At 41.6% G+C, this 144,179-nt stretch overlaps 1 protein-coding gene and 1 long non-coding RNA gene across 3 annotated transcripts; both read left to right on the forward strand.

Moving 5' to 3' along the window:
* The first annotated feature begins 23,545 nt into the window (after positions 1 to 23,545).
* Positions 23,546 to 26,420, forward strand: LOC114547223 (uncharacterized). Its single transcript, XR_003691123.1, has 2 exons — positions 23,546 to 24,124; positions 24,749 to 26,420. It is a non-coding gene; the product is annotated as an uncharacterized LOC114547223 (long non-coding RNA).
* Positions 26,421 to 27,108: 688 nt separating this feature from the next.
* On the forward strand, positions 27,109 to 103,181 carry LOC114546659 (protein jagged-2). Of its 2 annotated transcripts, XM_028565609.1 has the most exons (26): positions 27,109 to 27,522; positions 28,490 to 28,813; positions 50,993 to 51,050; positions 64,460 to 64,714; positions 65,921 to 65,981; positions 73,197 to 73,327; positions 75,530 to 75,649; positions 75,778 to 75,891; positions 76,826 to 76,939; positions 78,585 to 78,698; positions 79,843 to 79,889; positions 80,279 to 80,452; positions 80,922 to 81,072; positions 81,524 to 81,688; positions 82,201 to 82,314; positions 83,168 to 83,281; positions 84,171 to 84,284; positions 86,151 to 86,267; positions 86,852 to 86,879; positions 89,302 to 89,387; positions 90,674 to 90,787; positions 91,522 to 91,637; positions 92,438 to 92,698; positions 94,874 to 95,005; positions 99,077 to 99,242; positions 100,200 to 103,181. In XM_028565609.1, the coding sequence occupies exons 1-26, from the start codon at positions 27,454 to 27,456 to the stop codon at positions 100,691 to 100,693; spliced, it is 3,753 nt and encodes a 1,250-aa protein (XP_028421410.1). In that variant the 5' UTR covers positions 27,109 to 27,453; the 3' UTR covers positions 100,694 to 103,181. The 2 variants fall into 2 exon arrangements, with proteins under 2 accessions (XP_028421410.1, XP_028421411.1); XM_028565610.1 differs by lacking the exon at positions 78,585 to 78,698.
* The last annotated feature ends 40,998 nt before the right edge of the window (positions 103,182 to 144,179 follow it).

The following is a 144,179-nucleotide window of genomic DNA, read 5'->3' on the forward strand; positions in this document are numbered from 1 at the left end:
TAAAAAGGCCATTTCCATTAAAATCAACGTAGCAGAATTGTCAGAGTGGCAGCCATCATACATACCATTGTCATGGTAATGTTTAAACTTCAGTATAGTCCTGCGAGTCACGTAGCTGAGGTTTTACCTTAATACATCCATGGGTTTTGCAGTAACGGACAAACAAGACTTGAAGTGGTAACGTTACGAGGCAGAGACCCAGCCGCTGAATGAGTCAAATTATCTTCATGCTTCATCCACACAAAGCACACTGCTATCGCCACGAGTGACAGCTTTATTTGGCTCGTTTTCTGTGAACGATGTGGCAAGGGGGGTAACAAGTTGTTCACCGGCATCAGTTACAGAGAATGAGCTGAGCAGCGGGCTGGGTGTAACGTTAGCGATCTGCTGACCTGCTGCCGCTGGGTCTAACTGTTCCTCCTCACTCCCTGCAACTTCAAGAACGTCTTCCGAGTCGCATCGGGCGGCTCTCTTCCCAGCGAGCTACAACACAGTTTACGGCAACTAACAACAATCGCCATTTTGTTGTGCACCAATCAAATGACCACGGCAAACAGTCCAATGGCCTTTCTATCCATTTTATTTCTATGGTATAGATGCTGTATTACTTATTGGTCGCCTACATTTTCCGTCCGACTGCATTTTCTTCAGTTAAAAAAAGGTTTAAATGCAACAAAAAAATAACATACATGTAGTACCTCTCCCATATATTTCTTCACAGGGTTTCCGTGGGGTCTTAAAAAGTCTAAAATTTCTAAATTTTAGGCCTTAAAATTGTTATTCTTAGTGTTCTAGGTCTTAAATAATTTAAACAGGTCTTAATTTCCCTACGTCCATGCAACGCTACTTCATTATGTTCATTTTTTTTAATTCCGTGGTGTTGTAGTTTTTTCTTTCCCTAGTCAAAATATGATTTTGCTGTATTAAGACTATAAATGTCACCAACATGTAACTTATATTGCAGCCAATCAGCTTTCGTGTTATTGACGCCAGTCTCTTTCAGATTGTACCACAGACATAAAACTGATTTTATTCTTCCGCTTTGGGGAAGTGCAAGTTAGCGATACTGAAAAAATTGAATTTAGGGCTCAGTTGATGTTTTGATAAAGGTCTTAAATTTCATTCATAATGGTCTTAAAAAGGCCTTAAAAAATCTTAAATTTGACTTGGTGAAACCTAGAGAAACCCTGATTCACTTTAACATTTAAAAAAAACATTAGTATTTTGTAATTTTACTTGTATTTAAAGTGTCAAAACATCATGTGCCATGGTTTTGAAAAGATCTTTGAAATTACCCTAAATCTATTCAAATGTATTTTTTGCCAAAAGTGTTTTGTAGCTGAAAGTACAAAATTGCAAAGTCCATCATAATATATGAACATACTTTGCCTGATGTCCATTTTCTGAAATATGGACATTATGGAACAAAACTATGAGATCATTATTTACAGAAACGAGATGAAAAGAAATGCAAATACTTAGTTTCTTAACACTTTATATTACTAAGAAATGAATTTATTGTATGATGATTCACGGTTGCACCACATGACTTTTTTTAAAGCCTGTTAAAAATCCTTATAGGTCATTGACACTTATGCCTCTGGGCTTATTTATGTTTTAAGTGTTGTATGTATTGTGCTGTCATTTAATTGGACCATGAGTCCGTAAAAAAGTCTTATTATTTATCACTGCAGCCTTAAATCATTTCAGCATTGTCTCCTTGTTAGAGTACGTCTCTAATTAGCTCTACAGTACATGTTTCTTGTCACCGCCACAATCATAAAAAGCCATGACTCAGGAGAGTGAAAATTTGTGCGTGCATGAGTTTTTATCTTCAGTTTGCTGTGCGATGTCTTTTTGTACAGTATCTGTGTCCGTACGCTCGTTTGCGAGTCCCTTCCACGTGTATTGTATGTGTTTGTGTATTTGTGTGTGCTCGGGGTGCTCCAGAGAGCACACAGGAACATTTTCCCACTGCTCCGTGGAGCCGCCGTTCTGTTGTCGCCAACCCGCAGCCGCGCTGCTCATTGTATTTGTGTCCTGTGTGTCACTTCCTGCGTCAGATTGTGGATTGTTTGCGAAACAATGGTGTGTTTCGCCTTGAAAGGACACCTCAATCATTTACCACTAGGCTGTAAACGCAGACGTATACAGCGCTGTTGCTCCAAGACAATATGCAGTTTTCCCCTCTGTGCTGTCACTTGAATGCAGCCTGAGCCGACAGTCCACGTCATGAATCATAATTAAGATATGAGCTTAGCCCTGGTTTTCTATATCATCTAAACACAATACAACAAACTGCAACTGGTATTCACAGTGTTCCCCTCCCATTTCTGTTGATAAGAAAAAGCAAAAGAAGCAATAAAGAGATATCTCTGAATTAATGCACGCAAAAGTGTATATTTCCAGTGAAAAGAGACGATTGAAGTCTTTTCATGGTGTTACAAGAGAGCCTGTCTATACAACATCCTTATTTCCTGTGATTTAATCCAGTGTGGGCTGTCACCTACTGTACCTAACCAGAAATATTCGTGTGAGCCAAGGCAAACATTCCCACCTCCACAAATATGCAGTCAAGCACACACTTGTTGCTCCTGGTCGTGGTTCTGGTGATGGTTGAGAGAGTGAAGCCTCTCCCGCATCCCAGCTTTACCTCCCACCAAGGATGTTGTGCAAAGTCGAAAAGAAAGAAAAAAGAAAAGAAAGCAAAATGAAGGCCGATGCAAGTCTTTTTCAGGACATACTAACGTGTTTAGACTGACTGGCATTCTTCAGGTCAGGAAGTCTGTCTTTATTAGGCTCCAACATGTTGCTGCGTCTGCTGTTGCATGACAATAGACAATTCAGAGATAGAAAGTACAGTAGCTCCTCAGCTTCTCAAGTACTATGGCTAAGTATAGTATCAAAGAATGGGATTTTTAGTTGAATATTTTCCAATTGGTAACTGTGTTTTTAAGTTTTTTTAAGTCATGGCTGCATTTACAGTGCCTTCGGAGAATCAGAATTGTACATTCAACATGAGATAAGCTCATAGAATATTTGTATTGTCAGGGGAAAAGTCTAAATTTAGCTTTATGACGTTTGAAAAGAAATGGACAGCCTATACATCCTATACATTTACTGTTAAGGCCTACACCTCGGCAGGCTAGGACACTCTGGAGCCATACACTGATAGGCTGAGCCTTTAAATCTTGGCTTCTTGGGAATCACAGCAAAAGCGGTTCGGCGATTCACCACAGGATTGGGTAGCGGTGGACTTGTCACTTAAGCGGCCCGTTTGTGTGATGTCCTGTTGTGTTCTTTAACGCCCCGATGTAGCACAAGTAGACTTGATATTTCACAATTGATGTTTTCCGTCATATCGTTTATATATCACAATATTTCCGACCGCACTTGAAGGCAGCTTCATTTCATGGAGAAGGAGTGAAAGAAAAGAGAGGGAGGGATTGAGGAAACAGTCAGCTGTTCCAGAAACTCCTGGGAAGTTTAGTGCTTCTGTTTTTCTTGTGGCAGCGATAGAGGCGGTGATGTTTCCTGTTACGGGACTCAAATCACACTGACAAGTCTGATCCACGCACACATGATTGGCCACGTGGGGTTGCGTATGCCGTCAGGATTATGTCACGAGTGAGATAAAACATGCTCACGAACAAATTATATAATTTCACACGCATAGATATTACTCTTCACGCACCAATTCAACAATCGAGAGTTGTATGTCTGCGGCATCTGCAAGCGTGAAGGATTTAAGGATTCCCAACAACAGAATGGATGAGAGACACTTATTTATGGTGCTGTCTTGGGCTACATCATTAATAATTGGGGGCAGTGGTGGCCTAAAGGTTAAAGAAGCGAGATTGTGACCGGGAGGTCGCTGGTTCAATCCCCAGACCGACGGGATAAAGAAAGTGAAACAGCACTGCTTGTCCCTCTCTCATGCCCTTGAGCAAGGCCCTTAACCCCAACAGCTCCAGTGGAGCTCCTCAGTGGCCAGCAGATCACACTGTGGTTGTACTGGGCAGCTTCCAGGTATGAATGTGGAACTGTGTGAATGTGACGATATTCAACAAACATTGGCCAATTGTTGCAAATGAGAATTTGTGGAAAGTGGCTGCTGCTCTGTGCATGTGCTGCTTAGTTTTATATGCCATTCTTTCCCTCTCCCTAGTAATAACAGCATGTGAAATGATATAATTTGCTCATGAGCATGTTTAATGATGCAACGTTGGTTGAATATCGGTTAAGTATCCCCTTAAAGAAAAAAAGGATCACTAGTTTTAATACAATCCACAAAGACATTCTTGTTCATCTGTGAGTTTACTGAGATTTCTTCCACCACGATCTGCTGCCACAGCAGAAGGGCCATCAGATGAACAACACAAAGGCAGAGTGCAGATAAGTCTCAGATCAGACTGAGATATACATCATACCTGCCATCCATTCAGATGGTTCAAACTCCAGAATCTCTCTCTCAGACCGCCAGGTCTCTCAATTCAGTGCTGCGTTTTAGGGCTGTGCAAATAAGCAAAATACGATTTTGGCTCACATTTGCACACTACATTTTGCAAGTTAAGTTAGTGTTATTTTGTCTCGTGTGGAAACAAGGTGTTTTCACTGTTGATTTAACTGTTTTAAAGTTTTTTTAAGTTCAATAATTGCAACATTTATTTCCAAAAGACAATGAGTAATCGTGATTTCAAAATTGAGCAAAATAATTGTGATTATGATGTGTTCAACAATCAAGCAGCCCTACTGTGTTTCCTCTGAGATCCTAGCAGAGTGACACTCGATGGTTCAGAGACCCAGGTCCTGATGTGTCCACACCCCTCTGTTGACCCTTTGACCCCTCACAACACCTGAACCTGCTTTGAAAAGAGACATTTCTTTTCCTCTTAGTTGTTGTTTGTACTTCTCTTTGTCTCTAAAGTGTTCATGTGTATAGCTATGTACTTATAATTAGATGTTCAACACATAAATATCTGATCCACATGCTCACTGATGTGACTTCTCAGGCGTGCAGGATGTAGGGAGCCCCATCCATACCTTTTCAAAGGCTTTCAGAGTTCACAGAAAGCCCCTTGAGCTTGCGCAGGTATTAATTTGCAGTGATTACCTGAAGTCTGTCAGGAGGGGGGGTGGTGTCGTTTTGTCCCTTCCTTTTATGGCTGAGGGCTCCTTAATGAGATGTTTACATGGAGCTGGCTGTGGGAACCGGGGCCCATATGTTGCTGTGTAAGATGACAGGGACCTGTTTTGTGTGTATGGCCTTGTTAAGAGGTTTTAGTGCTGAAATCAGAGCCTTCGGCCTCCACAGAACTGCAGCGAGGTGAGAGACACTCAGCATAACATCTGTTATCAGTCAAAGTGCTAAAGCAGAATTGAAGGAAAGACAGACAGACAGACACATTTGGATCTGGTTTTTAGCTTGTGGGCCGACTCAGAAGGTTTCTAACATTTACACACTGTTCTTTTTCATTTTGACCTGCACGTTCTCCTCAAATCTTTCAATAACCGTACCTAAATTATGTGCTGCATTGCTTATTTTTGGTGGCTTTTATTGCCTTCATTGGATATGACAGATTAAGACAGGAAAGTGGTAGCAAGAGGGGGAGAGATGCAGCAAATGTTGAAAGCTTTGCCTCTTCACCGCCAGCAGCCCAGTACAGCGTCAGCAGTAATGTGAACACTGCACCAATCCGCCTTTTTATTCACACTCCATCTCACCTTAACCCGTGTTCTGAGCCAGTAACAACACGGGGACCCCCCCGGTCCTCCCCCAGGAAAACACTTACGTTTTCCATTTATGCAATTTAATGGTGAAAAAGGCGGCAGGTGACACTTCAAAATAAAACATATAATGCAGTAAGACCCCGAGGCATTCTGTATTGCTGCTTTCATATATTTCAAATTTTAGGTAATCCAAAAAGTTACTCCAATGGGTGTTTCATTAGCTGTATGGAGAAGCTGGAGGAGGAGGTGGCTAACACAGTTTAACAGCCCAAAGAGCTGGACAGCCTGACTCTGGACGGTAAAACTGGGATGAAATAAAACTAAAACTTTCTTTCTTTCTCTGGGAGGAACCAAAAATGTCTTCTAAGTAGAACAAACCCTGCTTAACTCATCCACACAAGCCCAAGATATGTTAACTCCTGATTCTGATCCTCACCCCTTCACAAACTGTAAATTCAATTCAAGAGTTATCTCGAGACACTATACAGATAGAGTAGGTCTAGACCACACTCTATAAGTTACAAAACCCCAACAATTACAGTAATTCCCCCAAGAGCAAGCATTATCAGTGGCAGTAGCGACAGTGGCAAGGAAAAACTCCCTATTAGGAAGAAACCTCGGCAGACTCAGACTCTTGTTAGGCGGTGTCTGATGGGGCCGGTTGGGGGTGTGATGAACAGTGGCAAATAATAGTCACATTAAAGATAATGGAACAGTGACTTCGAGGTAGTCATGGAAGTTCATGTCATAGCAGGGTACATCGTGTCATACTGAGTAGTGCAGTCTCCAGTACCGGATCCTGACTACTCTGTGCGTATGAACATCACAGCAGGGCGTTGCGGGATGTAACGTGGCGCTGCCGAGCATGGGTGGATGCGGCGGATGCAGCAGGACGCAGGCGGGCATTGCAGGGAATAAGAGGAAACATAAGGACTCCGGGGAGTAAACTGGTCGGGCTAGAACTCTCCCCAACCGGATCGGGCTGTACTGGCCTGCCTCCCTCTACTCTCGCTATATTATTAATTATATAATAAATAAAACTGATGACAACGAAGTGGAGCAGGTGGGCCGGGTTAGGCGGACGCTGCAACTCCTCACTCCTTAACTATAAGCTTTATCAAAGAGGAGAGTTTTCAGTTTACTTAAATGTGGTGACGGTGTCTGCCCCTCAAACCCAAATTGGGAGCTGGTTCCACAGGAGAGGAGCCTGATAGCTAAAGGCTCTGGTCCCGAGTCTACTTTTAGAAACTCTAGGTACCACAAGTAACTCTGAATTTTGGGAACGCAGTGCTCTAGTGGGACAGTACGGTACTAAAAGCACTTCTAGGTATGATGGTGCTTGACCATTTAAAGCTTTATAGGTCAAGAGGAGGATTTTAAATTCGATCCTGGATTTCACAGGAAGCCAGTGCAGAGAAGCTATTGCAGGAGAAATATGATCTCTTTTCTTAGTTCTTGTCAGAACACGTGCTGCAGGGAATTATTTGAGCAACCTGATAGTAAGGAATTACAGTAGTCTAGCCTGGAAGTAACGAATGCATGGACTAGTTTTTCAGCATCGTTTTGAAATAAGATATTCCTAATTTTGGCAATGTTACGAAGATGGAAAAAGGCTGTTCTAGAGGTTTGTTTTAAGTGGGCATTGAAGGATATATCCTGATCAAAAATAACTCCGATTTTTGACAGCGGTGGCGGGAGCCAGGGCAATGCCATCCAGAGAAGCTATGTCTTTAGATAATGAAGTTCGGAGGTGCTTGGGTCCCATCACAATAACTTCAAGTTTTGTTTGAGTTTAACATCAGGAAATTGTAGGTCATCCAGGATTTTATATCTTTGATGCACGCTTCAAGTTTAGCTAACTGACCACTTTCGTCTGGCTTAATTGACAGATATAATTGGATGTCGTCTGCGTAACAGTGAAAGTTAATTGAGTGTTTCCTAATAATATTGCCTAGAGGAAGCATATATAAGGAGAATAGAATTGGTCCAAGCACTGAGCCTTGAGGAACGCCATGGCTAACTTTAGCGTACTTGGAGGGTTTATTGTTAATGTTAACAAATTGGGATCGCTCATAGAAGTAGGACTTAAACCAGCTTAGTGCGATTCCTTTAATGCCAACTAAGTGTTCCAATCTCTGTAAAAGGATTGTATGGTCAATAGTGTCAAATGCAGCACTAAGATCTAATAAAACAAGTATGGAGACCAATCCTTGGTCAGCTAGAAGGTCGTTAGTAAGTTTTACCAGTGCCGTCTCTGTGCTATGATGCATTCTAAATCCTGACTGAAAGTCTTCAAATAAACTATTCCTATGTAGAAAGTCACATAATTGGTTAGCGACTACCTTCTTTTGGAGAGAAAGGGAAGGTTAGATATTGGTCTATAGTAGAGGTGGGCGATATATCGTTTAGACGATAATATCCAAATTGTTGTCTGGACGATATGCAAAATTGGGATATCAAATATTTCATAATTTGTACAATCCGACCCCCCAAACATAAAAAGAGCTGAAGGAAGTTAAAGAGAAAACAAATAACGCACACTATAACCTTCTAAACAATTGTATGTAGCGATTTTAATACTGTAGGGGTTTGTTTGACTGTATTTTTTTGTACAAAATCACGATTGTCCCGCACGAGAGTAAGCTGCTACTAGTTATTACCTGTGCGTTATGACGTTCACTCATGTCAACAAAGATGGCGGTGCGCGATTGTGCAGTGGCTCTCCTCTCGGTGTATATTTATACAAGTACGTACAGACACACTGAACTAATCAATACAAGACCACGATACAACACAGCCGTTACGAGAGCCTTCCAGGCTCATAACATCCCGGAGGAAATAGCCTGACCAAGCCCTCCAGGTTGTTGTCGGCGCTAGCACGCCGAGCTAGCTATCTACCGGCAGAATGAGTAAATAACTCCGGCACGACCAGAGGCGGAGGACTGCATTTTTGTGCACAATGAATGGAGTACCAACTGCAGGATTGTCGCCCAGTACGGCTCACCTGACCTGGAGCCCTGTCGATAATATACTGTACATTTTATTTACTACGAAAACAGCACACTGCAGTCTACACAGCCCCGGATACAGGGGACTTTTACAAGGCGTCCTTAAAGTCTGTTCCCCTCCAGCTTTCTCCCAGCATGTAGATTGTGTTACTAGAGGGAAGAACACACTAGACCATGTATAATCTAACATCAAAAAAGCACACATAACTGCACCTCTCCCTCACCTGGGCCAGTCAGATCACATCCAACTCCTGATCCCAGCATAAATCCCGGTCAGAAGGACTATACAGCAAAGTAGAAGGACTATCAGAACCTAGTCTGACCCGGCCCTGTCCCAGATCCAGGACTGCTTCCAATAAGGACATGGTTGTGTGCAATATGTTACAGAACAGAGCCCTTTGTTTATTGTTATGATTTCATCTTGCTTGTACATTTTCCCAAGAGAACCACCAAAATAGCCTCCGAACAGGGCTTCTTTTAACTTTCTAGAAGGATTTCAAAAATATCGTCTGAATATCGATATCGAGATATTGAAAAAAAATATTGAGATATTCATTTTTGTCAATATCTCCCACCCCTAGTCTATAGTTGTCTCTATAGTTGTGTTTATAAGACTTCAGGATCGAGGGTAGGTTTTTTCAGAATAGGTTTTATCACAGCTATTTTAAATGACAGCGGTACATAACCTGTTAATAAAGACAAGTTGATCGTGTCTAGTATTGTGGTGTTGACCACGGGTAGTGCTTCTTTAAGTAGCCTCGTTGGAATGGGGTCTAAGAGACAGGTAGTTGGCTTGGCTGAAGAAACCTTTAACATTAATTGTTGAAGATCTATAGGATACAAGTAGCTTAAGTATGTATCAGGTCTTATCATTCTCTCCAGTCTTTCTTTGCCCAATGGTGAGCTGTTAGAAGTTGAGGGCAAAAGGTGATGAATTTTATCTCTAATTGTTATAATTATATCATTAAAGAAGCGCATGAAGTCATCACTACTCAGAGCTAGAGGAATAGATGGCTCAGTAGAGCTGTGGCTATCTGTCAGCCTGGCTACAGTGCTGAAAAGAAACCTTGGGTTGTTCTTATTTTCTTCTATTAGTGTTGAGTAATAGTCTGATCTGGCAATTCTGAGGGCCTTCCTATAATTTTTCAGTCTATCTTGCCAATCTACACGAGATTCTTCCAATTTGGTGGAACGCCATTTACTCTCAAGTTTTCGTGAGATTTAATTTAATTTGCGAGTTTGGGAGTTATACCAAGGTGCTAATTTCCTTTGCTTCATTGTCTTCTTTTTGACAGGAGCAACCAAGTCCATAGTTGTCCGTAGGCAGTTCCTTGCAATTGTACGTTGAGAAACGTTGTCTGTTATCAGAACAATTTGTCAAGCCTGCATTTCATATCATTGTATTTAGGAAAAGAGACTTGGACAAGAAAGCGACCCTATAGCTCAATTGTGCAAGCAGATCGAACAAGCCATATATACGTTTGTTAGGCGGCAAGCTCTCGTGGCCATAGTAATAATGGCGGGAGTGAACGAGGAACTGAGAAAACAAAAACAGGACTTTCACTCAGTAGACCGGGGTTCGTTTCCCACATGAAACCAAAAGTCAACTGTCACTTTCTGAAATGAACCGGCTTTTTACGGACCTCAGTCCATGACGCAGTGACAGCAATGGCGTTATGTTTTATGTGAGTCATTTTAAGCCAAACCCTGATGTTTTTCTAAACAAGCATTTTTGTTGCCTAAACTTTACTAGCTTTACTAATGTTAACTACGTGGTTATAACGGAGGCTGTCACGTCAAATAGAGCAGTCACATGATTAAAACAGTGTTAAGGGTCACCTGTTAAAAACGGCCACCATGCGGCCGTAAATAGAACGTTCGGAAATGTTGTTTTTGGGATTCTTTGTAAATCTACCTTTTTTATGTCGGTTAGGTATGAGGATGTGTTGGACAGACAGGTGCTGCTGGTGATAAAGGCAGTAAACCATCATGGCTCCGGTGTTATCAGACACTCACCTTTGGTTAAGAGCTGCTGCTGCTGCTGCTGCTCACACACTGAACACACACCTGCTCACTGCCACCTGCCCTGTATGGCCGTCTGTGGTGTGTGTGTGTGTGTGTGTGTGTGTGTGTGTGTGTGTGTGTGTGTGTGTGTGTGTGTGTAGGCGTGTGTGTGTGTAGGCATGTGTAGATATGTTAGAGTGTGTGTAAAGATGTGCCAAAGATTGTGGCTGTGTTAGAGGAGGCGTGTGGGATGGGGTTGCCTTTGAGGTTAAATATTTGTAGTTTAAAGGAGGTTCTGCATAGTGATGTTGTTTACTGGAAAAACCACAAAGACACACTCCCCATGTCACACAGCGATGCTAACATTGGTTTACATTTAAACATGTGCTCTGATTTAAACCAAACCGGTAACACATGTTGGGTCATAAAGCCTTCAGGTTCGTGAACCGTCGCTGTGAAGAACAATCTCTGAATATATCAGAAACTTAAAGCACCGACATGGGACGGAACGCACACATCATATAAGGTTAATCCTTAAACTGCTGCTAAACATAGCAGCAGTATTTCTTGCAATCTAATCATGGATTAAAGTGACTACGAATACAATTTTAAAGCTTTAGTGCGTAACTTTTTTGATATTAATGAACGGCCGTTACATTCAAGCCATTGCCAAATGAGCAATGAGTAATTAAGACTAAGATTAATTAAGTAATTATCAGAATGTGGCGTCCGGTGACTTTCCCGCGCAGAAACTCGAGTGAAGATAATTACCTCTTCTGAAGAGTCCATCATTATTTTTCAGTCCTCCATGTCCTCCTTGCATACTAACTACTGTGTGGAGTAGGGGTGGGGACGATTGCGCGGTCACGGAAGGCTTGTGTCATGTGGACGCGGCGACAGTTTTGTTGTCATTACTTAGAATTCCTCATGGGGGAGACACACACTATAACTTTAATCACAGTTTCTTCTTTACCCAGGGTTAAGTGCCCATGATATGAGTCTAATAATACAGTCTGACGGTACATGTCCACCGGGGCGTTGGTTAAAGTGCCCATATTTTGAAGAAAATCCTTTTTCTGGGATTTGGGGTGTTATTTTGTGTCTCTGGTGCTTCCACACGCATACAAACTTTGAAAAAAAATCCATCCATGCTGTTTTGAATGACATACGGTTTCTGAAGGTGTCCTGCCTTCAGTCTCCTGGTGAGCGGTTCAAAATTGGCACGGTTGAAACGAGCTGGCTAACCAAAACGAGCTGGCTAACCGAAACGAGCTGGCTAACCGCAACCGTTAGCATGCTACCTCGTTCTCAATAGCAAAGCACTGCTGCACCACACACACGTTCACCATAATCTACAAAAGAACTTTACATGTGCGCCCTCGTTTAGAAGTCTCCCAGCTAATCCTACACAACCTTTCTTTTACTGTCTATGGAGCTAGCTGACATCTGAGCTACTGCACATGTGCGAGTGCAATCAAAGATAGTACAGAAGAAGAAGAAAAGAGCTCTCACTCTGTAGCTAAAACAGAAACCAGGTGAAAACAGGAGCTGCAGCAGTGAGAGAGAGCAGTGCAGTACAACAAAAATATGGTGTTTTTTGAAAATGTAAACCTATTCTGGTACAACCTTAAAATACAATTATGAACCTGAAAATGAGCATAATATGGGCGCTTTAACAGGAGGGATCGCCCTGCTTCCCAGCATTGGATGCTAGGAGTTATCAATTTCTCTTTAATGACCACTCACAAGCAAAGATTTTTCGCAGGCTTGTGCAGCGGGGGGAGTGTCACTGAAACAGCTCATTTGTGTAACGTCTAGTTGTGTTCTTTAATCCCACCAATGTAGCACAAGTAGACTATATTTCACAACTACTGTTTTCTGTCAGATCCTTTATGGATCTCAACATTTCCCACCGCACTTGAAGGCAGCTTCATTACACGGAGAAAGAAAGAAAAGAGACGAGCGAAACAGAACAACGTGGATTTATTGTTTGGCAAACATGCAGCTGTTCCACACACTCCTGGGAAGTTGAGTGCTTGCGTTTAAAACTTTCTTGTGGCAGCGCTAGAGGCAGTGATGTTTCCTGTACGGGACTCTCACACCGCCTCAAAACACACTGACAAGTCTGATCTGCTGCGCATCGGAGTGTAAATGTGTGTGAATGATTATCTGATGAGCAGGTGGCACCTTGTACGGCAGCCTCGGCCTTAGTGTATGAATGTGTGTGAATGGTGAATGGTTCCTGTACAATGTTAAAGCGCTCTGAGTAGTCATTGAGACTAGAAAAGCTCTATATAAGAACAGTCCATTTACATTTACATTTTCACCGCACCGTCTGACAGCCAACGTAGGATCTGTGAATGCCCACTTACCGTGCCTAAATTCTCTCATTGGCTACCAACAGCCAATCATAAAGCTATTTAGCATAACAACTACAACATCTTGAGAATTTTATTCCAGCCATTCAAGACTCTTTATAGATATAAAAAGTATCATTAATATTTCAGCTAAATAAACAGCAGTGATTTTAATAAGTTGATTCTATCTGATTAGCACCTCCTAGCTTTGTTTTGTTGTAAATATAATGTAACATCCCAAAGGTACCTCTAAAACATGATTTGCAATACAAAGGCAACATTAATGCAAGCCTTCATTTTCTTAATTCCATACTACATACTGATTGTCCACTGGGCGCGTCTGTGCTGCGTTCCGGCTGCATTCCGGTGCCATACCACACCGGGAGCGTCTCAGAAGCGGAGCGTCTTGCTGACCGACTCGCAGATTTTATTGTCTCTACTTTACAGAACAATCACATCTTTAATAAGCTCGTACCTACCTTCCATTCCAAGCACTCCTACTTAAACTCCATGCCATCTCTTTTCTGGCGTTGTCATTATGGAAAAGATCAGTGATGTCATATTACATTTTTCAACCTCCAAGATGGATCTCTCGTCGTCCGTGGTGTTGTAGAGGAGACATAAACGATAGTGGGGGGTGTTGTTTGGTAAGTGGACTGGATAGTCTTGCTGTTTCACTTCCTGCCTGGCTGTCCGAACGGCCCGCAGCTCACGTGGAATTATACCTGGCGCTAATCTTTAGAGGAGTGGAGTGCCGCTTCACGCACGCTTCCTGAACGCAGCGCAGACGTGCCTAGTGGAAAATAGGGGTAAGCGTGCTTTTAGTATGTAGTGCATTTACATTAGGAAAGGGACGAAATAAAGTGTTTAATTGAACCTAGCTTCATGGCTCTTAGGTATGCACTGACATTCTCTACACATTCTGCCGTGGTTCTGCATTCATTCATTTAGTTTTAAAACACAGACTGGTTATATTTTGTCTCTTGTCGTTGTGCTTGCATTGGACCATCACGGCGAATCTCAGATTGAATCCACTTTAACCTGCAGTCTGAATGTAGCCTGAAATGAAACCTGTGGATCAGCCCACTATCATTTCATTCTAAGGAATGTTTCCGTAGGCTGCATAAGAACTACGTAAACAGAGAAATATGTGTTTGGTGGTGTGACTCAAACAAGCACGGCAAGAGGAAGGTTAAAGTGGTGGATAATGCTTCATTTGGAATGCCTGTTCCAACAGTTCACTCTTAAGGTAGAAATGTGTGTGTGTGTGTGTGTGTGTGTGTGTGTGTGTGTGTGTGTGTGTGTGTGTGTGTTCGTTCCCTGGTATGTGCGGAGGTGGAGAGTGGGCTTCCAGCCTGTCAGCACGCTGGCAGGTGATCAAACAGTGTTTCCTCAGAAGGTGTGAGCCTTGAAAGCAGAGGAGAGAGGCGGTGCAAGCTGAGGTCAAATAGGGTTTCTACTTCTTTGACCCTGTCACTCAGAATTCTGACTGGGCTTAGCATCATCAATTTATAACACTCCAACTGGCAGAAAACATTAGCTGTAGGCCATGACTTCAGAGAATACCGCCTGATAGAGTCAGTATTCATGAAGAAAGTGATGGCATTAAATCTTACGTCTTGGGCATTACGCACCACTCTGATGTTACTACTCCTAGCTGTGCCACCTGTACTTACCATCTAAAGTTCATCCAAATGCTAGGGCTGGGTACCGAATTCAATACTTTTGACGCACTGACTGAATTGCCTCTCTAGTATTAAGTATCGAAAAATGCCTCGTCATTCAATACCCAATTTCAGTACCTAAGGAGTAAATCTCATCCACGTCATAGAGACACGCAGGAAAAACTTACACACAGAGTTCACATAGTAGGAGCTGAAAAATAAATAAAAAGATTTGTGCCGTAATGTGTGATATTGTAATGTCTTTTTGTTTCATAAAATTGGTATTGAAAAAAGGATTGTTTAGGAACCGGTATTGAAGTCCTGGTATTGGTATCAGTGCCGGTATTGAATTTTTGAATTTAAATTGATACCCAGCCCTTCCAAACTACCCTAACCTATTCATGACTTTTGCAGACAGGGGCAAACGCACTGCAGCTTAATGCAACACATTCAAATAGACAAAACACAAGCAAATTAATAAATCTTCATTAATTTGACAACACATGCGCAGCATATAGCAAACGTGCTGCAAATACACACAACACAACCAAATACACAAACGCGCTGCAAATACAGAAACGATGCAAAAAGAAAAGCACACAACCCAAAAAACAGAAATGCTGAAAAAAAAAAAGCACACAATCCCCGAAAACAAATGCCTTTTTATTACCACGAGTTTACAGACACCTCTCTGCTGATTGGGTATCACCTGGGACCTGAGCCACCAAACAAGAGAAAACATATCTCAAACATACTTAATATTTACAGTCTATGATCTCAAACCAGTTGCACACCGATTTTACAACGGTGCAGCGGGTTTGCTGAATGCTGAAGATGATTTATTAATTTGCTTGTGTTTTGTCTATTTGCGTGTGTGTGACCTCCGTACTTTCCATCTTAAACACAGAGAAAGTTTCTTTGTGTTAAGTGATACGATATTAATGAATACATGAATCAACATCAACAACATTGTATGAGTACATTGACATTTTTGCAGCATTAATTCCTAGTTCTTGTGTATGAGGCATTTTATTGCATGATTGCAAATTTCTGTTGTTCCGAGTCCTTGGCACTAACTCCACGCCAATCTGTCAACACATACCGTCAGCATCTTGACACACATTAATATAAACCACTATTTCCCAGCATCGGCGCCAATAATGTTCCAGAAATTAAAAACAGTATCACATTTGCTGCCCAGCTTGGTAAATCCTGGCTTCTGTGCTTTGACTTCTTTTGCCCGTACATCACCTTCACTGTGATGCTCCAGGATGCAGCCAGTGGGTCCTATCTTGCACCCGGCGCAGCGCGGCGCAGCGCAGCACAAAGCCCGACGCAAGTGTCTTTGCTAGTTTAAGACAGACGCAGTTGTCAATTTCCTCTCCAGCGCCCACGTCGTTTAAATAGCAAATGCACTTGTGCCCATCTTTGCGCCCATGGGCGTGCTGGTCATACAGGGAGGTGTGTTCAGGTGCATTCTTGGAGTATTGCTATCTCGAGGCAGTGGGAAACAATCGCGCCATTGACCAACAAAAACCTGGTCTAAAGTCAACAGCGCAGCATTGTTATTTTAACGGCACATTAGTAAAATGCTCCTCCAATGAAAAGACGGGAAAATGTAGTAAATGTAGTGAAATAGAAAAAGTAGTCAGACATTTGAGCATACTCTGCAGATATACACTTGTATGCATGTAACATTTTCCTGTAAAGCATGAACAGAAATGAATATGGTAGTTGTTTTTAGCAAATTTTTGCACACAAAACACGTCGTTTATAAAATAGGATTTTTTAATACCCAAAAATATAACGGCCTACATTTACAGCTATAATGATTAGCCAATTAAACACTTACTCAATTGACAGAGCAGAATACTTTTACTTTTAAAACTTTAAGTACATTTTCCTAATGATACTTACATACTTTTACTTATGTAAAGGATCTGAATACTTCTTCCAGCACTGATTAAGAAGTAACGGTACTCATGTGGACAAAAATCTGATGTGCCGGTACTCAGTACAGAGTTCCGGCCCATTTACGGCACTGTGCAGGATGAACACATGCTCACATTATAATTTAAAGCTGCTCTCTGTTTGTTCTCCTAGTGTGATTTTCTGGCTGAGTGGCCTGTAAGTGTAATGCTTTTCAGCGGCCGACAGTCATGCACTGCAAACAGGCCCGTGGCTCAGAGCAGACAGCCTTCTCCTGTCCAACAACAACTCGCCATTACTGGAGCTTTGCTTTCAGATGCTGATCCACATCAGAGTGTGACGTGCCTGATAACTTACCTGACACGACCCATAGGACTCTGGCATCTCCAAACAGCTCCCAGCCTCTGTTTGACCCAGACGCTCACCCCACCCTGTGATGAGCAACAGGGATCTGTCAGAGGGATAGTCGCTGCCTTGGGAATTAAGCATCACATGCTTGGATCCCTGCTGGGAACTGGGAGTGAATCAGTAACTCTCTCCACTCCCTAAACAACTTCACATGCCCCTGAGCAAGGCACTGAGTGTGTGAATGTTTATTATTCACACCCCCACCCCACCCCCACCCTTTGAAACTACCCCCTCCCAAGCTGCTCCTGTAAGCGAGAATGCATTTCCATTCAGGTTGCTGGGTTATACAAGGATTGGAAAACTAAGACAATTGCCCATTCTGAAAAACTGATCCTCCAATGTGCGGTATTGTAGTAGAAAGACCACACAGGCAAGCCGCGACAGGACTGTCTAAAGTTTACTCTTTTGTCAGATAAGAGCTCTACTCGGGTGTGTTTGCATTCTTCAGGACGGGACTTGTAAACGTTTCCATGGCAGCTTCTGAGCCCTTGGCCTGTTTGTGTGCCGTTGCACTCAACATTGTGTGCAGGAGCTGTGGTTGAAGATGAAAGCGATTGTGTTTTTTAGGCATATCCCTTCATATAAACACATTAGTCTTTGATTTTTAATGAGATCCTTGGAAAACAGTAGCTCCTGAGTCATAAAGGATGAAGAAGATAGAGATGGAGGTCAGAAAGGGAAGTCAGGGGCTTGACAACAGACAGAAAAGGAAAGACGGGAAGACTCTGAAGCCAGATTAGAAAAGAAAAGTGATACCCAGTCTGAGGAAGTGATATAGTTTCACTGTGTTTTGGAGGCTCATGCCAGCAGATATTCTCTAATATTGGCAGATATACTGTATTTGAGAAAGTGAAAGAGATGTATAGTGTAACAAAGGGTAGTCAAAGACGATCCTTTATTTCACTATGGCTGATCTTACACACATTGACTACCAGCTACAAGTCAATTTGACTGAAACCTGTGGAGTTCATTAGTTTGTTTTATTTCTGCCATTCCAGAAATAAAAATGAAGATATCAGTTGACTAGATTTTGGTGGTAGTCTGAGGTTTCCAGATAAATGATAAATAGAAAAAGGAGGGCACTATTTCCAGGCCCATCTCTTTCTCTGGAGACTTAATATTACAGCATTAGAAAACATTAAGAACTTACACTTAACTGTTGTTTATGTTCTAACTGGTTCTGCATATAAGTTTTGGTGGTGGGATGACCTTTTTATTTGCACGTATCTCAGATTGTATGTTTAATTCAGCAATGCCTAAAGCAAGATCACGCTCAGCTTTGACCTCTCAATCTGAGTTATGAAATGAATCCCTTCATATGTGGACGCTGTATATTCAGAAACGTTAGATGGGGTTTGAGCGGAGTGCATCGGTGCTAAATGAAGTCATCAGATCAACTAAATGGAGCAATAAAAAGTGAGAGGGAGTCAGTAATCACTGACTTCTCCGGAGCAGGTAGGCACACGTCCTCACCTGCAGAGCTGACTCAGGACTTTTAACAATGACAGCGCAAGTCTGAATATTTCATGTCCACTCAGATTGTTAAATACAGTCATCAGCAGGTGTGATTAATGTGCAGGTATTTGCATTAGTTGGAGTCTGTGCAGAGACAGACCTGAGCTTGTAAAGTACTGCAGGACACATGTAAGGAAAGATATGTAGACAGTATAACTCTACTAGACAGTAAACCATGATTCTACTGTAACTATATAAAGACAGCAAACTATGGCTGCATGACACAAGTAACTGAAAGTCCTCTGTGGGCACATATACAGTCTGGATCCTTCTTTTTACTTTATTATGAATTAACCTCATATATTTTAAAAAGAATAACTTTTCATACTCTTGGAGTAACCTCTTATTGAGGTGGTGCCATGCTGGTAAACAGCAGCATCATATCTACACTGCAGCACATATCAGATCAGGGTGTGTAGACTTTAGCAGGGCTCTTGTTTAGTCTTTGCTCCGCATTAGAGGCCCCAGCAATGTGAGATGGGACTTTATCTCCAGCTGAATTTCTTAATCCTTTAAAGATTCAACTGCAGAATATGATATGGTGTTTTTGTTGTTGTACTCATCCATCTCCAAACCAAAAGTCAACCTCTACACTAGATCTACACATAACCGTACTATACAGTGTGATGCATTGGCACAATATTTGGTGCAGCCATTCAGAGGATGAAACCTACTGACATTAGCCCCTTTCCCACTGGACAAAACACCCACTAGCAGCGAGTTTGAAAGAGAGACTGAATAAGTAACAGATATTAAAAAAAAAAAAAAAAAAAAAAAAAAAGTAACCATCGTTACATTGTCACTGGCCACCATGCTGCTTCTATTGTTTACCAACCCTGTTTTCCGCCGTGTTTGTGACGTTGAACGTAACATGCCAGAAAGAAAAACGGAAAGGCATACTCATCTACTGGCAATGGGAAAGCAGTCTACCACCTTCTTTAAGTGGGGTTTCCCGCATTTAAAAAAAAACCTGCATGTACATGCTAATTTTGGAGAAAATTGGTATTTGGTAACTCTTCCAACAGCATCACTATTAGGTTGACATTTGTGGTTTTGGGTGAAATACCTCAACAGCCATTGACGTTAGCATTTAGCTTAAAGGTCCCAGGACATGGTGCTCTTTTATATAGACCTTAGTGGTCCCCTAATACTGTATCTGAAGTCTCTTTTATATAGACCTTAGTGGTCCCCTAATACTGTATCTGAAGTCTCTTTTATATAGACCTTAGTGGTCCTCTAATACTGTATCTGAAGTCTCTTTTATATAGACCTTAGTGGTCCTCTAATACTGTATCTGAAGTCTCTTTTATATAGACCTTAGTGGTCCCCTAATACTGTATCTGAAGTCTCTTTTATATAGACCTTAGTGGTCCCCTAATACTGTATCTGAAGTCTCTTTTATATAGGCCTTAGTGGTCCCCTAATATTGTATCTGAAGTCTCTTTCCTGAAATTCAGCCTTGGTGCAGAATTACAGCCACTAGAGCCAGTCCCACAATGAGCTTTCCTTAGGATTTGCCATTTCTGTGTCTGTAGCTATTGAGGAGGAGAGAGGGGGGGCAAAGTGGAGGGTGGGAGTGTGGCCTTTACCAACTGCCACTTTGCCTGAAAGCCATGATGTCTCTCTCTCTCTCTCTCGTGGGTGGGCCAAATTCTCTGGGCGGGCAAAGCAGAGAAAGGGGAGGTAACCTTGCTCCTTATGACCTCATAAGGAGAAGATTCCAGGTCAGCCCATCTGAGCTTTCGTTTTCTCAAAGGCAGAGCAGGATACCCAGGGCTCGGTTTACACCTATCACCATTTTTAAAAACTGGGGGACCATAGGCAGGCTGGGGGAATGTATATTAATGTTAAAAAACCTCATAAAGTGAAATTTTCATGCCATGGGACGTTTAAAGCAGAGCTACGTTCAGCCTTAGAGGGCTGCTAGCATGGCTGTGGACAGTTGGTATTGTTTAAGCTACGTTCACACTCATTGATACATTTAATATCATTATTATATCTTTTTTCCTCCATCTTAAGTTTTCAACTACTCTCAGCTGCTGTTTTTAGCCATGCTAGCGGTGGGGGCAGTCATTTCAGTCATTTGCTTAGTCGGTCCAATACTTTGGTCAGTGCAATATCTCACCAACAATAAGCTGGAGTCCTATGTCATTCTGTACTTAGACATTCATGGTTTCCAGAAGGTTATCTCCAAAAGATTAATCGTTTTCAAATTGCGATTTGAAAGAAAGCGATTAGCTAATCGTGACGACCGTGATTAATCAAATGTGAATATTTAGTTGAATGTTTGGTGTAACATTTGGTTTAACATTTTTATTCCTCTTTTTATTATTATATTTACTGTTTTTTCAAAGGATAAATGCTGGAATAATGTTACATATCACAGATCGTTTACAGAAATGCTCTATTTTCAGTGAATTTTTCTGTTATTTGTTATTACTTTATTTAACATGATCGTAGAAGGTGCAATATGTACAGTAGACGCTGCTATTGAACTAAGGCATATCAGAAATTACAGGAAAGTACTGATATTTTTTATTCGAATCATTTTTGTTATTATAACTTTAGCTTTTGTGATAAATGTTCTGTTTGACTGTTCAATGTTCCATGCTTATTAACAGAAAAACACTTATTGCTGGCAATTTATATCCATGTTCTCATCCTAAGAAGAATATAAGAATATAGAGCAGTTTTGATGGCGTTTCATGTTATAATCAAGGGGGTAAGCTTCGCTTCAGAACTCGAACCTCCTATGGCGCCATTTTGATGCTACCTGGCCATCACCTCCCGTTAGCATTCCACTGACTAGCATTCATTTTGACGTCACTTGACAGCGAATAACTTTACATCTGAAGCGTTTAAAGACTATTTGTCCATTGTTTAGTTCTAAAGAAACACGACAATGTATAAAAGGCTCCATTACCTTGTACCTCACGTTATGGCTCCGTAGCAGACGCTTTTATAAAAATAGGCTAACAATTGTGTCACATAGTAGAGGAATTACCGTATAGTACAGGATAAGCTTGCAGGCAGTTTCGACTTACATGAGCTGTTTAGGTTTAATTACTAATGTTAACTAGCATTTTAGTTAATAATAATTAGCCTGTGCCCATGTTATCTCCTTACATATACCTACACTCTCCGTCTCTGTAAGATTGGGGATGATTGAGATTTCTCTTGGCACAGCTACCAGAAGACTTCACACTTTCAGACACGTTGCTCACGTCACATTTACGTCGTCTCTCTCAGTTGGAGGCTGCTCAGTAAAGCTGGCCATCACCGGAAAAGTGCTTCTAATATCCTTCACTGGTCTCCGTCCAGAGCAACGGGATCTATTGGTCCATTATATACTGTCTATGGTTACAATGCTCCATGACATGTTTTATCTGTTACACAGTGAATATTGAACAACAGCTGTTTTTAAATCAATTTGCAATTTAAAAATGTTTTTAAAATCGCAAATCAAATTGTAATCGCAAAATCTGGCAGAAAAATCGCAATTCGATCTTTCCCCCAAATTGTTTAGCCCTAGTTTCCAGACAATCAATCTAATGACTTTGCTTCTGACATCCCATCTAGAACCACTAACACACAATGTCCACTTTTAAAACTAATAGGACAGGGGCTTTGTAAATTATAGAGTGTGGTCTAAACCTACTCTATCTGTAAAGTGTCTCGAGATAACTCGTGTTATGATTTGATACTATAAATAAAATTGAATTGAATTGATACCTCTAAAGCGATTGACTGAATTAATGTTGTCCACAGCTGTACTTAGTTACACTAAATTGTTTAAGGATGCACACAAAATCTTAATGAATAAACATGCTAACTGTATGCAAGTTAACATGCTAGTGATCTCTTGTTAGCATGCTAAGTATCTGCTAGTGGGGCAATATAAGTTCTTGTTGTGAAAACACCCCACAGAAGAAAATGCCACTCCCACCTGTGCACAGGAGATTTTTCAAAACATCATAAAAAATGGTTGTTTAGTTTTGCAGAACGAAGCCAGCTTTCTGTCATTTACAACTTTTTTTTTTTTCAGTTTGGCTGATTACATAATACAGGTGTTTTCAGTGGGAGAGAAGGAAAGAGCAAACAATTGAAAAGAAAGGAATGAAAGAGCAGTGGTATTATTATTGTATGAGCTCATCTCATGTTAAATATAAATATTTGTTCTGCAAAGTTACTGCAACCATCAGAGGAGTAAATGGTGAAATACATTCATTGGAAAAGTTAAAATAGGGAAATACTTAAAGAACAAGTAGTAGTAAAGTATCTCAAACTTATACTTAAGTACAGTACAGTAGGCTACTCGCAGGGTGCGATTTGTGAAAAAAAAACAGAGGGAGGGATGTTTTTTTATCTGTTTTTTGAAACAAAACATGCAAGAATTAAATCCCCTATCAATACCATGGATAGAGCCAAAAAGCTTATTTATGAACTTCAATATCTAATGGACAATAATCCCAAAATGAAATAGCACAACATGGTGTCTACATAAAACGCAGCGCAGCGTTCACTTCATGGTGAAAACAAAAGACTTTCACCCAGGAAACGCTCGTACGTTCCTTGGGAGTGTTTTAACCATGATCCTTTTCCTAAACTTAACCAGTCGTTTTGCCTAAACTTAACCTTAATCGCTGTATGATGCTCACTTTTTCTGGCTAAACCCCACTACCACAGTCCCTGAAAGCACCGTCATCTGGCGGTGGCCTGTACCCGGCTCGCAGTCACCTATTGGCGGCTAAACAACTGCCGCTGGTAGCCAGCGTTCTGGAGCTCTGTAGCGGCTAAATACAACCAGCAACTGCTGCTCAGATTTTATCGTTCTATGGTGCTATAGACTGTTCACGTTACAGCGCTTTTTTTTATTTAGTTTAAAATACTTATATTTTAGGTATATAATATATGGTCTATTGGTGAAGTAGCATTGATCACTTTGACAATTTATTATTATTATTATTACAATAATTCCGCAAAGGCAGGAATATGTAGACTAGAAAGGGGGAAATCCCACACATCCCCCCGGGAAAATCGCACCCTGGCTACTCGTACAGTCAGACCTGCCTTCATACCAAACATATGCAGGTTGGTCACACTGAACTGTTCCTCTGGGAAGTGACCATTGATCCTCTGCTACAGTCAGAAGCAGAGGGGTAAGTTTTCTGCAGCTAATTAACCTTATTACTTCCCCAGTTTATCTGTCGGAGCAGTGTTTCCCATACTTCCTTATCACTGCTGATAAGAGCCTCTCCTAAAGAGATGAACACAAGACGTTTGTGTCTGTGTGTAGGCATGTGAATGAGTCATATGTACACAAATGACCGTGTGTGTGTGTGTGTGTGTGTGTGTGTGTGTGTGTGTGTGTGTGTGTGTGTGTGCGCGTGTGTGTGCGCGTGTCTGCACCTGCTTCCCTGGGAGGAAACATCTGCTGCAGGGTGTCAGAGGCCACCTGTCTGACTCCGTCCTCCCTGACCATTCCTGCAGAACTGATCTACTGTACAAGGTAAAGCTGCAGCAGGGTGGTGTGTATGGGGAGAAACAGCTGTCTTATTAGACCGTCCCATGGCCCGCCATCTGAGACATCCATCCAGTAAGGAAGCAACAGGAAATCTTGTCCGCATGCTGGAAGTAACAGATTGACGGGGTTTCTTCATGCATGTTTGGAAGGCTTGAAATTCTTAAATGTAACTTGGAGGAGATTTATACTCTTAAACTTAATAGAACTTTTTTTTCTGCCACATGACATCGTTATGTCATTGATAAGGCTACATGCCACTTTGCAGCACAGTAATACAACAGATACCTTATTTATTGATATTGATTGATTTCAATATCAATCAAGTGTTGCTTTAAGGTTAGTCTACTATAAAGGTGCTGGTTGGGTTGACAAGTAGCTAATGCAAATGCTCGGTCTATAACGTTAGCTAATTCTTGGTGGGTAACATAACATTATGACATCGTACAACACGCAGAATTATTTTTAGTATGATTGTTTTGACCACAGTTAACAACTCTGGGCTAACCCAAGAATTCATCAGTAAGGTTAACTGTATAGATAGACGACTACCTAATGGTTAGCCAGCTAACACACCCCTGTCTGTCTGCCTCACTCTCCCGGCGCTGCAAGGCTTCAGTCGGGATGAGAGCTGACAACAGCCCCGGCCCGGGGACACATCCACAGTCAGCCCCCAGCCAGCCAGCCACTATCATTACAGCAATCCAAACCGGTCAACACTTAACTCCGGTGCTAAGGACACTAACGGCAGTTTACTGAACCGTCGGGAAACAGACCCAGGCACCCGAGTCAGAACAGCGCCCATTTGTAACGTTACACCTCTGTTAGCATTACCGGTGGTCGTGCCGAAAATCTCCTCCCTGCTTTCTCACCCCGCGACACAGGTTCGTGGGTCTGAGTGTTGCAAATTCAGTTTCATATCACATATCGTTACAGCCCTATGGACAACACATTTTTATTTTTCACCACACTATGTAACACCACAAAACTTTTATTGGTACTGGACGCTGGCCTTGTATGTACATTATGTTTTTAAGGAAACGTGCTATATCGACATTCCTTGGAAGAAATGGCAGGGGAAAATGACTGACTTGTTTGGAAGTGTGGCATTGTTAAACAACATATTACCACAATCCCCTGAAGTGCGTGTGGGCACATAGAGCACCATTGTTCTTAGCAGCTTACAGGTGTCCTCTAAAGTTAATCCAAATTTCTGTCAATTCAAGGGAAGCGCCATAATTCAGATTTCCCAATGTGGTACCAATTCCAAAGAAAAGAAGAGTCCAGGCTAGTTGCCTTGATGTCAACATCATCTTTCAAATGTTTTTATTAAAAACTTGGGTCTCAGCTCGTCTGTCAGGGAGATGGAGGCGCTGAACCTGCTGCCAAGTCTTTTTTCTCAAACCCAAGACTTCTGCAGACATTTTCTCTGTTTTGATGTTAGTAAATGTTTCTGAAACCGATGTGCTGATCACTGATTTTAGATATAACATATATATATTTATATATAGTAAGAGACAACATAGAGAGCGGATAGTATGAATTGTTGAGCAAACAGAGATGGTTGCATATTCCTCAAAAACATGCTTTATTTCTTTTATCTGCTGCTTTCATTCCTCATTCTGCAGCTTATCATCAAGAAACCCACTAGCACTTGGAGTCTAGCTGAGAACATACGTAGATGCTAAACTGTCTCAGCTGCCACCAGTGCACCACTAGTTTCTCCTACTCATTATTACGTTTTTTTTATGGAAGACCGATGTAATTAATGATGTCAATAAAGGTTACATTCCATTTAGGTATTCCAAAGTCCTTTAATCTCCAAACTGAATGCTTTCTGGCTTTTAAAATGCTTCATAACCGCTGTTTAGATGTTTGTGTATTAATGTCCGCATACATCTTTACATGTCATCAGGTTGCTATATGCTATCTTTTTATGTTTTATGAAAAAATGTATGAGTGAAAAGGTGTCTGTATCCTGATGCATGGATCAAACTTATCAACCAAATGTTATATTCAGTTGTAGTTGCACCTAAATCGTTAACTAAAAATGGAAACAGCGGAAGAATTCTCCATTACAAATAAAGTCCATGTTGAGTTAATGTCTGATACTTAAGTATATTTTGATACTTTATTTTTTCTTTGCAACTTGCATAAAAGTAAAGTATTAAAATGACCTTAGTTATCAGACGTTAAATCAAACCGTGAAGGACAGACAGACCATCATTTAAATCATATCTTATATGCTTTGAAAAAGGAGGGAAATAAAGAAACATGAACTCATTGTGTGGGGTATAATGGACTGGAGTAAATATAGAAAGTCTTCTTAAAATGAAAATGCACAAGTATACCTGAAAACCTGCAGTATTTGATGACCTGTAGTGTATGTGGGTGTTGCTGAGCCGTCAGTAGAGGGCGCTGACAGCCACGTTTCCTCTGCCTGCAGGTCCTCCACTAAACACATCATGCACCACACTCTGCATGTGTATAATCATTGTTTATGAGTCACATTTAAAGCCTTTACTGTGTGCGTGTGTGTGTGTGTGTGTGTGTGTGTGTGTGTGTGTGTGTGTGTGTGTGTGTGTGTGTGTGTGTGTGTGTGTGTGTGTGTGTGTGTGTGTGTGTGTGTGTGTGTGTGTGTGTGTGGGTGTTTTTGTGTTAAAATGAATCTTCTGAATTACAATTCTGCATGCAACCTGCAACAGAAACACATTATTACTTGGATTTAATGGGACAAAGCTCTTATTCCAATGTAGAGAGATGCATGTGTTCAATAAAATATCATTTTACGGGTGTGAGTGTAATAAAAACACAAATACTAGCTCTTGTGTGAGAAAACTTCCATAATAAATCCATCAGCGGTCCTCCCCCACACTCCTTCTCCCGTCCCTTTTTTTGATTGGCTCCCAGCTGGCCAACGTTCCACCCAGGCGGCCTGTGATTGGTCCACCAGCTGTCCATCATTAAGGGGGAGCGCCTCTGGCTTTTGGGCAAACAGAGACGCACCGCTGCTCTCCTTCTCGGCTGTTTAGTGCGTTGAGCGGCGGAGGGAAGTAGAGTTGGCGCGTCTGGTTAGTGCTTCTGTGGACCAAACAGCAGCAGCAGCAGCAGCGGCCGCAGCGGTGCGCTTTCCCTCCTCCAAATCCTCCAGAGCCGCGGGCATCCCGGAGAGCAGGCACGCCGTGCACGCCTCGGACACCAGCAGGAGGATACTGCTTTCTCCTTCTTCATCTTCTTCTTCATTATTATTATTTTAACTGATTGAGACATACATCTTTTTCCCTTTCCCTGATGGTAACCAACAAGCAGCCGGAGACATGTGGAATAATCTGGGGAAACTGCACCGCTTCTCACTAGTGTGTCTTCTCCTGACGCTGGGGGCCGAGGTGAGAACTTTATCTCAGAGGGAGATGATATTAATGATGATGCGTTTAAAACGTAGCAATCGACTGGAAGTTAGTTTATTTTTTTTTTAAGGGGGTTTGAATTCCAGCCTTAATTGAATTGCCTGCTCGACACAATCATGTGATCTGGGAATTTTCTAAATTTGCGCTTCCTTCTGGGGGGTGGGGGGGTAAAGTAAGTTTATAGGCAACACATCTGCTGTGTCATACCGTTATCAGCTGCTGCTCAGCGAAGCTTCAAGTAAGGACATGGTTAAGTCTTGCTTTTGTAATTATCTGTAAAAGTTTCATCATTGAAGGATCGATAGAGGCAATATATAGTGCGCAATTCGTGTTTTACGAAGATTCTGAAAAGCTTGGTGACGCAAAAGTATTTGGATGAAATATGCATGGCACATTCAGCCTAGAACACATCTTCAATAGGTCAGCTCTGTGATCGATTTTTTTTCTGTCAGATGTTTTCACTGAGAGCAGGCTGGTTCTGGCTCAGCCTGCAGTGTATGTCTTGTTGGTGTTCAGCCGCAGCATAATATGCAGAGTGAGCTAAATTGGAGCACTAGGTCTCCTTTACCAGCCTTGAAGTTCAACTGTGCCAACATGTACAGTAGTGTGGGCTGCAGAGTGACTGCACACTGCAAAAAAAACAGAAACAAGTTGACGTCCTGAACTTTTCCTTTAAATGTTGTAGCCTATGATTTCACTTGTTTACAACAGACATTTTACAATTGTTAGAGACTTGATTAATCAAGTAGCATTTTCTCACACACAACCCTTAACACACTTAGAAAAGCTGCGTTAGACTTTAGGAGAAATAAATAACTGCTGAAAGAATCTCTGAATGGACACTCAACGACCTTTTTGAAAATATTGAAAAATAGACATTGCAGTGTGACCACCTCCCGCAGGCCTGATTTTTCCAGCCTTTCTCACTCCCCTATGTTATCCTCAGGTGTCTCATTCTACGGGCTACTTCGAGCTGCAGTTGATTTCGGTGGAAAACCCCAACGGTCAGCTCCTGAACGGCGACTGCTGCGACGCAGAGAAGAGCGCAGCGGAGGGCCACTGCGGCGCGGACGAGTGCGACACCTACTTCAGAGTGTGTTTAAAGGAATACCAAACGGAGGTCACAACCAACGGACAGTGCACCTACGGCTCGGAAACTACTAAGGTTATCGGTGGGAATACTTTTCAGTTCAAGGGCGGACAGAAAACCGGACAGAACCGGAACAATGACGCCGGGAAGATCCTTATTCCCTTCCAGTTCGCGTGGCCGGTAAGTGGATCTGAGTCTCACTGAGTGCCCCCCCCCCCCCCAATTTCACCCGAAGCTGTTGTTAAAAGTTGGATTTCAAAAGGAGAGATTGCGTAAAGGTTTCAAAATATTCACTTGGAAGCACCACCAGAAGGCTAAGCATGGAATGTACTCATCATTTCATGATTTCATGTTAATAATCTCCCATGTTGTGTCCAAAACATGTAGAATTATCAAAGGGGAGTTTGGATGTGTTGGTGGTGAATCATGGCGCAGCCTGAAATCGCTCACCCAAGCTCGTACAGAGTGTAATTTGGCACATTTTGGCACAGTTTTTTCTGTTACACGTCTGTAAATTGCTGTCCGAGGCTCTGCGTGCCGCCCCATTCTTCCCCCCGCGTGCAACTTTTTGGCGTCTCTACATGATCAGACATCTCGGGAGGGATATCACTTTCCTGTCTTGGAGCTTTTTTTAAGGTGAATGTCTGTGTGTTTCTAATCGAGCCAAAGCCCTGAGCACGCATGACGCATGGCTTTTACGCACAGCGGCGGCGGTGCAGTTGTGTCTCGGTTTGATGAGTTACCAAACAAGCTGCTGTTTGCGTCGCTCCAGTTACAGTGTGAGGAGGTTGGGGGGGGTGGGGGGGCTGTGGTGCTAGGGGGGGTGGCTGTGGTGCTAGGGGGGGGTAAGGATTTCCAAGCGAGTGTTGATTAAGAAGTGGCAGGTAACTTATTATCTTATCTAAACAGAGCAGCATAGCCAATCAAAAAACTGCTGCCAAGCCAGCGTGGGAAACAGGAACAGCCCTCTGGACAATCTTGAGTTTACTGAAAGCTGCTGTACACTCACAGATCTGTATCAGAGAGGTTTAATGGGGAGAGTGACGTCCTGTGGAGGAAACGTCACAGGTTTGATTCCCACAACAGCTGAGTGAGTGAGCTGTCAAAATAAGAGTCATCTCGGTCATTCTGAGTCAAAGTGGAAAAGACTATACGGACATGATGAAAGTCTAAACATGTATCATGTGTCCTTGAATACTATCAATAATCATTACTTTATATAAACTTGTGCTGCACTACTTTAACCAAGTCGTCAATCAAAGAAAAGTAGTTTAGGACTCTTTCCAAAATCAATTATTTACTAAAGTTAGTAACATTGCAAGAATGTACATCTCACATCTCCCCTGATATTTTAGCTTTTATTGAGTTGTAAAAGTCATATTTTCTTAATACAGACATTTTAACATTTTCAGAAGCTTTTTAAAGTATTTTATTTTGCTCGGATAAAATTAGCAGTTTGAAGACTTGAACTGTGCTGTAGGAATGGGTGATGGACGTTTGTAAATATAACATTTACAGATGAAAAAATTAAATATGACAATAACTGGTCACTGCGACCCTGATTTTTGCATACTTGCAACAGCAAAACATGTACAGTATATATACTGTACATGTATGTATGTATATATATATCGGGTGCTTTGTGTGCTCGGCTGGCTGCGTGACCTCTCCATTCATCACTCCCCATGGTCAGCTGTCAGCAGAAGGGGAAGATGGAAGTAGTAAGTTGGGGCCCTGCGGGCGTATATGGTTACCACTAAGTTGTGTGTGACACAGGCGGTGGATATCAGTGTCACCATCTACTCAAACAAGTGAAGATCCTCGGTCAATCTGGGCCGGGGGATTGCCTTTACCTCACCGCCTCTCATGTTCAATCTCTATCAGTTATTGGGTCATTGTCTCACTCAGCGTGTGTGGGGTCAGTATTTTCCACTATCCGCCCAGGAGGGGTCGTGTGTGTGTGTGTGTGTGTGTGTGCGTGTGCGTGTGTGCGTGCGTGCGTGGGGCACAAAGGAAGGAGGGTATCAGTGTTCAGCAGCTTCTTCACAAAAGAATGTCAAGGTTGGAGCACTTAAGTAGAGCCATGTGATATATGGAGAACATCAAATATCAGGATATTTTTGACCAAATACATCAATGTTGATATTGCGGCAGTATTGTAGGGGTTGACTATTGGTGCTTTCAGATATTTGATAAACTAGTGCAGTGCCTGTTTGGAGCGTGTGCTTGTTCAGGAAGGGCCAATCGCTTGGTTCCTAGTGTTTTTTTTCTCCCACAACTTTATCTTACTACATAAGCGCAGTCGTGTGTAACAGTAGGAATTGTTTGATACGTGTTGCAGCACGGATCATTCTAGAGGTTGCACTTAGAGGTATCTGAGTAGCCATGTGTGTGAGTCCACTTGTTTATTCGCCGGGAGAACGTTAAATAAACTATCGCCCGTTGGGTGATCAGTAATGTGGATATAATGAGTGAAGCTAAGTGGGTAAAGGCAAATAATAGAACAACTAATAAGTCTGATATGTTTAGAAAAAACTCTTTACTGTAATGCAGCCTTTAAAACCAGGAAAAGATAACACTTGTGTCATATCACCATATTACCATATCCAAAATTTAAGACTATATCTAGCCTCATATATCAATGTCGATATAATATCCATATATTGCCCAGCCCTAAGTTGAAGGCTCTTTAAAAAAATGTCATCACGGGGCGACCTCTAGCTCACCCAGTAAGAGCGTTCACCCCATGTTGGCTGAGTCCTGCTGTGGTGCAGGGTTTGAATCTGACCTGCTATCATCCCCCATTTCTCTCCCCCTTTCAAGTTTGTCCACTTCCAAATAAAGGGAAATGCACCAAAAAATGATCTTAAAAAAAATAAATAAAAAATGTCATCACACTTCACTGGTTGTTTGAATATTATATGTTAACTGTCTGGGGTGTGAACCTCTGTGCATTAAAGAAGTCAAACACAATACCTACTGTGGGCCGCAACTTGTTTTCTGTTGTTAATTATAATGTTCTATTAGTCTATGAATTATCTATACTATAGTGAAAATTGCCCATCCGTAGTTTCCAGAATGCAAGTTAATGTTTTCAGATGTCTTGTTTTGCCCGACCAGCAGTCTCAAACTCAAAGATATTCAATTCACAAGAAAGAGAAAAGCAGCACTTTCTCATATTTTAAGGAGCTGGAAGCAGCAGCTTTTCTTTTTTTCTTGATAGATGACTTCAATTAGTCATTTGAATCGTCTGATCATATTGTAATTTTACCATTGTTCGACATCTAATGCATGCCTGTTGGTCCTGGAAGAGGGATCCCTCCTCTCTGTTGCTCCTTCGGAGGTTTCCCTTCCCTGAGAATAGAGGGTGTTGTATAATGTGCAGAGCCCTCTCAGGAAATCCTCGATATAAAATGATGTTTCTTCCTCTGCTTGCACGGTGATCAAAAGTTTGGGAAAGATGTGAAATGACAGATGTCTCACTCTGCTCATACTTAACAAGGCCAAACCATAGTCCTCCTCCTTCCTACCACAGACTGTAGTTTGTCCCGTGGCACGCTGTCGGCCAACAGACAGCGCTGACAGTCACTGTGTGTGTGTGTGTGTGTGTGTGTGTGTGTGTGTGTGTGTGTGTGTGTGTGTGTTTGTGTTTGTGCCGTGGCCTGTAGCCTCTGGTGTTGCTATAGTGGACTCCTCTGGTCGGCCCCAGTATCTGGGCCACTGGTCCTGACATGAATGAGCTGCTGAAGAAAAATCAAAAAGGACATTGTTCTGCCGATCATTTCCCCGTCATGTTAACCCCTCTGGCAGTTTGGGTCTTTAGTGACGTCTTTTTTTCATGAAAGGGACAAGGGTGTGTGTGTGTGTGTGTGTGTGTGTGTGTGTGTATGGGGGGGGACCAATGTAGCGAGGGAAGGAGGGATGATGGGGAAGAGAGAGGAAGCAGCCCTCTCTTCAAAAAGAAAAGGGATGGGGATAAAAAAAAAAAATCACAAATCGTACATATAGTGATTCTTTTTTTGCGACTATTCTTTTCCCCAGAATCAATATTTTTTATTTAGTTTTTCTTACCAATGATTGAACTAAATATTTTCTGGTTATACGGTACCGCCGACGGCGACTGCATCATATCCGTTTCCAGCAAAACGGAGCTAAAGCAGAAAATGCAGAAAATCCATTTTATGTTCTTTAAAAAGGAACTAAATTGACTGACTGACATGTGATGTGCATTCTTCTTAAAAAACAATCGTCTCATGATATATTGTCTCTAGAAGTGTATTATTCATCTTTTGTTTTTGTTAAAGAAGTAAAAGGAAATCTCAATACTCAATACCATAGAATCGCAATAAATTAATATCGCAATACAAATCCAATCGGCACCCATGTATCGTGAAAGAATGGAACCGGGATGCAAGCATATCGTCCCAGCCATACCCTCCACGCTGCTTCCTTGTGAGGTTTCTGTCACGAGGGATGTTTTTCTTTCTTTCTTTCTTATTTTTTTTTTTTTTTTTTTACAGTATTGAGTGAAGCAAATACAAGCATTTACTTCTTCTCCTCCGCTGCCCCCCCTCTCACCCAAACCTTCCCCAGTCTCTGCATCTCCCTCTCCCTCTCTCCTTATGGGGTATTTTTAGAGCTGCTGTCCTCCCCTCACCCCTCTGTGAGTAAATCGAGGATCAAGGGTGCGTACTCCTTCAGTTTCATGGCCTGTCCCCCCCCTGCCCTCGCTCTTGCCAAAACTCCCCCCTCAGCCTGGCAGATCTGAGAGGACAGAGGTGGAACAGCTGTTGTTTGGAGACCTCCTCCTCCTCCCCAGAATAAATGTTTTAGTGAAATAGCATTAGGGAAAACAGGCTATGATTACAGCGTTGCCGAGCAAAAGATCACCTCACTCGGAGGAGTATCAGTGAGCAATCACAAAGTGCAATGTTGGATGGCAGTGAGTCCGTCCTGTTCTTCTTCGCCTGTTTCCCTCAATGCCGTCACTGCCGGCACTCGGCTCGTTTGGCTCATTTGCCAAGTGTGTCCTTGGCGAGCTTCCGCTCTTCCACCAGGCGCTCCTCTCGGTTTTGGTGATGCTCTTATGGTTGATTAGTTTTGGAGGAACAGAGGAGGAGGATGTGATGATCACACGGCTGAATAAGAGGATCCTGCCGAAATGTAGAAAGACTGAAATGTCATATTTTTTTAGGCCTACACATGCAAAACTGCTGCGCAACAACAATACCAGATGCTGCAACTAAAGTAAAACCATGACATCCAGTTTAATCAAGTCCACTCAGTCATTTATCTGCTCCTGCTGTTGGTGCTTCTCCCTATGAGCCGGCAGACAGCTGGCTAGTTAGCGTTAGCTACCTGGCTATATGGCAGGTAGAGAGCAGGCCCCCAGGAGGTGCACCAGGCTTTAAAGCCAATTTTACATAGCAGCCAAACAGTGGAATTACAACTTATTGGGCTTTCTGGCTCAAAAAGACTTATCCTATAGACTTACATGGAGAAAAAGACTTATGTAACTTTTTTTCAAGTGTCACAACCCCCGCGAAATGACTCGTTTCACTATCAGAAGTTGATCCATTCGGTCCGATAACATTTGGAAAGTCTAGAAGAGCCACAAAATTAAATCATTTAACCCTGATTTAAGTTAGCAGAGCTCCAGACCAGAAGCAGCCGGCTCGGCAGGTGGAGGTCTGTAGTGCGCCTGCTCTATAGGCAACATCATCCGGGTAATTTTATGCGCAGCAGTTGAACTTTTTGGGCTTCATGCGCCACTGAGCAACTATAATAGGAATGAACGGGGCGCCGCCTCAAATGCTGCAGAGACTGACTGAAAGAAGTTGACTCCCCTTTCTCGTAATCAGAGATATGTCATCAACAAACACATTTGTAAAGATATGATCCCTAGTTTTACAACAGGGTAGTCGGAGACAGCGAGCTGTCTGGGGCTGCAGCAGGTGCACTTATACTGAAACTATTCACACCAGTTCATGGGACCATCCTGACTTGAGAGCTAACATAGTCAGCTATCATCAGCTACTTTTTAGTGCACATTGTAGAAACGACTGTAGTATGAACAGTCTTGATTGGCACTTTCAGTCTCATTTACAGAGCAGTGAGACTGAAGAGCAGGACATAGTTCTCCTTTTCTTCATGCATCCATGCCTTTGGAACTTCCAAACTCCAAAGGTTTTGTCTCATGATGCACATATTTTGACCTGGAAAATGTTTCTATTTTGTAAAATAACAAATTCAGAGCACAAAACGTACGGCGCTCCCTCTGCACCCCCTCTCTTCTCCGTGCGTCTTTAATAAGCCTAAAAGCCTGCAGCAGGGCTCTGTTACGTGGTGTGTGCCGGCCAGGCGAGGCGGTTGAAAGCTCTCTGCTCGGTTAACTGCGTCAGGACCGGCCTGCTCATCTTTCCCACGCTGTCGCTGGTTCCATGTCAGCTGAGCTGCCTCTGAGGCGTATAAATGTGTGATTAGCTGCTCAGTCTGTCCCTCTGATCGATTGTCGATGCTGCTGGTGGATGTGAGACTGATGTAGGTATAGGGGCAGCTTTGCGTACTTATGTAGGGGCATAAATATGTTCTCACAGTTACACTATGTGTAGTCTTGCATTGCCAGACCTTCCTCCACAGCGCTGTGGAGGAAGGTCAGGCTAGTCCAGTCCACACAGCATTCTGCAATTCTTAAACCAATCACAATTGTCTAAGTGCCGGACAGAGCAAAATAGCCTCGGGAAGGAACTTGTTTTGTTATGTGTATGTACAAAAGTTTTTAGTCGTGCACAGAAACCTCAGATTGGACAGATAGTCAAGTCAGATAGCAGGGGGCGGCCGAAAAAAAAATCCATGTCACTCTGCGGTGGCCAATCATGTTACTGACTATCAGACTAGGGCTGGGCGATATGGAGAAAATCAGATATCACGATATTCTTGTCCAAATACGACTATCAATATTGCAGCGATATTCTATTCAATCAATTGGTGCTTTAACAAAATATCTTCACACTTAGTTTTTAGATAAATAATCATCAGTATTGTGGACATAATGTCTAAGTGAGGAAAGGCAAATAATAGAAGAGCTAGAACAGTCTGGTAAGTTCAGAAAATGACATCACTTTACTGTAATGCAGCCTTTAAAACCAGTAAAAGACACCGCTTGTGTCATATCACGATATTCCGATATCCAAAATCTAAGACAATATCTAGTCTCATATCACCATATCGATATAATATTGATATATTGCCCAGCTCTAGATCAGACTTTATGACAGTATGTTTGGAAGTGTGTGAGTTCCGTACAGGAAACGGGAAACGCCACTTCCTCTATCGCTGCCACATGAACAGTTTTAAAACACTCAACTGCCCAGGAGTTTTTTTATTGGAACAGCTAACTGTTTCCTCAGTAATTTATGACGCTTCATATCTTGACCTCTTAACTGCTAATGTAGCATTAAGCACTGGTATCGTTGCTATGGTTACCTGTAGTTTATCCTATATCAAGCACTGATTTAGAATCGTTAAACTTGCATTATGTCTGAGATTTCCTGATATGCACTTTCAGTGGACACACGCCAACCAATCGGGAACAAGTATTTTTTCCATAGGCGTGGTATATTATTGAATCATCGCCAAGCCCACTGTGTACAGTATGTACGGATCAGTTTCATGCATGTGTGTTTGTTTGCATGTGTGTAGTGTTATTAATAAGCGTTGTGCGTCCTGTTATCTCGATTCTGTCCACATTTTGCTCTCGGCCTGTTCGTTGCATTTGTTTTTTAAGAATATGGCCACACTGCAGATGTCTTTTTACACCTGCTGAGATGCGATCACGGTGCGAGTCAGTCCACCTGCAGATATGGTTTTGCTGATCCCATAGTGTTCCAATTGCAGTGCATTTACACCTGGTATTAACACGCTTTTTCTTATCCAGATCCACTAATACAGAGATCTTCAACAGGGGGTCTGGGACCCCTAGGGGGTCCTCAGAGTTACCGCAGACGGACCATCAAAATAATTGTTACATTTTTGATGGATAAAATCATGGATACAATTACGTCCTAAACGTTATTGCCCAGTTGAATATGCAACTTAATTTTGTGCTCCGTCTCTCTTTCAGTTAAGGGGTCCTTGGCTTAAAAAAGACCCCTGCACTAACCAATTACATGCTAATACCAGGTGTAAATGGGGCCTTTGTGTGTATAGTCATAATGTATGTGCGTATGTTTAGGCAAGGCAGAGGTAATGAAATGCATGCGTTGTGAACACAAAGGTGAGCAGTGGTGATTAAAGCATGAGACACATGCAGCTTAATTTCCCACCTGACTCCCAGTGGTTGTTCACAGGGCTAATGGAGCTCAGCTGGACCACACTGAGAGAGAAAGAGAGAGAGAGAGAGAGAGAGAGAGAGAGAGAGAGAGAGAGAGAGAGGGAGAGATGAAAGAGTGCAGGATGGGAAATGAAAAGAGGGCTGGAGTTTTGGAGGAACCCTCCATTGTTGCTCTATTTGTTTATCTCCTAATATCTCATGTATCTCATGTTTCTCTTGCACATCTTTCCCTTTCCCACCAGACCCAAACCCTGTAGCTACATATTTTGTGCGTTAGAAATTATTTGGCTGCTGTCTTCCAGTTTTTGTTAGCTTGTTTTGGTAGCTTTGAGGGTGTGATCATACTGACAGTTTGCTTTCTTTGGTCCGGAACAGAGTGAGAAAAGATGTCTGTGTTGTATTTTGGCATCTGGCTCAATTCAGGCTCACATTGTGAACCAGCTTATGAACCAAAGGAACACGGAGTCAGACGCAGAACTTTGGAGTCCCATCATGCACCAGGTTGTAAGCCATGGCGTGATTTTTATGGTAGTTTTGCATAGTCAGTCCTAGTTACCCAATTGGCGCTCTTTGTGTTTGAGTTTTTTTTTTTTTGCAGTGCACTTTCAGCTAAGCATGACAGATTGCTGGGTCATTTTTTCTTCTTTGGTGTTTATCCCAGTACAGAGCACATGAAGTAGTAGCTGAAATGAACGACCGCCTAACACGACTGTCATTCTTTTCACGGACAAATAAACCGAATTAAAGGAGTAAACGCTCCCAAGTTCAAGTAAACCGCTGCAAACACGCTTGTAATGAACGCACCCTGACTCATCATTTGGCTTTTCCGAAAGTATGCTGAAGAACTTAAATAGAGCAACTCTGATGAAAAGCTGTCCCTGACAAGTGTTACTACAGTGTTCTTCTGCTGTATGTTGCTGCAACATGGACGCATGCAGCCTGTCCTAATCGGCCTCTCCAGAGGGATTGGGTGAAGGTTCAGCAGGGTTTCTCAACGCATTTGGGTGCCAAGATCTCCGTCACTTACTCAGTTACCCAACCTCCCACTTCATGGAGAAACCCCCCCGTAACACTCTCACACACTTCTGAATCCAACTTTTCTAAAACCTCAGCTCATTACATGTGTGTAATGGAATAAAGGGAAAGTTCTGGGTTGATCAATGGCAGTTGGATCAATTAATGGGATTCAGTAAAGGTGAATAGGGTAAAGCATTTAAACTAACAGATATCAACATGAAACCTCCCCGGTAATTACTTACATTAAGACATGTATTGTATTACAAGTTTGTAAGGTAATGTTGTAAGTATGCAAATGATTATCTATTGCTAACTGTTGGTGAATTTAGGAGAAATTAACAGGCGCAAATAGACAAAGTGGGGTAAAACAAAATCTAAATGTGTATTTATGGATGATTTTTTCCCAATAGTTTGAAAGAAGACATGTTATGAAAGCAAAATAGCCCAAAAAACTCAAACTTGAAAGGATAATTTTGGTTTATTTCAATTTGTGTTTCCCCTATCATGATCAATCAATCAATCAAAATTTATTTATATAGCACTTTACAAAACCAGCAGGTATCCAAAGTGCTTAACATCAGAAACACATGTCATACAATAGAAAGAATGAACATAGAAAACAGTAAAATCAGAAAAGGTTACACAGAAACAAAAGAATGAAATTGTCACACCACTGCTATGTATTAAAGGCCAGACAGAACAGATACGTTTTGAGTTTGGACCTAAAAAGAGCTACATCTGTGATAGTGCGAATATCAGGGGGTAATTTGTTCCAGAGTCTCGGGGGCAGCAACTGCAAAAGCCTGATCACCCCAACGTTTATACCTTGACCTAGGCACTTCTAAAACTCGCTGATTTGAAGAACGCAATAACCGGTTGTGCTCCCGCAAAGTTAAAATTTCAGACAAATACTCCGGGGCCAGACCATTTAAGGCCTTAAAAGCAAACAACAAAATCTTAAAATCTATTCTAAAACGCACAGGGAGCAAATGTAGAGTGTGGAGAACGGGAGTAATATGTGCACGTCTAGGTGTATTTGTTAAAAAAAGATGGAGGTTTGATTCAGACCAACATAAAGAGCATTACAGGAATCCAATCTTGAACTGATAAGAGCATGGATCGCCTTTTCTAGATCATGCCTGTTCAGGAAAGGCTTAACTTTAGCCAGGAGACGAAGCTGGAAAAAGCTCATTCTAACAACATTACTGATCTGTTTGTCAAATTTCAAGCTGCAATCAAAAGTAACCCCCAAGTTTTTGACAGATTACCTAATGTAGGATGCCAGAGCTCCCAGGCTTGTAACTGTATAAAAAGAACTTTTTCCAAAACCTTTGACAGAAAAGGCAGATGAGAGACTGGTCTAAAATTGGACAACATTGTGGGGTCAAGATTAGGCTTCTTAAGAAGAGGCCTGACCACAGCATGTTTAAAGGCAGCTGGGACAGAGCCTAAACTAAGACAAGAATTAAAAAAAGTAAGAAGACTCGACCCAATGGTGCAATTAAAAACCTCCTTCACCATTCTGGCGGGAACAATGTCTAAGGGACAGTTGGTAGGTTTCATGTGTTGTACCACCTCGCTAAGTAACGTCAGAGAAACTGGCTTAAATTCCTTGAACACAGCTGAGCTGTGAAGCAGGTTCAAACAACTTAAAATTGGCACGGGCGTTTTTTCTGACAGATGCTATTTTGTCAATAAAATAACAAAGACATTTCTCACATGTCATGATTGAAATATCTGTCAGAGCAGAGGTGTGTGGATTCACAACAGAGTTTATTACATTAAATAACACTCTGGTTTCATGGCAACTGCCAGCTATGACAGAGTAGAAATGCTGCATCTTTGCCACCTTCACAGCCTTCCGGTATGTGGCTAGACTGTCCCTTAGTAATCCCAGTGAAACATGTAAATTGTCCTTCTTCCATCTTCGTTCAGCTTGTCTGCAATGTTGCCTAAGGGCCCTTGTGGTGTCATTTAGCCACGGGTCTGCCTTAGGTTTAATAGATTTAATCCGATGAGGGGCAACAGAGTCTAGGATTTCAGTGCATGTGGAATGGAACACAGAGAGAATGTTATCTGGGGAAGAGGGAGATACCAGACCATTCTTTACATAAAACTCTGAGCCCACAAACGCAGAAGCAAACTCTCCAGCTGAAGAGGAGGTGATGCAGCGCTGCCTAAAAGCTGAGGAGACAGGCTTAATAGCGGGTGGTGGGACACTGATCTCGAACCTGATGGGGAAGTGATCTGAGATACCAGTTTCTGTTATTTCTGCAAGTGAAACTGAAAGCCCATAGGAGATGATGAGATCCAAGGTGTGGCCAAGATGATGTGTCGGCCCTTCCACACATTGATTAAGACCAAAAGAGTTCAAAAGTGTTTTAAAATCAAGAGCCAGTGGATTTGACGGACAACACACATGGATATTGAAATCCCCACAAACCAGAAGCTTGTCATATTTAGGAACAACATCAGCTAAAAACTCAGAAAACTCACGTATAAAATCCTTGATTGAGTTGAGTTTTGGTGGGCGATAAACAACTGCACACAACACAGGAGAATCCAGATCAGCCACAAACAGCTGAAGCTCAAAGCTATTATAACAGAATGCAGGTAATAATCTGCATCTGTACTCCTCTTTGAAGAGCGTGGCCAGCACACCACCTCGACCTGACACTCTGGGTGAGTTGAGGAAAGAACAGCTGGGGGGGAGGAGCTCCGAGAAGGCGCTGTCATCACCTGGTTTCAGCCAGGTTTCCGTCAACAACAGAAAGTCCAGCGTATTTGTAGTAAAAAAGTCATTCAATATAAAAGTCTTATTTGTGAGTGATCTAGTGTTGATCAGCGCCATGCGAAATATGATGTTAAAATGAACATATAACATATAACAGTAGAAACAATGATGTTAAAAGGGTGCCAGGCACCCCTAAAGGTCTAATCCTAGAATCACCCCTGTCTCACGCCACTCAAAGTCTCTTAAATTGATCACATTATGCTCATTTTCAGGTTCATAATTGTATTTAGAGGTTATATCAGAATAGGTTTACATGGTTTCATTTTCAACAAACACCATATTTTTGTTGTTAATGCACATTGCTACAGCTCCCCTTTTCACCCTGTGTGTTGAGCTCTCTGTTTTAGCTACAGAGTGATCACACTTTTGTTCCATCTTTGTCGGGAGTCGCACATGCGCAGTACCTAGATAAGGACTACTAGCCAGTCAGAAGCAGAGCCACGCTAGCAGCTAGGCGAGCATTATAACGTGTGTTACAAAGTGACCCACGTTTGTCTCTGAAGTAAAGGCTGGACTACAATAGAGCTGTTTGGAGCAGTTTGTGAACAGGGTTTTCTGTTGGAGATGGTAAGGCCCTTTGGGGGGGACTTTGGGCTTTTTCACTTTTTGAACCTATAACGTGCACAAAAAAGATATATGACGCAATTAAGGAAAGGGAAAAAGCCAAAAAGCATAATATGAGCACTTTAAAAAAACAATAGGAACTTATGTTGCACGCAGCAAACGTGTCTCTCTCCTTCCACCCTCGTCTCGACATGAAAGAGTTTTATTTGCTGTTGGGTGCAGGGGGGCCGTCGATTGGTCACATCTGTGCTCAGGTGGACCAACGATGAAGGAGCCGCTTCGGGGGTTTTCCCACGGCGTGAATATCACTTTCCCCCGGCTTAGCCGTGGAAACGAGGGCTGCTTTAACTTTCTTTGTCGTCGCACCTTTCAGCGGGAACAATGACTTTATACCTGGGCCTTTGTGCCCAGATATTGAGTTATCAAGACGAGTGGAGGGAGGGTGGGGGAGGAAACGGAGAGCTTGGAGAGGGAGATGGAAACAGAGAGGAACACAGATAGAAGAGGGCAGCTGCGCTGGGCAAAATGTCAAGGAGTGGATCTGAGAGCGTTTACATAAGGCCTCTGTTGTGCTGCTCTCTGGAGTGCAACATGCTGAGTCTGGTATTCACGCCTGCTTCAGGTGTTGGCTTCCCGCTTCACATGGAGCTCTGGATTTCGAGCTGCGTCCAGTTGTTAGTGGACGGGGATCAATAGTCATATTTAGCATGCTTCTCAGGCAACTGATGTATTCCTGTCCTCTGCTAACCCTCCCACAGAGCCCCGTCCACCTGATTTGTAGATCTGACAGAACTTTTCAGAAACTAGAGAAGTCTTAAGAAAATCCAGGGGGAAATACAGTGGCAGAATGTAACTAAGTACATTTACTCAATTATTCTACTTTAGTACGGATTTGAGGTACTTTTTTTACTATTTTTTTAATATTGTACTTTTTACTCCACTACATTCATCTGTAGGCCCTAGTTACTAGTTACTTTACACATTAAGATTTCTGCACACAAAACACATGTAGTTAATAAAATCTGATGTTTAATTATAACTAAAACTACCAGTGTAACAGTATAACGGCCTACAAGTCCAAACAAATTGAAGTTTTGAATGAATTCCATGATACAGCTTTTGTTTATATCACTGCTATGTGACCCACATAATGCCTCAATAGAGCAAATGTCTAGGGCTGTCCTCGACTAAAGAAATTCTTAGTCGACTAACACTTATACAATTTTGTCGACTAATCGATTAATTGATTTAATTGACAGAGCTGTGCGCTTTGAGAGGTGGTTAAGACTAGAAAAGCACAATATAAATGTAGTTAATTAACCATCTGTAAAACTGAGTTTCTCCACAATTAATCCTGCAAAAGCACCACTTTAAATCTTGTGTTTACCATAAATGTGCTCAGAATTTTCTTGGAAATGAGTAATTAAGCATGAATAAGCATAAAAATGACTAATCGACAAAAGAAATCTTCGACTAAGAGGTGGCAGCCCTACAAATGTCATAATAATTAATTTTTTTTAAATATGAGAATAATGCTACAAAAATGATCATTGCCTCCAATATTGTGAATCATATCGCAATCGCAGTATCAGTGATACGGGGTGAAATAGTAAAGGCTGAAACGACTGGCTTGTGTGCACAGTGGAGGGAGTGTAATGACGTTTTTCCATTACATGGTACCTGCTCGACTCGCCTCGACTCGCTGTGCGTCGGTTTTCCATTGCAGATTTTAGTATCGCCTCAGCGTGGCTGGTCGTCATAGCGACTGCCGTGGGCGTGGCTTAGTAGCTTGCTTTCCCATTGACATACCCCCGACGCATTTCCTGGTTCTCCGTCTCCATAAACAACATGATATCAAAGAGATAGTTCACGTTTACTGCTCCAGATTTCCCACCGTGGTCACATATATATGACTCTAGAGTCACTCTCTCACTTCTCCCTCGCTCACTAGCTCCCCACACACACACATACGGCGACTCGACACACACACATCACACATGCACACACCAGCGCACCAGTATAACCATCAGGCCACTTGTATGCTACGGAGAAAGCTCTGCGTGGAGCCTCCGGCAGCAAAAAAACACCGCTGGCTAAACTATTTAAAAATGCCGTCTCTCACTAGCAATGCAGTGATCAGTGACGCTTCTTTCCGACCAATCAGCAGCCTGCAGGGTTTCACGTCACCTTCTCGGCTCGCCTCAGCTCGCTTGGAACCTCGACTGAGCAGGTACTAAAAAAAGTACCTGTTAGCAGGTACCAGGTACTTTTTTTCGTAATGGAAAACCAAAAAAGGCGAGTAGAGTAGAGTCGAGGCGAGGCGAGTAGGTACCATGTAATGGAAAAGCGCCATAACAGTGGGAGTGTAGCTTATGTCAGTGCATTCAGATTCCCAGCGGCAGCATTTGATTACACACCATTTGACGAGGAGGTCATAAAAAACTGAGCACGGTGTAATCAGATTTTATCTCTGTACGTGCTGCGACTAACTAACGGGGATCAGCAGGCTTTGTGTGAAGTCTTTGGCACCTTCATTTGATAAAGGACCAACAGAAATTGTCCAATACGCAGTGGAAGTGCTCCCTTCACAAGTTAGAAAACAGAGACATGTCCTATAATGTAGCTGCCCCCTCCCTCTGGAACTCTCTCCCCAAACACCACTATTCAGTCCATGTTCAAATTAATGTCAAAACTCACCTTTATAGAGCTGTTTTTAATGTTAATAATATAATGCGTGATAATGCGTGCAATTTAGTGCATACATTTCCAAAGTATGTGCATTTATTTTTTTTAAATTTCAAAAATGTCTTTGAGTGTTTAAAAAACAGCTGTATATAACTAAAATGCATCATCATCATTATTATTATTTATCTACCTGTATATTTAGGACTGAAAGAGTCCTATTTTTCTTCACACATCACTGAATCAGAGGACTAACTAATGGGTCCAAGGCGGTATTTTCTCCCATTGCTCCCTTTACAGAACACACTCGGCATTGATTTTCTGTAACAGACAAAATTCTCTGAATTCCTCTCCGTCGCTGGAGGAGCCGGCGTAACCCGGAGCGACAGAAATAGCTTTTCACGCGTTTGGTGTGGGAAAAGTGAATTGGGTCATTTTTTCCGTTCTGCGGCGCGGTATAAAGACCTGATTAGATTAGCTTTGATTAGATTTGCTGTCTGAACGAGGGCTCCCGGGGGGCTGGTTGGTGCTCTGAGGCCTCCTTAGAGAGAATACGTGGTGGTGGAGGGGCGCTGGGCTCGTTCTCTTAATAATGTGCTAAATTAACCATCCCAGCTCCGCTCTGCCTGGAGCCACATGTTTTATTCATGTCAATAGACTAACAGGTGTGACATGACAGGTGTTGCTGCTGCTTCCCCACCCACCCCCACACCAAATCACAACTCCAGAAAACTTGTTAATTGGGTCTCAGGATTATTTTTACCATATACAATTCCCTGCTGCTGCTGAATTTTCAATTAAAGGAACATTCCTCTTGATTTTAGTCCGCCTTAAGGTGTAAAACTCTGGTTTAACGCACCAGATATTTGTGATGCTGAGCACACATTGTGGTGTTTCTTTTTGTCTCTGTACTGTACATACTTCAATCAAGCATTGTGTTAATGCTGGAACTTCTTGCTGTTTAACGTTGAGGGTCTGCAGGTGATGTTGTTCTTTTGTGTAGAGATGTTCCGATACCATTTTTTTCTTCCCCAATAACAATTCCGGTACCTAATCTTGCGTATCGGCTATAAATAATATATACAGTACAGGCCAAAAGTTTGGACACACCTTCTCTTTCAATGCGTTTCCTTTTTATTTTCATGACTATTTACATTGTAGATTCTGACTGAAGGCATCAAAACTATAAATGAACACATATGGAATTATGTACTTAACAAAAAAGTGTGAAATAACTGAAAACATGTCTTATATTTTATATTCTTCAAAGTAGCCACCCTTTGCTTTTTTATTAATAAGGGGAAAAATTCCACTAATTAACCCTGACCAAGCACACCTGTGAAGGTAAAACCATTTCAGGTGACTACCTCATGAAGCTCATTGAGAGAACACCAAATGTTTGCAGAGTTATCAAAAAAGCAAAGGGTGGCTACTTTGAAGAATCTAAAATATAAGACATGTTTTCAGTTACACTTTTTTGTTAAGTACATAATTCTATATGTGTTCATTCATAGTTTTGATGCCTTCAGTGAGAATCTACAATGTAAATAGTCATGAAAATAAAGAAACACATTGAATGAGAAGGTGTGTCCAAACTTCTGGCCTGTACTGTATATATCTATTATTTTTTAACAGGGGTATACTACTAGCCCTGTAGGGATGTGATATGGTTTCTGTCATTGTTGTATGGCCTGGCACAGGTTAAGTTCTTTCTAAAACATGAACAAATACAGACAGAGAATGAATGCCACAGACCTTTCTTTTATTATCTAAATTATCATCATAACGGTAAAGGAACTATAATGAACTACTTTAAAGTCGTTTTTCAGGGCTAAATTAACAGATATAATCGGATCGGTGCATTGATTTGCATACTGACCGATGTCAGCATTTTAGGCAGTATCGGAGGTATTTCCCATACTGGGACTGGTAATGGAACAAGTTTAGTTTTGTTGCTCATGTTAGCTGCCCAACTGTTCTGTTTATTACAAGCAAACCAAACATGTTTTTCCCATGAGAGGAGCCACTAAACACCTGTGACAGCTTTAAAATAGTAATATTGGCAGAATGACTGCATTTTATTTATCAATGATTTCACATGAAAGGGGAGAGAGAGGGGGAATGACATGCAGCCAAGGGTCGGAGGTCAGAATTGAACTCCATGCTCAACCAGGTGAGTTAACCAGGTGCCCCAGAGTTAAATTATTTATTCCCAATTCTGATCTAATTTTGCTTTAAAATTGTAATGCATTATTATTATTTTAATTATAGGGGACTGGATTTGTATATTAGCTGCTTTTATTGCGGTTTAATCTGCCACATCAGTCTGTGCATCAAGTCCATTAGTTGTCCAAATCATGGGGAAAAGATTAGTTTGCCACTTCATGAACACCACACCCAATGTAGCGGCCAACGGTGTTTTTCACCGGATTAATCAAGAAAGGAAAAGAAAATGACTCAGAAGTGTTGTAGTACTGAAGAATAAATCTTACTAGCATGCATGGAAAACCGAATTAACAGAGCAGCTCCAGGCTGTACCGCATATTCTAATTATGAATAATTTATTCATTGAACAGGTGAAGGCGGCGAGGAGTGGGCTGCTTTCTCCTCGCCTAATGAAAACTCAAATCCCTCCGACTCCTGTAAATTGGTTAGGAGGTGTCAAGTGTCTCCCAACACGTCCCCAACCACCCCGCCCATATCTCACACACACACACACACACACACACACACAGAGTGGACTCATAAGGGCGTCAGCAGGGACGGGACACTTTGATCCTCGAGCTCCTGTCCTTCAAGGACACACAAGCCTTTACTTCACTTTAGTCTCACACACACACACACACACACACACACACACACACACACACACACACACACACACACACACACTCTCAGATATGTACAGACACACAAACACACAGTAGTGTCAGGCTGCTGTGAGGCCGTGGGACAGCTCCATCTGTCTGGGAGCCAATGGCTGTGACATTTAAAATGGATTGCTAAGGGAAAGATTGATTATGATAATGTCCACTTATTTTCACTCATTCCAGCATTATGGCTGCTCATAAATCACTGCTGTGTCCTGTGGAGCTGATGGAGAGGAGCCTCAGCTGGGTCTGAGCTCATGGCTTTTTGGGTTATTAGTGATTGGAATTAGTCTGAGTGTAGTTTTGGGATTCTGTTCTACACCTGACATGGACTCTGAGCTGTCAGGTAGTAAGGAGTTGCCCTTAACCTTCTCAGTTGATATGTCCTCATGTCCCGCTGTGCACAGAGAACCTGCTTACAGCCTGCTGAAGAGCCACCTGAGAAGATTTACTGCGCCACAGAGCATATCAACACATTTTTATTTGCACAATAGCATTCCATAATGTATCATTGCACCTAGGGCTGGGCAAAATGACGATATCATCAAAAACGATTTAGAAATGTCTATCATATATATTTTTCTATATCGTTTCTATCACAATGTCAAAAAAAAATCAGCAGCTGAACTGCGTTACAGCAATATTTACATTGCGCTTTACGTTCTGATCTTTGCACGTTAGTATTTCATTCATACAGGAGTACAGGAACATAGGTTTAACCAGGTGGTTATTTCATTCAGACAATGTATGTATTGAATTACCAGGAAACATGCTAATAGATTGGAGCCACTGGTGAGGGGCTAGAGAGCCGCATGTGGCCCTGGAGCCGCAGGTTGCCTACCCCTGGTATAGATCCATGTGGGTTCAGAACTTCAGAGGCAGGGGGTCTCTATTGGCTGATGTCAAAATCTTTGTTGCAATACTCAACAGTTTGATCAGTTGCCGTTAGGTCACTGAATGTCAGAGGGAAACAGAGACCTCTTCTTTTAGTCCCCTCTTAGGGACCAAAGGATAATTCAATTCAGTTTTTTCTTAGTCAAATCTCAGGACACTTTACAGAGTAGGTCTAGACCACACTCTATAATTTACAGAGCAAAAAATGTCCTTTTAACAGACAGAAACATCAGGCTTTCTGCCTCGATTGGATGGGGGGGAGAACTATTATGTTTTATATAAAATTTAGCATTTTGATGCTTTGATTTATTAATTCTTTTAGTTTCCCTGTTCTAGTTTGGACATTGAGCCACACATACACACAGCAGATCTGTTTCACTCCAATGAGTTTTTTTTGTGATCGTTGCGGGCAAAAATCCTTGATTATGCAGCACGTTTTCTTAAAAAATGCGATGGAATATGCGGGATATTTATGCAATTTTATGCAATGAAATTGCGGGAACTTGCAAAAATTGCTGTTTGATGAAAAAGAGAAAAAAAACACCCGGCTTTTCGATGATGTTCACGTCACGTAATTACGTCACTTCTTAACATGACAACAGGGGAAAATGGCTGCTCTTGTGTGAAGTAAACGCAACATTATTGAACTTTCTACTAAGATATATGTGACTTTTTTGCAGCGAAATTATGAAATCATGCAAGCACCGCATATTTTGCATGGAAATCGGCAATTTATGCAGCGAAAGTGCGGCGTATTTGAAAAAATGCGGCCCCCTGCTTACTGGGGAAAACTTAAAGCCAGCAAAAAGCAGTATGGGTGCAATCATTGTATGCATATGGCTCCACCACCTGTGATAGCCTTGCATTGCCAGACCTACTGTATCTCCACAGCGCTGTGTCAGTGCTGGAGTATGGTCCGGCTACACCGCTTAACATTCAGGAGAAAGAAACCCCCACTGGCTTGTTTTGATTTCTTTAAAACCAATCGCGATCAGTTTGGGTGGCGCTAAGCTCTGGATGCAGTGACATGCTTGAAAAAAAATAACCGGTGGGCAAACCTGTAAGAATGCCCCTGTCAGACAGCAAATGCCATAAACCTATTCTCTGTAAATCTTTACAATCATTCACAGAAAGAACCAAGCAGGCCTGCCTCGTTGCACCATCCAAATGTGCTTCAAAACTTGCCATTTTCATTTTGCTAGCTCAGACGTGGTTGTTGTTGTTTCCCGTAGCAAAGGATAGTAAAAGAGGAAGGGCAGAGCCTGACATCAGGCTTTATTCCACCACTGTACATCCACACTACACCAGTGACAACAGTATATTCTTGACTTTGAAAATAACATTTAACTAAACAATCTTAACTCAAGATCCACTTCAAAATCATTACTTGCAGCTCTAATGGCCGTCAAACTTTCCATTGTGAGGTTGTGTCTTGTAGATGATGTCAGTTGCATTTTCTTTCCTTGATCTCTGCAGTTTTATCTTCTTTTGAATGCAATTGTTCTTGTTTAAACAAGTAAATTTGGCCTAATTTGAATAAACAGCTCCAAACCTGCTTTGTTGTGAACACACCCTAAAGCAACTACCAAATACTTGTAACAACATGGTCTCATATCTGACTCATGATTTTGTCTCTTCTGCGTCTTTTCTGTGTCTCCAAACTGTGAACTACCTAAAGCTGAGTGTCATCAAATGACCTTTAAAGCACTTTAGCTCTCTACCTTTTAATATTTCTGTCTTCTCTGCCTCTAATCTCTCCCAGCACCACTTTGTCGCCTCCCCTGTAATCTTCCCTGCAGCCCTCAGTCACTCTGAGTCACACTTGGGTCATGGGAACTCACAGCTGCTCGTACGGCCCCATGCAGTTGACAGACAGCAAGCTCCATTTTGGTTTGTTTGCTGATGCCCGTGAAAAAAAATGGAAAAAAATAGCCCTGCACCTGAAACAATCCAGAGTTTGAGTTTGTTGCTGTGGGATGGCGGAGTCTGTCTCCTCTGGGAAATAGGGCATAGTGTGCAGGCATGCTGCGCTTTTACACACAATATCCTCACAATACAGTATCACAACACTAAATACTCAATACTCTGTAATCTTTCAGAATTACCCGCACTGAATTTAAAGGGTAACTTCAGGTTTTTTCAACCTGGACCCTATTTTCCTATGTTTTTGTGTCTAAGTGACTGATGAAAACAACAATCTTTGACACTGGTGCAGTATTAAGCAGGACCCCTGCTGTCGGGAGTCAGCGAAACAAGCTACAATGTAAGTTAATAGGGCAGTTGTGCAGCTTCTATTTACATTTACAATAGTGCTTGTTTTGCCACTGACAGGCTCAGATTAATATTCTAAGTGTATGACAACGTTATGGAAAGGATTTCTAAGGAGGTTGACCTTTCTGTTTAAAGAGTAAGATCCTTTTTTTAAACTTAAAACCATCCGGGAAATTGCGTTTGCTTAAGCCACCAGAGTATCTGAATACGTCTTCCACCACTGCAAGAACCCCTGAATGGCAGTTGGTGCCAAGTGTCTTCTCCTGCTACTTGAAATCAGAAGGCACACAGAGTCTATACCATGTCCCTGTGGAGAAGGCAGGAAAAACGAAATTTCCCCCCATAGGAAATCAATGCAACAGCACACAAAGTGCCCTTGAGCAAATCATCAAATCCCTGCTAGTTCCAGGGCTGCTGTCTTCCCTGTGGAGCTGAGGAAAAGACAAACGCACGCCCCCTGGGATCGATCCGGTGTCACGGATCAAGATCCAGAAGTGACAAAGGAAAACTGGATTGAGTTTTTTTTGGCTGTGAAACGAAAAATGAAATGAATAAAATTCCAGTTTCCTGGTGAATGTTTTGTTCTCCCACAACACAGTGGCTGTACTCGTTAACTAGCCTCGGACGGATGGGAGCTAATGAGTGACAGCAGTGTGGGAACTACTTATTTTCCCACCGTTATTCACTCTTATGCAGAATATGTGTGTTTGAAAGTCATGACTCAAGACCTTGTGTTTGCCTGTTTATAAGGGACGGCAGTTCATATCTGAGTTTCTGTGTAAACTCCACATCATCTACGTCTCGAAGTGGCCGTATCTGAGTTTCTGTGTGTGTGTGTGTGTGTGTGTGTGTGTGTGTGTGTGTGTGTGTGTGCTGTTTGTCTGTATTAGCGTGCACTGTGATAACCTCTGCCCCCCTCCCTCTCTGTGTTTCAGCGAGCGTACACTGTGATAGTGGAGGCATGGGACAGGGACAACGGCACACACAGCAATGGTAAGGATCACCCCTCTGTACTGTATTTAAACCCAGTTTGTTCTCCTCTCCATCCGGAATCATTCTGTCCTCTCATACTGCTTTAACATGCTCTGAGGTTTTATAACTTTTCATAACTAGAGATGCACCGATTACAATTTTCTAAGCCAATTCCGATTTCCGATTTTTCATTGAGTTTGACCTGCTGATACCGATTTTAGCCGATTCCGATTTAATTTTTTCTAACCACGTTACAGCGCACACAAATTTTTTATTTTCTATCTTTTCTTTAATAGAACATTTTACGTTTTCCATAGAACATAGACATTTTTTTTAACAGATAATCATTCGCTATAAAATAGTGGGTTTATTGCTATTATTTGCTAGCCTATATATAATTCCTATGCATTGTGTATGGTAGCCTTTACAATGTTATTTATTTATAGCATTTGACCAGCATAAAATTGGCATATGTCAGACTGACCGGCTGGTCGCCGGTCATGGCCGATCAGGTGAAAATCTGCCAATTCCGGTCACTAGACGGTCAATCGTTAAATCTCTAATCATAACTCTTTTAAAAGGTTATGTCAGGTTTTTTCAACCTGGACCCTATTTTATTATGCATTGGTGTCCAAGTAAATAATGTGAACAATAATCTTTGAAATTGGTCCAGTATTGAGCGAGAAAGCTGTAAACGGCTGCAATGTAACCCTATCGGACAGATGTGCATATCCTACAAAGATAGACCTTTTTGTTAAAGAGTAAGATCCTTTTTGTTTAACTTGAAACAGTACCGGAATCACAATCGCCATACTCACTAGACTTAATTTAAATAAACATTATTTTAGCATGTATAGAGCCAGCATATTTTCACATGTACATTAAGGGTTTATTTCAACCAGAGTGGTGATTGTTGGAACAGTGGAAAGACGAACCAAAACGGCTTTTGAGAGTTTTATTTAATTCCTGTTGACTTTGAATGAAGTGTGTTTTACGATGATAAAATGACTGTTTATTTAAATGGAGAACAGAAGCAAAAAGGATCTTACTCTTTAAGAAAAAGGTCCACCTCCTTTGGGATCCTTTCCATAACGTTGTCAGAATAATAATCTGAGCCAGTCAGTAGCAAAAACTAATTAAAGGTGTGCAATTGTCCTATTAACTTACATTGCAGCTTGTTTCGTTGACTGCCAACTGCAGCGTTCTCGCTTAATACTGGACCAATGTCAAAGATTGGTGTTCCCATCAATCACTTAGACACAAAAACATAGGAACATAGGGTCCAGGTTGAAAGTTCCCCTTTAAATGTCTTAAGGCTTGCCTGGGCAGGTTACTGGCTTTGACTTCCAGATAGGCTGCTTGTAATCTCATTTCACTTCATATCTGATTGTTCCCACTGCAAGAGATGATTGTTGTTGGTTTGCCTCTCTATTCTGAATATTATGATAGGTTTGCCAGACTTACCTCCACAGCGCTGTGGAGGAGGGTCTGGCTGGATAGGAGAAAAACATGCTCTGGTTTATTGGCATTTCTTTAAACCAATCACAATTGTCTTGGGCGGCGCTAGCCGGACGGAGCAACGGTGCCTCTGCAAAATAGCCTCAGGAAGGAACTTATTTTGGTGGAACATGTGTACGTACAAAGGTTGTTTTAGTTGTGCAACAGAAAACTCAGATTGGACAGATAGTCTAGCTAGCTGTCTGGATTTACCCTGCAGAGATCTGAGGAGCAGTTAACCATAGTCCTCACAAATCCACCGGATGTTAGAATGCCCACACAAAGGAAGAGGAAGGTAACGAACATCCGTCATCAATATAGACTATGATGGATCTGATTCATGTCCTGTAACAATGTCACATTGTTGATTCGGTAACAAGGCCGAGCTAGCAAATGCTAAGTTTGGTTGGTTCATTTGTGTCCAGCATACTGACACCTTTGCAGCTGCAGCAGTATACAGCCAAACAGCCAACCTAACTCATGATATGAAGAACCTGCATTCAGTTGACTAAAGTCAAAGGAATGGGAGATGTGAGCCATGTTTTGTGATTGTTGCTCTACGGGAGCACATCACGTTCATATTGACGTCTTAGAAGATCAACAGCCATCCAAAAACCCAAACTTGTGAGCTGAGGCTTGGACTTTCCCCGTACAGAGATCTGACTTACCATTGACAGGTAGCTTATTCCTCACTCTCGTCAGGGTCACACAGGCTTTTTTCAGCTCTCCTCTATATTAAGCCTGTGAGGGCATTGCATCGTTAAGCCATTAATTACAGACCCCCACCCCTCTCTTTCCTCTGATGTCTGTCTCCTAATTAGCATCCCGACAGCTGTCCAGCTACTGCACGCCACTTCATTATCCTGAATCTCTGTGACAGACTGGCATCTAGACTGCCGTGCCTCGGCCTGGATGCCAGCTCTGGTGTTGGGACACTTCTTCATGTCTTTGCTCGCTCGGCCACCTGTATATAGAGCTGTAACAATTCCAAAAGTTACTGCACAATGAATTGTCTCAAACAATTGCAATTAACAATATAATTGTCTCTCTCAGTCAAATTAAAAAAATATGTTTATGTATTACTTTTTCATGCAATTTTTTTGAATGAATTGCAGAATACATCTTTTGGTTATATTACTGTTATGTGACCCAGATAATGTTATAACACAGGTACACAGCCTATGAAGTAAAACAGGCCTCGTTATTATCATAAAAACATTGTATTCTTTTTTCAAATTAACATAAAATTGACAGTAGCACCAAATAGACACACAGTCATACCCTTTAGGACAGGGGTGACAAACATACGGCCCGTGGGCCAGAACCGGCCTGCCAAAGGGTCCAATTATTCCCACTGGATGACTTTGCAAAGTGTGAAAATCTCAGAGAATAGTTCTGGTTCCGTAAATTTACGCCTTTAATCCTTGAAATTCTGAGTTTTTCTCTGACTATTACCCCTCTCTCCCGGGTCCTTAACATTATTGTTTTTTCTTACAATGGCCTTAGAACGCTGTCGTAGCAGAAGCAACCTTCATTTGACAACATCAAGCTGACAAGAAACTCTGTGACAGATAAAGTTTCTGATCTTTCTGGAGTGGTTTACTGGTCTGGCCCACTTGAGATCAAATTAGGGTTATGTGGCCCGTGAACTAAAATGAGTTTGACACCCCTGCCTTAGGACCTTAGCTAATGTTAGCAATTAATTGCGGTAAAACAAAGAAATGGTGATTCCATAAAAAAATTGCAATTAGACAATGATTTAATAATGATTTAAATTTCGAGGCGTAGTCGGGGTGGGGAGGGGTTGCAGTTTGGTGGGCTGGGGATCTCATCGCTGCTCTTTGCAGATGATGTGGTCCTGATGGCATCATCGGCATGCGACCTTCAGCACTCACTGGATCGGTTCGCAACCGAGTGTGAAGCGGTTGGGATGAGGATCAGCACCTCTAAATCTGAGGCCATGGTTCTCAGCAGGAAACCGATGGAATGCCTTCTCCAGGTAGGGAATGAGTCCTTACCCCAAGTGAAGGAGTTCAAGTATCTTGGGGTTGTGTTCGCGAGTGAGGGGACAATGGAGCGGGAGATTGGTCGGAGAATCGGCGCAGCGGGTGCGGTATTGCATTCAATCTATCGCACCGTTGTGACGAAAAGAGAGCTTAGCCAGAAGGCAAAGCTCTCGATCTACCGGTCAGTTTTCGTTCCTACCCTCACCTATGGTCATGAAGGCTGGGTCATGACCGAAAGAACGAGATCCAGGGTACAAGCGGCTGAAATGGGTTTCCTCAGGAGGGTGGCTGGCGTCTCCCTTAGAGATAGGGTGAGAAGCTCACTCATCCGTGAGGAGCTCGGAGAGAGCCGCTGCTCCTTTGCGTCGAAAGGAGCCAGTTGAGGTGGTTCGGGCATCTGGTAAGGATGCCCCCTGGGCGCCTCCCTTAGGGAGGTGTTCCAGGCACGTCCAGCTGGGAGGAGGCTCGGGGAAGACCCAGGACTAGGTGGAGGGATTATATCTCCAACCTGGCCTGGGAACGCCGATCCCCAGTCGGAGCTGGTTAATGTTGCTCGGGAAAGGGAAGTTTGGGGTCCCCTGCTGGAGCTGCTCCCCCCGCGACCCGACACCGGATAAGCGGACGAAGATGGATGGATGGATGGATGGATGGACAATGATTTAATAATTGTTACAGGCCTTTCTATAGATGTGGCGGCTGGAAAGAAGCTTTATTTATCCTCGTAGGGTCCGAGGCAGGGAGGCAGTGACAGGCAGGCGGGCGGTATGGGGAGGTGCTGACGTCTCGACCGCCGTGTCCCGTCGTGCACACTTGGCCTGAGTATTTTCCCATTGCGTGATTACAAATTTGATTCTGTCAGTGAGTCTGTCAGCAGCCAAGTGTCCTGTCAAAGTGAAACATTACCTGTTTGCCGCTTTGAGAAGTCATACTGGATGAGCTTAAAATATAAAAGTAATTTCATAGTAAGCAAATTTTCTCCACAGCTGTTTTTCTGTGATGGCCAGGAGGATTTCTTTCAGGAGACATTTGGGCGACATTAAGTGTTGTTATTTACTGCTCTGGTGTATCTACTTTAACTCGTCTGTTCCTGCCTCAGTTTGGGATTTCCTACATTTTCGGGAATAACTTTCGACAAATGTCAAAGCAGGCATGAACCTGTTAGTTAGTGATACTGTAGCATAATTAGAGAGAGAGAGAGAGTTGTCATCTGTTATGGGCCAGGTGTGCACAGGAATAAAAATCTAGCAATGTCCCGATCAAGTTTGGTTTTGTCTTTCCCGAGAGCCCATTCACAGTCCTCTGATTGTCTGCCAACACAAATCCTCAGAACACTTTAGTGGATTTTAATATCTAATATAGCTGCGCATTTCATCCAAAGTGAGTGGACCCACAGTAAAATAAAGTTGGTAAAACCAAGTTTGACAGCTAGATAAATGGCAGCATTCTGAAAACATAGCCAGTATTTGTATTTTGTACAGTACCGATGGGGAGAGCATCGGTATCTGCTAGGGTTGTAACGATACACCAAACCCACGATTCAGTTTGTATCACGATTTTTGACCCAAGATTCGTATAATACAACTTCTTTTCTGCCACATTTTTGTCATTGATTACATGCCACTTTGCAACACAGTAATACAACAAAGACCTTATTTATTGATATTGATTGATTTCAGTATCAATCGATCCAACACCAATAATTCTTTTGTACCTTAAAATCGTTTCAGTGGTTCATTAACTCATTCGAATGAAATGTAAGAATAATATTAATGGTAACAGTAATGGACAATTCTTTTTTACGATCATTTTTTGGCATTTTCGGCCTTTATTTTTGACAGGACAGCTGAAGACTTGAAAGGGGTAAGGGGGGAATGACATGCAGCAAAGGGCCACAGGTCGGAGTCAAACCCGGGCCCGCTGCGTCGATGATCAAACTTCTATATATGGGCGCCCGCTCAACCAACTGAGCCATCTGGCCGCCCAGTAATGGACAATTCTGCTTCCAACCTGTAGGAGGGCCGGAGAGGAAAAGTGCTTTGGTGCTGGTTGACAAGTAGCTAATGCTAATGCTCAGTCTATAACGTTAGCTAATTCTTGGTGGGTAACATAACATTACGACATCATTCAACACGCTCAGTTATTTTTAGTATGATTGTTTTGACCACAGTTAACAACTCTGGGCTAACCCACGAATTCATCAGTAACATTATCTGTATATATATAGACGACTGTCTGCCTCACTCTCCCGGCGCTGCAAGGCTTCAGTCGGGATGAGAGCTGACAACAGCCCCGGCCCGGGGACACATCCACAGTCAGCCCCCAGCCAGCCAGCCACTATCATTACAGCAATCCAAACCGGTCAACACTTAACTCCGGTGCTAAGGACACTAACGGCAGTTTACTGAACCGTCGGGAAACAGACCCAGGCACCCGAGTCAGAACAGCGCCCATTTGTATTTATTGCATTTATCTGACAAAAGGGGGATAAGACACCAAAACGACTAATAGTAATTCAAAGATGTGGTAGCATTGGATCTGGACGATAAGGATAACTCTGGGAGATGGAAGGGGTGTGTCACGATTCTGCCTTCTCACTCTGTGACAGGTTCGTGGATCTGAGTGTCGTGATTTTGGTTTCATATCGCATATCGTTACAGCCCTAGTATCTGCTGTGGCAGAAAGGTTTGGACAGGATTTGTACTGAAACGATTAGTCTTTTATTCAGTTTGTCAATTGACAAAACATTCTTTTGATCACCATATTGACAATAAATGAAATGTTTAAGTTATTCATTAACAAAAAAATATGCCAATCCTTCTCATGGTTCCACTTTCATGAATATGAGGATTTGCTGCTTTTCTTATTTAGTTTTTTTCCCTATTGATTATCTGAAATGTTGAAAATTGGTGAAAATAGCTCATCCCAATTTCCTAAAGCCCAACTTTATCCACAGAGCATTCCAGGATGGGAGAAAAACGTGCTCTGGTTTATTGGCATTTCTTTAAACCAATCACAGTCATCATGGGTGGTGCTAAGTGCCGGACGGAGCAACAGTGCCTCTGCAAAATAGCCTCGGGAAGAAACTTGTTTTGGTGGAACGTGTACATTCAAAGGTTGTTTTAGTTGTTTAACAGAAAACTAGTCTAGTACTAGTCTAGCTAGCGGTCTGGATTTACCCTGCAGAGATCTGAGGAGCAGTTAACCATAGTCCTCAGAAATCCACCAGAGTTTAAAATTCCAACACAAAAAAAGCAGAAGGTGACGGACATCCAGCAGAAAACGGGACATCCGGCGGAATTTCCGGTGGCAACAGACAATCCCAGAAGTGGAGTGTCGTGGATATAGACTAGGGGTAGGGTTAAAACATCATCTTATTTGACCAAGTCATAAAAAAGTTTAAGGTGCATCTGAAAATTGATGATAAAAATTGAGAGTGCAATGTATTACAGTGAAAACAACATAAATGATGCATCCATTTAAAGATACCTGATGGCCTCAGTACCAATCTGTGAGATTAGATTATCCTAATGAGGAATATAGTCCGCCAAACAAGAAAATGGGAGCATCATTCAATGATTTTAATAACGATGGGATTACAGAAAGGTGAGGACATGGCGTGAGTTGTTCCTGCCCTGTGTTCCAGTGTGTGCTGCTGCAGCCGTGTGTGAACAGGTCTGGGCTGCAGCTCAGAGAGGCCCTCAGGATAAAAACAAGTCTTTGTGAAGGCTGTTTATGCTTCAGGAAGCCCCCGCCTGCTTCAAAACAAAACAGAACGGGCCAGGAGCTGTTGTTGGCTCTGTGTGTCGGTGGATTGTTGGCTGGCGTCGAGCTTCACTGGAGGGTAGAGATATATACTGTAGCCATACTGGCTATGTGTCAGGTATTGTGCTGATAGCAGTGGAACATCTGTACTGGAGAATCCTCCGTCAGACTCCAGTGGTTAAAGGACAAGTCTGGTGATGTAGCCTGATACTGTAGCTGTGTTGGAAACTGTTCCCTCATTCACTTACTCACTATTCCTTAGATCATGGCTTCTCAAAGTCCGGACCGAGGTCCGCATCCGGACCAAACGACAAGTCAATCCGGACCCATCCCACATCTCGGGTTATCTATTTATCAATAAATTGTTAGTGATGTTGCATATACATGAAAAAACAATCAACAAAAACATTGAACAAATTGAGAAAAAGCGATTACATTTTTTTTTGTTTTGTTTCCACTGGTCCTTCTGCTTCTTCTTCCCTTCCCGGTAAACACAACCGTTTTGTATTGTGGTATATGGGAGTAAAATGTAAGGTACATTGTATGTACACTCAAATTAGCTGTGCATTGTGGGTATTTTATAATGGACTATATAGTGAATGAATTTAACCGCGGAGAATTAGCTTTTTTTTGTCCCAATCCCACACACACCTAACCTGACGCGTCAGATGGTTTGTAACACAGAACCGTCTGAGAAGCCGTCACTGGAAACTGTTTGTAAAAGGGCAGGCACTTTCAAAAACATACCTGGCAGGTGATTGGATGAACCATTTGTCTATCACTACAGCCAATGTTGTTTAGAACGAACACACGTTCTTGCGTGATCTTGTGATATTGTGGGAATTCAGCTGCCGTGCAAGGTAAACATACACCGTCCTGCTGCCACAGATGCACACTACAGCACCAGACATGGATTAATCCACTGCTGAAAATAGTCTCCAACAAATGCACTATTTCCTGCTGTTTGAGTAATGTTTGATAAAAACTACAGTGCCCAGCTGTTTAAAAGAAAATCACTGAGCCTTGAAAAAAAAGTGAGCTATTGTTACAGATGTACATCATCAGTAGGAACCAATGGGCTTGGGGATAAGAGCTAGAGACAGAGTAGGGAATATAGTATTGGCACATAAACTGCACAGCCTATTTCAGATACAGATTTATGTCTTCTTACCACAAACTAACATGCTCATATAATAATCAAGATTGATGCAAGCAATGAAAATTAGGTCATTTGCATCTTTACTGAAGTGGGAGTGTGTGACGCCAAGCTGTATGCAGCAATAAAAGAGTCATAACAGTTTGGCAATCACAGGATGGCATTTGAAAGCTGATTAAGTGCAATTTCTTGTGCCTTATAATTTGAACTCCACCCAGCTGAAGCACCAAGCAGGTTAAAACAAATCCACAGAGAGAAGAGAGGACTTATTGGTCATTTCAGCCTCTTTTATCTATCATTTTAAGCAATTAATGAAATGATTGGTTTATTACAGTTGCAAGGTTTCCCCCAGTGTTTTGCAAGGCTGGTGGCCCACCGAGCCTAAGTTGCCTCCCTCCAGGCCTAAGCCACTGGCAATTATTTTTTAATGTATTTTTAAGACGTTTTTAAACTACAGTTACAGAGGGGCGGCTCGGTTGGAAACTGAGACATAGTCATATTTTCCAGTTACCATCTCCAGTTACCTTTTAGCACTGACTTAGGCTACATTTACATTGCCACGTTTTGGTTTAAAAACGAATATCTTTTGCCACGTTTACATCTCACATTCACACTGCTGTGGTGTTTCAAATTTGGAAAACATTTCTGACCTGTTTTGGTTTGGAATCTGCGGGGTTGCGTTGCAGTCTCAACGGCTGAACCGACACGGACGCCAATGTTTCGTCACCTGATTGGGTCTTATCGGTCACGACGTAATATTACCATGGCAACTACCAGCGATGGGCGGAGTATACATGCTGCCTCCTGTTTATGCCCAGTATACCACAATGTTGATGAGATATGCGGTTTGGGTGTGTTAGTTTAAACAGAGATTAGTTCTTCTACTAGAGCTAAAAACACTTGTGTGCACGGAGATTGCTTTTGGCTCAAATATCTGCTTAAATTGCTCATATTATGCTCATTTTCAGGTTCATAATTGTATTTAGAGGTTGTACCAGAATAGGTTTACATGGTTTAATTTTCAAAAATCACCATATTTTTGTTGTACTACACATTGCTGCAGCTCCTCTTTTCACCCTGTGTGTTGAGCTCTCTGTTTTAGCTACAGCATCTTTGTTGGGAGTCACACATGCTCAGTACCTAGGTAAGCACTGCTAGCTAGTCAGAAGTATGAGGGTGTGCCAGGCTAGCAGCTAGGCGAGCATTAGGCGAACATGTGTTACAAAGTGACGCACGTTTGTCACGGAAGTAAAGGCTGGACTACAATAGAGCTGTTTGGAGCAGTTTGTGAACAGGGTTTTCTGTTGGTGATGGTAAATCCCTTTGGGGTGGACTTTGGGCTTTTTCACTTTGTAAATCTATAGCCTGCACAAAAAAAGATATATATCACTACAAAGGAAAAGGAAAAAGCCAAACAGCATAATATGAGCACTTTAAAAACGTAGCAACTGGAAAAAGATACTTGCCACCGGGCTAAACAACGTTTCTGGGGGAAACCCTGAGTTGCCTTAAGAAAAAACCGAGCATGACGAATGGCTGAAAAAGTTTGTTGGTGCAGAGCTGAACCACCTGGAGGAAGACGCTTCATATAACAAAACAAGTGCTTGACAACCAGGTTACCATCGCTGAGTCACTGTTGATGTGCGAGGGACGTTCTGGCACTGTTCTCATTCCAGGTTTTGCTTTTCATTTTATCCAGCCATACATCCATCTACACCCGAGAGAAGTGATGGTTTGGATACTTTCACCTCCTCAGGCCTCTAAAACTCCTTCAAGGAAACAACCTGTGAAGGAAATATCCCTTTTTTGGTGTAACTGCTCATAGCTTAATACTGCAAAAGCTTTCATCAGTGGGCCATAGGCCCAATCACCATTGTCAGTCTATTATTTAAATGAAAATCTTGATTCTCTTGAAATCTTGAAAGAGATTATGACTTTGAGACCTTCTGTAGATTGTGTTGAACACATCCATGTGGTCCAGATGGTCTTTCTAAAAAAAAAAAAAAATCAGATGTCAGTGGAAGGGAAACAGTTTAAGTGGCGCTGTGAACACTGCATTGACTCCAGTCCAAAGATCACCACTGTTACAAGCGACAAGCTGTAAAGAGGTCAAAGGTCAGAGCAAAGTGCCACAGCACCCTCGAACGAGACTCTCCGGTTATAAGCAGCTTGTTGCATGTATAAGTAAAAAAAAAAAAAAAGTGTTTGTATCACGCTTTGTTTTCTAAAATGAAGAATCTCTTTACGCAGACAATCATGTTGCTCTGGACACGATCAGCTGCTCCGATCTGAAGCTTGTTTATATAAGCTGGTTTCATATGGCCCACTCTCTGCTGCTCTCCCTAGTAACAACGGCCTCTCTTAGTGCGTCTCCTCCAGCACAGAGAGAGCCCATGATTGGTCTATATTTTTATATCTAATTGCTGGAGATGAACAGCAGTGAGTGTTTCAGGTGGTGGGTGTGGGACTGGAATGTGTGGCAGTGTGTTAGCTCGCAGAGAGACTCAGTAAATCAGGACGGCGTGAAAATGGATTCTTATCCTACAGTGTCAAACTTCAGCCGTTGTGACAGTATTCGAATATACAAAGGAATGTCTGTTAAATGTAAAATAAATGGAATATAAAGGTTTAAGCATTAGTTCAGAATTCATTGTTAGAGTTAATTCTGAAGCTGTTCATCTGAATGTTAAGCTTAAGTGAGATTGTTTTACTTACTTACGTGCTTACTTTTAAAGGAAGAAATTACACATTCGCCCTGGTATGGGTTAAGCAAATTCTCCTCCTTCTTAAACTAAATAAATAATTCAAAAACCGGTTGGATTACTTAAAAAAATCAAATATAACGGTATTTGAGCAAGTCCAAGTCATTTTTTGTGACAATCAAGCAAGTAAAGTTATAGCTATATTTATTAAACAGAAAGTCAAGTCATTTCAAGTCATTTGACTCAAGTCTAAGTCAAGTCTCAAGTCATGAATATCAAGTCAAAGTCAAGTCGAGTCTTTTATGAATGTTTATCAAGCAAGTCTCAAGTCCTAAAATAAGCGTCATGTGACTTGAGTCCCCCATGTCTGCTAAATACACACACATATATATATATATATATATATATATATATATATATATATATATATATGACTTTAGTCATGAAGGGAAATGCTGGGCTCTGTTGGACCAGAGCAACCTGGCTGTGGAGGTGTAGTTGATACTGGCCACTGCAGTCAGTGGTGTTATTCTTTCTCTGGCTGTGTTGGTTCTTTGCTCAACCCCCCCTTCAATGGAATGGAAGACATTTCAATGTGTTAAAGCTGTAATTGCAATACAATGAATCATACCATACCATCAAAATCTCATACCAGCCCATGCCTTTACCCCCCTCAACAGAGGACAGCACCACTGACAATGAGCTCTTCCAGCTCCATCTGATCCGGGCCACAGCAGCAAAGCATGCTGGGTCACCGTTCCTTGAGAACAAGCTAAAGGGCCTTTCCTATGTCGCCCTTCCTCGTCTGTTCTGCGTCTCTTATTATTTCCGGCCCGGCTCCGATGGAGTCGGGGCTGGATATCCTGAGAGGGGGGGAGCTGGGTATTTCACCCGAGCAGGAAAAGTGAAAAAGCATTTGGGTTATCAAGCCCTCGCAGACCTCGCTCCTACAACCTCTGTTTGTGCTCGCTTCGTGTTCCTATTCTTTCCCCCTTTTTCCTCTTTTTTTTTCTCTTCTTCCACATTCTTCTTACTGGAAGAGATTGATGTTTGAGGGGAGGTTACACCTTCCCTTCTGATGTGTGCTAACAACAGGCATTCTTCAATGCCTCATGGACCATCTTATCTCACTAAAACACCGGGTTGTGGGGTCAGATCCTTGGAATGTCATTTAGAATTTTTTGTTGTTTATGCTTTCCTATCTAACTGACCCAAATACTTGACCCGTTGAGTGCTTCTCTTTCTCTCTGTTTCTGTTTGTTCTGTTCAGTAAACCCCTCTGAGTGAGGGTGCGTTCAGACAGCCTGCGTCGGGATGTCCGACGGTCCGGCAGAAACGCAGGTCTTTCCATTCATTTTGAATGGGGGTAGTGCATTTAGGCTGCGGCGGGGGGGTTGCCGCAAGGGGGGCACACCCAAAAAAGTTGAGACCGACTCAACTTTTGCAGAAACAAAACCACACATCACACTGTGGTGGCCAATCATGTAAGCATGGATCAGAGCAGTGTGAGAGTCCCGTACAGGAAACGGGAAACTTCACTGCCTCTATCGATGCCGCAAGAAGGTTTTAAAACACTATGAGGGTACAAAACACAAGCACTGAACTGCCCGGGAGTTTGTGTAACAGCTGAATGTTTCCTGCAACAACAAATCACTCACTATGTCTCGCTTAATCCACGACGTTCCACTTCTACGAGAATGCTCCGGTGCCGCCCGAAATTCCACCAGATGTCCGGTACCTTCAGCTTTCTTTGTGTTGGCATTCTAAACTCTGGTGGATTTCTGAGGACTATGGTCAACTGCTCCTCAGATCTCTGCAGAGTAAATCCAGACAGCTAGCTAGACTATCTGTCCAATCTGAGTTTTCTGTTGCACGACTAAAACTACTTTTGACACGTCCCACCAAAACAAGTTCCTTCCCGAGGCTATTTTGCAGAGGCGCCGTAGCTCTGTTCGGCACTTAGCTCTGCCCAAGACAATTGTGATTGGTTTAAAGAAATGCCAATAAACCAGAGAAGGTTTTTCTCCCATCCCTTCCTCCACAGCGCTGTGGAGGAAGGGATGGGAGAAAAACTTCTCTGGCAATGGGAGACTATGTCTTGCTCGTCTCTGTTCTTTCTCTCTCTCCTGTGAAATAAAGCTGCCTTCTAATGCGTCGGAAATGACATTATCTATAAACGATCCCACAAATGTCCCCCCTTGCTGGATCGCTTTTTTTTTTTTTTTTTTTTTTTTTGTCTGAATGCCTCGTAAAGAAGTCAGCAGTGTCAGTGCTTTAACATTGATTTGGTTTGTCTTTTTTTTCCAGATGATGAGCTGCTGATTGAGCGCAGCATCCACAAAGGGATGATCAACCCCGGGGAGGAGAAGCAGACGGTGGAGTATAAAAGCTCGACAGCCAGCCTGGAGTACACCATCCGCGTGCGCTGCGACGAAAACTACTACGGCAGCAAATGCAACAAAGTGTGCCGTCCCCGCGACGACTACTTTGGCCATTACGTGTGCGACCAGCTGGGGAACAGAGGCTGCATGGAGGGCTGGACCGGACCCGACTGCAAATCAGGTACAGGGAAGACGCCGATCATTTGTCAATATCTTTGCTTAATCAGCACAGGAGGGCAGAAAAGTGAGTTTCCACCCCATATATTTATAAATTGATGACAGGGTTTCCACTGGGTCTTAAACATTTTAACATTTCAATGATGCCTGATATGTTTTTAACTTTTGTCTTCATGTTGTAGTTGTCTTTTTAATTGTTGGAGCTTGTATTGCAAGACACATTTCCGTGACTACGCACAATAAACTATCTTATTTTTTTAATCTAGCAGATTTGTTACCAATTACAAATAGCCATTATAATTGGAGTAGAGTGTAAAAATATGAAGCTTTATACAGTTACCTTAACACAATGGTGTATTAGGGCCATTGTATTAAAAAGAAATAGCAATATGGAGCCACGGAATGGGGTTATATTCGGAGATTTGTTTTTTTCGAGATTAAAGTAATAAATTCACGAGAAAAAAATCTCACAACTTTACGACTTTGTAATTATTTTTATTTGTTTGATCTAAAATGGCCCTTATATGCTGTCATACCGAAACCTTCAGTTAATTAGTAAAAAACAACATTTTAATTTTTCCTTTCCTTCTAATAAGATGATAAAATAAATCTGTAAAACTGTATTCATTATACTCTTCTACTGATCTTTTAATAGCTCAATTTATTGTATTAGTACTATTAGGGCTCGGTACTTTCTTTCTTATGTGGAAAGTGGAGGAAAGGAGGAGGAAAGGAAAAGGAAAAAAATTAAGTTTCTCCAATTAAGTAGGAAAACAAAACACAGTGAAACTACAAAGTTCTTGCGCTGCAAATATTTTTTAAATCAGAGGGTCCAAATAAATGTCCCAAAGTAGGTTTGAAAAGACGAAGCTTCCTCAGATTTTTCCTCCTTTATTGCCCTTTTCGGAAAACATTTGGAAGTTCATTGAAGTTCATGTCAAGTGTCAGTTCGCAAGAATTCAAAGAATGTTTTAATTTTTCCTGGCAACAACTTTGCCATCCATTGTTACCACAGCACAGGCTCCCTGCCTTTTCACAAACAAGAAAACACAGGAAATGAGATTTTTAACGATTCCACCATCTGCAAAACAAAGGAGACACCTTTTAGAAATGATTGGATGCGTGATTTGGGGCTTAAACATGCTGATAAAAAAAATTATGATTCTGGAACTAACACTAACTCGCCACTTTCTCTTTCCTCTCCCCAAAGCCATCTGCAAACAAGGATGCAGCCTGCTGCATGGAACGTGCAGCGTGCCGGGGGAATGCAAGTGAGTGTCTCCCAGTTTCTATTGTCTGTTCACCTCGCAGTGCGGCTGTCAAGTGATGTAAAATATGCTCCTGTTTGAAAGGAAAGAGTTTAATGAGGATAACAGTGGTGACACAACAGAATGGTGAGGGGGGCAATGGGGCGGGGGCCCGGGGTGGTTGTTGTTAACATACCAAGCAGTCTCTAATCACCCCCCCCCCCCCCAATCATAGTTCTGTGAAGTGCACCCCCCCATCCCTCCACCTCCATCCCCAGCTCCACTCTGATCCAGAAGCCATTGTTCTGCTTCCTCTTTCTAAAGAACACACACTCGCACACACACACACACACACACACACACACACACACACACACACACACCTTCTAATGTCATGTCTGCAGCCCACATCACCTCTTCCTATTCTGGGTCCTGTTATGGCTGGCACTCGCCTGATTCCACCCAATTATCAGCGGGGGTGAGGGGGGGCTAAGGGGCTAACTCTGCTAAACTGACACCTTTTAATACTTTCAATATTCAAGAATAGAAACACTCACAGTCTAAACGCCTAACCCTGTTCCGAAAGTGAACGCATACTGTGTAAATTAATTATACTCATCACGTGAATTCCAACCAGGTGTGGTGCGGTGACCGACAGCACGAAATAACACTTTATTTATGTTTATATATCTTCTCTGGTGTCACAAAGAACTCACCGCGAAATAACTGATTAGTGGAGATTGCAGCTGGGAAATAATGACAAACGGGTAGAAACAGGAGGAAAGAAAGGCGTCTCATATAGTATATTGAGCGGAGTTAGACAAATACTGTCAAACAACACAGGGAGAACAGTCCAGTTCCATGACTGTAATGCGGCTGCACAGTGGACTATGAGCATTTATAAAAAGAACGAAAAAAAGGCTGACGAGGCGTTTGTTGTAGCAGTTATGTGAACAGGAGAGGCATTTAGATTTGATTACATGTGGAACTTGACTGTACATTTAGACACAGTGGAGCGCATGAGCTTTAAAAAGCCACACACACAGACTCACAGTGACAAGTATTTGTTGGAAATAGTAGGAGAGGAGAAGAGGCAGAGAGGAGGGATTTACACCGAGACAGGTTTGATTTAGTTAAGATCTCGTGAAACAAAAAAAAGGAGAATAAAGCTGACATTTCTCATTGAAAAATGGCCAGAGGATTGGAAGAGAGAGGAACACCCTGGAATGTGCCTCAACATGTGATTTGGAGATTCATTGCAATCAGTGGCGCGCGCACACACACACACACACACACACACACACACACACACACACACACACACACACACACACACACACACACACACACACACAGTGCTGAGAAACAGGAAGATGATCATCATCCATCCAACTAGAAGATGGATACAGAGAGAATAAAAGCTCTTTTGTTGTTGATTTATGTGAGATAATCGCATTCGACACATTGACATCATCAGTGTAAATGTGCAGCTGTTAGCGTAGAAGCTAGTTGGCACCCAGACATATGAGAGAATGCAAATGAATCACGATACCTTTTTCCAATGGGTTTCACGACGGGCCAAATTTAAGCAGATTTTAAGCAAAGTTATGGATTATATCGTCCATATCCTTTGCGTTCCACTTCGGGGATTGCTCCGGTGCTGCAGGACATTCCGCCGGATGCATGTATTTTCCGTTTCTTTCCACTTTCTTTGTGTTAGAATTTTAAATTTGGTGGATTTCTGAGGACAGCTAGTTAAACTATCTGTCCAATCGGAGTTTTCTCTCGCACAACTATTTTGCAGCGGCTCTGTGCAGAGTTTAGCAGCGCCGATGACAATTCTGATTGGTTATATTCAATGTCCACCTACAAGCTACTGTTTTTTTTAGCTTTTAACTCCATTTTATAGTCATCATCAGTCGATGGAGTTTTGACTGTTGTCATGGAGATGGCTGAGCTGTCGTCATCATCATGTGTATGAAACTTCAGCCAACAGTTGATTGTAACACCTTAACCTACAGCAGTGTGTCTGTTTGCATTGGATGTTAATCTCTCAAAAGTTTCCGAAAAAGCTAGCAAGTGGACCTTAAAGGGAGAGTTCAGATGTTTGCTCAGTGTGGTTGTATGAGCTACTTCTCCATAGTCAGTGTGTTAGCTCCAGTAGTTTAGTTTAGTTTATTTGTTTCACTGAACATTAAAAAAAAAAATTACATTGAAGAAATACAAAAATACATGTGAGGGTGTGGTAGAAACCTGTAACGGCTTATATAAAAAAAAAACAGAATCAAAGTCATACACAAATGTAGACATACAAAATCAAAAATACATGTGACTGTACAGTACAGTAGATGGGAATCCGCCCTCCCCCAGTTTGGAGAATCAGGCAGGAGTACCGACACGGAAAATAAGCAATGTCCCGCTGTGGACGGGGGGCAGCAGCTTAACACATTTTAGACACTTAAAAACCTATATCAGTTTAAGTGGATGCTATATTTAGAGTATTTTTACGGCTTTACCTTGCTGTCAGAAGGCTCTTTACGACAGGGAACTGAAGCCGTTATCTCTGCTCTCTTTGAAGCCACCAGACTCCTTTGACAAAAACAGGCATTTTACCTCACAGAACACAGGAGTTGCTGCTCTACCGCTGCCTCCATCGGTTAGTTAGTTAGTTTGTGATATTGTGTGACTTTTGACTAGAGATGGTCCGATACCATTTTTTGCTTCCTGATACCGATTCCTATACCTGAACTTGCCTATCGACTGATACCGAGTTCTGATCCGATACCAGTGTGTTAAAAAATACATATATATTATTATGTTTTAACAGCAGTATTCTACTAAACCCATATGGATGTGATAGGATTGCTATCACTGTAGTTAAACCCTTTGTAAAACATGAACAAACACAAACAATAAACGCCACTTCTTTTACTATCCAGTTTGACAATCAGTCATAACAGAAAAGAACAAAAATAAACTACTTTAAAGTAGATTTTCTTAGGGGCTAAATTAAGTGGCATCGGATCGGTGCTCAAACCCCAGTACTTTCCGATTCTGATACCAGCATTTTAGGCAGTATCAGATGCTTTTCCGATACTGGTGTCACCAAAAGTCCCAGTTTGTTTATGTGTCTGAAATGTGTTTATCTACTGCCCCCGTCCACAGCAGGACATTATTTTCCGTGTCGGTACTCCTGCCTGATTCTCCAAACTGGGGGCGTGCCGACCCCCGTCTACTGTAACTAACACACTGACTGACTATGGAGAAGGAGCTCATACAGCCACACTTAAACAGATCTAAACTATACCTTCAAGCTGCAATTATTTTCTCAAACCACTGAGCTTGTTTCTAACCAAATATTAAAAAGGTGTCGGAGCTGACAGAAATGATGTCCAAAACTACAAAATTAAGACCCAAGTTGTACTAACCCCGAGTTATCCACAATACAATGACAATGACATGGACTGAACACATTAGGGTTAATGCGATGTCAGAGAAAGTGCAAGAGAGCAAAAGAGAAATAGAGACTGAAGGGGTTAAACACAGAGAAAAGGAAAGAGCGAGAAACAGCCTGGCTGAGGAAAACGAAAAATGTGTGTTTGGTATCTTGTTTCTTACACACAGCGCATTCACAACCTACGCTCCCTCATGTGACACTACTAAACATGTAGCTAGGCAACAGCGGGCTAAGTCCGTCCGCTGGATTTTGGGCGCGAGGCTTGCCTGTAAATAATTCAGCGGTCCCTCACACACACAGAGAGACACACACAGACACACACACACACAGAGAGACACACACACAGGCCCCTCTACCTCTGCCCCTGCCCTGCCGGCCCGTCCTCTGGGTGTGGTTTGTCTGAGGGGCAGCGGAGCGGGGGTTTGTGGGCAGGCGGGATATTTTCGTCTCCGGCTGGCCCCCGCGGCCCCCCCCTTCCATTGATGGGACGGCAGCAGCCCGGCGACGGGGCTTGTGGGTAATGCCACCCTTGGCCTGTGGCTGCTCGCAAACCGTTTCCCTGCTCTCCCACACTGCAGCCAGACAGACTGTCCACACTGCTACCGCCGCGGCACGGCTGACAGTGTGCAGGGCTCCGCCGCCCCACACCGCAGTGCCGGACAACACCACATACTGTAGTAAACAATACACAGCACTGTCAAACACACACACACACACACACACACACACACACACACACACACACACACACACACACCTCACCGAGCGAGAGCAGATTAAAGTCGTTGCGGTTGTATGCAGTTTAAGGCGTTTCAGCTTACAAATTGTGCATGACACAAAAACTTGTCGTGCATGCTTTCACATGGGCAAACCTTGGTTCTTTTTTATCATGTGACTCTTTGTTCATGAGTGTCTCATAAATGAACTACCCATATACCGTAGACTTTTCTAGCTCATATATAGTGTGATAGGTGATTAAAGGTCCCAAATTATAAAAAAAAAAAAATCTGCACTAACAGAAAACAGTAGAGATTATTGAAATATGTCGTATGCAATTTGGATAAATAGACACATATAAGTTGATTCCAAAAAAAAAAAAAAAAAAAAAGGCTTCCCAGCGTACTGCAGAACACTATACTGCTGCTGGGAGTGTTTGGTCGGCGTCCATTTTGAAGTGTTTGTGAGCCGGAGTGGAGGCACAGTGGTGGGTGGGGAGGTGGGGGGTGTTGGTCGTGGGTTGCTCCCCAAAATAGCCCCGACGGAGAAATGACAGGACAGGTGGGGCAAGGTTAGCACTGGCCTTGGAATAACAGAGTGCTGCCATAAACCAACAGATTAGCTAACCCTTCGCTGGCCTCCCCTTGGAGAGGACTAACCCGTCGCTCCACAAACCCCTCGTTCCCCTCATTCCAAGTCTGACCTCCACCGAGCTGGCGACACAGGCAGAGGGCCCAGTAGAGACACGCGACACAACTGCAACAAAAAAACCTTCTTAGCAAGTCACGTTTGTCTTTTGGGGAGCGCTTAGCGTCTTATTATTGGATAAAACAAGCAATTTAAAGAGGAAGAAATGAATGAATGATTACAATAAGTTTTAATTGCAGCCCTATTTCATATAAAAAGTGAGAAAAATACTCAACTGAAGCCTGTTGGTATTTTTTAAAAGCCTGATTTCACTTGATTGTAGTGCAGGGACATGCCTTATTATTTGTCATTTCAAGATACAGACGAGTCGACATTACTGAAAACACGTTTGAATGTTCGAAGCAGATTTGAGTCCATTTTTACTGAAAAGAAATCAGTTAAAAACAAGTTGTGAGGGTTCAATTAAGGACAGAAATCATTTCATACGAAAGCTTTTAGTTACTCACGGCAACCCTCAAAGACGAAAAATGCAGTCAAATATGAACCTGAATGCTTGTATGTGTTGTTAGCTGCATGATAGGGGACGCACGGACTACAACCACACACACACACACACACACACACACACTAGGGCTGCACGATATGAGGAAAATATGCGATAACGTTGAGTATCGCAATAACGATATTACTAGCGATAACTAAGTATATTGGTGTACTCAATTCTGCATTTTTGCTGCTTTCTGCATTCTGCTAAAATACAACAAATTGCTTGTTGAATTTAAAATAAACGAAAGAAAATCATTTCCAACAGTCTTTTATTGAACACATTGAACATTGAATTGAATATAAAAGGCACCACTAAAAAAAGAATGACTGTTTTTAAAGTGCAGTTTTCTACCAATATTTTCTTTCAACTAACACAAAAAAATCTCTGTGTCTCTCACGACATGTTGCACCCTTTAGCGATGTGTTTATTGCACAAGTTGATATTGCGATGATGATAAAAAACTAAAAAAAGATATATTGTGCGCACACACACACACACACAAACACATTCTCTTTGCTCAGGAATGTCCCCTGGCACTGTGTGTTCTAAGATTAGGAGCTGCAGCAAACATGTCATCCACCTTGATGAAGACGTTCTGTCGGCCGTTTACTGCTGTGACATTCGGCTGCGACTCAATCAACTCTCCTGTGTTCTCTGGACATTTCTACTCCACATGTCTTCCATGGATTCTTCATGCTTATCGGGGGACGTTTCACTGGCATGCTGCCCCGACGTTGAGCGCCCCTCTGTGTTTTCACACATTGTAAAAGTATTACCTTGTCTATTATCACTACATAACTCTCTCTGTTTTTCATGGCCGACTCCCGCCGCGTTATTAAGTGCATCTGTGTGCGTGATATGCCCTCAGGCTGGAGCTGTAAACTAGAACACATTGTCAGTGCATCGGTGAAATAAGAGGCACTTATTTCTGCATAAGCATTCAAGTATTTCACTGACGTAAAAGCGACATTAAAACAGTGGAAATAATGAATTCATTTCAAGTAATTAAGCAAACACCTTTTAGTAAAATATACCTGTGAAGAAACAAAGTTTTGTTTTGCCATTACGGGCAAAGTACTTCCTCCCATCTCTAGTTTGGGGTTTCAGATCACTTCCAGAAGGAAAGAAGAAAGAAATTAAGATAGGAAAAAAGGTAGTGCTGCCCCGTCTTACTCCGATTCTCCACCGGGCGCGTCTGTGCTTTGATCCGCGGTGCGATTCCACGGCAGGAGCGTCTCAGAAAGCCTCCGGAACGCAGCGCGGACGCGTCTGGTTGAAAATAGCGGTTAGTCGACTAAGAATTGTTTAGTCGTTGCTTTTTCCATGCTGAATGATTTCCAAGAAACTTATGAGTACATCTCTGGTAAACCAAAGTGGGGCTTTTGCATGATTCTTTGTGGAGAAACTCACTTTTACAGATCTGTCAATTGAAGCAACTAATCGACTAGTCGATAAAAAATGGTATGAGGCTGAGTCGAGTAAGAATTTTTTTAGTTGACGACAAACCTAAAAGAAGGAAATAAATACATTGAAGTACCAGCATCCCTCCCAGGTGTACAGTATATTTCCCTGATATAAACTAACCGTCCCTCTAGCCAAGAAAAACACTTTCAAACACTCCTTCATTGCTACTGCTATAAACACCTTCAATAAAAAAAAAGTAATGACACACACAAACACTATGTCACTTTGCACACACATGTTGTATTTTTTTTTTTTTTACAGTGTAAATGAATTTATAAGCTTTGCATGTTTACTGTCCGAGTTTTGTTTTTGCAAGGTATGTTGAGGCCACGTCTAAGACGATTTTTCCGTCCTGAGAGACCATAACGTTTTCTGCATCTGAATGTGAATCTGCGGTGTGTTGCAGGTGTAACTACGGCTGGCAGGGCCCGCACTGTGACGAGTGCCTGCCGTATCCGGGCTGTGTTCACGGTACCTGCAACGAGCCCTGGCAGTGCACCTGTGAGAAGAACTGGGGCGGTCTGCTCTGTGACAAAGGTCAGATCTCTTTTGGATCTCTTTTTTATTTAACCTTTATTTATACAGGTAATCTCATAGAGACACAGGGTTTCATTATCAAGAGAGACCTGTTTGGGACAATACACAGCAACAGTTACAGACAGACAAACCGATTACAATAGTATACAAAAGATTTACTATATACAAGATTTAAAACGAAAGTGCCAAGTAGACCTATAACACTAAAACAAGATTCCAAAAATGTTTTTTTTCTAGTGCCCTTAGTTTAAAGTTTAAAATCCTGTAGTGGGAGCAAGCTGGACAGTTTTAGATCCTGCTGCAGTGTGTTCTGGGTTGAGGGGGGCAGCTCTGTACAAACTGATGGACGTTGAAGCTACAAGTGCTAAAAGTCAAAAGCAACTGGACTGGCTTCAGATTCCTGATAACATTTTTGACCTCTTGTCTAAAAAGGCCTTTCTTCAGGTCATTTGGAGTTAATTTTGGGCATACAAATGATTTCTTCGGTATATTTCAAAGACTAACAGATATTGGTTTCCGTTGTTTTTCCATGGAGTCCTAAAAGCATTAAGCAGAAACTTGCTGGAGTTGTATTGACGTGAATATTGTGCAAGATGTTAGTCACCTTGTTTAAAGGAACACGCCGACTTATTGGGAATTTAGCTTATTCACCGTAACCCCCAAAGTTAGACAAGTCGATACATACCCTTCTCATCTCTGTGCGTTCAGTAACGCTGTGTGACGGCCCCTGTGGCAGCAGGCCATCACATAACATGCAGGTGAATGGTTCCAGTAATCCTACTGCTCCGAATAAGTGACAAAATAACACCAACATGTTCCTATTTACATGTTTTGATTTGTAGAGTCAAAGCGTGTACAAAAAACAACGTAACATGAGACACAGTAATATAGTTCCCGGTTTGTTTAGGGTTAGAAGATGGCTGTGTCTCATATTACGTTGTTTTTTGTACATGCTGTGAGTCTACAAATCACAACATGTAAATAACATGTTGCCGTTATTTTGTCACTTTTGTCACAATTCGGAGCAGTAGGATTGCTGGAACCATTCACCTGAATTTTGTGTGATGGGCTGTTGCCGCTGGGGCCGTCAGACAGCCTTACAGCACGCACTGAGATTAGAAGGGTATGTAAATGGAAGGATATGTATCGACTTGTCTAACTCTGGGGCTTACGGTGAATAAGCTAAATTCCCAATTAGTCGGTGTGTTCCTTTAAAATGAATGCTGACTTGATACTCACTGTGATAGATTTCACAACTCTAGAGTTTGCCATTTGAATGTCATGCTGTGGAATGGAAAGCAATGGTGTGCAGTTATTGTGAAGTATTTTTTGATTTCCAGTATATGGGCTAGAAAATGGGCAAAAATGCTCCTTTAAACCTATCATAAGTGGCATGAGGACACGGTGTTATTGGTCCAAATGCAGAACACTAAAATAGGAATGGCTTTTTTCTGTAAATATGCTCCTACGTTGTGTTCCTTGTAACCCACAATCATATGATTTGGGAGGGGAAAAAAATGAAATGGAGCCTCTAACAGCAAGTTATTGTGTACGGCTGTTAAACACAACTGCAGCATAATGAGAAGTAAAAGCATTTCCATGATGTTTTAGTCCGATAAGATTTTGTACACAACAATTGTTCCATCACTTAGTGGTCTGGTATATTCTGCCCTAAATGTCACTGTGGCAAGATGTCAGGGTTTTTCCTTCATAAAGGAACTTTTCACTCCCCCAAAAGAGGTTTTTAGCCAGCCCCAAAGGAAAATCACCAGCACCAAAATTTCAAGAATTGAGAATTAAAAAAGCAATTCACATCCATCCATCCAAATGTGTTCAAGAGCAAGTTACCAAACAACCGTTAAACAAGCAGAACATAACCTTGAATATGAGAGCTAATCTCACTTTTTTAAGTCACCAGGAGAGGCAGGCTGTACCGTAAACATTTTTAATTAGGGTTTTATTTACTCAAGCATAATATACGTTTTTTTGTTTATCAAATTGTCAGAAATAACAGGTAAATGCATAGACTTCTGTCAAATGAGGTAGAACAGACTCATTGCCTTTACTTACAGCCTTGTGTAGTCCCCCCCCAAAGGCCCATTCTGAGCCAGGAAAAACCCTGGTTGTGTGTAATTTGTTAACTGTGTGTGTGTGACATCGACGCACACAGAGTGGGTCACATCAGTGTTCTTTGCTGTGCAGACCTGAACTACTGTGGGACCAACCGACCCTGTAAGAACGGAGGCACGTGTATGAACACAGAGCCAGACGAGTATAACTGCGCCTGTCCAGACGGCTACTCTGGCAAGAACTGCGAGATCGGTGAGTCTCTAAAGAAAAGAAGACCAAAAAAACAGCTCCCAAATCCAGGTTTCTGCGCCACGCTCAGGGCAAAGTTCTGAGGAGCTGATGGAAGATTTATGAGCATTCCTACTTTTTTTTTTCTCTAGCGGAGCACGCCTGTGTTTCCAACCCTTGTGCCAGCGGAGGAACGTGCCACGAAGTCCCATCAGGCTTTGAGTGTCACTGTCCGGCAGGCTGGTCCGGGCCGACCTGTGCTAAAGGTGGGGGGCAATGAGATCTAGCATCTTCTGTTCTGTTATGTTATGTGTCCCCTCTCGATGCTCCACGTCAGGAGCTTTGTGCTTCTGTTTGGGAGTTAAAACTAGGTCTTTTTCCACTTCTAATCCCTTCTAATCCATTCTAATGTCAGGACATTGAGGTTCTGTCCTCAGAAGTTATTTTCTGGAAGTTTGGGGATTTCAACAACCTGTTCTGATATTTTTTTAGGAGTAATTTCTTTAAATGTGACATTTTTTTTATCCAAAAAATAAAGTTACTTTTTTTTTTTAAATGACAGGATTTAGTATTATTCCACCTGATTTTTATTCGTGGCAGTATGTAGTTTACAGTATTTTTTCTATGAGTGGTTTTATGATTGAAGTGAAGTGGCACAGCTAATTAGTAATCCTAATTAGCTGTGCCCTTAAGCACAGCTAATCTTCCTGGGGTCATTACTTGAAAACATACATTCAGCATTTCAGTCCACGCAACTCAATACATTTAAAAACATAAATCTTTCGGAAGTTACAGAATTTTGTAAGTTAGAAACAAAGGTAACACTTTACTTGAAGGTATCTACCCAAGAGTCACATGACACAGTCCTGACACATGAACCCTAACCGTAACTTGTCATGACAAAAAACAATAGACACTTACTAAAAGAAGCGTTATGTCATAAACGTTTATGACTTGTTTATAATGTGTATGACACGTTCATGACAGTGTCATGTCACTCTTATGTAGATACCTTCAAGTAAAGTGTAACCGGAACAAAACTAAACAGGCTAATTTTACCAGTTTAAAGAGAACCAGCTGGATACCTTCCGAAGAGGCTGATTGAGTATGCAAACCTAACTCAGTGTCACCTGTGGTAGCTGGAGTATGAGTTTTTCTTAAGTGATAAAGGCTTCAACATCCGTCTGGTATGTATTTCAGACACAGATGAGTGTGCCTCCAGCCCCTGTGCTCAGGGCGGAACCTGCATGGACATGGAGAACGGCTTCGAATGTCTCTGCCCTCCACAGTGGACAGGCAAGACCTGCCAGATAGGTACGTCTCACTGAGGGATTGACTAATATGCTGTGATCAAAGATAACATGACATGCTTTGTACATTTAAAGTAGGCTCATTTGTGCACATCTGATGATTGTAAAATATCACGAGGCAAATTGTCCGATTTGATTCACAACATTTTTAAGGGAAAACACGTTTTAAATGTATATATTTGGTGTAATCCTGATTCCCTGATTCAACACATTGTTGCATGTTGGATGATGTTTTGCTGTGATAAAGCCGGTGTGATTCTGTGTGTTGCACCTACAGTGAATGCCATGCTTCCGAATTCATTCCAGGAATCCCATTTGCTTGCATAGTTACAGCATATCTGGGTGTTTGTTTATCTGCCGTGTCGTTTAACCAGTAGAATTACTGCAGGAGGGTCACTGATTTCAAGTGTGTGTGTGTGTGTGTGTGTGTGTGTGTGTGTGTGTGTGTGTGTGTGTGTGTGTGTGTGTGTCGAGCCAGGTGACTTGAGTAAAGCTAAAAATAACCCCTCGCCTGGCAACTGCTAGCCTTGGGACAAAATATACGCCTGCAGGGGGTTATCTTTGGCTCCAGACTGGGCGTAACAGGGTTGTATGTACGCTACGGTGAAGCGACGCCACAACATAGCGGAGCCCTCACCCCCTCCGACCTCTGCCAGGAAACGCTTTATAACCTGTAAACACGCGCGGGAAGCAACCGAAATGCTTCGGTTTGTGTTACGGATTCTGTTCTTCTCTGAGCACTTCCCCTTTTAAGAGAGCGGGGTGGTACCTGGAAGAGAGCGGGATGATGAGGAGGGGCAGTGGTAGTGGGGAGAGGTCGGGTTTTTGGGAATGGGTTGGGGGTGTTTAGTTTCAGCAGACCAACAGGTGCCGCCTACCTCCTGGGAGTAGTATTAATGCACTGTGTCGGTTTATAGTAAGCGCAGCGTCGTGGTGGGCGCGGCGATAGCTGCCTCTGAAACTGACCACTTGGAATGCCGCAGGTTGGCCTTTAGGGAATGCAATAGAATGACATTAACCCTGGGGGTGAGGATAGAGCAGTGGGGGAGATGGAAACCCTGTCAGACATGAACTACACCCTGTAAATGTTCTGGCAATTTGACATGTTTGAAAAAGACCCCTGGGTCGTTTACCCATAAATGTCATGAATCTGACTACATAGTACCAAATAATGTAAATTAATCTGGTCACCTTAACAGAAAGGCTTAAATATGCATATTAAGAGATCTAAATGTTCCACATTGTTTTGGATTGGTTTTGCTAATGAGGAGGAACAAAAGGACTTGAAAAACAACAATTATTGAGCTGCAAAATAAGTTTTCATGTCCTTTACTGATGCACCCTTTAAAACGTACTGCAGACCAGTCAAATATCGTGCAAGCATTGCAGCTCTTTTCAAACAGTCATTATGGAACATTTCTGTAACGGAGGCCGTAGTTGGAAAGTTTGGTAGCAGGTATATAAAACCAGCAACGAAAAAAAAAAGACAACAACAAACAGTAGTAGTTAGAGTTCAGAAAAGACCTACAATCTTCAGCCGTGATTTCAGTGTGTTGTACGACATGAAGCTACGCTTGGTGACGGGGCTTCTCAGCAGGTTCTCAGCTCTCTCATTCATTCTCTTTGTGTCTCTCGTCTCCATTTTGCAGACGTTAATGAGTGTGCGGGGAAGCCTTGCCTCAATGCTTACTCTTGCAAAAACATGATTGGTGGATATCACTGTGCCTGCTTTCGTGGATGGGTTGGCCAGAACTGTGACATCAGTTAGTATCAATCCAGCTACCTATTAGCCTCCAGCCTCTTTCCATTTGCCTGTAGCACCGTTAGCCCCGAGTCCTGTTCTCCTTGCTGGCTAGCTTCTGTTCTGCTAGCTCCTTCTCGCTTCTCATTCATTTATCACTCGTTCTAAAATGTTTCTGTGTCCATATTCGAATATACATTACAATATATCATTATACTGAACAGTAAAATCTTAACACTTTGATCAATTTAAACACTACAACCACCCAGCGACAGCTTCCCTTAGGCTTTGACAGCAGCAATTGCCAGTTGTTGCTGACAATGCTAGTAAAAATAATCGTAGTCTTTTTTTTTTTTGCTTAATACAATATGTAGTACAGTAGTTTATCTTATGGACAAAAAATATGTGTTATTGCCACTCCAATAAGGCTTTGACAACAAGCTAATGGCTACTCATATGTTGTAGCTGAATGCTAGCAAAATAATCTGTGCTTTTTCTTGCTTAAAATGGCAAGTTTTTTAAATTCTACTATGTAGTACAGTGGGAATAAATATTGTGCAGCTCCCATTGGGCTTTGATAGCATGCTAATGACTAAGACCCATAGACTTTTTCTTGTTTAAATATTACCCGTCGCTAAAGTACTCATTAATCTCGCCACAGAAACTTGTTTTACTACAGCTCCATCAGGCTTTGACAGCATGCTAAACTAAAATCTAGGCCTTTACGTGGGTGCAAAAACAACAGTAACATGTTGTGGCTGAAACCCTGTATGGGAAAATGAATTAAAGATGCCAGTAGAACAGAGGCTAGTTAGCCCAGAGGTCTGGTCTTCAGCTCTCCATTCATAATCTTTCTCTTGCCTCTCAGACGGCTGTTGATGCCTGCCACACCCTGCCCAAATTCTTCTAAGCTATAAAACTTTTGCCTTTTTTCCTAAATGTTGTAAATCTTTTTTAGAGGAAATCTTGAAGGGTTGTTGTGAGTTGTGTAGTTTGGTTTCATTGCATGTTCTGCACCTCTGAATCTGCATCTAACATTTCCTCAGGCATGGCTCGTTTTGCTTTTGGTTGTGTCGACCACTTTTTCTGTAGCATCTGCATGTTCCAGCACCAATGCCTGCTCCACAACTCAAACCTGATGATTTCTCTGTGTCTTTTCTTCTCAGACATGAACAGCTGCCATGGTCAGTGTCAGAACGGAGGGACCTGCAAGGTGAGCTTTCATTAACACTGAGATCTTTGTTACATTATTTTTAATGTTTGAATGCAACATGATGCGGTAATGGAGTTGGAACAAGATTAGAGATGATCCCAAGTACTTGTCAGACCTCTCTCTCTAGCTCTCAATATCCCCAAATCTCTGTCCTGCCCAGTGTTGATGTTCTGAAACTCAACAGCGTCCATAAAAGAGCCTTTGAACACATCACAACACTGAGCTGGGAGGATGTTTGGGGATTTACACGTGCTGTTGGGTGCTTGTTTTTCTTTGATCATAAAGGACACTTCTCACTTTATCTGAAAATAATTATACATTTGAAGCCCTGCCTCTTTGATTATCTGCACCTGAGTGTAATGTAATGTGTATGTTTGTTTTTGTTTCAGGAGGTGGCCAGAGACTACCAGTGTGTTTGCCAGGCGGGGTTCGTGGGTCGCGACTGCGAGGTTCAGAGAAACCGCTGTGCCAGCAGTCCGTGTAGGAACGGTGGGCGCTGCCATGCCCTGCTGGAGGGGTTCATGTGTGAATGCCCGCAGGGCTTCGCTGGTACAACCTGTGAGGTGAGGATAGTGTAAGATACACAGGGGGAAAAACGTTTGGTGCGTACACTTGCACATAGTCTATATCGACAACGTTTCATTTATGGGATAGTTCCGGTGCCGGCGGAGGATCGGCCAGATGTCCCTCATTTTCTGCCTTTCGCTTTCTTTGTGTTGTAATTTTAAACTCCGCTGGATTTATGAGAAGTACGGTTAACTGCTCCTCAGATCTCTGCAGGGTAAATCCAGACAGCTAGCGAGACTATCTGTCCAATCTGAGTTTTCTCTTGCAAGACTAAAACAACCTTTGAACATACACATGTTCCACCAAAACAAGTTCCATCCAGATGCTATGCCGCCCAAGAAATACCAAATAAACCAGAGAGATGTTTTTTTCCCATCACAGAATGCTGTATGGACTGTGGAGGAAGGTCTGGCTATGTGAGACTCACTTGCACACAACTCACCTCTACCTCCCTGTTTTCGGTAGGTGCAGAATGACCCGTGCAGCCCGAACCCATGTCAAAATAAGGCCCAGTGCCACAGCCTGATGGGAGACTTCTACTGCAGCTGCCCGGACGATTACGAGGGCAAAACGTGTTCGGAGCTCAAGGACCACTGCAAGACCAACCATTGTCAAGGTAACACCACACCTGGAGGATCCTTGACATCTATGTCTTCAAATATATTTTAATGGTGGATGTCTAGTAGAAACAAAGCTACTTGAGCAGGAATGGATAAAAGAAAAGGGTCTTTTGAGTGGCAAGTTGAGTTTCAAAGCGCTTTCAGATGGTTCTCTCCACAAGACTATGTTTAGTTAGTAAGTAGTAAGTTATGTTAATGTACTGACTGATGTGAGAAGTCTCAAATACCACTTGAGCATTAAAAAAACTGAGAAATATCCTTTAAAGTACATTTAGAACAGATTTTTTTAAAAAGTGTGATTTATTTGCGATTATTGCGAGTTAACTTAAAATTTTAAATGATCGACAGCCCTAATTTGAATTAACCAGCTGTGGACGTTAAGAGACACATACTCTCTATTCCAACTTTCTGCCATGTTGATCTCTTTTTCTCTTCTGTCACTCCAAGTGATTGACAGTTGCACAGTAGCCGTGGCTACCAACGACACCCAAAAGCGCGTGTGGCACATCTCATCCAATGTATGCGGTCCCCACGGCCGCTGCATCAGCCTGCCTGCCGGGAACTTCAGCTGCTCCTGTGAGCCGGGATTCACTGGCACCTACTGCCACGAGAGTGAGTCATTATTAGCTAAACACACACACACACACACACACACACACACACACACACACACACACACACACACACACACACACTATATTTATCAACAGTTACCATCACTGGCAACCACATGAATCTTACGGTAATTCAGACCTTAGTTTCACTTATCATCACTCTCTGTTTAGTCTACAGCAGAAGGAAAACAAAAAACATGGATGCTTTTAAAATATATGTTCTCAAAATCAAACTACACTAAATCTTGTTTTTTATATATTTATACAATATGTTTTGTTTTTTTACTTGTCAAAAAGACCACAGCGTAGTGGCTGAAATTTTATTTGTTAACATCTTAGACACAAAGCTGATGCTCAGACAGCGGCGGAGCAGAGAGTAAATAATAAGAGCAAAACAAAACAGCAGGCCAAACTCAGGAATATTTTGAATTCTTTAGAGTTTAAGCTTTTTGAAAATTGAACAACTAATTAAAAAGTGTAATAAATAACTTGACATCTCTCTGCCTGCAGACATTAACGACTGTGCGCCATCTCCCTGTAAGAACGGAGGTACTTGCATCGATGGGATCAACTCCTTCCAGTGTTTCTGCCCAGACGGCTGGGAGGGCAGTCTGTGTGATGTTGGTGAGTGTGTGTCTGTGTGTGTCTGAGAACTGGGTTTTCGGGGGTCGCCGTTATTCCTCACAGGCTGTTATATTGTTGGCTAGTTTCATTTATATTAAAACATCAGATTTCATAAACCACATGTGTCTTGTGTGCAAAAATATTATTTGTAAAGTAACTAGTAACTAAAGTAACTAAAGCTGTCAGATGAATGTAGTGGAGTAAAAAGTAAAAATGTTCTCTGAAAGTAGCGCAGTAGAAGTAGAACGTGGCATGAAAAGAAAAGACTCTAGTAAAGTATAAGTACCTCAACATTTGTACTTAAGTACAGTACAAAAGTACTGTAAATGTAAGTAAAGTAAGTAAGTAAATGTACTTAGTTCCATTCCACCACTGGAGAACCCATCAATGGCTTCCAGCAGCAGACGAACGATCAGCAGTCTTAAAATCTTATGGGAAGACCAAACAATGGAGGATTTGTTTTAGAGAGGAAATCAAGCGGGGGATGGGCGACTTGACCAGCTGACTGATTCTAAATCTGTTTTGTACTTAGTTTACAGTAGGGCTGCTCGATTATGAAAATAAATAAATAAAGCATAATCACAATTATTTTGGACAATATTTAAATCACATTTAAACGGTTATTTGTTGACTTTTGTTGAAGTTAAAAAACAGTGAAACAAATCAACAGTGAAAAAACCTTGAACTGTGAAATGTGCCTTTAAAACTTTTCCCGTTGAACTTTTTGAATTCCCCTTCAAGACAAAATAATAGTTCACTTCCAAGTTGTCTCGATTACATTGTATTTGTGATCATCGTTAGGAGCTGAAATGGAAATCGCGATCAAAATTCAATTAATTTCACTTTGTTCCAGATGTGAACGAGTGCAACAGGAGCCCCTGTCAGAATGGAGGCCAATGTGTCGATCTGCTGAATGACTTCTACTGCAACTGTGTGGACAACTGGAAAGGAAAGACCTGCCACTCGCGTAAGTTCATATGTTAATGTGTTACGGAAGACATTAGTCTATATCCACGACGTTTCATTTCCGGGATTGTTTAGGTGCCACCAGAAATTCGGCCGACCTTCCTCCTGTGTTGTGGAGAGAGGTCTGGCAATGCGAGACTAGGAAGACATCAGTGACTACTGTACATGTGTGTCTGTGGATGTCTTTGTAAACACCAGGGTTTCCCCCAGTGTTTTGCCCTACCAGGCTTAAGTCACTGGGAATTCTTTTTGAATGTATTTTAAGACGTTTTTTAAACTACAGTTTCAGTGGGGCGGCTCGGTTGGAAACATAGTCATATTTTTTTTTAACATTTTCCAGTTAGCTTTTAGCACTGACTTAATGTGGGGCCCTATGAAATCTGTCTTAAACCTTTTTTGAATTCTTAATTTTGCTATTCCGTCCATGATTCTGTTATCACAGAACGCTGCTCTACATTAATGCTGCCATCAGTCTGACTGTTCCCAAGCCGGGCCCCTTAAAAAAAAACTTGACACTTGCCACCGGGGGAAACACTAAATACGATATGTGGAAATATGCATATCTGTGAAGAGTGCATTAGTCTGTGAAAATGATTGTTTTAATTGTTATAGTGCAGAAAATAGGTGAGTGAACAAAAATTGAAGTAGAGCCCATGAGTCTCTGTCCTTAGTTTCCATGTTCTACAACATGTCAGGTCTTACATTTTTTAACTACCTTAGCCTCTTAATCTTCTCTACGTGGCACCATGCCCTCGCTGGCTGCTGTGCAGGCTTGTTCTTCCCTCTGACGGCGTCTCTGAACTGTGCTTTGGGAGCTGCCGTAATCACTAATCAACACTGGAACAGAGTCAAATGTTTAAAAATCTTTTTCCCACGCTGCCTCGTTTCAGGTGAGAGCCAGTGCGACTCCACTACCTGCAGCAATGGTGGGACGTGTTACGACCATGGAGACTCCTTCCTGTGCAGCTGCCCCTCAGGCTGGGGGGGCAGCACCTGCAACACAGGTCAGGCCGGCTCTCACTGCGCTCTCAATCATGCTGCTCTGCTTTTAATTAGGATTGAGTATTGTTTGTGTTTTTTCCGATACCGTTGCTAAAGCGATACTTTTAAAACGATGCCGGTGCCTTAACGGTGCCTTGAACACAAGAAGAGCATAAAATGACAGTCAACGACATTAAAGGAACACGCCGACTTATTGGGAATTTAGCTTATTCACCGTAACCCCCAGAGTTAGAAAAGTCCATACATACCCTTCTCATCTCTGTGCGTGTTGTAAGGCTGTGTGACGGCTCCAGCGGCATCAGGCCAGCACAGAACCTGCAGGTGAATGGTTCCAGTAATCCTACTGCTCCGAATAAGTGACAAAATAACACCAACATGTTCCTATTTACATGTTGTGATTTATAGAGTCACAGCGTGTACAAAAAACGTAACATGAGACACAGCCTTCTTCTAACTGTAAACAAACCGGGAACTATATTCTCAGGCGGAAGAATATAGTACTTGGGCGGAGTGATATGCTCGCAGCAAGCCTGTCTGAGAATATAGTTCCCGGTTTGTTTACTGTTAGAAGATGGCTGTGTCTCAAGTTACGTTGTTTTTTTGTACACGCTGTGATTATACAAATCACAACATGTAAATAGGAACATGTTGGAGTTATTTTGTCACTTTTGTCACAATTGGGAGCAGTAGGCTAGTTGGAACCAGTTACCTGCAGGTTCTGTGCTGGGCTAAGCTAATGCTGGAGCCGTCAGGCAGCGTTACAGCACGCACGGAGATGAGAAGGGTATGTATCGACTTGTCTTACTCTGGGGTTACAGTGAATAAGCTAAATTCCCAATAAGTCGGCGTGTTCCTTTAAAGAACGGCATATGGTCAAAATTTAAGGATTTATTTAAAATCTAATAACAATAACTTATAAGAAAACATATTTCAATAGTAAATTACTGTTAAACAACAAAACCAACCACTAGATGGGAAAAGGGTATTTTACAATAACTTTGAATGCACCGCGAGGCTTATCAGTTTCAAGTAAACACACCGTCTGTGTTGTTTTCGGACAACGGCAGCTGCTGGCTGTTGGACGTCCCGCTGTTGAAATCCAGTGACATACAGCCACATGGCAGTCCGTTTAGCTGTAAGCATTTTAACCGTTTTTAAGCCAGCTACTAGCTAACGGTAACGGTAGGCTAACGTTACCTGCTGCCAAGTGTAACGTTAGTGTTAACTAGCCTCATGTGCAGTGGTGCTTCTTTTGCCTCTAACATCTGTTTTGGAGCATCAGAGAGCAGCATAGGCATTTACATGGCACCGAAATCCGTGTTGCTATTCGGTCCGGTAGATACCAGTCGTTTAGGCACCGGTGCCATATTAGCACCGGGTTTTGGTACCCAACCCTACTGATAGTAGTGTCATAATACAAATGTGATATTATGTAGTTAAGATCTGTCATAGGGCTGCACAATATATCTATTTTTATTTTTTTTTACCTTTAACACGTTGCGAAAGGCATGTCGCAAATCAAAGTCACACTTTGTGTTAGTTAAAAGTAAATATCAAGAGAAAACTGCACTTTAAAATGTAACTGTCATTCCATTTTTTAGTGCTGCCTTTTATGTTCAATTCAATGTTCAATTTGTTCGATAAAAGAAAGTTGGAAATAATTTCCTTTCGTTTGTTTTAAATTCAACAAACAATTTGTTGTATTTTAGCAGAATACTGAACACAGCAGAAATGCGGAACAGAGTACTTTAATATCTGTTTACTTATTGCAAGTAAATCTGGAATGTCAGGCCACATCGCAGCTCTCTCACTGTGGGATCCTCAGAATCTTTTATAAACAGGAATCTTTGGTTTTGTTTTGTTTTTAGCCAAGAACAGCACGTGCGACTCGGGTCCGTGTGAGAACGGAGGGACATGTGTCGGAGTGGGAGAAGCCTTCAACTGTATCTGCAAGGATGGCTGGGAGGGAGCCACCTGCGCACAGAGTACGTCACTGTTATGCCTACCATACATCTTTGAAAAGACTACAGTCTGACACCATCTAAAGACGATTATCTCACATCTAACGTTAAAGACTGTCATAATATGTAAAGACTGGGGATCTTGCAGGGTCACACATTGCAAGTCCTCAACTAGATTTGTTTTTGAAAGATTTAACCAAGCTAGCTAGCATTAGCTGGTAGCGGCGAAAACATTAATAAACTCATCAAAAAGTGTCATTTTCAGTTTCACAAGGGTTAAAGTTGGGTTTAATCGCTTTGAACGTAAAAGCTTGGCTGGGTTTAGCTGCCATATATTTAGCGCCGAGTAAGATTAATCAGGGCTTTCCCAAAGATCTTTGTTTAAGTTTGAAATTACGACTCGGATGTTGACATGAATCTGCTTGTGGAACTCCTAGATGTAGCAGGAATAACTGAGAATATTCCTTAATATTTTCAGATACTATATTTTGTGAAAATATATCATGGGCCTGAAACTGTGGGTTAAAAGTTATTTATTCTCACATACGCGGAAAATGACTTCACCAGGTTCCAGGTTTAGTCATTTGTTTTCCTTATCTCTCTTGCAGATGTTGACGACTGCAACCCACATCCCTGGTAAGACACAGTTCTTTGCTTATCTTAGTAAAAAAAAGAAAAATTAGCAGAAATGCAATATTTTCACCTCTGTGGCCACTATCTGTAGAAAGTGCTGTGCTGGTTTAAGAGCAGTCGGACAGATAGTTAGCTGCAGTTTTCTGGCATGGTGTCAAACATCTCTCTGTTTCAGTTGGATTTGTTTTAACTGGTTGCTACAAACTGCAGATGTTCACTTGTAGAAACATGTTTTATCTTTTTATTGATCTATTGGATGTAGACAGATCCCTATTTGTTCAATCAATTTTCCTTACAGTGTATTGCCTGTTTGGTGTTGATTGGGTTTCCTCTGTTATCTAATTGTAAGTTTAACTTGACCTTACTTGATCTTGGGCATTGATTCAGCGGAGGTGCTCTGGCATGCAGCCCTAAATTCTAGTAACTATTTATCGCTGCTGGGTGCAGCGTTTATTGATCCTTATAAATGTAGAAACATTAGCTCGGTTGACATTTGCATCTTTTGTGAGTCAGTCTGGATCAACTCCAACAACGTGAGATGCATTGTTTCGACTTGAGAATATAAAACCGAGTGTTTGGAGCAGCTACAGGGTTCACCCAGCGACTCTCACACTCAACTCTCATCCTGCACATCTGATTTTATGCTCCGGATTTTCCCTTTTAAAGATTTTGGATACAAAATGTGAAACAAATCCTGAGAAAAATCTCTGAGTTTTAGTTTCTCAGATGTGAGATGTGAGATGTGCTGATATTATCTGACATATATACAGTAATTCAACATATTTGTTGTTTTGGACAAACCAAGACATTTAAATTAACTTGAGTTACAGTAAATTGTGATTAGCGTTTTTTTTTCTCTCTAATTTCTTGACATTTCTTGACCAGAAAAAGGACTATAGCTCTCATCTGGGTTATTGAAAATTGAATTTGAATGAAAAGGAATAAAAACATTGTCAAAAATAAATAAAGAAATAGCACAAAAACACACAAGTGAAGAAAAACCTGGGATTTCCTAAAAGCTTCTCTGAATCCGAAAGGCTACCCAGGACAAAAGCTTCCCCCTTCCCCCCCTCTCCTCCTCACCCTCGTCTACAATGACTGACAGGTGGATTAGTTTTTTGGGAGGAGAAGGCTGCGGGAGAGGAGGGGGGGGCAGGAGAGTGTGAAGAGACGGCCCTCTCACCATTCACCGGCCGGGACCTGGGGGGAGCTGTGGGTAGTGGAGGTGTTGGGTGGTGGTGGAGAGGGGGGGTGGGCTCAGTATGGGGTCAGCAGGGATTTACATATGAAGTCTGGACATTGATCAGGGATCAGCTTCAGCCCTGCTGACACACGTGTGGAAACCCTGAATATTATGCTTCACTATAAGGAAGCCACAATAAAGTTCATAATCAGTGTTTTTCCTTTTTTTTCCCTCTTACTTCTACTACATTTAATATCATAAACTTACTTTTGTTACTTAAGTACCGTTGCTATCAGATACTTTATGACCTTTACTCAAGTGATATTCTAAAAGGTGACTTTAACTTCTACCAAAAGTCCTTTTCTGGCAAGATACAGTAGTGGAAGAAGTATTCAGATGCTTTACTTAGTAAAAGTACTAATACCACACTGTAAAAATACTCTGTTACAAGTACATCCTGCATTGAAAAAAGTATGTAAGTATCATCAGGAAAATGTACTTAAAGTATTAAAAATGAAAGTACTCAATGCAGAAAAATCCTCCCATTGTAGATCCAACCAGTTGTGTGTTTAAAGGTCTTAATATTGTTGGCTAGTTTTATTTATAATAAAACATCAGATTTTATAAACTACATGTGTTTTGTGTGCCAAAAACTTAATGTGTAAAGTAACTAGTACCTAAAGCTGTAACAGATGAATGTAGTGGAGTAAAAAGTTCAATATTTCTCTCTGAAATGTAGCGGAGTAGAAGTAGAAAGTGGCATGAAAAGAAAAGACTCAAGTCTACAAGTACAAGTACCTCAACATGTGTATTTCAATACAATACTTGAGTGAATGTACTTAGTTACATTCCGCCACTGGTAAGATATTTGTACTTTTACTTAAGTATTGCTTTCAAGTACTTTATACAAGACTGCTGCACAAAGAAGCAGAATGTTTATCCTCTCAGGGAAGAACTGAAGAAACTTTTCCCTCTCTCTCTTTAAACCTGTGCAGCAGCAGCGGCAGTGATTTCACCTCGTTCTTTCTGTATATGTGTTTGTACTTTCTTTTCCTTTGTATTTTTTTACCATTGTTTTTGAAATAGTTGTTCTTGTATTCTATCCTATTTATTATTTCTTGTATATTCTGTATGTGTGCTGTGTGTCTGATATTTTGCTGCTGTAACACTGAAATTCCCCAATTTGGGATCAGTAAAAGTCAATCTAATCTAATCTAATCTAACCTGTTCCCCTTTCTGCAGCTACAATGGCGGCGTCTGCGTCGACGGCGTGAACTGGTTCCGCTGCGAGTGCGCCCCTGGGTTTGCCGGACCGGACTGCCGCATCAGTGAGTCCCTGGGAACCCAAGGGGGCGTGTGGAGGGGTCGGGTGGGCGGGGGGTCAGAGGTGGAAAGGCCGCGGCAGGGGAGTGCGAGCCCATTGTCTCAGGGCGACAGATTAGGAAGCCTTTAAGGAAGACTGTCTTAACCTCTCCCCCCTCCGCGCTGAGCCGAGGTCAGAGCCGAGGGTCCGTCAGACGGGTCAGTGCGCTCTCCCGTGGCCCTCTGAGAGAAATCTCTTCAGAAAAAGCCCCTTTCACAACCAGAGTGTTATCCAATTGAAGCGTTTCGAGACAAACTGCTCTAAACCCATTGTGCAAAGAAGGATCTCTCTGAATACCGTCGCTCATTGAAGATAAGAGTTTGAATATAACATTCAAATCTCTCAAAGCTCAGTTTGTTCCCAGCTGAAGTTTCAGGAAGAAGAAGACTTGAAGGAGAGATCAACAGTATGCGACATAATGCGAAAGGCTGCGACATATCGCGAAAGACACTCAGAGGTTTTTTTTGCGTTGGTTGAAAGAAAATATCATCAAAATACTGCACTTAAAAATAATATAACATTTATTCTTTTTAGTTCTGCCTTTTATATTCAATTCAATGTTCAATTTGTTCAATTAAGGAATGTTTGAAATTATTTCCTTTCATTTGTTTTAAATCCAACAAGCAGTTCGTTTTGTATTTTAGCAGAATACTGAAAGCAGCAGAAATGCGGAACAGAGTAAGATCTGTTCATGTATCGCAAGTAATATCGGTATCGCAACATTCAACAACTTTATCACATATTTTCCTCAGATGGTAAAGCCCTAGACCTGTGTGACATTTTTAAGTTAAGAGGAGTCTGTTTGTCTCTCCTCCATTTCATTAAAAAGGTAATTTATATTAACCTGGGAAAACCCTGACGAACTTCCGGCAAATTTGAGATTTGCTCTGCAAGTCCGTCTGGCCAAGAGCCCATTCAAGCCCATTTCCAATTTTTCCAAATCGAGGCACCAATCACAACCGTTGAGGCGGGCTTTACACCAATCACAACCGTTGAGGTGGGCTTTACACGAGACGTGAGCGGCGTCCGTTGGTGACGACAACTTAGTTACAACTGAGAAGGGTCTGGTGTCAACCAGATTACATTCATACCAAAAATCAATAAGAGATCCTCATTATTACCTGGATAGTCTGTTTCCAGCTCCTGTGTAAAAGTCTAAATTGTGCCTGAGGACTCTAAAATCTCTGAGTTAAAGAGTCTCTGTACACCACACATGTCTAAAATAACAGCTGTGTGCTTTTTTTTTTCCAGACATAGATGAGTGCCAGTCGTCTCCTTGTGCCGAAGGTTCCACCTGCGTGGATGAAATTAATGGCTACCGCTGCGTTTGTCCCCCGGGACACGCTGGAGCGCGCTGTCAGGAGTGTAAGTGCCATAAATATCTACAGCAGTGGTCTTCAACGTTTTCAAGAGAGACAGATCAGGGACCCCCTACTACATATTCTGTAGAATGAAGTTGGATATTAACGTGTGGGCAGCCTCATGCCTTTATACAAGCTATTCAAATAATAGTTGTTGGCATGATTTTATAAATCATGTTTTAGGCCAGAAAGCCTATCATCAATGTTTTTGTTTCACAAATAGGCCGATTTACATTTGCTAATAATATTCATGTTAATGCAGTGAGTTAATTGCAGTAACTGAGTGTAAATATTTACATGAGAAGAGACTCAGGTGTTATGTCATGTTAGATGACAAAAAATATAAATATACACATATACACACACGTACATAAACATATATATACATAAACATATATAGACACGCAAATGTAATCCTACATTAACCTCCTGGTGAGAGTAGTTGAAATATCCATTCCAGTGTAGGACATGAAAGGCTCCCATGTTCTATGAAACACATCATCTTTAGAATGTAGCACACAAGGGAAGTAATCAGGTGAGATGTATTCAAGTATGACCTTATGCCACTGCCCGGACCCCCCTGCTGGAGATCTCTGCTCTACTGTATGTTGTGTTAACACTAACAGTTAGTTGACTAGCTCCGGTGGATTTCCCTGATGGGTTCAGTAAAGAAGAAAATTGACAACCCAGCCACTTGCCTTTTTGTTTTCTCAACGTCTCCTTTTCTTCTCCCCCCAGTCATCGGCCTCGGGAAGTCGTGTCGTCACGCTGGCTTGCAGTTTCCTCACGGCAGCCGCTGGGAGGAGGAGTGCAACGCCTGCCAGTGTGTCAACGGATACGTCGGCTGCTCCAAGGTCAGGCTCGCAAAGAAGGGTTAATCAAATAATGACGTTGCATAATAGGGCTGCAATAAAGTAGGGATAGACTGTTTATCGGCTCTGGCTGATTATCAGGGTATGTTTTGGCAGTTTGCAGATTATCTGTATTGGCGTTTTATTTGCCTGATAACCAATAAAGTTATGAATTAAAAAGTGGTCTACTTTGGCTCGGCTACAGCTCTGTGTCTGTCCCTCTGCCTTGGTTTCACTCACCACTGAGTCGGACTTAATGTCCCGCCCACTAGAACTCTATCTGACTCTCTGTTACTGGCTATTATGTTGAAAGTTTCTCATTTATTAAATAATTGCTTAAAGCATTTAAACAAAGTTTTGTGTTGGAGTTTGTAACATTACAAAATCTTGATTTTGACTTAAATATTTTCATTTTCACTGTAAATGCATATCCAAAAATCAGCTCTCGGTTTCATTACCTACTAATAATTGGTATCGGCCTTAAAAAATCAGTATTGGTCGATCCCTACAATAAACACATTGTGAAATGCTGCGACGATTAGTTCCAAATATCGGTTATGTGTTTTATTGACTAATAATTGGTATTGGAATTGGCCCTAAAAAACAAATATTGGTCGACCTATAGTGGAAAATTATAGTGGTTTTGAAACGGTGACTTTTTTCCAAACCACGGTATACCTTTAAACCTATAATGCCATCTGTTTGTCATTTTTTCCCTACCGAGACCGTTTGCACAGCCAGTTTTCTGAGTGACGCACGAGTCCAAAGCAGTGAATGAATGAAGCTGTCCATGTTGTTTCCAGGTGAGATGTGGCCGCCGGCCCTGCCTCCTCCCGAAAGCTCCGCCCCCCCCAGACGCCGATGCCCCCCCATGCCCCGCCGGCCACGAGTGTGTGGAGCATCAGTTCCTCACCTGCTTCTCGCCGCCCTGCCACCAGTGGGGCGTGTGTTCAACGCCCGACCCCCCGACTCCCCTGCACACCCAGTGCGAGCCCAACAGTGGTTACCTTGACAACAGCTGTGCTCGCATCACGCTCATCTTCAAAAAGGACAAAGTGCCGCAGGTGAGGGATTTTCTGTTTCGTGCTATTTTGAGCCTTGTTAGTGGTATCAAATAGCGATTTACCCTGTGCCCCGAAAGCTAGCATTAGCAGCTAACCACCGGCTTGCGTCAGCTTCTTTCAAGCTAGACACACATTCGATTAGCATGAAAACAGATCCCAGAGAACATTCGACTCGGTACACATATGTTATTAACACCTAGGTTCATTATGCGCCAAAATTGTCCTTTAAGATGTTGGCACACAAAACACATGTAGATGTGATGTTTTACTCTAAATGAAACTAGCCAACAATATAACGGCCTACAAGTCCAGCTGAGATGATCAGACTACCTTTCTACAATGGATTTGTCTGCATTGAGTATTTTTACTTTTAATACTTTAAGTAACATTTTCAATGCAGGACTTTGACTTGTAACAGAGTATTTTTACAGTGTGGTATTAGTACTTTTACTTAAGTAAAGTATCTGAATACTTCTTCCACCACTGTTCATTGCAACTTTTAGTACATTTGTATTTATTTTTGGTGGACTCAACAAGTCATTTCAAGATGTTGCTTTGGACGGCATTTTTGCCAAAAAAATCAAAACATCGTAGTAGGAAGGAAGTGGGCTCGACCATCAACAACAGAATGTGTCAGTGCTTCAACAGCTGCTGCCACTTTGCCTTTGAGCAAGGCACGGCAACCTGAAATGTTTTTTTTCAATAACTTCGTTCAGTGTTTGACACAGCTTCCATAGTTTTATAGTTTTTAATTCTTCCTTCTTCGGTACTAAAAAAAATATAAAAGAGGAAAAAATGCAAAGATGGCCCCTTGCAATGAAAAAAAAAAAGATTATTGGTGCTTTAAAAAGTTATGTTTAACAAGAGAATATTTGAAATATGACATTTAAACATAATGCTTTGTGGTTTCAATGTTCGAAATGCAAGCCAGGCTGTGATTGCAGAGGGTGCAGCTTTTTATCAGCCCTGAAGCGCTGCTGGGACTAGAAGTTTCTGCGAGTTGTCGCTGAGAGAAAAGTCTGAAATAAGGCTGGAGAGGCATTTGAAAACCACCAGCAGGCCTCTAATCCAATCATCAGGTCTTTTGTCATGCTCGTGGATGTGTCTTGTCATAACAATTCATCAGAACTCATTTTCCTCCCACCCTGGATTGTTAACGTTTGATAATTGCTGGATGTTAACAACCCAGGGTCGGTAGAAATTGTTTGTCTCGTGATATAAACTCCCACTTCGTCCAACCCTGCCACACATCATGAAAACAAATCATGGAGCAAAGAAAAGGCAGTGAAGCTGCAGTTTTTTTTTTATCAGTGTGTGGATTTTTTTTTTTTTTTTTTGTTGATGAAAAATAAAAACTTTGTATGTGGTAGAAAAAAGCTGACAGCGGCCTTTAAAAGACATAATATCACTCAGGACTACTTGAAGCTGTCTCTGCTGGCTGTTTTGTGGAGGGAGACGACTTTTACTGCAGCCAGAGATAAAGTCCATCAACTTACCCTGTAAAGTTCAATTCAATTTCATTTATAATGTCATCATCATATAGAAGTTATCTCAGGACACTTAATATTGTTTTTCAGATTTTCATGCCAATAAAGCAATTAGAATTTGTATGTCTAGACCACACTACAGAGACCCAACAATTGCTTCTAGGAGCAAGTGTTTGGTGCGACAGTGGCAAGGAAACAATTCCGTTAAACAGGCAGAAACCTCAGGCACAACCAGGCTCTTGGTGGGGGAGGGGGGAAGGAAGGGGGGAAGGGAGGGGGAGAGAGAATGAGAGAGAGGGACACAGAAATATGACTCATAGTGGCGGACGTCCTTAATGAAGCTTCGTTCTTCTCTTGTTAGTCCAGATGGTGTTCCTGTTGTTTACTGCTGTATCATGAAAACCTTAACCTGCGGCAGCTCTGAATCATCTTTTATGAATGGAAATGAATCGGTTCATTCTGACAAGATACTGATCTGAGATCTGAGCCACAGCGTCCCCCCGCTGGGCCTAGGCAGTCTAATTGGCTGCATCTGAAACAGACTTAGGAATCTTCTAAATGGATTGTTCCTCGCCAGCAGTGCAAATACTAATCTGTGTGTGTGTGTGTGTGTGTGTGTGTGTGTGTGTGTGTGTGTGTGTGTGTGTGTGTGTGTGTGTGTGTGTGTGTGTGTGTGTGTGTTTTGCAGGGCACCATTGTAGAGAAGATCTGCTCCGAGCTGCGGTACCTCCCTGTCACTCGGACGCTGGCCGAGGAGCGAGCGCTGCTCATCCTCTGTGACCAGTCCTACTCCAACAGCGACGCAGTGGAGGTTGCCATGGTGATTATTACACACACACACACACACACACACACATTGATATTAAGTATTGGCCCAATAAACACACACTTTGTCACAGGCCCTGACTGCACTTTCCTCTTTGTAGTTTGGCTTATTTAAAGTCATGTAATTTACTTTTTTTGCACTTACTTCTTGCTGTTCGGAGTTTGTACCTTCAAGGTTAAAAGCACTTCATTGGAATTTGCTTTGGATAAAAGTGACCCAGATAAAATAATATCACAGGTACACAACCTATGAAGTAAACCACGCCTCTTTATTATCATGAAACATTTTTTTTCAACTGTATCCCCCCCCTTGTCATTTTTGTTGCTATGAACATGTATAGGGTCAAGTGCCAACAACTAATAGTTGAAATAATAATAATAAATAGTCCGACCAATAATCACTTATATAATTACAATTTGACATATCCAAACTCAAGACCTTAGCTAATGTTAGCAATGAATTGCAGTTAAACCAAGAATGCCCAAAAATGTAAAAGAAAATTGACAATTATGTTATAATTGATACAGGCCTAGTGGTGGTCTTATATTTAACGATACTGATCCATTCACAGTAAATGTTTTACTGAAATACTGTCTGCTGGGTATTCGGCCATCCATCTAAATTTGGTGTATGCAGTTTACAAAAAAACACAAAAAAAATTTTTTGTGGAGTTACTACTTTGATTGAAGTCCGTGAAGCAGGAGAAGAAATGCTACAGAAACTACGCACTATAACTTTAATACTTTTTTGAAAGTTTTTTTTTCCCAAAAAAATTTAAATATGTCTGAAAATATACATTAACATGAATCCAACATATTTGTAAAAAACAACCTTATCAACATTGATGATACGCCTAGTGGCCTGTAAGGTAGCACTATGGGAGCCATCCACAGATACAGTTCAGCTTAAGGATTCACTGTGACTTCCACATGTATTTGACATTAGAATATAAAAATAATTATTATCTTAATAGCTTAGTATTGTAGTAGGACACCATAAAATGTATGTATAAATGCTCTAAGCCACAATATATGTAGTAGGGTGTCCCTGCTAGTCTCACTTTTGGGTTAGGGGTCCTTGGCCTAAAAGTTTATCTCTTTATTTAGAGATAAAATTGAAAGTTGGAACCTGAAATGATTAACCCATTAATGAGTTTGATATATAAATTGTCCTGCAGATATATATATATATATATATATATACATACATATACACAGCAACACACACCGTCAAATTTGAAATCCGCTGCCTTCTCTCCACCTCACTTTCCATCTTTTCTTTTCCCTTCTTTGTTACATCACACTTCATTTGTCACTGCAAATCGTTTCCAGAGGAGTCCAGTAAAATCAGCACTTTTTCTATTTGGAGTTTCTTCCCTCTTTGTTTAAAAAAGAAACAAGAAAGAGAAAAAGAATAGACAGAAGAGGGAGAGGTGTTTGAAGCTTATAACAACATCTGGATGAGATTAAGCATTTCTGCTGGGACACCTTGCTGATCTTTGTCTCTGCTCTTCTTTCTCTTCTTTTTTCGCTTTCTGTTTCTCTTTCTCCCTCACTCTTTTCTTTGCTGCTGTCTTTTCTACCTCTCTTTCCTCTAATGTTCGGCCCTCTCTTTCTCTCTCCCCTTTTCTCTCTCCTCCCTCCTTCCTCCCTCGGCCACCCAGACTCAGGGGGGAAATCAGTCTCATCAGGGCTCTAAGCTTTTAATGGAGGGGATTAGTTTTTGTTCCTCTGATGTTTGCAGGCCTGTTTTGAGCGACAGATACAGGAAAAGGAGTGGTGAACCTGACATCCACCCAAACCCCACAACAAGGGGAAAACAAAACTCACTCCCTCTCGCTGACGACTCGTGTTGCAGCAAACTGTCTGCGCTAATATCCGAGTGTGGATGAAATCTTTAAGAACCCAGCGAAGCCACGCCGAGTGGCGATTCATTCTCTTCCATTCTCTGTTTGTAAACCCCTGAAACGCTCTGCTGCTAGGCCTCCAACCTGAGCAAGAAACAAGTGGTTCAATATGTTTCTCTGTGTGTGTGTGTGTGTGTGTGTGTGTGTGTGTGTGTGTGTGTGTGTGTGTGTGTGTGTGTGTGCGCGCGCGCTTTATCTTGACATGTTGAGGCTGTGTCAAGTGTGAAAAATCAACCGATCTTCCAAATAGCTTCTTCAAGTAGTTTTAGAAAAATGTTTGGAAGCAACATCCAGACACATTGTCAGGGAAGCCTCGAGAGCTAAGTTAGCTTTTTTTCATCATGCACAATGTCCTTTTAAACTAGGTATAGACTGATTATCGGCCATGGCTGATTATTCTGCCGTGTTTTGGCAGTTTGCAGATTATCTGCATCAGCGTTTTATTTGCCTGACTACCGATAAAGTTAATGAATTAAAAAGTGTGCTGCTTTGGCTCGGCTACAGCTCTGTCTGTCGCTCTGCTTCGGGTTCACTCACCACTCCTGTAATACATCAATACATATTTTTATATTTGACTGAAAGAGACCTTTATATTGTTAATCGCAATTACTTCTGAGACAATTAATTGTACAGTCAAATTTGGAATTGTTACAGCTCTAATTGTCCAACATGTAGTTAAATGCCAATGCCATTGCCCAATAATAAATATGAAACCATGCTAACTTTCAGTAGATTATCTTTCTGGACACCCAGACACAGTCAGCAGTACTGAGGTCGCGTAGTTGGCCTGCGTGGTGACGATGCGGCCTGTCAATCACTCTGGGGGCGGGGCTAGAGGTGTGTGAATGAGCTGCTGATTCTCTCCGGAGAAGAAAAGAGGAGTGTTTGTCCCTGGCCGAGCGGGGAGCACAGCTGGCCTGTTCTCTATTGTTTGTCCTAATTGAACTGCACAGCACACAGCTAATCCCCCTCTGCCCCCCTTTGCTCTCACCCTCAGCACCTTATTAGGCAATTAACTCCACCCTCTGTGGTCTCAGTAGGGGGGGCGGGGGGAGTCTGCAGCCTGCCAGATGTTAGGAGGACAATCTCTTTTATTCTGACGGATGAATGTGTGTGTTTTTTCTTTCTCTTTTTTGTTGTTGTCCTACATAGCCTCAAGCAACATTCTGACCATTTGGCAAATGGGCTTTATTTTCCTTTCTCTACTGTACTGATTGAATCTGTGCTGTCAGTTCCTTCACTCAAACCGCGTGCTTCTGCATGTTTCCCCCGTTACCCACAAATGGGCTTTTCTCTACATTATCACCGACCATTTTTTTTAAGCGTACCACAAGGTTTAAGAGTGCATTTGGGTTCCCTGTAGTGAACTTTCAGATGCTCAAAACTTCCTTCAAACAAGCAATGAATGAATGACAACGATTATTACATATCAAAACAAAAACACAGAAATTTTTTCACAAATAAGCCAAAAATAATACACATACTGGACATATATACACATATATAAATATTCATACACACACATACATACATACATTCATACATACACTACACTACACATAAATATACTTATTTACATACACACATCGCATATATCGTTGCTGTTGGGTGAAAACCATATTTTTGTTGGCTAATTTGAAAACATTAGATTGAGCTATTTACCTCAGACAAAGTCGGACAAAATCGTCCCGGTTTAAATATTTGTGAAACCCACAGACAGACGTGAAGGGTGACCTATAGCACTGATTTACAGGAAAAAAAATTTAAATGACGCAATATGGAGATACAAGGTTTCTGCCCGACAGCGACGATATGCACTATATACTTTTTTTTTTCATACACATTAGTTATACGTGTATATTACGCAAACAAGCACACATACATAACATACCTAATATATTCGGCCGACTTTCTAAATCAAGCGATGCATTTGAGAGCTGATGTATGTACAGTATGTCTCTATGTTAAAGGATGCTGAATCCACTGTGAAACAGAAACCCCTCGAATGCAACAAACCCCAAACTTCACCTATACCATTTCTCACACACTCACGCCGTTTTCAACACGTGGAATGCCGTGTTAACGCAAAACTAACTGATTCCTGTCCTCCATCACTCTCTGTCTCTCTCTCTCTTCTCTCTCTCTCTCCACCTGTGCAGTCCTTTGAGCAGGACGGGCGATCGAAGGACAGTGATCGGGACCGCGGTCAGATCCAGAAGGCCGCCAGCGCCGTCATTGGTGCCCTGTCCAAACGCCACAACAGCAGCATCATGCTGGCCGTGGTGGAGATCAAAGTGGAGATGCCGGTTGAGCCGCCGCCTGTTGGTGAGCCACGTTCAATTACATCTTTGTTAAATAGGTGGAGTAGTATATAGTGGAAAGAATGTGGAAATAAAAATCAAGTAATTCTGTTGTCTACACCAGAGATCTTCAACAGGGGGTCCAGGACCCCTAGGGGGTCCTCAGAGTCAATGCAGGGGTGACCACCCTGAAAGTTTTTTTAAAAAATCACAAAGTCTTAACATGAATCCAACATATTATTTTTATTATTATTATTATTATTATTATTAAGGCCATCCAGAGATCCAGTTCAGCCTAAGGAGTCACTGTGCCAAATGTATATGTAACATTAAAACATGTACTAAAATATGTACAAAGGCTTTAAGCCGCCCTACACATTCTAGTAGGCCCAGTTTGTTATGCAACTCCATTTTATACAGTATATATAGAATCCTCCATCTCTCTTTCAGTTAAGGGGTCCTTTGCTTAAAAAACGTTGAGGGGTTCCGATTAGGGGTGTAACGATATATCGATTCAATCCTCAACAATCCAATATTATTGATGGAAAATATACAGTAAATACATATCGTCATCTTTAAGATCCGACTTTATTTTGAAATTCTCCCTTTGTATTTATTCATTTTATTGTGTTTTTATTTTAAATGTCTGGAAGAGCTCAGTAATGAAATTGTCAAATCATATTTTAGTTGCATTTAGTAAATATAACGTGTGTTGAATTGAGCTTATGTATCGTCTCGTATCAGTCACAGGCCCCTAAAATGAATCGAATCAAAATCGTATCGTGGCAGACTTTATGATATCAGTAAATATTGTCTCCTTGTCTAAAGAATCAATATAATATTATATCTACATAAAAACGTGTAATTCACACCCCCTAGGTCTGGCTGTAGATGCATTGAGCATGTGAATGTCAAACGCTCTTTATTTTCTTCCAGAGAAATGTCCTTTCTAACATCCTGGTTCCGACTTTGTCCCCCTCAGGTTACCTGGTCCCGGTGCTGTGCGTGCTCTTCAGCCTCCTGTGGATCTTCTGCATCGTCGTCTGCATCTGGTGGACGCGCAAGCGGAAGAAAGAGCGCGAGAGAGCGGCCCGCTCCGAGGACACCACGGTCAACAACCAGCTGGAGCCGCTGCGGAACAACCGCGGAAAAGACATTCAGTACGAATGCAAGAAGCTGATTGGCCCGTCGGACCGGGCGTGCGACGGCGCCGAGGGCGAGGAGGTAGGGGAGCCGGACGGCGAGCCGGAGGAAGACGAGGAGAGGGCGCTGGGCATGGGGGACAAGTGTCCGCCGCAGAAGTGCGCTGTAGCAACACCGCAGGACAGGGGGGTGGGTAAGGGAGGGGTCATCTGCACGTCCCGCAGCGGTCCGGTCAAGGCGCCGCACCGGACGGCCTACAGCCCCAAAGACAACCGGTGTAAAAACCTCAACGCCGCCAAGCTCAGCGAGGACATTAAAGACCATTACGTATGAACTCGCGAGAGGGACGAGGGACCTTTTTCTGAATCAAAGAGACAAAAATAAACTGCGATGTCTTCAACATCACTGAATTTTCAACTCTTAAAAAAAGCACCAAAAGTGAAGATTAAAGATGCTTTAATTTTCTATTTTTTTTGTTTTTGTTTGTCACACCTTATTTAACTTCTTCTTCGTCTGCAAGCACGGATCCTTATTTTATACCAAAAAACAAGCAAAAAAAAATAAATACAGAAAAACAACACAAAAAGAAAAAAGAAAAAAACCCACAGCTTCTGGATTTCTGTTTTTTCTCGTCACACTGTTGGAATCAAGAAGAGTTTTCTCTTTCACCGCTCCCGATTTCTTCCTGTTTACAAACTGTTTTTTCCACTTTGCCTCACCAGAACTAACGCTTTCCCTTTTCTTTTCTTTTTTCTTACGACTTTGAGATCTAACTAAGCGTCGTCAGCTGGCAGCTGTTAACATTGTTTCTACTCTTTGGTTTTGTTCGGCTCCTCTCTGCCTTAGCCCAAACCTGCGGGCCTTTTCTACACTGTGAAAAAATGTCTTTTTATAAAAAAAAAAAAAAAAAAAAGATTTTATATACATCTAAGTTCTTGAAAGTCGGCGCAGAATTCACTATATGAGCTTTTTTTTTGTTTACATTCAAAAAAAAAATGATTTCCATTTTGTGTTAAGGCTTAAAGTTCTTACTTTTAAATAATGATGCCACTGCTTCCTGCAAGTCTCCGTGATGATTTCTTTCACTATTTGCTTTGGTAGAAAAGTGCCTTTTAGCCCTTATTCTTTTCTCTTTTTTCTCTCTGCCTATAGAGTTTATGAAAGCAGAATTTTAAATACTTATAAAGGGAACGATGTCCTAGTAACAACTCTTCACACCACAGTACAGGTTATTTTCTTTGCGATGTACATATGTAAATATGACAAGAAAATGGCTGTGTATATTTGAATTTAGTAACTTAAGTGATGCTTTGTATCATAGTTATTCTGAAGACTTGTTTTTGTTTTTAATGATGTCATTCCGTTTTGTAGTGTCTGTCGACACTATGACAGGTTTTATACAGATCTATTTTTAATCATGAGCATTGGCTTGAAAAGAAAACAGGTCATGATTGTTTTGTCTCTATGTGTTGATGAGGATTATTTGTCACAGCTGTTAACACAAACGCAGAGTTGCTGTTTGTCACTGAGAGAGGTTGTTAGGATCCGAGCAGCGTTCACTGCTGCAACTGGAGAAACCTCCTTTATAACAGTCCTGTTCATTTCATTGGAGACTTCTTTTTGATCCCCTAAAAAAAAATTCCTCACCTGCAAGATTCACCTTTCCACTTCCGGGATTGCTCCGGTGCCGCCGGAAATTCCGCCAGATGTCACTCTTAAGGCCAGATGTCAGTTACCTTCCTCTGTCTTTGGGTTGTAATTCTAAACTCCGGTGGATTTGTGAGGACTATGGTTAACTGCTCCTCAGATCTCTGCAGGGTAAATCCAGACAGCTAGCTAGACTATCTGTCCAATCTGAGTTTTCTGTTGCACGACTAAAACTATTTTTGAACGTACACGTGTTCCACCAAAACAAGTTCCTTCCCGAAGCTATTTTGAAGCGGCACCGTGGCTCCGTCCAGCGCTTAGCGCTGCCCAAGACGTGATTGGTTTAAAGAAATGCCAATAAACCAGAGCACGTTTTTCTCCCATCCCGGAATGCTGTGTGGACTAGCCAGACCCTCCCTCCTCCTCCACAGTGCTGTGGAGGAAGGTCTGGCAAAGCGAGACTAACCTTTCTATAACAGCTATTTAAGTTTTAGGTTTAGCATGTGAATGTGCTGGCCAGTAGTTCTCTGTCCGTGAATCTCGGGGGTGGAACTTCTGAAAGGGTGGGGGGTTGTTTGGCAGTTAAGTTCAATTATCAACAATCTTTGCGCAGCACCGCTTACTGCACCTTTAATTACTTTGAAATGGTTCGAGTATCTGTGTGAACATTATGTTTTAAGAGCCCTTCTACACCCATTCATTCAAAGCATCAAAGGCCGACCCTCCCAAATGACTAAATGTCATTGATTTCACTGCTCATTTTTTTAGACTCAATTTTGTAAATGATGCTTTAGCTCAGCCCACTAACATTTCTTTTGGCAAATACTTTCTGTCTTTTTTTGCTTTTTCCACATCATTTCATGCAGGTGTTTCACATCCTACTGGCTGTATGTACATAATAAAAACAGCCTGTTAGCATTTAGAGCATCAGTGCACAGGGAGGTAATACTGGGCCACGTGGCAGCAGCCCAAATGTTTTTGGTTTCCTTTTGTGTAAGATATTTGTATAAGTCTGTAGAAATAAGACATCAGTAATTTATTTTAGCAACTGTCTGAACCCTTCATGAAGGCTGATCTGTCCTCTTTGATCCACAGTTCCCTTTTACTTTGAAATGATGCTGTGGGTAGAAACATTACAGTAATTAAAGAAACCAGTCTGGTGTGTCCAACATTATCATGGGAAATGACTTAAGCTGTGTCCAAAATCACTTCCTCATTCACGTATTTAATACTCCCGACATGGAAAACAGTCAACTACTCGATAGTGAGATTAATAGACACTCAAATACAGTCAATATATCAGGTTGAAAATTGGACAGATTTCAGACACATCTTTTGTTTTCATGTGATTTCACAGCGTCCATTTTATTTCAGCTTTTTCTATTCCTCTTTTTTTTGGCTTCATCATTTTTTTAATCCCATGTAAATGTTACAGACCATCAGATCAAAGATTCTGAGGAGCTCTGCTGCAGGCTGTCTAGTCCATTACCTGCTCGTAATTAGGGACTCCAAATGGCACAAAATACAGTAAAGTAGCCCTGTGCAGCATCGGAGACCGGGGTCTGCATCTGATTTCTCTTTTCAATACACACGGGTCACAGGGTCCAAACCACTTAAAAGCACTGCTGCCAGTCTGTCTCTCTTAAGCCTGCTCGTACTTCAGTTATACATTTTTATTTTACAGTCTGTTGACAGTGGAGATGCCTCGCAGGGCAGCAGGCTGTTTAGTGAGTATGAAAACTATCCTTGTGCCGCCCCCCCCTTGGGTAGGGTTGGGCATCGTTTAAAATTTTAACAATTCTGATTCCAATTCCGATCGTTCCTTTTGATTCCGGTTCTTATTTTTCTCGATTCCAATTCTTTGAGGGTAGAACTAAAATGGGTCACATGCTTTTATCAAAGATTAGAGATAGACATTTTTATTTAGATTCAGTGGTGATTTACAGTTTTACCGGGCTTTATCAGCCACACTTTAGAGCGCCGCTTACTGCGCTCCGTGGCTGCAATACAACAAGAGCCTGCTAGCCCGCTACAGAAACCAAAAGTTGCGCTAGGGCTGGGCAATATATCAGTATAAATCGATATTGTGATATGAGACTAGATAATGTCTTAGTTTCTGGATATCATAATATGACACACAAGTGTTGTCTTTTCCTGGTTTTAAAGGCTGATCTTACCAGAGCTAGCTGTTTTATTATTTGCCTTTATCCATTTTGTCATTATATCCACCTTACTGATGATTATCACAAATCTCTTGTTAACATTTGTCAACCCTACATATCGTCGCAACATCGTAATAGAGGTATTTGGTCAAACATAACGTGATATTTGATTTTCTCCATATCGCCCAATCCTAACTTGTCGAATTTGGAACCGATGATCGGATTCGAAACCAAATTTTCCAAATGATTCCAATAAAGAAACGATTCCATTGGAATGGTAGTTTTTGAAACGATTCCAAGTTGGAACCGGTTCTCGATGCCCAATCCTAATTGCAAGACACTGAATCCCCGTCATAAACCAATCAGAAGGTGGTTGGAGTGGGAATGGACTCAAAGTGGATGAGTGTGTATCCTAAATGTTTTTCCCCTGTCCAGCCCCGCCTCTCCTCGTGTATCTATTCTGGTCTAATGAAGGGAACAAGTTGTATTGTTGTTGACTGTTGTGGGTGTTGCCCAGTGTTTGTAAAGAGTCTGTTTCTGCACTAAGAACACACAGGACAAGAGAAACCTTTTAGCATTACCTCCACCGGTAGTGAAAACTAAATAAGAGTCAAAAAGTTGTCATTATTTGTGGATGAACATGATGTTTTCAATATTTTATGTTTTTGTCAATAATGCTGATCCAAAATTAAATATTCTGTCAGTAAATCTTGTCTGAGTCCCACATGAGGGACTGAATGTTCAGAACATTGTAATTATTTTGTACAAACAATTTGGTAAAAGTCTTGGTTTGTTAGTGGAATTATTTTTGTTTGTTCTTAGAACAATCCTATTATTTATTAAAGTATTTTATACCAAAGTTTATTTTTTTGTTGTCTTTCTTTTATGTTTGAGACAAGCTCCGGCTGACTTTGGAAAAATAAGTCTTAGCACCTAATAGAGTCTCCGGGTAGCCAATCAGCCACCTTTCTGTCTCCCGCCTCATTTAGCGCCAGACCAATGAGGTGAGATCCTTAACGTGCCTCCATCTGGCCCTTTAATGACACTGTAGGAAATGATTAACATTAGCCCCGCTCTGCATGAAAGCCTTCCAGCAGCTGTGCTGCATATCGATAATGCTTGGTGGGACGTTATGTGCCGTGCTGTGTGTTCATTAACCCGGCAGTTGTTTTGGGAAGAATGGGAAACGTGTCTGGAATCCTGGATGGCGCTAAGGTCACATGCACGTACAGCGCACGATCTCTGACCTACTTGGAGAGAAGAACAATGAGAGGAGAACGAGTAGATGATGGTGTAGTTGAAGGAGGAAGGGCCACTGGTGGCATTAGGATCGCGTGTCATCCTACAATGCAGCATGTAAGCTGATACTAGATTCCTACAGGAGCTGGTTATAGTGAAGGCTGTTGGTCCACACAGGTTCAGTTTTCCATGCTGCTCAGTGCCAGAGAGAGTGTGGAGCATGGGTGTCAAACTCAGTTTCACTAAGGGCCAAACTGGAACATAAGAATCACATCAAGGAGAGCCAGACATGTATAGTTTATGGACATGCTTTTATTTAATTGAAAAAGTTAAATATCTTTGGCCGTATTACTGAATGTCCCTTTTTTTGTCGCTTTTTCTGACATTTTTGTTGTGCTTTTCAATGTTTTTGTTGCTTTTCTTTTTACTCTTTTGTCACATTTTGTTGACATAAAGCCCTACAAAGGTCAGCAAAAGGGTTCCTTAGCCGTCATTGAGTTTAGCATATCAAGCCAAACAATGATAACAATTTTTAAAGCAGGCTACCGCACGGCCCACTCACAACAAGTCTCAAAGTCGGCAAATCTCCCAAATTCTGCTCCGTTTACAGTTTGAAAACCCGTCTTTTTGGTTTGGCAAACAACTAGGCGGGTCAAAATTAATTGTGAATCCGGGCCGGATAAAAATGTGTGTGGGGCCGGGTTCAGCTCTTGGAACTGAGTGTTAAAATAAAACACCTGGATTCAATAGTGGCTGCTAATTTTGGAGCTCATATTTATATCAAATCATCTTCATCAGCAAGTTTGTGCGCTTGCGACTTACAATGACTTACAAAGATACATAACAGCTACAAGTGTATGCACTACAGGATTTACCCTATTATACTTTATTGACAGGAATAGATAGGTCAAACAGCCAGCCAGAAATAGTCTATAAACAAAGTATCAGGCTGTTTTTGAGATTTCACATGAACAACAGTTAAAGTTACTCAGGTTACCGAAGAATACCACAATTCCTCCGTTCAATTAAACTTTAGCGACGCACCGCAAGCTTCCATCCTTAACAAACAGCCATGTATATCGGCTCTTCCAGTCTCTCCACTGCTGGCTGTTCCAATTTAACAGGAGAGAGGAGCAAGAGGGGTTAGGATCATCTTTAGCCAGAGAGGACATTATTTCTTCAGCTTCTTCTTGCGTTGTCACCCCGGTGGGAGATGTGCTAACAGGACTTGCAACAGGTGCTATTAATGTCATCGCTACACAATTTCTTAGTAAAACCAAAATTAATTAAACTGCCTTGTTTTCTTTTTGCCATGGCTATATGATGCTTACTGCAGAATGGATTTCAAGGACTTTGCGCCCGATTAGTGGCCTCCAACGTTTATATTTTTTCTGCGAATCTTTGAGTTAACTATGTTATGTACTATGAGTTGAATTTGCACCGCAGCGCCACCATGCCTTGATGCTCATAACAACAATAGCATGTATAGTTATCTTTATTGAAGTGAATTAGGTTTAAATCACCATCATGCATGAATGAATGATATTTTTGCAGTTTTACACATAATAATCCACGATGATCACATTACACAAAACTGAAATTGCACGTCAAAATGACACATAGTCAATATTTTTAGAGACCCCCCAAATTTCATAAATCACGTTTTCAGGGGAACCCATGTCTTATTAAGGGGAGCCGAGATCCCCCTAGCTCCCCCGTAGTTCGCACCCTGTTTGTAGTGTATTGAGAGGGGACCCCTGGTTACTGTAACGGCATGCTGGGTACAGCTCGCTCTCCGTCGCTCCCTACAGTACATTCTAGAACACACGAAGAAAGAAAGAACAGAGATGTTAAATTGCAACAAACTCAACATTTAAAACATCAGTGATGTAACTTTCAGGATTGAATGCTTTAGTTCCTGGACATAGCTTGGTTCCAAACAGCTAGCTGTTGGCAAATGACATATATACTCTAGTAATGCTTGGGTAAGCAACTATGTCATGGCAGGTGTACTGTTCAGGACCCAAAGAAGTGCAGCGTTGAAAAATATGAACCTAGCTTTGAAAGTTCAGCACTGTAAAGAAAACTCCCTCAGCAAGTCTTATGTTGATGGGCTACTATTTACAAATTGTGGTCTTTTGTCCATCCATCAATCCATCCACCATCCATCTCTCCATCCATCTTCCTCCGCTTATCCGGGGTCGGGTCGTGGGGTAAGGCAAACCATCCTAACATCCAACTCCATGCTTGGACAACATTAAAGCTCCATGACAGGACATGACTGCTTCACGGCCCATTTGATGCTCGTCCTCTTGGATCATTTAGACGACAACACAAAGCGGTCTTTACGGTCACACAATGAATGTTTGGCTTGATGTTTAACTGAAAGTCTGCCTTCCTCTGCCTCCACACAGATGACTCACTGTGGCAGATAATCTGCTGAGGAGATGGGTGGCTGCCATGATACACCAGGAACACTGGAGTCACCGGTTTCAGGTGAGAAGACACTGGAGCAAAGCCACTGCAATGGATGGATGGATCCTCCTTTGTTTAAAGACAACATTCTGGTTGCTGCACATTACATCTGAAGATATCTTATTATTTAATTTATTCATCAGCTGTACTCGCTAAAACTCAGACAAGTTTGTAATGAAAACAACACATAAAGCTTAAAGCAGTAGTTCTGATTTAAGTGACAGGAGCATCTTTTCCAACAAATACCTCCAAAGAGTTTGAGTCTTGAGCAGAGGTGGGCCATCACACAGTCCTGGGAAGAGGTTCTTCTCTGCTGGCCAAGAGATTGGCAGAATCTAAAATGTTTATTTGTATCTAATATCTAAAATATATAGCCTATATATTTATTTATTTATTTCATATTTATTTTACAAAGCCCGTTACCACGAGTCTATTACCGTAATTTCCTTGCTACTCTCACCCTCGTTTGTGCTGCTTCCAGTGCATCTCATAAATTAGAGCTTTTATCCAATCAGATTTCCCCCTGTGCTGTCTCCGGGTAAAAAAAATCTACTCTGAGGCATTAAAGGTCCTGGACACCCACACAGGTATTTTCATTTAACCTAGCTGATTAGACCTCTTCCCAGGACTGTGTGGGTGTGTATAGACTGATTGATTGACATCTCCCTAAACCTCTTGTTAGCTTTGTTGCCCTGTGTGGGAAAATGACACCTTTATCATTCTTATTGGTGGAACAGATTTGTGACCCATCTAAGCTCAGAAGACTCACCTTCAACCTGGGCAGAGCCTAATAAGCCAAAATACCTAACGGAATTTCGAGTGAAGGGACGATGTTGTCGATTTTAATATTCTTTACCCATTCAAATTTCGAGTTTGGCCTGTTGGGTGTATTCTTTGGCAGGCTGAAGCATTCTAGCTGTCCTAGCTCCCCAACGTTGGTATTATAACAGTTAGCCAACTGGTGATGTATCTTTTCCAGCACATTCCTGTACTTATCGTTAAATCTTTTTTCAACAAGCTGGACAGGGCAATTTCAAAATTTCTTTGGAGCAGCAAACCTGCTAGGATCCGGAAGGCCATACTTCAGTCCCCAAAGACTGAGGGGGGTCTGGCACTCCCTAACTTTAGACAATATTACTGGGCAGCTAACTTGCAAAAACTCTTATATTGGAAGAATGAAGACTGCGCCTCACTGCCTGTCTGGGTACATTTGGAGAGGGAGAGTTCTCACCTTCCACTGCGGTCGGTTCTCTGATCCCAACTCCCTTTGCCTTTAGCACCTTTGGGCGCATGCCCGATTGTATCCCTCTTACTTAAGCTCTGGAGTCAGGTCAGGAAAAACTTCGGCTTACAGGGCCCTTCTGTCTTGACCCCACTGCTTAAAAACCATGTCTTTACATCTTCAAGTTCAGACCTGGCATTTAGGGCCTGGCACAGTAATGGCATTGTCAGTGTCAAGGACCTATACAAGAATGGCATATTTGTGTTTTTCACAGAGCCCTTCTCCCCTTTTATGATCTGATATGATCATATATGATCAGAGAGATCTGAACATGACTATTACGGACCAACAATGGGACCTTGCTCTGACTACAGTTCACTCTTCCTCCATATGCGCTCATCTTGGCCTAATCCAATGTAAGGTCGTTCATAAAAACAAACGCAAAATTGTCTAAAATATACTCCACTCTCCAGGACGCCTGTAACAGGTGTGACCAGTCCCCTGCCAACCATACTCATATGTTGTGGTCTTGCCCTAAATTAACAACCTTTTGGATGAGCAACTCTGCTAGCCTGGAGACTGAGCTTGTTCAACTGGAAGCTATCCCGCCCCCCTACACACGATCGTTGGATTAAAGAAGTGCTCGACAACTTGAAGCTTGAGAAGCTTAGATCATCTCTGAAAGGCTCTATCTCTACATTCCTAGAGACATGGAACCCTTTCCTAGAATTAGTGACTCCCTCAGCCTACTTCTTGACTTGGAGGACTGAGTTCCCCCACCCTCGCTTTGTATAAAACAATGGTTAGCGTATTTTCTAGACATAGTTATGCTTGAGCTCTCTACAGCAAGTATTAACAAAGCCAAATCATCAACTATCAACTTATGGAAAAGCACAGCAGCACAAATATCAAACTAATGACACCACAAGAACTAGAGGAGTGATTTCTGTTTGTTTGTTTCTTTTGTTTTCCTGGAGACCACAGAGGGTGGGGGTTGGGAGAGGGTTTTTGTTCTTGTTCAATTCGTGTTTATCTATGTTCTAGGCACCACTTGACCTGGCACGTATTGTGGAATTTGTTCTGTATGTCTGAATGATGGCAAGGCTGTAGCTAACATTATGTGTTTTCAGACCAGATAAACTCTTGCACTAGCCTAGAAATCTAGACGCACCCTAGTGGCAGAAAATGTAATTTGCAACCAGGGTCATCTAGCAACTCTCCGTTGGCTTGCGAGCTAGAAAAATCAAACTCTAGTCAGGCCAAGCACATTGTGTATAGAGTCGGTGGGCGGGCTTAATATAATGACGGCAGAGATGCGACGGTTCCCCGTGAATTCCCTGCTACTTGAAAACAAAGACTCTGGAAGACTTGGAGTTAAGCTTTTGTTTCAGTAAAGAACAAAGAACGGCACTGAAGTCATTCTTAAAAAAGGAAGATGTGTTTGGAGTTTTGCCGACCGGATATGGCAAAAGTTTAATCTATCAACTAGCGTTTCTGTGGTTGGTTATAGTGCTATCCTATTACATGCAGAGGGAATTTGAAAGACAACTGTTTATCCCGCCCCTTGGATTGAGCCCTGCCAATGGTGAGTTCCCAGACCCAACATCTTGATGTGGATCTGGCTTGTCAGGCTACTCTTCCATAGCTCTAAGAACCACCCTCAGCAAAAAAATGTTTCTATTTTCAGCCAACTTAACATGCGTAAAACTTTGTATGAAGATAAAATAATTCAACTACTAAGAACTAAACTGAACAACGTTTCACAGACATGTGACTAACAGAAATGGAAAAATGTATCCCTGAACAAAGGATGGTCAAAATCAAAAGTCACAGTCAGTATCTGGTGTGGCCACCAGCTGCATTAAGTACTGCACATGGACTGCACCGGGTTTGCCAGTTCTTGCACCAAGGCACCTGCAAGACATTTCTGGGGGGGCTTGGTTCTCACCCTTACCCTCCTGCTTCAACAGGTCCCTGACGTGCTCAATGGGATTGAGATCCAGGCTCTTCGCTGGCCATGGCAGAACACTAACATTCCTGTCTTGCAGGAAATCGCACACAGAACGAGCGGTACGGCTGGTGGCATTATCATGCTGGAGGGTCATGTCAGGATGAGCCTGCAGGAAGGGTACCACATGAGGTTGGAGGATGTCTTCCCTGTAACGTTCAGCAACTTTTGATTTTGACCATCCTTTGTTCAGGGATACATTTTTCCATTTCTGTTAGTCACATGTCTGTGAAACGTTGTTCAGTTTAGTTCTTAGTAGTTGAATTTTGATATGTTCATATAAAGTTTTACGCATATTAACTTGCATGAAAATAAAAGCAGTTGAAAGTGAGAGGCCGTTTCTTTTTTTGCTGAGTATAATTCTTAGAACACTGTTTTCTGGGACTTACTTAAAGTGATGGTTCGAAGTAATTTCACCCTAGGGTCTTTTGACCTCGAGTCAAACACCCCCCCAGAAGCTTTTTTCACCTGGGTCTAACATTGGGAGAGTTAGGGTAGAGTAGCGTTATCAGCTGAATAGCTTATTAGCGCAGGGGCTAATGGACCCACGTTTGTATCTCGTAAATGACCCCACTAATAATGCCCGAAATGATACCAAACTTCTACACTAGTACAAATAGGTTATGTATTCATAAAACGATGGATTGGAAAGTTTGTAAGTACACCAGAAGTTTATGAACACTTGCCTGCTCTCTTCTGCTCTCTGTTGCTGCTGCTGCTGCTACCTGCAGTTAGACGAGTGCTTAGGGCCGTCTACAAATTACTACACCGAAAAGAGATACAACAAAAATATTTATTAATTTAATGATTAAATAACGTAATGTATCCAAACTTATCTCAGTTATTACTTGTCCTGCTAGTTATACTACAGCACTTACTTAAAAAAAGTTAAATTAAAAAACATTTTTGTTGCATCTCTTTTTGGTGTTGTAATTTGTAGACAGCCCTAAGAACTCGTCTTACAGCAGCAACAACAACAGCAGAGAGCAGAAGCCAGCAGGCAAGTGTTATAAACTTGTGGTGTACTTACAAACTTTCCAATCCATCATTTTATGAGTACATAACCTATTTGTACTAGTGTAGAAGTTTGGTATCATTTCGGGCATTATTAGTGGGGTCATTTACCAGATACAAACATGGGTCCATTAGCCCCTGCACTAAGCTATTCAGTTGATAACGCTACTCTACGCTAACTCTCCCAATGTTAGACCCAGGTGAAAAAAGCTTTAGAAGGACCCTAGGGTGTAATTACTCCGAACCATCACTTTAAGCTTCTATTTCAGTAGTAGCTACTCTCACAGCACAGTTACTTTGAGTGACGTAAGTGTACATTGATTGGTCACGCAACCAGTGGTGGAAGAAGTATTCAGATCCCTTACTTAAGTAAAAGTATGAATACCACACAAGTCCTGCATTGAAAATGTTACTAAAGTAAAAGTATGTAAGTATCATCAGCAAAATGTACTTAAAGTATTAAAAGTAAAAGTACTCTATGCAGACAAATCCTCCCATTTTAGAAAGTGTAAAGGATCCAAACAATGTTTAATGGTCTAATAATTTCAGGTGGACCTTATTTTGTTTGCTAGTTTCATTTATAATAAAACATAGTATTTTATAAACTACATGTGTTTTGTGTGCAGACAATTTTAATGTGTAAAGTAACTAGTAATTAAAGCTGTCAGATTAATATAGTGGAGTAAAAAGTACAATATTTCTCTCTGAAATGTAGCGAAGTAGAAGGGGGCATGAAAAGAAAAGACTAGTAAAGTACAAGTACCTCAAAGTTGTACTCAAGTACAGTATTGTAGTAAATGTGCTTAGTTACATTCCATCAGCATGCAACACATGCGCTTAGGTTGCTTCGGCATCAGACAACAACAGAATAATTACTTCATTTTACTTTTTCCCACACCAGAATCTTCATGTGGGAGACACAAAACAATGTGTGATTAAACAGTTGAACATGACATATGAAAAGTCCTTATATTTTATTAATGTTACACACTGTGCTGGGACACGTCCAGCTGCAGGGTGAACACAAATACCAGAATATGATCATAATTACACCTCAAATATTACACTAAGAAAAGCTTGAGCGGGTGAGGTTAAGTCGCAGTCAAATCCAAAGTATTCCCTGACCTGCTGCTCTGGTGCCGCTCAGCTTCTAAACACAATGACCCCGATATAATGAAGCTGAGAGGCTCAATGACTTTCCCCAGCCTCCTCCTGACACACACACACACACACACACACACACACACACACACACACACACACACACACACACACACACAATACACACACACACACACACCTCTTTTCAGCGGATCACCAGCAGCGTGCTTTAGTCTCACACACTCAGTGATGATAAAATACTACCACAAACACTGCTGCTGTACCATGTCTGCGTGAGTCTCTGTGTCGGTATACATCTGAACGTTTTTGGAAGACCAACCTTTTTCACTTCAGCCAAGCATTAAAAATGTATATAGATATTTTCTGTTTGACCAAGTCGGGTTCGAATCAGATAAAAGTATTGATATGTGCACAAAATGACTAATTTGCACCTTAGCAGTACTGTAATTCATTCTTGCCCACAAATGACTGACTTTGATTAGCTTCAAGATATTGTGACGGCAGGATAAGTTAGTTAAAGTCTGTTTGCGGTCATCCAGCAGCTACATTTGAGCATTTCCCCACAAATGACTGATTGCAGACAGTTTAACTACTTCTGACAAGTTTCAACTCCTACTTGTTGACTCTTAGCTAGCTTTGGTTGCTACAGTAGCTACATCTGCGTGTGCAAAGCAGTGCCAAATAAACTAGTGGACTGAGTCAGTCATTAGAGTTTTGGTTTTGTTCTGAGAAGTGACACTTACAGAATAACTGATTCTGATCTGTTGATTTCAATTTCAAGAGCATAAATTACTATTCTATTCAATCAAATTATGAACTACACCTGATGCGTACTGGGCTGCATATCGCTCCTCACATCTAATAATTCTACATCACTCTGCCTTAAGGAGCTGCTTACTAAGGGTGTCGAGAAAAAAACACACGTGTAGCCAAGACCCCAGGAAGAGCGCCATGTCTAAAAGCCACCATGGGCTTAGCGGATAACGGTGGTACTGCACCCCATGGCCCAAAAAGACTTTTCACATAGACTTTGCATGGCGAAAGTAACGTCTATATTTCAGCAGATAATTTGTTTCTGGGTATATCAACCTACCAGCCCGAACACTGAAAGGGTCCTTGTTTAAAATGTCACATTTTTAACATTTTTAACATTCACTAGAAGCGAATCCAGAATTATTAAATTTGGCATGATGAACGCACATAATGGACGCGAGCAGACCCACGGGACTGCACCGCCCGCTCACATGACTGTTCTCCTGAGCTCATGTAGCTAGCTGTAAAAATGGATATAGCTAATGGTTGTAATTCACCATGTGTTCTATTAATACGTCCATGGTATTATTTTAAGAAGTTATGATACATCCGAGGGATGTATGTAACGTCATTAGCGTTTCCCAAACTGGCGGGGCTATCGGCTAGCTAGCTAGTTGCTAACACCAGGGGTAGCTAGGATGGCTGTATTAAGATCCATACATAGCTAGCTATATGCCTACTACAGACATAGTGATTACATTGCCTTGGTTCTCTCTTATGATACATCCGAGAGCCGTATGCTGTAAAACTTGTAACGTGGATGAGCTCTGTTCACGAAACTGCAGGCTAACTGCTAGCGCTAGTTAGTAGCTAGCTAGTAGCACGACATAATTATCAAATCTCCTTGGTTGTTTAGCTAAATACATCTATCGTTTATTTAGCTAAGCATGTAAACGATCGGGAACAAGTTAGTGAATGTTTTAGACAATGAAAACGGCGAGTTCATGAGTTCGCCATTTGTAAGAGACACGAGAGAGAAGCTCATGAATGAGCATGTTGCTACTGGTTGCTAAGACAACACAAACAAATTGTTGCTAGTGCGCGTGTCCATCGTGACGTCATGGGCCAACAATGCGGAAGATCCGAGCTCCATGTTTGCTTTATGCGCTTTTGAGCACTCTCATTGGAACGTACAGGGCTTCCCGCCGAACACTGTATCCAGTTCTCTTAATACATCCATGCGTGTAGCCTGCTCGAGGTAACCCATTTCCTGATTGATTCTACCACCACTCGAGTGGAGGCGCTAATGAGCTAGATTACTACACACACAGTAGCAGAAGAAGACCAGCTACACACAATGGAGCATACACCGATCGCACTCAGCTTGAGCTTATCGTGTGCTGCCAGTCAACTTCCTGAAATGTAGCTACATCCAGTCAAAAGATAGCATGGCAACTGCAGATGCAGGAGACCCATCGACAGAACTTGAACACCCTCCTCTTTCACTGAAGAGGTGTGGAAGTATTTTGGATTTCCAGGGAGTTATGTTGACAACGTTCGGGTTGTCGACAAAAAAGCCACAGTTTGCAAGCTCTGTTATGTGTGTGTACCCAGTGGCGAAAAAAGTGGGTATGCGCTATATGCGGCGCATAGGGGCGCAGCACTGTGGGGCCGCCAAAGCGATGGTAAAAAAAAAATTAAGTAAAAAATATTTGTTTTGGTGTTTTCTATATGTAGCTGCTTTTGTGCGTTTCTAAATCATTTCTGCATTTCCTCAATGTTATTATATAACATTGTAGAGGACTAACAGGCTTGAGTAGGCGCCCTGTCTCATAAGATTCCATCATAGATAAGAAGAGGGAGCGGGGGGCTCCCGTTTATATATGTCAATGGGCGCTCCCTACTATGGCCACGCCAAGACTAGTGTTGACGAACTGACCGAAGAGCCGGTTAATTAACCCGACACGTGTCACTGAGCCGGGAGAATCGAGTGCCATACGTCAATGAACCAACTCACTCCTGTTTTTTTTCTTTTACTTCATTTGTGCCGTTGGCATTATACAGTATATATGTTAATGGTTGGCCGTTGTGTAGCTGGTATTCTTCTGCTACTGTGTGTGTTGTAATCTAGCTCATTAGCGCCTCCACTGGACTGGAGTGGTGGTGCTAGAATCAATCAGGAAATGAGCTACTAATGCCTAGACCCTATGCCGAACGAGACCGAATGTAACCATGCAACCGGCCGGCCGCTCGACTCTAATGTAACCGTGCAACCTGCCAGCCGCTCTGCTCTAATGTAACCGTGCAACCGGCTAGCCTAGCTACGTTATTTCTCGTGCATCTTAGATGATTGTGTACATACAAATTACATTATTGATGGATATCACATACAAATGCAGTCATGTTATCTTAATAGTTATGTTAAGTTAAATGTTTGTTACGTGATAGGTAGGCTGTCACCAGGAGACTGTGCACCAGACTACTGAACAAGACTGTAACCGTGCCTAATGCATGAGTCGTGTAATCAAACGGGTGTCTAGGTTCTCGGCAAGTTTGAGTTATCATCGATAGCAGAAGCCTTTATGTCTCGTGCATTTTAGAATTGTGTTCATGGAAATTCATATGCTACATTACCAAGGGGAAAGTATTAGGCCTATATCACATACAAATACACGTAATGTTATCTTGATAGATATGTAAAGTTAAACGCGATCACACGAAAAAGATGGATAAAGCAAAAAAGCTGTCGGGGACTAAAAATAAAAAAGAAAGAGGGAAAAGGAGATAGCATGTCAAGGGATGCAACTGCAGTTAAATATGTGGATGGTGAAAGGCAACAGGTAGGATTTAAAGTGTGACGTCTGTGCTTGGAGGCTTGTAAATATTCATGTTAACAGACTAGCTAGCGTTAGCTAACACTAGGAATGTAGCAGCCAAATGGGGGTTTACAGCTAGCTTAGAATATGCAGAATTGAGGTTGCTGAGCTGAAAACTGGAAAATATAAGGTAGCAATGTACAATAAATGACAAGAATCTGGAAAACATATCTAATGCTATAACTCTGGTTTACCATGGAATCATTAATAGATTTTGTGTTACCATTAGCTGTCAGACATACAGGCTAGGCCTATATATCTGTACATCTGTTGGGTGACATGGAAGCTGTAATTACAGGGTCACATCTCTCTCTCTCTCTCTCTCTCTCTCTCTCTCTCTCTATTTAAAGGTCTCTGTGCTAAGTGGCTCTCCATATTTGTACTTTTTAAAATCCCAAAAAACAGCAGCACAACCCTACTGCATAATAGTTGTCTTATCTAATGTCATCACTGGGCTGATTTAAGAATTGAATTGAGGCTGCTACATTTAACAGTGAGTTCATTTCATTCAGGTGTGAGGATGGTGGATCAGGAAAGACAGGGGAAGGCAACAGGTAGGTCTAACATTAGGTGGAAGTGTAGGGGGAGCCAATTGATACCAACAGATTAATTTCTTAATATTATGGAAAAACTAATACATAATATTTGTTTGACAATATGGAGGAGAGCACAGGCAAGGAGTGAATGAGACAGACATGAGGTCGGCGATGGCTAGAGATGAGCCCAGTGATGACATCAGGTAGGAGTTCTATTAGTTAGACCACACAAAACTAAATGTCCAGTAGGGTTTGAAGTTCTGTTGACCAACCTATTCACTGTGTCCTTTTTGGGAAAAAATAGTGCAGACAGAGATGGAAAATATAACAATAAGCCTATGTCTGACAGCGGGGACGTAGTAAACATATCAGAACGGGGGGGGCACACTTATTTATTTATTTATATGTTTTTTTTGGGGGGCACCAAAATTGTTGTTGCATGCCCCTCTGACACTGGGTAGTTGCGCCCCTGTGTGTACCATATTCTTCCACTGGCAGCACGATTAACATGGCAGTTAATCTGTGTGGTATGTGTTCAACTGTTCGGTAATAGTTTAAGACTATTGTTCCAAGAAGACATTGCTGTTTTATTGTTTTTAGTTTGTTTTGTTGTGAACTTGAATGTCATCTTCTGTGAAGAAGACTGCAGTTGCAAAAGAAAAACTAGATGGCAGGTTATAGATATACATTATTGTTACATTATGTTGTTAATAAATGTTTTAAATTTGAAATGTAGTGTGGTACATTGCGAACAAAGGTCAGATATTATATTGCATAAAAGTCTAGTCTAAAAATGGCATAGCAACCTGTGCTTTAAAAAAAAAAGTTGAAAAATTGAGAATCGAATCGAACCGTGACCTTAGAATCGAAAATGTAATCGAATCGAGGATTTGGAGAATCGTGACACCCAAGAATAATGTCATCTTCAGGTTTCTGAAGTTGGACTAAAGCCGGTATCAGTTGAACCCTAGTCTTGCATTGCCAGACCTTCGTCCACAGCGCTGCGGAGGAGGGTCTGGCTAGTCCACACAGCATTCTGGGATGGGAGAGAAACTTACTTTGGTTTATTGGCATTTCTTTAAACCAATCACAATCGTCATGGGCGGTGCTAAGTGCCGGACAGAGTAACGGTGCCGCCGCAAAATAGCCTCGGGAAGGAACTTTTTCCAGTGGAATGGTCAAAAGTAGTTTTAGTTGTGCAACAGAAAACTCAGATTGGACAGATAATCTAGCTAGCTGTCTGGATTTACCCTGCAGAGATCTGAGGAGCAGTTAACCATAGTTCTCATAAATCCAGAGTTTAGAATACCAACACAAAGAAAGAGGAAGGTAACGGACATCCGGCCGAAATGAGGGACATCCGGCGGAATTTCTGGCAGGGCCTGAACAATCCCAGAAACATCGTCAATATAGATAAGTTGAACCCTAATGTACCAGTGTAGTCTCAGGGTTGGACAGCATGTTATGAGGAGGTGATGGGAAACTTGCAGAAAGATAGGGAGACAGGGAGGGAGGCAGGAATGTTCGGCGGAGCTCCTGAGGACAGCGGGAGAGCCGGATTGCTTCTCGGAGCTACCACGCCTCGGCCTCTCAGCTGGCGGCGAGCCCTCCGACTCCTCCCAGGGTTAGGGCCCAATCCACATGTTCAAACGGAGATGAAAGGCCCCCGGTAGGAAGGTTGTCGATGCCAATACCAACCGCCTGCCAAGTAAGCCCTGTTTAGCAGCGCTCTCCCAGATGTTCCCCGACACTGAATATTCTGCTCTATTCGCCTCTCCCCAGTGACGAGGAGGGAGCCTCCGCTTGACCCCTTCACATCAAAGTGTGGAGGAGGACTTAAAACAATGAGCACTTCCAGAGGGGGGGAGGGGGGGGGGGTTGTGTGTGTGTGTGTGTGTGTGTGTGTGTGTGTGTGTGTGTGTGTGTGTGTGTGTGTGTGTGTGTGTGAAGAAGTGGGTTGGGCCCCCCATCAGAATAGCTGACATTAATGTCCTGTGGGTATGTATTCAAAGATTAGGCTGACACATACTTTGAGCCCACGCCTGCATACTATTTTACACACTGTATACTGTAGTGTATACTTAGTGTATATACATGCAGAGGGGATTTTGATTCCCTGTTCATGGCAACATCTGCTTCACGCTTGTGTTAGAAGTACTGTATTAAAGTAAAAGTAATAATACCACTATGTAAAGATTGTCTTTAAAATACAGTAGCCTATACTCAAGTAGTACGTTTTCATTATTTATGTGTAAGCAGCATTTTCATGTTGCAGCTGGTTGAGGCGGAGCTGATTTGAACTATACAAAATATTCCCAGCTCAAGGTTCACTTACCATCTTTTGGATGTATATATCTTTTGGATATATATGTATATTAATCGCATGATTGTCCATAGTTAACTTGCGATTAATCACAAATTAATGGCACTTTTTTTTCCCTGTTCTAAATGTACTTTTTAAAGGGATATTTTTCCAGTTTTGAATGCTCAAGTGGTATTTGAGACTAGACGTACAGTACTCTGGTGGTAATTATAATACAATAATGTCATCGACAGTACATGCAAATAACTTTCGTCTTGTGGAGAGAACCATCAGGAAGGGCTTTGAAACTCAACTTGGCATTCAAAAGACCCTTTTCTATGTCCATTTCTTCTCACAGAGCTTTGTTTCTACTAGCCATCCACAACTTCACATCGCAGAACGGGTCTGATAATACACCCATGAACGTAGTGGATGGCTAGCAGAAACAAAGCTCCTTGAGCTTTGCATGTACTATCGATGTGAACTGAGTTACCACCAGAGTACGTCCAGTTTCAAATACCACACGAGCATTAAAAACCTGAAAAAATATCTTTTTAAAGTACATTAAGAAGAGATGAGAAAAAGTGTGATTAATTTGCGATTAATCGTGAGTTATAGGACACTCGTGCAATTAATCACGATTAAAAAACCATTGACAGCCCAATGTATATATTATGTATGTATGTATGTATGTATATATATATATATATATATATATATATATATATATATATATATACATATATGTATATATATGTGTGTATGTATGTACAGTACAGGCCAAAAGTTTGGACACACCTTCTCATTCAATGCGTTTCCTTTTATTTTCATGACTATTTACATTGTAGATTCTCACTGAAGGCATCAAAACTATGAATTATGTACTTAACAAAAAAGTGTGAAATAACTGAAAACATGTCTTATATTTTAGATTCTTCAAAGTAGCCACCCTTTGCTTTTTTATTAATAAGGGAATAAGGGTTTGCAGAATTATCAAAAAAGCAAAGGGTGGCTACTTTGAAGAATCTAAAATATAAGACATGTTTTCAGTTATTTCACATTTTTTTGTTAAGTACATAATTCCATATGTTTTCAATCATAGTTTTGATGCCTTCAGTGAGAATCTACAATGTAAATAGTAGAAAATAAAGAAACACATTGAATGAGAAGGTGTGTCCAAACTTTTGGCCTGCACTCTAGTACAGTATATATGTATACATATATATATATATATATATATATATATATATATATATATATATGTGTGTGTGTGTGTGTGTGTGTGTGTGTGTGTGTGTGTGTGTGTGTGTGTGTATGTGTGTAAGCCAACACGGACAAGAAGGCCTAAATCACAGGCCTTCACTTAATTGCTTAACTTTACACAAGTATACGTCCCTTTTGAAATGTAATAAACTTAAAGTAAAGAGGTATTAAGTAGCATCAAATGGAAATACCAAATGGAAAATGAGCAAGTGAGTAATAAAAGTTAATTTAGTGGATAATAGAGCAGACTCTCTCAAATGAGAAATGCTTTTACCTTGATAACCATCTACTGTATTTGATCCGAACATTGACACAGGAGGCTCAATACATTTGTAAGCAGTCATTTCATTACCTTTTGAAATTGAAAAGTTTTTTGATGCGACACGCCTGGCTAACATGCACACCACCCAAGGCTACACATTTTATAGACAAGCCTCAACTGAGAGAGGAACGCTTTAACTCCCAACATCATCCACCCATTCATCACAACCAATGAATGGATTTGTTTCATGTCGGAGTTACACGGCTCACGCATCATGAAAGCTGCTGAGACGCTGTCACAGGGAGGGGAAAAGTGGATCTTATTGTGTTGCAGCAGAATACGCTTACATAGTTGTGTGTGCTGCACGCTGGTAATTTGTCAAATGTTGTCAGTCTATAAGTTTTTATAATGCTACAAAAACCGCCTGAAGGTGAAAGGAAAGGTTCAGCTACGGTTAATGGTCGTAAAAGTCAGAGTGGTTTCTGCACTCGCACGTACAGACATATTCAAAGCTAGCATTTGAGATAAATCATTTTAACAGAACTATGTCAAATAAAAATGTAATCATTTTACAAAGTACATATTTTGAGTATAGATTATTATTTATAACAGAACTGTTATGAAAGAAATATTTCACAGCATATCTTTTACATTATAATTTTATAATTTATTATAGCCTATATAGTAGAGGTGTGACGAGCTCTCGTCCCACGTTTTTAATCTTGCGAGATTAAAGCGTTCATTATTTCTCGTCGAGGTTAAAAGTTTTCTTGCGATATCAGTAGGCCTACAAAAGTGCAGAATTACGTCGGTACTACCGAGGACAAAATCACGTTAAATCAATCGGTGCCAAATTTCAGCACACAAGAGCATGTAAGCATGAGCTTCTCTGTCCTCTCTGCATGTTTCACAGAGAGCGGAGCTCAGCTCCGGCATGCACATATTTTTCCTGTCGTATTTCATCATTTAAGTTTTCTTTAAAATAGTGTTAAAATCTTGTCTCGTTCTCGTGAACCCAATCTTGTGTCTCGTCTCGTCACACCCCTACTATATAGCCTATATAATTTATATAGCCTATAATTTATATATGATTTTATTTCATAAAATGTGTTTTTCTTTAGAATATAAAAATAAAAAATATACACAACATGTATATAAACTTATATTTACATATATGTATGCACATACAAACATTACGTATGTACAGTATTTGGAATGATTATTTAAATATAACCTTTTAAATCAGTAAACAGTTTGGTATACCAGTGTATGTGTAGTATGAAAATAGGCAAATGTATTGGGAACATATAGATGTAGATATAGACATATGTTTATGGATTTTGATCAAATACTATTACTTCAAATTATTTTACAGCTAGGATTTTATTAGCAATGCCCTGTATATTTAAAATGTAAACTTTGAAATTATATAAATTAAAGTACTTGATGCATAATATCTGACTGTCCTAAGTACAGCAGTGTCAACCAGATCTACTGACTTTCTGACCTTTCACTCACCTCTCTTTTAGCTTGTACAACACACACACACACACACACACACACACACACACACACACACACACACACACACACACACACACACACACACACACACACACACACACACACACACACACACACACACACACACACACACACACACCACTCCCCTCTCTTTTAGCCTGTACAACACACACACAGACACGCGTTGAGCCGGACCTTACGTCATGCCATTTGCACGCCGTGAGGTGTTTGGTTTGAGACAGCGTGATGGATGGACCACTGTGTCATCAGTTGGCCGGAGGTGCAACAATAAGGTTTAATGCGTGATTAAATCCCAAATCAGCTCTCATTATGAGTGAGCACGTCAACCGTGAGTGTAGCGCGGCTCCCTTTCAGAAAACTGAACCCTGCAACCCCCCCCCACCCCTGCTCCCTAAACTCCTACTGTGGCTCCACCACTGCTGTTTTAGTCTCTTTGCATCTTTGACTTTGTCGTCATTAGCCAGCGTCTGTCTTCTTTTGACTCCTTTATTTAAAGGAACACGCCGACTTATTGGGAATTTAGCTTATTCACCGTAACCCCCAGAGTTAGACAAGTCCATACATACCCTTCTCATCTCCGTGTGTGCTGTAATGCTGTCTGACGGCTCCAGCAGCATCAGGCCAGCACATAACATGCAGGTGAATGGTTCCAGTAATCCTACTGCTCCGAATAAGTGACAAAATAACGCCAACATGTTCCTATTTACATGTTGTGATTTGTAGAGTCACAGCGTGTACAAAAAACAACATAACATGAGACACAGCCATCTTCTAACTGTAAACAAACCGGGAACTATATTCTCAGACAGGCTTGCTGCGAGCATATCACAAGTACTATATTCTTCCGCCTGAGAATATAGTTCCCGGTTTGTTTACAGTTACAGTTTACAGTACACACTGTGACTATACAAATCACAACATGTAAATAGGAACATGTTGGAGTTATCTGTTAAGCTAAGCTAATGCTGGAACCGTCAGACAGCGTTACAGCACGCACGGAGATGAGAAGGGTATGTATCGACTTGTCTTACTCTGGGGGTTACGGTGAATAAGCTAAATTCCCAATAAGTCGGCGTGTTCCTTTAAATCTGTAACACGCAGCCCTTTTAACGTGAGTCAGCATATTGCTGTTGCAGCCTTTTAAGGTTCCACTCCGGTGCATGTCACTCAACTTGATGGACTGTCTAAAACATGTAGCCTGAGGCCGAGAGAACCGCCATCCAAAATACTTAGATACACAGATTGTAAATGTGCCAACACCCCATTTAAACCTTGAGGTTGAGTTTTTAAATGAGTGTGGTCTGCTGTTATTTCTGCTTTTCACCAATTTGACTGATTTTTGACTTTTTCATGAGGCTGCGTCACGTGAGCGTGTCAGCTGTGTGGCATGTCCGTTTTTATTTCGGCTCCCATGTTAACAGGTTAGAGCTTACACACTGCGTGCATGTCTCAGGTGCCGAAAACGCGTGCATGCTAGAAATAGAACCAATGCCTGTTTTTCACGCGACACGCGAGCAAGCAGACAAAATAGAACAGAAAAGATGTTTATATGTCATTTTGACACTAATACATATTAATACATGACATGTTGATGTTTGAAAGTCTCTATGTTTTGATGTAAATGCAGTTATAAATGTAGTAATAAAGAAAAAAAATAGATTTTCTAATATTGCAGTTTCATTTACTGTCAATACAGAAGGAAATATTCTGGAGCCTATTTTGCCGTCAATACTGCCGACTAAAAAATGTGATATACTGTATATAGCAAACTAAACTGCTAACTATGTATGAAAACAGGGAAAACAGGTAATGCATTTGTACAAAAGGCCGTCTATAAGCAGTGATTGGTAGAGTGCATGTCAGAGAATTGCGCTTCACACTGCGAGCGCAACCCAGCGGAAAAGGGAGAGAAAAGAAAAAGAGACTGTGGAGATTGGGTGTGTGCGTCCTTGAGAACTGTACATTGTATAACTTATGGTACCAGTTCATTGTTAGCTGGTGATTTCGTTGTTCTTCAACTGCTAGGTTGCACGTTGCTGTTGATTTGATATAATGGCGATTTTTGAACGCCCTTGCTCACGTTTGTATTTTATGTGCATTATTTACATGTTACAGTAGTTACACTGCATAAAGATAATGTAATTAATAGTGGGTTCATTGTTATTATTTGCTAGCCTATATATAATTCCTATGCATTGTGTATGGTAGTCTTTATTCAATTTTCAATTTTATTTATAGTATCAAATCATAACAGAGTTATCTCGAGACACTTTACAGATAGAGTAGGTCTAGACCACACTCTATAAATTCAAAAACCCCACAATTACAGTAATTCCCTCAAGAGCAAGCATTAGCAGTGGCTATTGCGACAGTGGCAAGGAAAAACTCCCTATTAGGAAGAAACCTCAGACTCAGACTCTTGGTAGGCGGTGTCTGACGGGGCCGGTTGGGGGTGTGATGAACAGTGACAAATAATAGTCACATTAAAGATAATGGAACAGTGACTTCGAAGGTCATCGTGGAAGTTCATGTCATAGCAGGGCACATCGTGTCATACTGAGTAGTGCAGTCTCCTATACCGGATCCTGACTACTCTGTGCATATGAACATCACAGCAGGGTGTTGCGGGATGTAACGTGGCGCTGCAGAGCATGGGTGGATGCGGCGGGTGCAGCAGGACGCAGCAGGATGCGGCCGGGAATTGCAGAGAATCGCAGAGCATAGCTCTGCTAAGAAGAAACATAAGGACTCCGGGGAGTAAACTCCCCAGAGCTAGGTTAGTAACAAGCATTTCTGGGACAGGATGCATACAAAAGTAACAAGTAGAGATGAGAGAGCAGCTCAGTGTGTCACAGGAAGGAAGGAACTTCCCCGGCAGTCTAGAATTATAATAGCATGACTAAGAGAGGCAGGTTAAAGAGAGGTGCCTGGTCGGGCTAGAACTCTCCCCAACCGGATCGGGCTGTACTGGCCTGCCTCCCTCTACTCTCGCTATATTATTAATTATATAATAACTAAAACTGATGACAACGAAGAGAAGCAGGTGGGCCGGGTTAGGTGGACGCTGCAACTCCTCACTCCTTAACTATAAGCTTTATCAAAGAGGAGAGTTTTCAGTTTACTCTTAAATGTGGTGACGGTGTCTGCCCCTCGAACCCAAATTGGGAGCTGGTTCCACAGGAGCGGAGCCTGATAGCTGAAGGCTCTGGTCCCAAGTCTACTTTTAGAGACTCTAGGTACCACAAGTAGCTCTGCATTCTGGGAGCGTAGTGCTCTAGTGGGACAATAAGGTACTAAGAGCTCTTCTAGGTATGATGGTGCTTGACCATTTAGAGCTTTGTAGGTCAGGAGGAGGATTTAAATTCAATCCTAGATTTCACTAGCCTGACGTGGTCCTACTCAGATTCTAGTCAGAATGTGAGTCTGAAACCGCTCCATTGGGCTGTGATTATGGGGCGTGTTCCAACTGAACCAGGAAAAAAAATGCCTCTGCATTCATTGGATAGACCTCTAACCAATCAGAGCAACGGAACTCAACACTGTGTATCGTCTCCATAGCAACCACTCTTTGCACAATGCACTCGTTTTAGACTTTTTTGAAGCTGGATATATCATTTGTTGCGTGTAAATATAAATGTGGATAACGTTAATGATAGTGACATGCTCGCTACAGTTGCGTTTCTAGAGATGAATCGTCGAAAACACGTTTTATTTCTCTGATTCACGGCTTTGTTCTAGCGCCGGCGGTCCCTCTCTTCAGTCTCTCTCTATGTCTCTCCACCATATAACGCTCTCTCTCTTCAGTCTCTCTCTATCTCTCTCCACCAAATAGTGCTCTCTCTCTTCAGTCTCTCTCTATCTCGCTTCACCATATAACGCTACTGTGCTTTTGGGCAGTTGTTGAGGCTCCTCGCTGAGGATTTTAAAATGAATGCGCTGTCGATATCTTCTGTAACAGTCACGATGGTGGAATCTACACATCTCAACAAATTCAACCCAAGCATTCTTTGGTGACGTGGTTGATTCTGTTACTGTTGATCATCTGTCCGACAATGTGATTGGTCCGAACAGATCCTGTTCGGGCAATAATTGCTTCTCAACGGAGCAACTCCAGACCGAACTTCCCGACCTCAAATTTTGTGGGCGGGGCTAAGTTCGGCTGGCATCCAGGCTAAGATTTGACAGGAAGCCAATGCAGAGAAGCCAACACAGGAGAAATGTGATGTCTTCTCTTAGTTCTCGTCAGAACACGTGCTGCAGCATTCTGGATCAGCTGGAGAGTCTTAAGGGACTTATTTGAGCAACCTGAAAATAAGGAATTGCAGTAGTCTAGTCTAGAAGTAACGCATGCATGGACTAGTTTTTCAGCATCGTTTTGAGACAGGATATTCCTAATTTTGGCAATGTTACGAAGATGGAAAAAGGCTGTTCTTGAGGTTTGTTTTAAGTGGGCGTTGAAGGATATATCCTGATCAAAAATAACTCCTAAATTCCTGACAGTAGTGCTGAAGGCCAGGGCAATACCATCCTAGCCTCGTGAGACCATCCTGATCTCGCGAGCTCCAGTTTTCCACTCGCAGATCAGTCTGGCATCTTGAGGCAGAGAAAATTTGGAGCCGTTAGCCAAACGACCGGGCCAATCAGCGTTGGTTTTGAGGTGGGTTAGGTGGTGATAGACAGATGGTTTATCCAATCAGCTAACCAGTATTATCAGCCAGCGGTAGCCCTAATTCTGTTAGCCACTCGCTAATGCTTTTTTTCTCTTGGATCCTTCTTTTGGAATATGGTCCGGGAACCTGAAATGGTGTCTTTTATTCCTAAATTCTCATTACACAAACGGCAAATATCCTTTACCGACATGTTGCTTGCATGCTGAGCTTACGAGCTATGCTTTGCCTGCAGCAACAGGGGCGGGCTTGTGGTTGTATTTTCATACGCTTCGTGGATCTGATTGGTTGATTTGGCCCGTCTATCACCAACATAGGTGATAGACAGATGGTTCATCCAATCAAATAACCAGTATTCCGCCCCTTCCCCAAAAGTTCTCCAACGGAAAGTTCCCAGATGGATATGCCGAGCAAATGCAAAGCAATCCATCTGGCGGAGTCAGGTTAATACCATCCAGAGTAGCTATATCTTTAGATAATGAAGTTCGGAGGTGCGTTGGTCCCATCACAATAACTTCAGTTTTGTTTGAGTTTAACATCAGGAAATTGTAGGTCATCCAGGATTTTATATCTTTAATACACGCTTGAAGTTTAGCTAACTGACCACTTTCGTCTGGCTTAATTGACAGATATAATTGGGTGTCGTCTGCGTAACAGTGTTAAAAATTGCAATATGTTAAGCCCCTCAAAAAGGCGATAAATTTGCAGAAAATAATAATAATTCCTTCGGTTTCAATAGGGCCTTCGCCGCTGTCGGCGCTCGGGCCCTAATTATCTCCTCTCTTTCATTGGTTCCAACCCAGACATCTGATGACATATGTGTATGTTTTAATTTTGCTGTCCTACACTGACCATAACTGCACTCAGTATGAGCAGAGCTTTCATTTGAGCCTAATATTAAGGCTCTATGACGATTTTGAAAAAATGACATTTAAAGAGCCAAAAATTGGTGGCCATCTTGAATTTGAAGGTCAAAAATAGGTCAAATCAATAAATCTTTATCATTTATGAATTTATTGACCCAAATAGACTCAGAAACCATGTATTATGCAGTACTGTGGGCAAAACCATTAAAAAGTTAATTTCCAGCTAGGCTGACGGCAGCCATTTTGGATATAGGGCTCCCAAAAAATTTTCCCACATTTTTGAGAGGGGCACCCCGGCTAATTTCTTTTTTTAACCTTCATAGATGACAAATCCAGCGAGAAACAAACCTTTCCTCTCCACGGTCACGGAACTGCTATAGATGACCCAACTAAAAGGTGATGAATTTTATCTCTAATTGTTATAATTTTATCATTAAAGAAGCTACTCAATGCTAGAGGAATAGATGGCTCAGTAGAGCTCTGTCAGCCTGGCTACAGTGCTGAAAAGAAACCTTGGGTTGTTCTTATTTTCTTCTATTAGTGAAGAGTAATAGTCTGATCTGGTCTTTCTTAGGGCCTTCCTATAGGTTTTGAGACTTTCTTGCCAATCCAAACGGGATTCTTCCACTTTGGTGGAACGCCACTTACTTTCGAGGTTTCGCGAGATTTGTTTTAATTTGCGAGTTTGGGAGTTATACCAAGGTGCTAGTTTCCTTTGCTTCATCAGCTTCTTTTTTAGGGGAGCAACACAGTCTAAGGTCGTCCGTAGGCAAGTCGTAGCACCGTCTACAAATGTATGAATTTGAGAGGGACTGAGGTTAACATAAAGGTCCTCTGTTATGTTAAGGCATGACATAGAGTCGAATGCTGTTGGAATATTTTCCTTAAATTTAGCTATAGCACTTTCGGATAGGCATCTAGTGTAGAAGCTTTTATCTAATTTAGTCTAGTCAGATAGTAAGAATTCGAAAGTAATTAAAGAATGATCTGATAATACCGAATTCTGCGGAAATATTATTAAATCCTCAATTTCAATACCATATGCCAGCACAAGGTCGAGGGTGTTGTTAAAACAGTGCATCGCCTTGTGCACACTCTGATTGAAACCGATTGAATCCAGTAATGAGTTGAAAGCAGTACTAAGGCTATCATTGTCAACGTCCACATGGATATTAAAATCACCTACAATAAGTACTTTGTCTGATTTAAGGACTAAACATGATAAAAACTCTGAGAATTCAGATAAAAATTTGTAAAAAATTTATTTACAGCATTTGACCGGCATAAAATCGGCATTTACCAGGCGGTCATGGCCGATCACGTGAAAATCAGCCAATTCCGGTCACCAGCCGGTCAATCGGTGCATCTCTATAGGAACTAACAAAACAGTTTTTGTTATTATTAACATGTGTACATTCTGATCAGCTAACGGGATGTACTGGATGGTGTATGAGATAAGTTTCGGGAGACTCCCTTAGACACTGATCATCTTTAATGCAGCATGTCTGTGTGTCTCCTCATCTTTTCCCCTATCAAAGTTTTTTCTTACTCTCTGACATTCATCACATCCAAACTTTCCCTGAAGTGAAACATTACACTTATTATTCGTGCATTTGCCCTCATCGGGCACATTTTACTCCCACAGCACCAGTTTTTTCTGTGATTTGTCTTTCGCTCCCTCCTCTCCACTCACTCGTCTTGCCTTGCTTGCGCTTTCATCACATTCCAACCTTCCATCTCCCTCCACAAGACTGCCAGATTTGGTTTGTGCAGGCATCACCTCTGTAACATTAAATCTGGCGCCTCCTTTCTCTTGTTAAACCCTATCCTCAGTGAAGAAAAGCATTGTCTCGGACTGTATATCTCTGCCCCCGCCTCCCTTGGCACATTTCACTCATACCACTTAATGCCTGTCTATCAAGGCTACGCCACAGGAGCTAGTTGCAGTGCCATAGTACGATATGATCAAAGGCTGATAGACTGATACACCCACCTTTTTTTTTTTTTTTTCAGCCCGGGCTAATCATCAGAAACCTCCTCCACTACCCTCAGGATTTTGGAGGAGCTGAATTGGCATTCAAAATTAAACATGTTGAGATCTGCCTGTTTCAGAGTGCAGAGAGAAACGAAAGTTTGCAAGTTAGAAAAGCGACCTTATAGCTGCTGTCAGATGAGAACACTGCAACTGCAATTTTTAAGATTTGTAGCGTGCTTCTGCTTGAATTGAAGAATTAATAGTTCGACTTTGGGTTAAGGAAGTTTTACACCCATGGGCTACATTTATGGCTGTCAGTCCAAAAGCTGTTGGCGTTCACCCAACATAGGGCAACACTTGAGATTGCAGATAGCTAGAATTCTTTTGTTCCAAGAACGTTCTGAGAATGTTATATAATGTACTGTTCTCGTAATGTTTTCTTTTGGTTCCCAGAATGTTTTTTTAAAGGTAGGAAAACATTCTATAAAAACATTCCAAAAATGTTTCATGATAGCTTTCTTTAAATGTTAAAGTGTAAATTGCAGGTTACATTTTTCATAAAGTTAAGCAATGTTCTTATTAAACATAAAGATTAGAGCCGCCCACCATTGCTTTGTATGGCTTTTTATAACAAAATGGCCAAAAGTTTGGACACACTTTCTCATTCAATGCGTTTTCTTTTTATTTTCATGACTATTTACATTGTAGATTCTCACTGAAGGCATCAAAACTATGAATGAACACATATGGAATTATGTACTTAACAAAAAAGTGTGAAATAACTGAAAACATGTCTTATATTTTAGATTCTTCAAAGTAGCCACCCTTTGTTTTTTTATTAATAAGGGAACAAATTCCACTAATTAACCCTGACAAAGCACACCTGTGAAGGTAAAACCATTTCAGGTGACTACCTCATGAAGCTCATTGAGAGAACACCAAGGGTTTGCAGAGTTATCAAAATAAGCAAAGGGTGGCTACTTTGAAGAATCTATAAGACATGTTTTCAGTTATTTCACACTTTTTTGTTAAGTACATAATTCCATATGTGTTCATTCATAGTTTTGATGCCTTCAGTGAGAATCTACAATGTAAATAGTCATGAAAATAAAAAGGAAACGCATTGAATGAGAAGGTGTGTCCAAACTTTTGGCCTGTACTGTAATATGAAAAGTTGGTACTTTACACTGGGTGAGACATCATAAGAGGGACTCCAAGACTAGAGTTACCGTTAGTCTAATGGCAGTTATATTGGAGACCTAGCAAAAATGGTAAACTATTGTACGAGGACATCAGAAACAGGGCAGAGGGTCCACCAGGACAAACGGCTGATTGGTGCCTGGGTGAGGTTTGTGGCTACGAAGTGGGCTGATTTTACTGCTGCCTCTGTGACCCACTCTCTCCTCTGCCTGCTGCGCTGTGTCCCTGTATGTGTGTGTGCGTGTGTGTGCGTGTGTGTGCGTGTGTGTGCGTGTGTGTGTGTGAGAGACGGCCGGCCAGCGAGGTTGTCAGGTGCTTGTTGAGTTTAACTCAGACAGTTAACCACAGGTTCCCGTTAATCTTATGATGGACATGTGTTGTGATATTTAAACAAACGATCCGTCAACGGCGAAATAAAAGCCTCTTATTTCCGAGGGCGGTCTGAGAGACCTCCGGTTTACAGCGGCGTGTCCGAGCGAGACTGTCCGAACGACGAGCCAGCGGCCGGGGCAGGCGCTACTCAACTCTGAAAACTTTGAAGCAAATTGTCAATTCGGCAATGATTTGCGCAAGACTGCCTATATTCGAAATCTAAACAGTGTTGTTTTTCTCGCCTAAAACGTTCTCAGAAGTGAATTTAGTGACGAATAAGATGGCGAAAATTGGCCTGTCTATGTACCCACTATGGGTTGCTACTCCCACTTATGACGTTATCACCCAGTTACTGTAAAAAAACATGCTACCTTTGAAGAAACCCCAATAAATGTTATTTTAACGCATATACATATTGAGCACTTTATTTACATATTAATTGGTTGTGGTGGTTAACCTGCACTTTACACTTTAATGCTCTAACATTCTTAAAATGTTTTAGCGGGAAGTTTTCTTTTGGTTCCTAGAATGTTTAATGTTTTTTATGGTAGGATAACATTCTATAAAACATCCTTAAAATGTTCTCTGAACATTAGATGACAACGTTTCCTTTAAAACATTATTAGAACTTGAACTTTAGCCAATGTTGTGGGAATGTTCCCTGCTAGCTGGGTATTCATCCACCAGCAGGACAGAGTTACACAACAGACATAAGGATCCTGGCCAGATTACTGTAAGAGGCCTTCTCTGATCACCAGCACATGTTTATTTTTATTCAGGTTGCTTCCCTGATCTTATTGGACTCTGAGCGTTATGAGCATCATAACAAAGGCCAAATCCTTTCATGCATGATGTGACTTTTCTGCACACAAACACTGTATCCACAAACATTTATGGTTATGAGATTTCTGATGATTAACATGTGAGACGCCGTCTGTATCCCTCTGATGTCCATCTGTGACACACTGCAAACACACAGACAGATAATCTACCAATGCACAAACTGTACTATACAAGTACATAGAGTACAGAAAATCAAGTGAAGATAATTACGTCTTCTGAAGAGTCCATCATGTTTTTTTTATCCTCTGTGTCCTCCTTGCCTTCTAGCAACTGCGTGGAGGAGGGTTAGGGGGTGGTGCGTGATCACGGAAGGCTTGTATCACGTGGATGTGCCAACTGTTTTGTTGTCATTACATAGACTTCCTCATTGGGGCGACAGAAGCTACGGACTATAGATTTTGGGGGTGGGGACAGTGGTTGAGTATCATGGCATCCACACTTCAACAGTAGGTTTGCCAAGCTATTGTATAATCTATAACTCTGACCACAGCAGCTGTCAAAGTAGAGAAAAAGTTGAACAGTGTAAACATGGATCAACCTGACAGGGGAACACGACCAGCATATAAATCTCCTCTTCTCAGTTCCTTTGCTTTGATGTCCGACAACTGAACAGAACCGTGTTATTCCACCCTGCAAGTGAAACCAAAGACCTGAGCGGTGTTTGGGGAGGTGGTCGAGGACTTGTTTTCTGCTGACCTCGACTTAGAAAAAGGCTTTGAACTGAAACACGTCTTAGCAGGCTTGTTGTCCTCTGCACTGGTAAGGGTCCTGGATGGATGGATTGATGGATGGATGGATGAAGAGAGGGATGGATGACTACTCTTGAAAAGAGAGGTTCACTGCTCTTCAGAGGTGGCTGAGCTGAGACGACAGCAGCAATGCTAAGTGGCTCCTGTGAAGAGGCATACAGACGCCCAGACGGAGGTTAATGGGCCACTTCACCTCTGAGTTTCCAGGTCAGATCTCAAGATAGACATCAGCTCTGTGACACAGACAAACCACAACCTGCCCGACCCCCACCCCCCCTTAGGTCAGACAGGAGGGGGGTGATACCTTTCTCTTAAAGACAGGAATGTTAAACCCTCTAATCAGGGCTGTAGTCAAGTTAACCTTTGTCGAGTCCAACACGACCAGGAATGGTCGAGACCGAGTCCAAATGAGAGACAGCTAGAATATTTGGTGAGTCCAATGGCCGAGTCTGAGGCAAATCTGATTCCAAATACCAACGATGAATCTAAGACGTTGATGAATCTAAGTACGAGGCAATAGAAAAACGTCTAGAGTCCGGACTCAAGTACTACGGCCCTGCCACTAATTAATAATACCTTCTTATCAATGCATTTAACCAGCAGTAGGGCTGTGCAATTAATCCCAATTTTAATCGTGATTGCGATTTCGGTTTCTAACAATCGCAAAAACAGATCAATCGGAAAAAGAAAAAAATTATTTTGCACGTTACGTTTTGCAAGTAAACTCTCATTTTATCTTGTGTTCTGAATGAAAAGAAAATGTTCAAACGCCAAAAGTGTTAGGGGAATTTCACACATTTTTGTTTGGGATTTTTGAAAAAACTGTAAAATTGCATTGTTAATTAGTAGGGTTGGGTATCGTTTGTTTTTTTTTCGATTCCGGTGCTAAATCGATACTTTTAAAACGGTGCCGGTGCCTAAACGGTGCCTGAACCGGTGCCTGAACCGGTACTTTTCAATAAAGTTAAAAAAAAAAAAAAAAAAAAAAAAATAAGGGTAGTAAACAACAGTCAGTGACTTGTTTATTGCTAAGGCCATGGTCAAAATTAATGATTTAATAATAACGTAATAATTATAACAATAACAATAACTTATTTCACCAGTAAATTGCTGTTGAACACCTGGGCGCCAATTACTGTGAATGCACCATGAGGCTACCTGTTTTAAGTGAATCTGTGTTGTTTAATTCCGACAGTGGCAGCTGCAAGTGAACGCACCGTCTGTGTTGTTTAATTCCGACCATATAAACATACTGTATATCTATGAATTGCGACAACGGCAGCTGCTGCGCTGCAGAGCAGACTGTTACATCCCGCTGTTGAAGTCCTCCACAGTGAAATACAGTCACACTTTACACTGTTTAACGTTAGCTGTCAGCATTTTAACCGTGATTAATCCAGCTGCTAGCTAAAGGTAGGCTAACGTTACATGCTGTCAGGTGTAGTGTAAAGTCAGGCACCGAAATGAGGCACCGAAACTTTCGTTCTTATTCGGTCTCGTTACTACCGTTTACGTCGGCACCGGTTCCCTATTGGCACCGAGTTTCGGTACCCAACCCTATTAATTAGTGAATTTACCTAAAATATTTAAAATACAATGTCAAAGCAAAAAATTTGCAGGATTGAATTACATTATATTTATGTTTTAACACCAGACTATCATAGAACTTCTTTCTGTGTCGAGGCAGGTGGAACAGTCAGATCTTTGTATCCAGTGGCGGCTGGTGATAATTATTTTTGGGGGGGCCCTTATTTTTGGTGGTGGGTGGGGCAAATAAATACAAAGCAGTACTTTGAAACTGGGCAAAACAACCAGCACAACTTTATTTAAACAACTATGTATTTAAAAAGAGCTTTCAAGATTCAAGTTACAAACATAATAAGATAGTGACTCACTGAGTTTTTTTTAACTCACAACAGAGTAACTTGACTTAACTGTAGGGTTATTTTTTTTCCTGTCTTCATTAGGGTTAGGGTTAGGTCTTTAACTCGTAGCTTGGGCATGAAACAAATTGCACCCACGACCAGTACTACTTTAAAACTTGAGATTATGCAAAATAATCTTTTACCAGAAGTCTAGCATGGCTAAACTAAATGATTCAGTATGGTAATCAAAATCAGTTTGGTAGATAGGCCAATTAGTTTCAAACCCAATGTACTCAAACCACAACTTAAATATCAAAAACCTGACAAAGAAAATAAAAATATAAAACCAAATTAACCAAAAACTGAGATCTCTTATTTCATAGAGATAACCAGGGGAATACTAAATCAGTCTGTTTGTTCAACCTTGTTTCATTAGTTTGAGTTTAGTTTAGAATTTTTAAGAAACCAATTAGAGACCAGCTTCAGGTCACATGCTGGCCGAAAGTTTAAGGACTCTGTCAGTCGGGTACTGACAGACTCACATACACATCCATTTGGCCGGCGTCCCTGCAGCCCTATGCTGCAGCCAAGAAACCGGAGGAAACATATTGAAACATAGAAAATAGTTAACCGATTAAAGCCAGTTTGTATTAAATGCTGAGGCTCTTACTACCAGTTATGAGTAAACTATTTTATTTTTCATTTTTTATTTCATTTTTATATCATTTTTGTATACATTTATATTTATGGAATTTTGATGGGGGCGGCGCCCCAGCGCCCTCTATTGACAAGCCGCCACTGTTTGTATCTGTGTTCAACACGGTCACTGCCGCTTCTACACATAAATAACTAGGGTGGGGCTTCTAACGGCAATGGAATTTTAATGCCTCCTGTAAATGGATCCATGTGACATAAATGCTTATACCTTACTGCTGACCTGAACATCCCAGTATTCACAGTGCAGAGGAGTTAAAGTCTGTTAAAGATCATGGGCAAAAAGAGAGGAAAGGAACACATCAGTGTATATGTAAATCAAGGCATATTTCTGGACTTCCTGTGTGATCTCCACCCCCCCCCCCTGCAGCCGTTCTACACCTCCGCCTGGCCAAGGCAGGCAGGTCAGTGTGTTGGCCCGCGCTTCAAAGATTTAGCTTTTAACCAAAGTCTGACAGAGAGAGAGAGTTTGAGTACCAGATGCTTCTTGTGGAAGTCCAGCAGAGTGCCAGGGGTTCGGAATAACTGACAGAGAGACAGACAGTCCACAGATCCTGCTAATCGCTCCAGTGTCTCCACACTGCTCCACACTCTTCTCACCTCTGTGAAACCCAACTCCTATTCTAACACCATGATCACATGTAGAGCTCGTAACACAAGGCCGAAAGAAGAGGTAGGAAATTTGGCCTCAACGTTAAACCTTTTTTTTGTTTGTTTCCAAATCAAAACGTACTATATTATTAGATTTCACTTTAAGTCAATTTATTCTTTGGACCTTATGAAAACAAATGCCATGATCATGGACAATTCAAAATTTCTGACTGGTTGACATTTGTTAAAATCAGCACAAACATTCTGAAAGGTAACCATTGCAAATATACTTGCAGTCAACTCACAAGTGAATGTAACCCAAAATGAAACTAAATAATCACCAATCTGGAGCTAATGATAAAGATACACCACAGTTGTGTGTATATGTCACACACAGCTGTTGAAAACCGTTGCCGATATGATAAGTGAAACTGTGTTACTTATTCACCATTCTTTCAATGGGGTGTGTTTCCAACCACCTGTTTTAGGTGCATTTTAAATTTGTGCATACAAAAGTGGAAACGTCGTAATTTGGAAAATATCTCAAAAGGTTTTTTATGCTTAAAAGTATGCGATAAAAGTAAATTGTGACAAAGTGCAATAGAAACAGAATTAGCAAATAAATGATGATGAACATTATCCCACAGAATTAGACCAGGGGGCGGGAACAACAACACACCTCAGCCGCTTTATCAACTCAAACTGAGCCAGCTGAGCACTGGTCTCGCATTGCCAGACCTTCCTCCACAGCGCCGCGAAGGAGGGTCTGGCTAGTCCACACAACATTCCTGGATAGGACAAAAAGGTGCTCTGCTTTATTGGGATTTCTTTAAACCAATCACAATCGTTTTGGGGCGGCGCTAAATACTGGAAGGAGCCACAGTGCCTCTGCAAAATAGCCTCGTGAAGGAACTTCCATCAGAGTGTTGAATGCCAACACAAAGAAAACAGAAAACTAGGGACATCCGGCCGAAAATGAGGGACATCCGGCAGAGCTGTTGCCGTCTGCTCTCCTCGCAGGGTAGCAGCGGGGAGGACCGCAAGATGCTAATTCTTGTATCATTTGTGTTCTGATAAACAGAGAATGGGGGAGAGTGATAAAACAAAGAAATGTCTCTCCATCAAGTTTTCTACATTGTTTTATCACCGTTTGGAGTTCGCTCTTTTAATGGCATCATCTTCTTCTCAGTGGTATAATAGTTTTCTGACTGGAGAATCAGCACCAGCGTCTGCTTAACTGGATCAACCAACTCCTAATAATCGCATAACAGTAAAGGATGGAAATAAGCATTCATTCACATTTTCTTTTACATTTTTCGATACATTTTAAAGGAAGCCGGTCTGAAGAGTGGTGGAACAGGCAGTGTCATTAATATGCATTATAAACCACAGTACAGTGTTTTGGCATTAAGATAAGATAAGCCTACTCATTGATTTGTTACTCAAACATGCCTTCACTAATTGTATTTCATCATCTCACCAGTACCTGAAACAACATGCCTCCACCAACGCAGTCCCTTGCATTTTTCAAATGTGTGGTTTACAAACGCCCACTCATGCATTCTTTTTAAATACTGGAACACCTATACGGTAGTGGTGCATTTTTCTTACAAAACAACCGTCACCCTTAGACCTTAATATTAACCAAATTAACCAAATATGTAGATCCTTCACTTTTTTTACATTGATTAGGGGGCTTATTTGTGAGTAAAATATACTTTAATGTGCCAAAAAAGTACTTAAAAACTAAACAGTAAACGTTATCCAGCTTGGGTTTCATGGCCAATATAAATAGCTGCCCACATTTCTTGGTCCAAAGGATTGTCATCAATATTCTGGGTGATTAGCACCTTAATACCCTACCCTACCCTACTTTCAGTGACATCTCAGGCAACAAAGAAAACCTGTTGAGCACCATCTGATATGAGCACATTGTTCAGCTGCAGCTCAGGTTTCCAGTCACCTTCCAGATACAGCTGGACACCAGCTCGGCACTATTTTTACCAGGCTAACGCACACCTGCTTCTGATTTACACACACACACACACACACACACACACACACAAACACACACACACACACACACACACACACTGCATCAGTGATGATGACTGGCGGGTCAGTTTGCTCATCCTCCCAGAGAAATGTCCACACCAGAGGAAAGCTGGATCCACTTGTGGAAAAATGAAGGCTTTTATTTCAAAGCCTGATCCGTTTTCAGTCAAAACTTCAAAGATGCAGATGACCAAATCCTCAAGAAATGTTAGTATTTGGTTGGTAAAGGGCAACTCTCATGAGTTTAATGAGTTTAATGAGTTAAATGAGTTTAAAGAGTTTGCACGGATGGATGCTTAGGCATCCATCCGTGCAAACTCTGAAATCTTTTTTTTGGTGTGTGTGCGTTTTAAGCATTAAACATGTGCTACACTAGCTGTATTTCCATTGAATTGTCAAGAAAATTTCAAGTGAACTTTTAAAATGTCGCAAAAATAAAATGTGAATAAGGTGCGTTTCTACACCGGCTGGTCACGTGACATCGGCTACAGAGCTCCGTGCTACAGAGCGGCAGTTGCTAGTTGTCTAAGCCACTACAGAGCTCGGCAACACTGGCTACGGTGCTCCGCATGGTGCTCCGCATAGTGCTCCACATGGCGCTCCGCATGGTGCTCCGCATGGTGCTCCGTCAGGTCAGTGGTAGTTGGTGGTTCAGTTACCCAAGAATAGGTGGCTGTGAGCTGGGTACAGAGCACCACGTGCTGCCGGTCATTTCGGTGAATATTACTGTTAAATTTAGGAAAAGTGAGTGTTATGCGGCGATGAAAGTTAAGTTTAGGCACCAAAACGACTAGTTAAGTTTAGGTAAAAGATCGTGGTTTGTATTAAAAAACTCCCAAGGAACACGCATTTCCTGGGTGACAGTTTTTGGTTTTCCCGGGGATGCAAACTCCGCTCCCTGGCTTGAAAGTCGTGTGTGTTAATGTCCACCCATCAACCCCGACCTCCTCCCTACGCGGCCAGCTGCATTCTTATAAAGCAGTAGTCAATGTGGTGCGCGCAGAAAAAACAAATCATACGAATTACAGTGCTTATCTTTTCGTAGCTTTTCAAACGTATGGTTCATGAGAACAAGATGATGGAGAGAGGTCTTCAAGAGTTTGTTTCAATTGGGAAAGTTTTAATTGTTCATTGACAATTCATGTCGGCTAGTATTGGCCATGCTTCATGCTGTCCGGGTGAAGACAAATTAATAAAGTATCTATGAAGACGGGAGATGGGAGAGATCTTTCTCTCCCATGTAGTGAAAAGAGGACAAGGTTTGGATTTATCCAAAACTATTTTGTTTTCAATTAGAGAAAAATCTATACAAATGTGTAAACATCTATACAAATATATATACATGTAATAACAACATAACACGTGTCACACAATATTAGATATATGTGAATTAATTTAGCCAGTGACCTACATACGTTGTCCTTACGGGTTGCTAGTGCTAGACAAAAAATAGCAATGCCACGGAACATGTTGTTATGCTAATTGGCAATTTGCTATTAGTCATGAAAACTTCATTTGAAGTACCAATTCGCAAATACTTACCAAAACATGCTTCCGCAGATTAGGCACAACTGGCATTGCATGATGATACTATTGGCCCTCTTGAATTTAAATGAAAACAGTCTTTCAAATGTGGCCAAGGATTTTCGTCATTTTGAGCAGCAGAATTTGATGTTTCAGCTAGCATTTCTACTGAAACAGTCTCTGAACTGTTGTCGCTCGCCTGATCCACCTCCATCTTGTTCTCAATCTCCTACAGAAAGACTTGGCACCTGGTAGGCAGCCTAGATGCTGATCATTCGTCACTGTAGTGGTTCCGGGCACGATTGCTTTTTCTTCCTTTCGGTTTTCGTTAGTCAAAGTATTTTTTTTTTTACTCAGTAACGGATGGAATTTGTAATGTAGCGAAATACAATACTTCACTCAAAACGTAATCAAGTACATTTTAAATTACCAATTTTAAAAACTACTCAGAATTTGGCAAAGGGGTTTCCATATCCCATTTGGCCCATCAACTCTTTTTCCACAAAGGTTAAAAGCCACCTCAAGCTAGCATAAAAATGTTCTTGCACAATTGAGGAAGTTTCATCGAAATAAGCCGTTTCCATACAGCTTTTATAACAAGACGTCAGGTGAATTATCTGTGGGATCATCACAACAAGCTACACCTTTCACCTTACACATTGTTACCTGACCCATTGTTAATATGAGAATATTGAATCTCACAAGCAGTGGGGCTAAACATGTAAAGTTCATAGAATCGTTAAAATCAAAAGAGTTTGAGTTTATCCTCTCAGGAGCAAGAATGTGCTTTCTGCAAGGCCTATCTGTCCGTTAGAGTTTTAGACACTTCCAGTGTACATGATGCAGTATCTATCCTGATGGTGGCACTAGAGCAGGGGTGTCAAACTCAATATCACTAAGGGCCACACTGGAAAATAAGAAAGGGCCTGACATGTAGAGTTTATTCACATGCTTTTATTTCATTGAAAAAGTCAAGCATCTTTGACTGTATTATTGCATGTCTCATATAGCCTTCTCACTTATAGTTTGGGTGACATAAAGCCCCCAAAAAGTTACTTAGCCATCAACAAAAAAAACGATTGGAAAAGGGGCCAAATGATGTCGAAAAACAACCAAAAAACGCCGGCAAAAACGTTGAAAAAAACCGCCGAAAGCATCGGCAAAAGTGATAAAAACTTCAGAAAAAGGGCCAAAACATTGAAAAAGCTACAAAAACTAGGTGGGCCAAACTTCATTGTGAACCTAAATTGCGGGCCGGATCAAAATCTCCAAGGGGCCGGATTTGGTCCGCATGCCTTGAGTTTGACACGTGCACATAGAGGAAAGATTCACTAAATCTTTCTGGCCAGAAGATTTTAAGGTAACATGTTGTTGCTGAAATTGTTGGACCAACTGACAGATGGATGACATTAAACCCTGCTGCTAGTGTAAGAAAAATATTCTTAAAGAAATGGCAAATGTCATTTCTTAGCCTGCTAAGCTAGAATATAGTTAAATAGAATTATTATAGTTGGTGAGATCAAACTCATTCTTAATAAATTCAGCTTTTGGCTTGGGTTTGGTTGTAAGTACAAACGTTGCATCCACCCTGTTCAGACAGCTCTGATATCAGTAAAAACACAGCCTTAAACTCAGTCTTTTATTATTGCATGTGTGAATCCAGTCAAACAGGAAATAGCTACCAGATCCATGTCCATGTTGTGAGGAGTGAAAACATTACAAGCAGTGTTGGCTGCATACCTCTTCTGATGCCGAGTGCTGTAACAGCTGGAGGCCCAGCGTTAGCATCAAGTGTCATCATCTGTCCTTTTCCTTTTTTACGTCATTTAATGTGTTGAACTTTGACCTCCAGGCTCCAATTATATCCCCCTTGTGTTCGTAATGCGGTGACCCTTGACAGCTGATTTCAGCAGATTAAGGGAGGTACAGTTTATTGTTTATTCAAACAGATCCCTGTTAGCTGATGCCCAAGCAGTTGGCTACTCTTCCTGGGGTCCACACTAGACACACAAATTTACATTACATCAGAGACATTCCATTACAAGAATATATGTAAAATCACATCAATATGCAATACATTTATCCACGCCTGCAAACAAACACATGCATGTAATACACACACGTACATTTCCCATAAACAAGAGATCAAACTAACAGTCACACTCAGTAACTATCACATTATACATAACCCACAATCTAAAACAATTTTTTTTTTATAGAAAAACAATTATAAAACACAATGGGAATACTTTTTAAAGAGTGTGAGAATCATACAAGACTTATACAGTTACTTTCCAGTATTTAATCTTCCATCTGCATGCCAGATAGATGCCTCTTTCAAGGGGTAACTTATTCCAGTTTCTTATGGCTCTATACATATGTTTTTTTCAATGAGCTCGGTACAAGCATCATTTTTCAATGAGCTCGGTAACTGTATCTAGCCTTTTTATGTTATTTTAAATTGTTTTACATGTACTCTAAATGTTTTTAGTTTGCTGTGTCTGTTTTTGTGATTCTGTGTAACTTGTGTACTGTTGCTCCAGGGCTCCCTTGTAAAAGAGATTTGACTATCTCAATGGGACATCACCTGATAAAATAAAGGATAAATAAAAAATAAAAATAAAACAACAATATGACCATTACTAGCAAACACAAAACGATCCTTTTGTCAGCGTATGCTCATCAGTCATAAAAGGGGCTGTAAGTAAAAATTCACCCTAGGGTTCTTTGCACCACGACCTCGAGCCAAACAACCCCCCAGAAGCTTTTTTCACCTGGGTCGAATATGGGCGAGTTAGCGTGATCAGCTGTATAGCTTAGTGCAGACGCTAATGGATCCAACTGTGTATCTTGTACATTACCCCACTAATAATGCCCGAAATGATACCAAACTTCTACTCAAAAATATTTATTAATTTAACCTATTTTTTAAAAGTGCTGTAGTACAACTAGCAGGAGACAAGTTATAATTGAGGTAAGTTTGGAGACACTACCTTATTTAATCATTAAATTGATAAATATTTTTGTTGTATCTCTTTTCGGTGTTGTAATTTGTAGACGTCCCTCTTACTCGTCTTACTGCCGGTAGCAGTAGCAGCAGAGAGCAGAAGCCAGCAGGCAAGTGTTATTTAAAATAAAATCCTGGTGTACTTGCAAACTTTTTATGAGTACATAACCTATTTGTACTAGTGTAGAAGTTTGGTATCATTTCGGGCATTATTAGTGGGGTAATGTACAAGATACACTCTTCAGTCAGTTCAGAGATTAGTTTGAGCACCTCTGTTTCAGTCAGCAAAATCGATGGTTGCTGACTGAAAATAAGAAGCGGCTTTTGTTGAGTTCTGTCTGAAAGCAACGGCTCCAGTTCAAGATAACTGCACAGGATAAACTTATCTTTAAAATGTACTCAAGTAGAGGAATTAAATCAATGTAAATATACTTAACATCACTGCTTTTAATTCAACTTTCTTAGCCATTTGTATGTGAGTCTCACAAATGCAAAGCTGAGAGCACAACACTCGCATAAATACCAGTCGTGTGTGTGTGTGTGTGTGTGTGTGTGTGTGTGTGTGTGTGTGTGTGTGTGTGTGTGTGTGTGTGTGTGTGTTACACCATACCTGATTATTCATGCTGTTAAGACAGTGGCTGGGCTTGAGGTCTGCAGCAGCTGTTATTTGTGTGTGTGTCTCAGAACAAAGTAATGATGACAGTTTGGCTGATATTCATGAACTCACTGTATTGAACGTCTGCCTGACGTGACTCACTCACACTGACTAGACACCACTCATGAAATCATCATACACGTCTCCTGAAAGGTGAATGTTTCATATCAGACACATGGGCAAAGAAACACATATGATATTTATATATAAACAATGTGCTGAGATGTGAAGCTTGCTTGCAAGAAGTAAAGTGAACGCTGTCACATTTCTACCTCATACAACTATTGTTGTATGGTGCATTCAATGATGA

This window comes from Perca flavescens, chromosome 20 (assembly GCF_004354835.1).
Source record: "Perca flavescens isolate YP-PL-M2 chromosome 20, PFLA_1.0, whole genome shotgun sequence".
Lineage (NCBI taxonomy): Eukaryota > Metazoa > Chordata > Actinopteri > Perciformes > Percidae > Perca > Perca flavescens.

What these genes read in the sequence shown, in the direction of transcription:
- LOC114546659 (XM_028565609.1), top strand. Translation starts at nt 27,454, where the DNA reads ATGTGGAATAATCTGGGGAAACTGCACCGCTTCTCACTAGTGTGTCTT. An exon ending in CGGACCCGACTGCAAATCAG is followed by an intron (nt 64,715 to 65,920) that starts GTACAGGGAAGA and finishes CTCTCCCCAAAG; the next exon opens with CCATCTGCAAACAAGGATGC. An exon ending in AGAACGGAGGGACCTGCAAG is followed by an intron (nt 79,890 to 80,278) that starts GTGAGCTTTCAT and finishes TTTTTGTTTCAG; the next exon opens with GAGGTGGCCAGAGACTACCA.